Source organism: Neodiprion pinetum, chromosome 2 (genome assembly GCF_021155775.2).
Source record: "Neodiprion pinetum isolate iyNeoPine1 chromosome 2, iyNeoPine1.2, whole genome shotgun sequence".
In the NCBI taxonomy this organism is placed as follows: Eukaryota; Metazoa; Arthropoda; class Insecta; order Hymenoptera; family Diprionidae; genus Neodiprion; species Neodiprion pinetum.
The window spans coordinates 35,052,794-35,196,972 of record NC_060233.1 but is presented as its reverse complement, the minus strand read 5'-3'; the positions used below and the strand labels follow the sequence as shown (position 1 = coordinate 35,196,972).

The 144,179-nt window shown below is 46.7% G+C and overlaps 1 protein-coding gene and 1 long non-coding RNA gene across 3 annotated transcripts; one reads left to right on the top strand and one right to left on the bottom strand.

The window, feature by feature from the left end:
* Window positions 1-26,122: 26,122 nt before the first annotated feature.
* Window positions 26,123-141,123, bottom strand: LOC138190445 (uncharacterized). Of its 2 annotated transcripts, none has more exons than XR_011176413.1 (4): window positions 141,000-141,123; window positions 96,489-96,645; window positions 48,664-48,879; window positions 26,123-26,271 (listed from the first exon to the last, which is right to left on the bottom strand). It is a non-coding gene; the product is annotated as an uncharacterized lncRNA (long non-coding RNA). The 2 variants fall into 2 exon arrangements; XR_011176414.1 differs by having other exon boundaries at window positions 141,004-141,111.
* On the top strand, window positions 30,385-33,594 carry LOC124212119 (protein glass). Its single transcript, XM_046611887.2, has 2 exons — window positions 30,385-31,129; window positions 31,408-33,594. The coding sequence occupies exons 1-2, from the start codon at window positions 31,000-31,002 to the stop codon at window positions 32,910-32,912; spliced, it is 1,635 nt and encodes a 544-aa protein (XP_046467843.1). The 5' UTR covers window positions 30,385-30,999; the 3' UTR covers window positions 32,913-33,594.
* Window positions 141,124-144,179: the final 3,056 nt, after the last annotated feature.

Below are 144,179 nucleotides of genomic sequence, written 5' to 3'. Positions count from 1 at the left end.
AGCAGTTGGATCTTTTCTTAGACTTCATCTTCTTCTTCTTCTTCTTCTTCTTCTGCTTCGTCTGTCTTTTGGGACGAAGAAAATGAGAGGCCCTCGTTTCGCTCTCTCTTTTTCTCTTTTTCTCGGATAGAGGTAGGTGGGTAACCTGATCTGGGAGCTGCTGCACCGGCTGTTTCGTTTTAGCGGAACCAGTGCCTTATTAGCAAAGTACTTGAGTGGAGATTGGTTGGGGGCATGCGGCGTGCGGCGCACTTGACCACAGGAAGCGAGGATCTCGTATATATTTTACCTTCTTTCTTTTTTTTTTTTTTCCTTTTGCCTTTCCTTTTTTCTCTCCAACGCTGGACAAACAGGCCGTCTTATTAATAGCTCGCCCGCGACGCAGCGTGCTTTCGGCCAAAAAAGCTTTGTTTGAGTTGTCTCTATTTTTGAAACCTGACGTAGGTACACCGCAAACGTCGAACGATATTTCCGCGACATCTGGCTGAAATTAGCAGTGGATGAGTAATTGGCCGACCTTTTTTTTGAGGGGGAGGGGGGATTGTAGAAACGAAGATCGGGAGAATTGATCATTCGAGGCTTGACCAGCTGCACGCGGCGATACACAGAGAAATTAAAAATATCTGAAACACAATGTCCGAGCGATAATATTTTTCGAGCAAACAACCCTTTTTTAAAAGCGTCCGAGGTTACGCTGAAGCCCTTAAAAGTAAAACCTTCTACTGACCGGGCCCGGCCCTATGGCTATAGCAAACACATTTTACCTCCGGCACGCGACCCTGCAGTGCAAAATGCGATATATACCCACATTAGAAAATCCTGCACACGAGACTCGCCGAGTCCCGAGATATATCTGTACTTTTGTCTCAGCAACAGGCACTGTATGCCTCGTTTCTATACGTACGATCGTTCCAGTTCGTTGTCGGTTAACGGTTGCAGAGCTTTCATGGCGACGACGCGCACCGTCCCGTTTTTCGTTTTCACCCCCTCAGGAGCCCCTTTTGTCACGTCTCTTTCACCCCCGCGCAAATTATGTACGTTCTAGGATCAGAGTTCGTATATTCAAGTAAATAAGAAATTAGCATTATCGATCTTATGGATCAGGATAATTTTATTTGACTGGAGAATTAGAAAGGAAAAGAACCGAGTTATCGGTGCCTGCTTCTTGCATGATCCGCGATGCATATTTCGAGCCGTGTACCGTTCAAAACACAAAGCATAACGGAACCCGTAGTTATGAAAAATGATACCACGGGTCGCGTGTCTCTCGCAGTACGCGTATCGAGAAAACCACGACCTAGAATATATTCAAGAAAGTTATTTGGCAGAAGCCCACCGGGCAGGAAATGGGCGGAGTACACGAGGAAAGTACGTACCATAGGTGAAAAATACTTCAAGTCTGATAAAATCGGCGACGTATTGTTCCGTGCAAGACGCAAGCGAGTAACTTCTCAGCTTACTATCATCTGCCGCGTGCAGTCCCAGAGAAGGACACACGAGGTACACGAGGCGTGTTTTGGCACCTCCTCGATGTCACCGAAGACAAGCGGAAACTCTGCTCGCATTTGGCGATAGCTAACATAATTCCGCACATGTCACCCCGTGGCGTGCGGCGGCAGATGCCTCCGCATCCCCTGCATGCGGCCGAAGAGAGAAAGAGAGAAGGAGAGGAGAGAGCGGCTCCCCGGCACACCCTACAATGCCAATAATAACCGAGGCGGCCCCCCCGGGCCCCCGGTGCAGCACCGGCACCACTGTTGGCAGCACCCGGTTGACCCTCTGGCTGCAACGGCAACTGCATCATCCCTTGCGGATTCCGGCAGATGCCAAACTCCTAGCTGGTCCGGTTTTGTCTAGGAGGGTGCGCTGCTACACGAGGGCAGGTGTGGATCCACGGGGCCTTCTTTGGGCGGGCGCGTGCCCCACACGAGCGAAGGCGGGCTTCGCCGAACCTATCCCTATCCCTCTTACGAGCTCTCCCAGCATCTCTTCGGGCATTTATTTTTCGACCATCTAACGGCAGCGCGGTCTCTCTCCTATCCTCGCCCTCCCTGCCCCCATTCCCTGATCCAACCATTATGGTGTTCTCTCTTCGGCCGCGCACCTCCCCACGAACGGTCAGTGCTACTACCCCCTACAGATCGGGGTGGAAATGAACCACGCACGATAAGTACTCGGCATTCCGACACTCCGAGAGTTTTTGACTGATTTATCTGACGGGCCCGACGCAGTCAACCCCAGGCTCTTTTTTAAATATTTAACAGTATTGTAAATTCACTAGGTAATTATTCATTCTTGTCTATGAACGTTGTAGAATTTCCAAAAAATCTTCTCGATTCTTCATGGAATTCAACACGTCAAAGTTTCCCCCTGTAATTATTCGATTTTGAACAGCGCAACGCTTTGTGCGAAAAATCTTTCAACATCTCTATCTCGACGATACTTAAACTCTGAATCGAATCAAATATTTCGGATACAAAATTTCCTACTCACAGAATTTCATATTCACCAGGGCTACTGGTAAAATTGTATAATATATTTTCTATAGATTTACGGTGTCGGAAATTTGTTTTTTTCACCGTTTAGTCATCTCTCATTTATCGAGATAACTCTACTCTCAAAATTTCCCACCTCTGGTTTCCAATCGTAGTGTAAACAAAATTTCTAACAAGCATATTTACGGTTAGAACGTACGTCCAAGCATCCCGCATTGCATCATCGCGCATGTCAACGTACGTATATTAATCATGAGAAATAAAGTTTCCCAGCTTCCCATCGACGAAGCAGGTACGCATCGACAATAGGAATAATAACGATAACAATAAGTCCCCGAACAATATATCGATAAAGAATTGTAGCTGAAAGCTATTAGCGTAGAGCCGAGTGGTCCGGTAGCTCTCGGCTGTTTGCTCGAACATTAGCGTTTACAAGCTCGTTGTCGACGGACTTGAGCGGCTCTCGGCGAGAGGCGAACCAAGCCCGTATCGCCCGACACGCGAAGTATCAAGATTCGTAATATGCTTACATCGTTTGTGGTATAAGTATTTCGAGCGGCACCGCCACCTGGCACCACTCGACATCCAAGATTTGCAATTACCCCATACCTCGCATACCGCCCTGCCGCTGCACCGGCATACTAGGTACCCACTTTTGTCCAGAGTCGTACAATCGTCTCAACAGTCGGAGAAGGAAGTTGAAGATTTCCGTTGAGCTTTTTAGAAGCTCCGAGCGTATACGCGTACCGCGGACCCCACATTGTTGTAATCGCGTATTCAAGCCAAGCAGCCCCCTGCCGCTCTCAATATTTCGGACGCTGACGCTGATTGAACAGGTTACAAGTTGCGGATCGCACGTTACGCGTGGAAAAGAAAATGAACGGGAATCGATCCGCTCTCCGCGCCTGGGTCGAATTTGAAGCCCCCTTCGGGCTCTTCGGCGCTGTGGTGGGGCCGACACAGGCTCGTTTCTGGGTTAGACCGCTGCGAGCAGGTAATTAAAGCAAAGGATACCGTCCAATGAAGGTATCCGTACCCATAAGTCAAGGTGCTAAGTGGGCTTGTCTGGAAAAGATTTCTCTAAACACAGCCTTCCTGATTGATGCGTTCTTTTTCATCCCTTTTTCTCCTTCGTGTATTCTCAGAAGCACGACTAGGCACCCACCCGTACGGTGAATCGTATCGATTACTCGAAAACCGATATGTAAATATCTGCGCGTGGAACACAGCCAAGTATATTTAACGGTTTAAATGTGACAGAGCTCATTTTTCCAAAATAACGACTTCGACTTTGGTTTCGCTACATATTTTTTATTTTCCATCCATTTTGTTTGTTGATTCGTCAACGCCCCTCGTACTCGAATGCCCTTTTACCGAATTTTCCAACATCGCACACTCGAGGGTTTCACGAGTGAGAGAACACGGTAATTAAGATTTGAAATAAGTCATTAAAACTAGGAAAGCAGCGTTAAAAAGGTTGTCGCAGTCTCGCGTCCGCGCAGTCAAAGCCTGGGTTAATTTCATCCCTTAACGACTGCGAGTGGAGCGAGTCTGGCCCCTCGTCTTGTCTCCCCGGAAAAGTAGGAAGCGTCTTCAGGAATAAATTGTTCCCCTCGAAATCGTTCTATTTACGAACGGCGGGTACGTGCCGGGGTAAGAGTGTCGGCTTCTCAAAGAGGACGTGAAAGAAGAATACGCGGGGAAGCATTCTTCGCCGTTAGAACGATGCCAGGATAGGTGATGTCGGAAAAACAGGAGATTGTTGATGTTTTGCTCAAATTTTAGAGCGCCTCACCCTTGCTTTCTATCCCACGAATAACACCGAGAAACGTCAAGAATTCCTCCTTCTCGCCCTCGAGATAACATTTCCAAAAATATCGTGAAACAATAAATGGATTTTAAATACATACGCTAAAAAGAGAGTGGATCGTTTTATTCTTATTTTAATTTTTTTTTTTTTTTTGCTTCGAAGCAAGAAAGAGAATAATACGAAAGTCTTCCGATTTACGTCGAAGGAAATACATTGTAATTACGGTGTCAAATTCGAGTTCCTTTTAGTCAAATGTCGAGGAGACCCGATTCCGTGGCTGTGACCACACGCGTGCGTGTCCCGCATCATCTTGACGTTCAAGCACGAAACCACCTGCCGTCGCTGGTGTATCACGAATATCAAAAATAATCAAGGATGAGTCCATTGCTCGATTAGGCCGCATGATGCATCACATTATTAGCCTGCTGTACGCCGGTAAACACGATGCCATTAGCAGCATTGAATCGAACCGGAGGGTGGTTAAGAGATGGAATGAGAGAGGAATGAATATGTACGTACGAGTAGAAGAAGAAAAGTCTAACCGTGAACCACGTCCGTCGCGCTACGTATGTAAGTATGGGACGTGCGTGTGTGTGTGTGTTTGAGGATGCTTTAAGTTATCGCTGACTATGGGGCGACGCAGTGTATCCACCCAGCACGCATAATACACGGTGCGTCTAGTTCTCATATTCCAAACATCTGCTCGCGCGCAAACTAATCACTAAAATCAAAGGCGTGGCCAAAATCATTGAATTTCATCATCTGAACCACTTTAGTTCGCTTCCTGTATCCACGGATGTATGGCGTATTCTACTCGTTCGTAACGTAGAAATTTTTCACCAAGATTTTCATAATTGTAGATGTGAAATTAATCGTACAATCGTTTTACCAACGCAGCGTACAGGAGAAGAAACCGTTTCGTACCTACTTTGAGAGTTCGAAAATAATTGAAAGGATTCGAAGAACCGATTATTCAACGACGAGTAGAAAAGTGAAAGTGGGAAACCGTCTTCTTACTTTTCAGCCCTAATTTTGTTAAACGTGATTGAGATGAGAACACTTGAATTATCGAATAATTGTTATGAAAAATGATTCACGATTCGCTGGCAATTTGGTAATCGCCGCGTTCGAAAATAAATTTACATACCTCTAGGTGATATTATTACGATATACGAATACGATGTTGCACGCGTCGCCTTTTTACTAAACCAACTTTCTCGTACGTAAATACCTAGCAACGAATACGGTTCCTTGGGTGAGGCCTCTATATAATCTGTAAGCTTCCACACACCTACATATAAACCCATATTTCTACGTGGCCTTGTGCGGGTACGGAGTATAGTCCCTCAAAAAAATAGTAGGTATCGATAAATCAAGGCGTGACAGCTGTTTAGGAGGGCAGGTGATATGTGGAGGTAACACCACCCGCCACGAGACTTATCATAACTCGATTTCGACATGTGCGCAGGGCAAGACACTAGTCATGAACCTAAACGAATCGATCTATCTGTTGGACCTGGTACGCAGGTACGCCCGGATACTCGACTCGAGATTTCACGTCGCTGTCCCTCAAGAAATCGGAATGAATTTAAAAAGTCTCTATTTTTTTATCCGCATCATTCGGAGTCCACCGGGTGGGAAATTGAAATGAGCATCGACAAGAGTCTTACGTAGTAACTGGTAATTGTTACGAATGAATTGGAGGAAAAAATAAATTGACCTTACTTAGCAGGTTTCTTTTCCCTTTCTCAACCGGGCAATTAAAAGTTCGGTAGTTGTTCCGTATCGGAAAAAATCACCTCGAGCATTTAAGGAGAGGCGAACGCTTTCGTTGCAGGCTGCGGGTCTAATGATTACCTTCACTGGGGCACCGCAACCAACGCTTTAACAATCTTAAAGGGTTTCCCTAACCATCACTTGGCGAGCTGAGCTGCGTCTCAAAAGTTTTCACTACGTATACCGAGCGCACACATCGATCCTCGCCGTTTTATACAGACGCACCGGTTCAGCTGCTGTAATCATTTTAGGTAACCGATCGCACGTGCCTCGTTTATAACCCAACCTCCCGCTGTAAGGATAATATTATCTCAACCATTGTACGCGAGAAAAGTGTTTTTATTTTTATCCTTCATCTTCCCTAGGAACAGTGAAAAAATCTCGCTAATTGCGATCCGACATCGCTAAGCAATATGGCGGCATAGAGAGCGAACAGCTGATCGTTTGGCGCGAATTATACGAAGGTTAAGCTAGGGAAACTTTGGGGCTTTCTATTCTATCGCGGTAATTCGTCGTGAATCGAAAAGTTCCTCGACGATTGATTTCTACCACGATATTTTCTACCGCCGGATCGCGTCTCCCCGACGAGGTGCAGCTTGGCCGGTTATTTGACCAAGATTATCGCGCCGCGTGTATGTTGTAACGGCGCGGGTCGTCGGTCGCGGTATGGAAGGAAATTTACATCGACAATATCTCCCAGGGTGCGAGGAGAAAGGTCAAACCTGACCTGCAAATTCATAATATACGACGACCTCAATAGATTTCAGTGGGTCGTATCGTCTTCAAATATACATAATTCTTAGACACGACAACGCATGTGTACCCGAGCACGCACCGCTGTTAGGAGATAACTATCCTCAACGTTTCCAGGAACTAAGGCTGGGGAGAGCCGATCTTCAAGGGTGACGTGATAACGCGCGCGGCAATATGGAAGAGAAAACGTTACACGCAAGAAGAGCGACAAAATTTTCTGATAAAGTAGACCGCGCGACAGGTCGGTATGTTGGCATATCTATACTGTACATAATGGAAAAACCTTCGGCAAATAAACATTTACGCTTGCACCTCGACTAACCCGGCTTTACCTGTCTCAAAAAATAACCTCATCGTTCAGCCCGAGGATCTTGTACATATATGCCCAATGGCTTAGCGGGCGACAAGATTTTCAACAATCATTTCAAAAATTTCTTACTCTCTGATAATTTACGATTTCATTTTTCTGTAACTTGTTTGTAGACTCGCTTGAAAAATCTCGCGAATCAATTCTCAAGATTTATTGAAACTTTCGGTTACTCTTTGGTTTTCTTTTGGTTCCGGAACAGAAAAAAAAAAGAAAAAAACAAGAAATGATTTCTATCCCGGTGAGATTCGGATATTATATCATGTAGACGAGTGGAATTTTTTTCCATTCTTTTCGACACGTAGTTTAATAAACTGAAAAAAAAAGTTGTCGGTAAATTGGCAGGTGAGAAAGACGACACGGTTCTTCCGAAGTTATCAAGGTGACAGCGCACCTTGTGACGCATCGAGATAAGGGAACCTTGCTCGCCACGGGTTTTTCTCGGGGGGAGGAGGATAAATAGGTTCGCTTATAACGCATTCGATGCTTGCGGCTGGACGAGGCGAGTGTAGGAAACCATCGGCTTACCCATGTGCGAGGGACCAGCTATGACGACGAGATCGAGGCGACGAGCAAACTGCGGATCGACGAAGAAGACGGCCGCGAAGCGATCACTGTAAACCTGAGGTGTTTGTAATCTATGACAAACAGAAACACGTCCCACTCACTCACTCTCTCTCTCGCCCACTTTTTTTTTCTACTCAGGGTGCTATCTCGCCGGAGATAGTCGCTACAGGTATTTCCTATTTTACCTTGAGATTATAGGAGGAAGACAGCATGCACGGTCATTCGGGGCGCCTCCCTCGGGACTCCTCACCCAATCGATATCGACCCTGGTCCTCCACACTTTGCACTGTACACTAACTTTGAGAAATTGAGAAATTTCTCATTAACACCGACGACGTTTTAGACGCGGTAAAGTGTTCCATCATTCGTAGCTTAATTTTCATGTTCGGTAACAGTATTGGTATTCCGAGAAAGTTCGGAGAATCTTCAGATGCTTGTGAACCGTCTAGTGCGTCTAGACGACGACGATTCGTGTGATAGGTATTCACCAAAATACGGTATAAGAGCCCAATGAGGGATCACGTCGCGATTACCTGGACGGGTAATACGGTTACGTACAATATTTACCCGCAAACCATCAGGTAAATATTTGCCGTCCAATCGCTCATCCGCATCTCTCACGAGGCTCGAACAAGCCGCTAGGGACAAAGGAATTACTTTAATCGGCTTCCACCGGCCGATGGTTGACGCGTATTTGGCGCCTAAGTGAGATTACGAGCCTGGACGTCGAGGCAAGACGAGTAGGTACCTTAAATACACCACCAATCGGTGGATAATCGAGCGTTTGCCAACCGCGGACATCCCGACGTCTCACGGCTGTACAACGAACTGAGAAAAACCCGGAAATCCTGTTAACACCGGTCGTTCTCGGTTCACGCCGGAGGTAACAAGCCCGGCGTCTCTCAGGTACAAACGACACCCGCTGGTTTAACAGGTAGAATTTCGGAGAGCGGATATTGTACGTGCGAGCAATTCTGGAGTCCATTTTAAGACGATGTTGAATTCCGTCGCGATTAAGCTATGCTCGTGCACGGTCTTCAAGTATATTCAGCTTGAGTTTATTCTACGGCGTACAATCAACACTAATTCGTTGTTTACCCGATTTGACGAAGATATCCGAGCTACTCAAGGTCTGTTATCAAACTGCTGGGTATGGTCGTACCCAAGTTCACAACAGTCCCCCCCCCTATCGCTGTTCATCGAGCATTCATTCAATAATCTCGCGTTTGTCAACAGAACTTACGTGCCGCATCTCCCACGGCACAGATTTAACGTTTCGTGAGTTTTTAGGAAATCACGCTGTTTCAGCCAATGACGATATGTTTGTCGGAGCGACCGTGAATTAAATCTTTAAGCCTACTTGATAGTATGTAAACAAAGCGTTATTCGAATATCTCAATTCCTAATCAGTGAAAGACGGTAACGCATATTTTTCTAACTCTTATCGAAAGACGGCTTCTACTCGTTGTCAGTCCTCAAGGAATGAAATCGCGGATTACGAGGCCCGCGAGTTTGTAGGTGCGGAAATGAACCATCTGGCGATGTCATCTACCCCGATTGACACGTGTTGCGGCAAGAGTTTCTTGAACCTCCGCTACATTTGACGATGCAGATATAAATATTCGTATATAAAATTGTGTTCACACACGGAGATAAGTCGCTGTGTCAACTGCAGAATCGCTGTTGGAATTTGACCGGGAACCCGTGTGTCAATCTCTCCCTGCTCCCCGTCATCCCCGGGGATCGGAAATCGTATAATAGGACTTTTATGCTGGAAAGTAACGCGTGTACACGATAATAACAATAAACTCACGAACAGGACGTACACGCATTCCTCGGTACAAAAATACTACTGTTCCGAGGCGAGGATCAGCTCCGTCCTGCAATCGACGGATACCCACGCTCGCGTCAACGTGCACTCCTCTCATAAAGAGAGCCCTGTAACGATCGATTACGCACGTTTATCTGCATCCGTGGCCGTCCTTACGTCCACGTGTTTACACGAAACCGCGTCACGTGGAGAAAACCCCTTGTCGATTGTTCCGTCGAACAAACGTCGACAATTGGGTCATCGGAAAGGTATCGAGCAATATGGCGCAATCGCCAGGAAGACGCGAGCGTAAGCTCGTTGTCAGCGATCGGGATAATTATGACTCGTTGCTCGACATCTCCGCAGACAAAGATGATCCGTCCGATCGCTCTCTCTCTCTCTCTCTCTCTCGACGAAGACGCAAAGTGAGAAATCCGGGCTGCGGAGAGATGGCTCGAGGTCGGCGCAGAGACGCTGGTTCGTCAGAGGGAAAATGATGCATGGACGGTATTAGATTTGATTGTGAAGCTCTTCTTGCAAACACGAGGGTTGCCCAGGATTTACGAGCATTACAAGGCGAGAAGCAATTTGTAATCGGGAACACCTACCGATGCAAAACGGCATAATTATCTCGTCTCTCTCTCTCTCTCTCTCTCTCTCTCTCTCGGCCTATCCGCTCGTCGACAACAACCGCATGCACACGATCCTCACGACTCCATCGAGCACTGAACCCACCAGCGACTCCGTGAAAGCTCGGAGAATATTATTCAAAAGCACTTTATACGCGACTCGAGATTCAGCTGCTAAAAGGTTGACCGATGGACTCGCCGTTTCCTTAATTCATGCGTTCAACGGCCGGTCCGGCGGTGCTTCTCGAGGACCGGGCATGCAGGAACATTGATCAACCGAGTCGGCTTCGGGTTTGCCGTAGCTCCGGACAACCTGTTGGCGAACCAACGGTTGTTCCCACAGTCACCTGTGTCCCTGCGAAAAGTATTCGAGCCCATTGTAATGAGCCCTAATATCTTTAAAAATCAAGTTTCACCAGTTCGACCCTTTGCCCTCGCGACACCTTCCTTCCCTCCTTCCTTCTCATCGTGAGCAGCGTGTTTAAGTAGGCAGGTACGGGAATGGCGCAGGGTGGCTTCGCCCGTCTCCGTTCTCCCAACTTTCAACCCTCCAACGACAGATATCGTTCTTGCGGGGCACAAGAGGAGCTGCCCGGGTTTTCAAGTGAGAATGCCACCTCGCGCCACCGTCGAAATGCAAATATCCTGTTACATTTTTTTTTTTTAATTTTTTCCCTTTATTTTTCTTTTCGTTTCATAGCTGCACGCCTCGCTGATCTTAACTTTATTACCAACCTCCTGACTTTCGGTACCAAAGGATCAGGCTGACGCGCTCTGTGTCTTGAAATGTATGTACATACTCGAAGTAAGTAGTCAAAGTAGCCACAGTGACATCTGCCAGTCTCTTCAACCAGTTTTCTATATTCTTATTATACTCTCCACCCGGCGTCGCTCGACATCGGACAGGAATTAAGTTATTGGAATCGGCACACCGCGGGGTTGGTGTTGACGTGATAAAATGAAGAAGAAAAAAAAAGACCGTGAGAAAAAGATCCCCTTTCACGACTCTCGGAGGAATCAGGTCTCCGCTGCTTATGGTTCCGGATTCTAATTCACATTCGATACCAGATTGTCCAAGTGTCAGCCGAATTCTACGATCTTTCCACCATCCGCAAATCGACTCAAATTTTCTCAGCTCCGTATCTCCGATTACGTCTCGGTTCTACCCTGTAATCTTACCTTCAACGAGGCGCGCATAATCGCCGAAATCTTTGGTTCCTGCAAAGGGATCCACAACGCGATCGTAAAAGCGACTCACGCATCCGTTCCCGCGATTTCCGGAGCTCGTAGACCGGGCGCCATGCCACGTTTCCACTCTTTTTTATTCCGGTATTTTGATCTGGCGGCTGTTTATTTTTTTATTTTTAAAATTTTTTCGTTCTCTTTTTTGTTTCTTTCATATCCTTCTTTTTCTCCTCCTTCGCGGCGCGTCCGATCAATTAGTAAGCTATTGATCTTCGCCGGAGGGCGGAGGATGCCTGGGTGGCGGTAAGGGCAACTCTCCGGCACCTGGCCGACCCCCGCAGCAGGGCAGATGCGCCGTCGCCGACCAGTCATCACTCGCCGATGATACCTACCTGGTTAAGTTAATTTCACGACTGCCTTGGCGATGACGCGCGAGCTCCGCACCCTCCGCCCGCAACGGACCCATCCTGCCACCTATACGTGCACGAGCTTTTGATATTGTAATTATTATTATTAGGTGCACGTGGGGCCGCGTCTACGTAGCAACAACCATCCTCAAAATCCGAAAGGCTTCTATTTCGAATTACCGTCTGCCGCAGCATCGAGTTAATTAGAATTGTATAAACTTGATAAAACGTGCTAGAATTTTTTGTTTCTCACTATTTGTAACGAGTGTAATGAATTGTTGTATACGTGCTAAATAAATGAGATTGTACAGATCTGATGCAGAAACTTCTGATTCGTAAGAGTTGAATTTGCACGTTCAAACGTACGGCGAAAATGAAAAGAAGGAAAAAGATAGCGTCGGTCAAAGTATTCGCAAAATTCAATCTATCTGTGCTACTTTTTCCGTATCGCAATCACAGCTGTATAAAATGCGATAAGATTTTCGACGCTGTAAGTTTCGAAACGCAGAAGCTGGGAGACAGAGCTGAGACTGTTGAGAGTTGTACAGAAAGTAAAAGACACACCCACAGCGGAGTTATCAGGCGGTTCATTTGGTGTGACAACGATCTCTGATCGCGGATTCAGATGGTCGATCGGAGCTTTGGTCAGCCTCACAATCAGCCACGAAATGAAGCAGCTTTGGTGGGAGCTCGTGCGCCCATTGCACCCGTAATACCCAGGAGTTCGTATATTATTGTAATGTTTCAACGGAGTGGAAGAACCGGCGCGTTGATCGGCGGCGGTGACCCATTGTTGCCGATGAAATATTATAATATTTTATTGCAAAACACAACAGCTCTCCAGTCGGCTGACCGCCCGACTCGGCGCCACCGTTTTCAGGGCTGTATAAAATCCATCTAAAGCCCCGATATATTCTCGAGGCTAGAATATCCAGGGAGCGAGTGAGTCTCGGCTCGTTTGGACGGTGTGTAAAGACTCTACGTGTTGAAATATCGAACATACACATGTTATCGCGTGTTACCTACATGCCTCATATTTTACATGCCCACCGGTTTCTCTGCGCTCAGGGAACCCAGACATGCGGACGCTTTGGTCAGCCCTGTCCTAGACAATAGCGATAGCATAAATCTGGCTTTGCTCGCTAGTGAAAAAGACGCGTGATCCTTTATACGGGGTGTCCTGTCGTCGTCTTCCCGCAAGCTGGGGGTAATAAAACGTTCAAGATATATAGTCGCGAATATAGGAATATGATAGAAAAGATTTCGATCGTGTCGTGATCGAATTGATTTCCGACGGAATGTGCAAATTTTTTTTGGCCCGATAAACGTTCGTTCTCGCCAAAATCGTTTGCGTAATCTTTGTGTTACGGATCTGATAAAAATTATCAAGCACGAGGCTTAGAGAAGGGAATCAAAATCTGCGCGTACGTTTATCCTCCGTTATTTTGATTTTTTCATTCAACTTCCTTAGTCCATTTGGCATAAATACGGTCGTTTATGCACGTTTTGGATGATGGCCATGACTAAAGGTAAGTGCCACGAAGCGCGTATAATGCATATATATATGCTTATCACACAGTGTCGACCTACGCCTTAATGGTTAAGGTACGTCCAATACGGGCAAACTACTATAAAACTAAATGCGGTGTTAAAAGTACCGCTGACTCTGCAATAAATTGAAATTGTCAAGTTACGCACGATACGAATTTTCACATTTTCTTTCAGGTGGTACGGGCTATACCGAATAGAAATAGAAATATCAACTACACTAACAAACCATAATTTTCTCTTTTTTCATCTTACAATTTGATATAAATCATGTAAATCTTTTTTCAAGTAAGCTGTGTATGATGAATTCCGTAAACAAGTTTAATAGAAATTTAATAAATGAATATTTAAAATAAATTTTCACTACCCAATTGACCACATTAACGTTGAGTCGGTAACTCAAATTTGAGGAGCAGGGACAAGAGTATACACACGTATAAGGTGGCTTTGTATCTAGGCGAATGACAGACGAGGAACGAAGTCGTCTGGCCACCGATCAAAGATTTATAGCTTGGGTATTACGGATTAGCGGTTCGCGCGAGGCCAATTCGTCAGGGAGCTTACGATTAGGAGTAAAGATTGACTGATGCTTATTCTACAATCTGTATAATACATCTTCAGCGGTAGAAAATCGTTGCTTGATAATAATTATCGCGTGCGTTAAAACAAAGCGGGATGCTGGCTTTAGTCGGCAAGGTGAATAGTAAAACTAATACGCTTTTACGTGATTTCTAAACTAGAGTTAGAAGAAAAAAACGTTCTCCCGCCGTCAAACGCCGCCAAGGCAGACAATTAAAAGCATGCGAACTAATCACGAATCGCAGCCAATAAAAAGTTTTTGGCTTGACAAAAATTGAGATTTTCAAACCTTCTAAAATGAGTTGGAAATATTTTAACGCGTCGTACGTAGTATTACGCACGAAGAACGAAGTTCGACGAAGGAAAGAGAGGGTCCCAAACCTCTCTCCCCGAGGGTGATACTTTTCCAGGGGTTGATACGCCTGACGTTCTACCTACATCACCCACGCACGCAACATGGCCGCGTGATTAATATAATTCCCAAAGATTTATAGGTTAGTTACAAAGCCAGGGAAAGTCGTTGTTCGCGAATCAAGAAAGCGATCTGCAGTGACACAATCGCGCACCTACCTCGCCGCGGTATATGCAAAACGTACAAGATAGGAGCGTTATACGTACGTACATATATCGAGATCAGTGCCCTGGCGATTAGCCGCGATAATTATATACCAACAGCATTTGTAGCCATTCGATCTAGATTTCCATGGGATCAAACGCTAAACTATATCCGTATACAATATCTATCGGAGTAGGTGCTCCGATCGATTCACGGTTTATATGGAGCAGCAACCGCGACTCAAACGTGGTCCTTATTACACGTTGTATTGCGCCTGTGCTTGTATCACACCGTCCATAAGTCGATTACTCTCGCTAATTGCGAGATCGATCTGCGGGCGCGCCTGACTCAACTGGACCACGACGAGAATATTGCCGCGGATCGTGTTTTACCTGTATTATAATAATTTGATCGATACGACGCCGCGTCGATCCCGTAAACAACGGATATCGTGTAGGTTAACACGCATTGGCAGGTATGATATCAGGAAGTGCTCGACTTGGCTCAACAAACAACAACTTTTTCCCTATCGTTATTCATACGCTTGGCAATTCACACAGAAAACGACGGCGCTTCAATTTCATGTTTTATAACAATATATCGTTTACACAATAGAAGAGTAAAAAGTCTTTTCGAGACTCGTAGGCTAGGTAATTAGTATTAACAATTTAACAGTCATTGATTCTCGAGTCATCCCGTTTCGTTACGCGTGTATAATTCAGGCGAGTTGAGACTCGATAAAAACTAAAATAGGGCGAAATCAGAAAAAAAAGAAAAAAAAAAACTCGGCTCTCATCCAGAGGGACCGATCTCCGGTCGCTCGCTCGTCATTTCCGGTTTCGAAGACAACCGCGGCGTCAAGATACGATGCAGTTAGGACCGGTATGTAACGAGGAAGAGCAAGGCGGCCGAGAGGGGCAGAAAGAGAGGAGAAATCAGCTCGAGAGCAGCGGAGGGTGTTCCACGGCATCCGGCCAACCGGCCGCGGTCCGCTGCTGCGGGCAAACACTCGAAATAAATCATCGACGAACGAAAATGAAATTTGTTACGGGTGGTTCCTTAGCGCCCCGCTGATCGCCGCTGGTGGCCCGCTGCTCCTTGTATCTCGGGCTTTTCGCTTCGAGTACCGAGCGAAGAGCCACTTGTTGCACCGTATAAATAATTACGAACCTGTAAACGCAGCGGTGCAACGCACTCGGGAAACTTCGGACAGCTCGGAACGCTTGCCAAAATGCAACGCGGGCAAGTTGTGTTTTCAATTACGGAGAACACGTGTGTACATATTTTTTGATAATTTTTTTTTTTTTTATTCAAAAACGATCTGTATTTGGTCTGCTGAACAAGAGCGCGAAAATAATTCTTCATCAATTTTTTGGCAAAAAAATTATGTACCGATGTTTTTTTTTATTTTGAAACCCTGATAGCAGCAATTTTCTAAGTTGTAATAAATTCGTCAATATGTTGGGAGAAGCAATTTTGTCAGCCGCAGCAGATTACTGATATTTATTTTACCATCATGTGAAATGCCATCATTTTTTGCAGACGCAATTCGATTGCATTAAAATGAGATTTCAGTGATTAAATTTCAAACAGTTCCACGATTCGTTATGATTTACGTGCAATGTGACCAAACTTCTAGGTGGTTGTACGTACTGATTTGACTTATTTTTCCGTTACGTCAAATGATTTCCGTCAATTTTTCAAGCGTTATGAAAAATCCTTTCCACTCGTTCCAAGTAATTTCGAACGCCTACGAATCAATCAGAAGATTGAATATTCGTCGATCCGCGATTTTAAAAGTGAGAGTAACTCATTGCGACTGTTCAATGGGATTGAAAAATCTTTGATTAGCTTGAATCCTTAAAAAAAACCTCATTTATTAAATTCGTTAAACTTTTCAAAATGGCGAGAGAAATTTCGCGGGGCAATTAAAAGCGAGGAACCTGGAAGCTTTTGGGCTAAGCTCGGATGATTAATGTGCGATCTACCAGATCACCGAGCGAGTCTCGAGCTCGTGCTCGCGGAAGACAAAGCATGTTGCGCGGGTGCCGGGTTGCGAGGCAGGTTTTGATTGGTCGGCGATTCTCTAATCATTCCGTGCGGCTATTAGGGTCACTTTCTCCCAGGTGAGACAATAGCCCGTCATGCCGGCAGCCTGTAGGTTATAAAACGCGGCGGTGTAACGCGAGTGCGTGACGGTTCGCACATACACACGCCTGCACACGCCGCGGCGATCAAATTGTCTCGAAATTGCGAAAACTCGCGAGCGTTGTAAAACCAGGCAATAGACGCGTTAGACGACGTGTTCAACGCGCGTATGATATAAATTATGGCTCGGCATAGCTTTTGTTATTTTAATAATCCTTTAACACAGGGTCTTCTGTTGGAAATTTCTCACTAATGACCACGGAGAAAGTTACTCGGTAGACCAGATTTAATACGTCACGAAATTAAAAAATTGAAAAAGTCTGTTGATTCTTTAAACTTTCGCTTGCACGAGTCTGCGACCAAAAAACTGCACATGTTCTTTATACCGCTTCTTATAGATTTTCACTCTCTAAAAGCGGAAAAATATTCGAAAAATTCCATTACGCCAGGTTTTTTTCTCATACTCGAGTTTGTAGTTTCGTTTAGAGTGAAATTCCCGTTTACATCGAAATCCGGTATACTGTTCTTGATTCTGAAAATCCTATGCAAAAGTGATTCTAGATTTCAATACAAGAATATGAATTTATCTGATTGATACAATGTTGAAAAAAAAAAAAAAATGATCCAATTTAAAAAACAAAATTCCAACAATTAATAACTCATCCAATCCGCTGGTAATAAAAATTGTCGGAAACGGAGGTAGCCGCATCAGCATCGAGCCGGATGCTCGTGCACGTGGATGATCCCTCGCCCCCGAAAGCGTACGCAACAGTATAATCCATAATTCAGTGGGTCGTCCGCTACCTGTTGCTCCGGAGTGCGGTGATACCCGGATCAGGCGGCGTCGCCGTCGTATCCCGAGGGATGTCGAAGCAGGCGCAGAGCGCGTACCGCACACGGTCGTCGTGTATGACGGAGGAGGAGTAGGAGGAGGAGGAGGAGGAGGAGGAGCTGGTTGGCCGCGTAATACGATCTCCGTTTTAAGCGATGGTCTTGTCCAGGGTGGCCCGCAAGAGCCACGAGAGGTGGACGTAACGCGGAGACGCGGAGACGCGGAGCCACGGCAGTGCAGCGGTGCGTTGACGAGGGCATTTTTTAAGCCCGATGATATCGAATGCCGCCGCCTAAAGACTAATGTACGGAGATAGACGCAGTAAATCAGAAGGGAACGCCACGTCGCGGCTCCCGGCTCTCCCGGCCGCTTCCATATCTCTCGCTTATACCCGCTTCCTCGCCCACGGACTCACGATCGGTCAGAAAAGGTACCTGCGGGATGGCGCAGGGCATAATCGAGAATTCGGTAGCTCCTCGCGTCTCGTGCCCAAAGATCCGAGAGCTTGCGCGCAGCCGTGCCTGCGCCTGTTCCTTAACATTCTGACGGTGATTAAGGACAAATTACTCCGATCGTTCAGCCCGACTCGCACGCGCTTACCGCAGACGAGATTTTACGGTGATGATAATTGTCGTGAGGATAACCCTGATCGTGCAGGGTTCGTGGTCCGCTCACCTATGATTCGTGCGGAGTCTCGAGTCTCCATCTGCGCACCTTTGCCAACGGCTTCCTGATCGCGACGCCGATTGTGAGCTTGCCGAGACGAGTTTCTCCCAATCGACGCATTCGCACTTCTGAAACGTGAAAATTTTACGCGAATCGCAGAAAGAACAAAGCGTCATTTGCGCTTTCGGAATTTCGTGACAAAGGAAAACGCATTGCGAAGTTTGTTCGTAATTCGCACGTGCTAATAAAACACGAGTCAATTTCTCGGCTGCTCTTCATCTCGAATTGCTCTTTTTACCGAATGAATTTACTCTAACACGCATTAATCGTAATATGAATATGTTTCACGCATCTTCGTGTACCTGTATTAAAGCATTTTACAGGTATGCGATCGTGTTCTTAAGACGAATTTTCGCTCCCTTTTCAATTCTTTCTCTTTCTAAATTTCAAATCTTTTCCGCTCGGGGATCGCAACGGCACAACGCGGCGTATTAAAGGGAGAGCGACAGAGTTTCGGCTATTATTAATAAGAAGGAGATAGCAGGGGAGTCGAAGACCGGTTGACCACACGCACCCACGATGCCCGGAGGCGTATCAACATTGTTATCACGCGGCGCGACTCGACGCGTATCAGATTCAGATAGAGCTCGATCCGGAGAATGTCGCAACGGTGAAAGGTTCCCGGAGCAGTCCGGAGCCGTGGCCCCAGCCCAATTGAAATTAATTAAATTAGGCAAGCCTCCACGCACCGCTATCACGGCCCCTGATAAAGCCGCGTGATTTGTTACAATTTTCTATCTCTTTCTTCTTTACGTTTTTTTTTTATCTCTGTACCAAGTTTATTCATTCGTCCGTTTATTTATTTATTTATTCGTCACGCGCGTGCGAGCTGCAGGCGGCAGTCGTGATATTTGATACACAACGTCGATCACGCGTATACAAAGAAGCGAATAAATTCTACGCACGCGCGTTATGCAAATTGGAAAAACCTTCAAATCGACGGTGCAAGTATTTCGAAAATGAAACTCCGCGATTACGCGTTCAACCTGCGCAAATGAAACGGACGCGCGTATATTATTATACCTAGTTATATACATATAGATTGATCGATCGTTATAACTCTTGAAGCGACGAATGAGGCCTTCGAGGAAAGAATTGAATAATCGCACGGGTATACCGATGACAGAAATCGATTTCGCTTCAGGATGTTTATACAAAACTGGCTCAACGACGGCTCTACGCTGGCTTGTGATATATTATAAACTAGTCGGACTCGAGCCTTGGCACTACGAGTACTTACCGCCTCACTCGAGATGTGAGAAAAATGATCTAGATTAACGCACGCGTAACGTTACATACACGCATACACATATATATGTGTCGCTACCACGCGTTGGAATTCTTTCTCTCGTCAAGTAGGTGTCGTAAGGTCAAAAATGAATTCCGTCAGCTCCCAGGGGCGAAGAACAGTTATCGAATAAAAAATATGAATCTCTGAAAATCACGTTTGAAACGAAGCCTTGATTTTCCGAAGACACAAGGCTTGTAACAATTAGCCATCCCAAGGTTTCACGATCGTAATCTCGTCGAGTACTAATTCCCATTGAAAATCACCTGAAATTCGTCTTATAAAATTCCAGCATCTCTTTCATCATTTGTTCGAAAGCCTTCCATCGACGCTGCAGTCGTGTCGGCCTGCTAGGTCCTCGGATTTAGCCCGTTCACGATGAGTGATCCTATCGCGTCACCTCGAAGCTCAAAGTCTCTCACGCGCGTCTCTTAAGCGGTTCTCTTGAGCACCGGTGTACACAAAAATTCCTCGTAATGCAACCAACGCAACGTGTTTAAATGCAAGTGCATCCGCACGTCCGGCGCGGCTCGTTCCGCGAGAGCGTGGATCAATTGAAAGATGCTCGAGGAGGAGCTGCCGAAGGGTTCCGAAGTGTGATTAAAAGGATAATTCCTCCGGATAATGCCGCATCGGAGTAGACGCCGGTATTATTTTCCAGTCATTTCGTTTTTCTCACACATGTCCGTGCCCGAGTATAAGATCCGGCCGGCCATCGCCGTCACGTCCCAGACCGATTCAAAAACGTCGAGCCGCAGGAATACACTGTCCCCTTTTGGTGTATGCCAGGGTACAAAGGTCCTCGACTAATTCGTGGCTGCCCCGGACTACCGGTGCCTATCACAACATCGGCGCATGCGCAAGACGCGTATAAGAATTAGGGGCCGCGGGTGAAAAGAGCCGGAATCATCGCGGCGTAGCGGGGAAGCGGGCATTGTGATCCTTGTTTGTAGGGAAAACAGATCTTTGATGCTTTCTCCACGAATTGAAGCGGCGGCGGCGAAACAGCTATGCGCTCCTTTAAGAAAAAGCCTCGCGGCGTCCTTTGTCGGTATCGCCCGAGGATTTTTAAACGGCAACATCCGAGCCGCACGTCTCCGGCACGGCACCAAAATTCCTCGGGAAAATTAATTCGGACGAGATACGCAGAGGCTGCGGAGTATAAAACGCGGAATGCGGGGGATCGAGGGACGTCTTCATCGCAGCTTTCACTTTCTCGCGTATAATGACATCAGAGATTTTCGGGGTTGCCGATAGCATCGTGGACCACCGCACACGACGCCGGCTGGCCTTATCTGATCGCCCATTACAGGGAAACTCGGGCCCAGAGGTCGTGCTTCAATTTTTGACTTTTATTAGAAGAACCGAAGTTCATTTCCCTTTGTATTCGAAATTATTATCTGCTTCGCGTTTATTCTCAGTGAATAAACAGACGCGTGAACTATGACCGGCGACCCGGTTGTTTTGTCGGAAAATTTTATTACTCCGTTGCTATTCTTCTACCTTTTTTGTGCGAACTTTAGACCTCACGCATTTCGATGCAATCTTCTTACCGTGTAATTTGTGCAGGTTTACTTTGCACCGAATTCCACGCATCTGCGGAGGGTAGTAATATTATACAGTTTCTCACGAGGACAATTACTTTTCGCTTCACCGGAAAGGGCGATAATATAAAGAGAGCGAACGGTAAAGGAGCGAAAAAAAAAAATAGGAAAACCCCTGCTGGGGTGTTTAAATTTAAAAACTGCAAAACCACAGCGTCATTTGCGAAACAAACTTTTAACGAACGAGAGAACATTTGTTTTTTTCCATCTACTTCCACAAAGTTGACGTATGAGAAAACTCGTCGCAATTTCCACACGAAATCACGAGAATAACAGTATTAACAAATATTTCGCAGCATATATTTTCTCATACTTACCAAACTCACTGATTCGTTTTCTAAAATTATTCTTGCCGATTTGACTAGAATTTCGCGAGGGAAGTTTGTTAAACGGTGTGAAAAAAACAAAAAGTGAAAGAAACTTTGCAACAATGCAAGAAATACAAAAATATCTCTGATTTATACCTCAACCAAATGTCGTTAAAGTATAAAAGGTTCTAAAAAAGGGTTAACAAAAAACATTTCCATAACATTTCACCGACGAAGTAGCGACGCCGCGATCCTGACCGTTTGTACAATACAAAATTGTCTAATCCCCGGAGCGAAGGATTAACACTTTAAGAGGTATAAGAGTGACTCGGCATATTTGGCGGGTTATGCAAAATCATGGATGTCTCTATTATAACGCGCGGTGCACGCAGCACGCAGCTATACCCACATAGGTATAATATGCACTATCTCGCTGACAGTGGAATATCTTACTCTTCCGTGATTTATTGTCCTCAGCTATACATATAACAACAAGACACGCGCGCGCACGCACGCACGCGGCTAAAGCGCAGGAGACGTGGTCCGGAGAGAGGCGGGCTTCGAGGAGTTGCACCTTTCGGGGGTGAGGCCCGGGAAATGCGGAATAATGCGACACGCCGGCTCGGCGGCGGCACAAACACGCATAACGCGTCACCCTCGCGAAATCTCCCTCATCTGCGAGAGCTGCCGGGGACCGGAGGCTCACCTGCCGTCTCTGAGTTCTCGGACCCTGGCCGTGTCCAGCTGATCGACGGTCATCTCGCCTCGAGGAACCACGCAGGGCACGCGTCCCCGACTTCGCCGATCGCTCGACCGTAAAATGCCAACCTTTGCCGATTTACCTGCACGTGCCATTTCTCGGAAAACTCCGCTGCAGATCTAGGGATTTATCTCGTGCCGGAGGTAAGAGGATCCGGCGTTCAGATACAGAAAACCGATAGGGGCGGATGAAACAGTTGACGGATTCTAATTTTAACTACATTTTACACCGTGTGTGTAAATGGAAAATGGAACGAATTTCTATTGTTAAAAATCCAGCTTTGATTCCACTCGTTTAACAAGAGGCACCCTGTACGTGATCGGTTCGCCCGAATGGAGTCGCGCACGGAGAAACGAATCATCTCGCATCTAACGGATGATCGTGGCAAGTTGTTACCTGCACGATGCAGGTATACGTCCATCGAACACTCACCTGCTTGAAGGGGGGCCACACGTAGTGCGAGGTTGAAAAAAACCGTAAAACTCAATATAAAGGTGGGGCATGGAATTGGCAACGTACTTGGGTCCTATGATTGAGGAGAACATCTGCCTTCGATCACAAAAACAGCTGATTGGCGGCGTGTGGCATATTTCGTTTGCTGCGGAACAAGTCCTCTTTACTCCACTCAAAGGAAAACCCACTCACCCGCTAACCACGCTATTTTTTTTTTTTTGTTTTTATTTGATCGATTATACAGCGATTCGGAACTGCAAAAGAAATCTTTCCTAGTTACAGAAAGAATGCGATCCGGGCCGCGTTATCGTCGCAACGGCCGGGCGGCCGAGGGACGGAGACTTATCAAAATGCCGGCACTTTTAGGCCGCGGTGATAACAGAGCCGCGTCAAAGACAAAGATCGGCATTCGGTACAACCTAGCCTCTCTAACCACGATGCGGATAACCCGCGGGAGGCTGGTAATAATTCTTGGATTTTTTTTTCCGGGTACAAAGATGAAAAGACCTCTCAGGACGTGGAAGTCTACACCGGGTCTATTCACCGAAATCACTGCTGCAGTTCGCGCGCCGTTCATTCAAGTTACGTCGACAAAGTAGACGAATATCCCGACGCATTGTGACGGAGCTCCGCAGATCATCGGTGCTGATCGCTGACCTGCGTGGGCGATTTATCGGGGAATGAGAGCCCCTGGGTCCCGGTGTTTAAGGAATTAAATCTGTGGACCCAGTGGACCGCGCCGTAAGTGCATCTTGAGTTTTCACCGCGACTTGATACAAGAGAAATAAGAAGAAGAAGAAGAAGAAGAAGAAGAAGAAGAAGAATAAGAGGTAGGGGAAAAAGAAGAAGGGCTGAGTGAGTTAGGAGGATGCACACGCCTGCGGCTAACCACGATTCTCCGATCGTTCACGGGGCAGGCAAAGTGAATGATCGTTGCATGCGACGCATCGTTAATCGATTACGCTGAGGACGCGGGCGTATCGAGTCTAAAGTTGAATTCCTACCGATAGCTCGCACTACGATGTCCGATGTGTGCATAATCCGCGTACTGTCTCCGTAAGCCTTGCGATTTTTCAGGGACCACCTGCGGCTGCAGCACTCGATGCTGGTCGTCATCGTTTTATACCTGGTGAATATTTTCTTCTTCCTCCATTCGCTGAATGGAGTGTCGCTTTCAGGGTGAGACCTCCGACTCGGTTATGATTGTGTAAGTAAGTTTAAAGCAGGATTGAATTGCCTCGAGTGAAACGGGACAGCGCGGCCGTTCGGCTGTGACTCCAGAGGCCATTTGCCACGGACACTTGAGAGACACCTTCGGGATTTTTGGAAACCGCAATCACCTGCCGCACAATGAACGTCTCGGAGATGCGGAGTAACTATTCCGGCTTCGGTGAACGGTCCCCGAGTCTCAGGGCGGAAAAAACCCGCCCGTAACAACACTCGATATTGGGTATATGTATGCGGGACGACCGATATTTTACCAAACCGTTGACACACACGGTCAGAGCAATAACATCGTTGGTTACTCTTGACAATATTTCTTGTGTGCCGAAGTCTTTGGAACAAAAGAACGATGGACAGGCTCGTCGTGGATAAACGAACCTATTTCCTGCCACGGGTCTATATTATCTTGCTGCTGAAAAGTTGAAGAAAGAGTGTACGGAAAGAGAGCGCCGAAAGCAAATATTTACGAGCAGACCACTTACTGGGAATGGAAATTGATTACGCAGTGGCCCGGACAAACTAATTGGGTACATGTGTCATAGGAAACAACCTTATCTTTATTTATAATTCTCTGCATCGTAAACATAAACCGTTATTTTCGCGTCATCATTGGTAAAGAAACATTACGATAACGTCACAAGTGAATTGAAGATTTCTCCTGAATTATTCGATATGTAAGCATACAGTATCGGTCATCAGGTGTGACTTTGATGAATCGATGACTAGAATTTTGAATTTACAACCATTATCGTACACCCCGCAATCCTCGACGTGGAATCACGTTTGCTTCGATGACTCCGCCGGGGCAACATTCCAGCTAGCTGTTAGTTTGTACACCCATACGCGGATGACGCGGGAGAAATTAGCAAGTTATTACGACGGTTAACAATGAGATTGGATCCACCGCGTGGGCTTGATAAGCGTTTTGACTAATGATAATTAAAGTGAAGGAGGTGAAAAATTCAATTGTCCGTCAATGAGTCATGCCGGTGAACCGAGCTGCCACCTTTGGAAAATTGGCCGTAGCGAGCCAAGGGTCTTGTTTTAACTCCATTAAGCCTGAATACGAGCCGTTCGTTATACCCCGGATTGTTCCGTTATACGACGGGAATTCCTCATCCTTGACAAAGCGTTCTTATTAATCCTGTAAATTACCTCCGAACTCCACAGCATAACACTTTGGCTCAATATTTCTCGGTAAGAATCCAGAGCAACTTAGGGCGGACGTGTCGTATATCTTAATCCAAATTTCATTTCTAAATCAATTTTGCCATTCTTCGGAAAAATAGTACAGTTATATCGTAGAGTAATTATCGACCCGAAAAGTACACATTGCTTATCGTCAGTGTGCACAGCTGGTGTATTTGAGCTGGAAAACACGGCGAGGCAAAAACGAGGCGTGCAAATTTCTTATCGGGGATGACGCTTCCTGGCGAGTGGAAAAATTTCGGTGGGCGGTGAACGTTGTGGCCAACAAGGTCCTGCAACAATGGATGTGCAGCGTTGAGCTGAGCCGTTAAGCCGATCGGTATATCCTGAGTCACCAAGAGAGTGGCTGTCGTCAGGCATTTAAGTGCAGCGTTGACGAGCGTAAATATTGATAGGCGGTTGTAAAACTACCGATATAGTTAAGTTTAGATTAAGACAAAACGTCTTGATTCACGTCGATGTCGGGGAACTTTGCACGGCGAGCCTTTCACGTTTCCATAGATGGCACGCCTTCGCAAGACGGTTATGCATGCATCTGCGATTTCGTTTAACCGAACCATCGTTACAAATTTGCGGCAAAGGAAATTGCAGCAACGTCACGATTAACTCAGACGGATAATAATCAGGGATTTGATTTACATAGCGTGTGAAATTGTTTCCGCGATTTGAAACATGCTACAGCAGTAATCCAATTGTCTCTTTTAACCATTGCGCGAAGAAATTGATTAAAAAACTATAACGTTGATCAGGCAACACGATAAAGAGTGAAGAAATTAATCACGCAGGAATTTCGCCTTCCCGATTTTCTTGTATCTTTGATTTTTTCTCCATACCGTATTGTGCAAGTATTTTAAAAATTCCTCACGCCATGATTATCAAGGCCTCTTGCGGTACATTCAGAGTGTGAAATGTAGCGAATTCTCACACCATTGCCCCACCGCTCGTCCGCAGGTACAAAAATTTTATCCCCTGCACTTCATACGTAGAGTTATGTTCGAAACCTTGAGGTTGCGCACTCTGCAGGAGCAGGTTTCAGGTACAAAATTAAGCCTTTATCGATCCAAGGAGTCGGACTCACCTACCTACGATGCAAAGCATGGGTACGTGCGCCGAGATAGTCGTCGTATGCATCGCGACCCTCTATTAGACGCCTCTGGGGATCGCAAATGTCCTTTACCTGTCCCGATCATCCACACCATCCAGAGAACGAGTCTCTCTTCACGCTTGTTTGACACATCTGCAATGGAAGAAGAAAAATCATCATTGACGATTGATGTTTATTTCCTTCTTCTTGTTCTTGTAACACTGGCATACCTGGCTGGTCGATTTACCAAAATTCGTTCCGTAATTCTCGCCAAATTTTGGTCAATAAACGATAAGAGAAGAAAAAAAAAAAAAAAATCAAATCAAACAATCCGCGTGTAGGAATCATGTATGACCCGTGATCTTTACGGTGTTTGGTATCGCAGTTCACTGTTCGGGTATAATTTGTAGAAAAAAAATTTAAAAAAAGAGAGAAAAGCGTTAGTGAGAAAACGACCAAGAACAAGTAAGCGTGTATACACAGTTCCAGAGTATTAAAATAAATCTGCATGTAATTGTTCAACTCTACGGATCCTCACGGGTAGGTACGACGTATTATTTCCCCCTTCGGGAGGAAGCGTTTCTTTTTTCTTTATTTTACTTTCTTTTTTTTTTTATTATTCTCTCCTTTAATATTTCGACGAGGGGCCCATCTCGTCTCTCACCTTTGAAACACCTGGCGGCTACCGGCGTCCCGCTCGGCCCTGCTGCAGAGCACGGGTCTCGAGTCCAACCATATGCGGCGGGCCCCACCGAGACTAGTTCATGGCTAGGCCAATTTTCGGGAGTTATTGGACATGTGCGAGAGGACCCAAAGACCCTCCTGCGCACCGCCCTTTGCTTGTATTGTACCGCACACGTGCTCACATATGTGTCTTTTGCGACGGACCGATTGTGTGCAGAGCGCAACCTTCGATCCTCGTGCGGATCACGGACGAATTTGTGCGCGCCTGTGTGCCGGCATGCGTAAATACGTGTCCGTGTGTGTACGGAGCATGTGATATCTAACTGTGCGTACACGCTCGTTTAGTACTGCAGGCGGTCGGTTTGTCAACGGTTTAACAATGCACCGAAAAATACAATCAGCACTGTGCACTTTGGACAAGTAGCTATGGCAGATTCCTATAGGCATTGGGTATACCCGTTATTCATATGTAGTATTTATGCATGGGTCATTCCATGTTATTTCGATCAAGGTTCTAACGATAAGTCGACGTCTCGGATTAGCTTTATAATATTTTGTACGAAGGTACGTGAGGAAAAACGCGATTCCAACTTTTTTCAGTATTTTTCCGACTCGGCGTATCTCAATTATAATATAAAAACTTGAAACAGCAACCCCTAATTTATAAAATCTGAAGAACTTCGGAAAAATCTCATAAAATATAATCAAATTTTTGACACCTATTGAAATATGGAGATTTCATAACTTCAGTAACTTCAAATAAGAAAAATGAAAGAAACAAATATTTATTACTATTCGATTGCACTTTTTACTTATAAATATTATTTTTATGTCAAAAATGCATTCGGATAAGAATTTTTTAATTTTTTTTTGTTGCTATTTTAATTTTTTTGGTGCTTGCAATTGGAACAAATTTTTCTTACACTTGCGAAAGAAGTATAGTTTTCTTTTCATAATAGCATTAGAAACTAGAGCAATAAAATCTTTTGTTATTTCATGTAAAAATTCACTAATAGCATGTTTCATACTTGTGACAAATAAGAATTTACTTTCAGTAATAAAATTTTCACACCGGTGTAAAGTCTTTTCTTTTCTTTCAAGGTTGAAAGACGAAGAATTTTGTTTTCGTACCATGAACGTGTATATTCACTGAGTTTGAGTACCTAATCTGCAAATCCCGTTGACACATAAGCTGCAAAAATTATCAAAAATTTGCCTTGAGTCATGGCTTATTTCTATAGAAACGACACTTTGTTCCAAGTTCGCAAATGGCACGAACCTTGACCTTACAGTTACGGGGTATTCCTAGTTTCACCGAGAGATTCGGATACAGGCGTTAAACAGACCGTGCCAAAGACGGTGGAGAAAATTCTTGTACGTAAGGTTACGGGAATGTTGTTATTTCAATTTATCTCCAACTGTCCCAGCCCGTGTTCGTCATATTAGATATATCTTGACGGTATTTCGGCCCGTTTGATGGCTTCCAAAAACTAATTATTCCTTCGCTCTGATCCCCAGCTGTAGGAGCACCACACGTGACACTGCCAAACTGTGTTCATAGAGTATCGTACACGCATGCACAGTTTTTTACAACAGGTCGTCGTAAGTGCAGCTATGCGAAAATCTGTAGGTACATAGCTTCAGTGTCAGGCTGCAGGTACAACGCAAAGAAAACACGACGGTCCGAGCGTGATTGAATCTACTTTCTTTGCGCACGAATGTTGGTAGGTACGCTTTTTACTTGTTGCGGTTTTTGCTCCCCCTCACTCTCTCTCTCCCTCTCTTTCTCCTCGAACCAGACGAGGGGGGATTTTCCGGCACGGGTGCGAGGAACCTACCTACTCGAAACTTGCGATATTTGAAACCGGGTTAATTTATTCCGTGGCTAGTTTTAGTTTAGCATAATTCTCGGACCGCACGGTGCACGACGCGTATACGAGTATTAGACGTAGGTACGAGTCGAGCGTTTTACGCAGGGAATACCGCAGCCATAAAGGTGCAACGCGCCCAGCACTTACGGCATATGTTGGGGAATAAAACTGGTCACCTCGAGTATAATAGATCGTCAACAGGGAATAATGCGCATGTGTAATACGCGCGTATTATACGCGCAGCATTGTGCCGCCCGGTGCAGCCCCGAACTATACCGGAAAAACCGGAAACGGCTAGATTCGAGTCCGCGTCCCGTATTCCTGGGGCCGGTTCTCTCGCCGCTGCACCTCGCCTGCCCGTTTTTTACCGTAGCATGATATTCCAGCGTCGCTGGACTCGCGACGACACGCTGCGCTTTGTGTTGCTGTGTCGTGTGCGAAAACGCAGGTTGGAGAATCAAAATCTGCATACCTTACACGTGTGTAACGCGGAGTCGTCCAACGCTTTACAGGAATTTCGGTTTGTTATTTTCGTACGTATTTTTAGACATGGATTCATTTTTCGTCGGACGAACTCGACCTAAATGGAAAACTGGGACCGAAAGATAAACGGAGAATAAGACAATTGGTAGAAACCTTCTTGCGGGAATTTGAAAGGAAATTTCATATCTACACTGTAGAGAAAATTCGGTAAAATCGGCATGTATGTTAGATTACGAATGGTAAACAAGAATAATCGCACCCAAAGGTCGTAGAAAAGAAGTGAGCCTATCGAGTCCAGACGCGATTAAACGAACGGTATCACAGCGGCGCAGTGCTGATGGACTTACCCCCGAAGCATCAACAAGTTTAGTCCTTGGCGTAGTATGATCATCTCGCGGATGCACGCGGCTGAATAATCGGCAAGAAGTATCGGCAAAAAATGATGACGCAGCGGTTACGCGCGTGTGGTAAAACCACGGGATTGGGGGAGGTGGAAGAATCGAAGGATAGAGAGGAAAAGAGCGACGGCCGAGTCGGTGCGGGGTTGCAGGGGGTCGGGAGCGGGAGAGAGCGGGCCGGCGAGTTGGCGTGGGCCCGAAAGCTCGGATGACGCGTGGGCGCGGATGCTGCGGCACGCGACAAGACCGTTACGTTGAAAACTTGCGTCTCGTCCGAGGTCTCAGCGAGCGCGGGGGGTGGAACGCATATTCGGAGGGGGCAAGCCTGCGACGAAAATTCTGCGTCCCCCCTCGCTCCTTAAATAGCTGCACGCACGTACGGACGTCTCGTTCGTCTCTTAATGCGCGCGTGTGCGTAAACGCACGGTGCAGCGAGGCCCCGGCATCTGCCGGGGTAGGGGGAACGAGAGGGACGCGTCGCGACGCCTCGGCGTCGCTCGGTTTGCGAGGCGCGCGCTTCGCCGTGTGTAGCGCATGCTGTACCTTTGCGCAGGGACCGGCGTCCCCCCTCCCCCCGTCTTCGCTCTCGCCGTCTATCTCCTTCGCTCTTCGCCCCGGAACAGATGCGCCCTTTCCGATTGGCGAGCGGCCCGCGACCGGCCTTCCCTCATTGGCCGGCCGCGCGGGGCCCGATCGCCCGCATTGGTCGGGCAGCACGTGCGGGCCACCTGCACTCGGGTGGAGGGGGTCTCCGTTATATAAGCCCCGACTGCACCCCCTGCCACCAGAAACGGCCTGCAGCCGAATACGGTAAGTCGTCAGTTGAGTATTGCCGCTCCAGCTGCGATCCGGGCTTCGTTCCGTCTTCGGTAACAGTAACGTTAGCAACCCGCAACGAAAACTACGCGTGCGTGTGTGAATCATTTTTTTTTCTTGTATTATTGTTGATTTATCGAGTGAGAAGGAGACAATTGTCGATAATTCGAACATTCCGTGTTTTATGACATTTTATCGTGAATCGTTGTTTTCTTTTTTTTTTTATTTTGTTTGTCGTTCATCTCATCGGTTGTCTCGCCGAAAACGAACTTCTCGGTGAACTTTGATTACTTAAAATTGACGAGTTTGATAATACGGACCATCGATGCACGGATGTGCGGTGGTGTTATTCGTAATAAATAATAAATCAAGTGGTGATTGTGAGACGTCGAACACGTGCTGCGAACGCGGCATCCTTGCACCAATTTCTTCACCGATATTGTTGTTGCGACAAAAGGATACCGAGTTATCACCCAAGTGCCAAGTGTGAACCCACGACAACAATTGGATTACGCACCGTCGCATCGATCTACACCCACGTGTGATCAATGTTGTGCTAATTGTGATTAACTCTGTACACAACGACCTCTGAGCATCGTCAGAGACATAGAAATCGTGAATCTGTCTAAATGCTCGTCGACGCAATGCCTCGCAGTTTTGTCAAACGAAACAACAGCTACAGTCACTGTCCTCTGAAAAAACGGCCCGTCCACGTTATGCTGGCCGAAGATGCCTCCTTCTCTTCGGAATCCATCAAAGGTAAGAACGTTATTCGGTGCGTACAAAGTGGACAATTGTCCCGTCATCACCCCGCCCGATTCGATCGTACTTTTTTCAAACCCCGTCCCTTCGATATATGGGAATAGACTTTCTTATCTCTCGCGCCGCGCTGCCGGCTATCCGTGTGAATCGGAATAATCCAGATTCCCACAGTTTTATACACCCCGATAATAAATTCGATTCCGAAAAATGTCCCAACCAAAAAGTCCGACACCTGCCAGAAGTCTAACGAAATTCCAACAATCTTCTGATTGCAGAAGAGATCGTCGAGGAGGTGATAGTGGACGACATCCCGGAGCCAGAAAACCTCAGCACGAAACCGGAGGACTTGAGTAGAACGGCAGAGAAGCTAAACCAGATAAAAAACACCTCGAATTCCGTGAGTGCTTGGCATGAAACGGCGATCCCGAGATCCCCGGAAATCGCGAGCACGGCTTTATCCCGGCGCTCGGCGTCGCCGAAGCCGATAACGAGGTCGCCATCCCCCGCGGCGCAGCCCCCGACGCAGCCGGCCTCGATCCAGAGTCACCATCTCCACGAGCACCATCATAACGGTAACAACGCCAGCACCCACCACCACCACCACCAACACCATCATCATCATCATCAGCAACAGCAACAGCACCAGCACCAGCATCAACAACATCAACTGCAGCAGCAGGAGCAGCAGCAGCAGCAGCCGCAGCACATCTATCCGGTGAAGACGCTCACCCCGCCGGCCGGAATCGCGCCGCTCCATCCCGTGGCGAAAAAGGCGCGAGTCGAGGTGATACAGCACGATAATTCGCCCTCGGTGCCGACGTCCTCAGCCCCCGTCCACTTCATGGCGAGCGGCGTCGCGGCGCCCTTAGACCCCCTGAACCTCAACACCCCCGTCGAGCCGCTGGCGCGATACGCGGCGACGCCTGCTTGGGCGAGAGGGGCGCCTCTTTTCCCGCCTCACTACCTACCGTATCCGGCGTATCGTTACCCGGGCGCGGATCTCTACCCGGCGTATCCGGTGGCCGGTGGTTACTCTCACTCGTCGCCTGATCATCCCTCGGCGTCGCCGCCACCCCACACGGTTCTCACCTGCCCTACGATCCCGAGGCCGGTGGCGAGTCGAAGCTACGCACCCTGGGCGAGTCCCGACCACTGCGGCCTCTCGCCGACGAGCTCGCTGGGCTCCGGATCCCTCAGATCGCCGCCCCCCGTGACGCCGGAGGACCTCTCCTCACCCGGAAGCGACAGCGGACGATCGTCCGCCGGAAGTACGTCGGCGGGGCCGATCGGGGGCGGTCAGAAGCACGAGAAGGGACCGTCGAGCTCGCCTCGCCACAACTGCTTAAACTGCGGCAAGTCCTACTCGACGTATTCGGGACTGTCGAAGCACCAGCAGTTCCACTGCGCGGCGGCCGAGGGTCAGACCAAGAAGTCCTTCAACTGCAAGTTCTGCGAGAAGATCTACGTCAGCCTCGGCGCCCTCAAGATGCACATACGGACCCACACTCTGCCCTGCAAGTGTCATCTGTGCGGCAAGGCCTTCTCCAGGCCGTGGCTACTCCAGGGTCACATCAGGACTCACACGGGCGAGAAACCCTTCCGGTGCCAGCACTGCGGACGCGCTTTCGCCGACCGAAGCAACCTCAGGGCCCACCTGCAGACTCACAGCGACATCAAGAAGTACTCGTGCTCCTCCTGCGGCAGGACGTTCAGCAGGATGTCCCTCCTCACCAAGCATCAGGAGGGAGGATGCTCCGGCGTCACCGTGAACAGCGCCTAGGCCTGCCGACAACGACGTGATGCCGGGGCATCGTCGGGGAGAGAAGAGACGGCTGACGATCGGTATCGTTGACTGAGTATCGCGGTGTCCCGGTTCGGGGGATACGCAACAGTGCCTTAATTTTATAATAATCGCGGGGACCGATCGACGCAGGGAGATTTGAAAAACAAGGAAGAATACATATATATTAGGCTGAGAAAACAAACCTCGCACGGAAGACTGCAAGCTCTTGGAGTACAAACGAATATGAAAAGATGAAAAATTATTATATCGTATATACATATTGACGAGAAGGAGAAAAACGTATAAAGAAATATGAAAATTCAAAGGTTTATACCGAATACGTACATATATATATATAGATACACACACGTGTTTTCGGTTGTACTCCAAGAGCTTGCAGTCTTCCGTGCGAGGTTTGTTTTCTCAACCTAATATATTTATTCTTCTTCCTTGTTTTTTTCAATCATTTTCGATTCTCTTCAAATCTCCCTGCGTCGATCGATATATATGCGTATATATATATATACGTATATATACGTATTCGGTATAAACCTTTGAATTTCCATATTTCTTTATACATTCTTCTCCTTCTCGTCAATATGTATATACGATATAATAATTTTTTTTTCACATCATTTTACTTTAAATATCTCTATCCTAGCACCAAGACTTTCCCCGCACCCTTTTTCGATTCCTTTCCTTTCCTTTTTTTTTTTTTTTCTTGTTTACTATAAATCCGTTAGATATCGTTTTCGGTATATAGACTGTGATGAGAAAGAGAAAACGTTGTTGGTCTCCCCCACCCCACCATGTCCCCCCTTAAGAAAGAAAAGTAATGCACACACTAAAAGTCTACAAATATTTTACATACTTAATTCTATTAACATATATATATATATTTCTCATCACAGTCTATATACCGCAAACGATATCTAACGGATTTATAGTAAAGAAGAAAAAAAAAAAAAAAGGAAAGGAAAGGAAAGGAAACGAAAAAGGGTACGGGGAAAGTCTTGGTGCTAGGATACAGATATTTAAAGTAAAATGATGTGAAAAAAAAACGACGAAAGAAATAACTACAATACTATATACGTCATGTACAGCAGATCGCTTGAAGCGTTCGGTTTGTGTTCCGTGAAAACTTTGTGCCATTTTATACATTATTACTCTCTTTTATTTTTGATTGAGTTTTGACTACTTTCTTTTTAAACTTTTTGTGTGGTTTCTATTCTATTTTTGCGCAAAGCATGAAGTGTATAACGCATCGATTATAATATCACGACGCGTCGCATTTACGCTAACGGTTATTTATAATTTTCTTTCTTTCCGTCGATTTCTCGTATGCGCTTGTTTATTCATAGTTTTCTCCACTTGCTTTGGATTTTTTTATATACACTTTGTTATAAATTATTTTTAGTCGATATTTACGTATCAACGGATGATTCTCACTTCGCTGTGCTCGAGTGATGAACCCGCGCGTATAATCGGCACTGTGTATCATTTTTCAAGTCTTTGCAAATTTTACAAACGCCCTATTAACATCATTATCTTAATCATTATTATTATTTCATTATTATTATGCATTTTATACTGTCCTAATAATTTATGAATCACTGAAGTTCGGTGTTTAATTTTTAAGTTCCACAGGTACATTTTAATTGGTAGGACGCGTACAGCATATACGCACGAAAGGACGAGACTTTGGTCGTTGTGCAGTCACGTTCCACTGTAAATAGCCGTAATGGTATTCCAAGTTTGCATATACATATAGTATTATTAAGTTAACGATTCAAAAGCGTACGCTTTTTTTTTTCATCTCGTGGTTTTTACCATGTTTTCTTCTTCTCAACGATCATATCATACGTATAAATATTTTTCCATGTACAATTATTACGAATTAAGTTACTCGAAGAAACTAGTCATGAATTCATCATGTAGTCATCAATTAAAAAATGAATAAAAGAAAAGAAATAAACGAAAAGCAAGAAGAAAAAGGAAATACCGACTAACGATGCGCAATGATGACGAATGATAGAAAGTAAAAATGAATAATAGAAAAAGACCAGCTCGAAAAGCCCGCTAATATTATTATATAAAAAATATACGTATAATATATACATGTAGATTTGTATCCGTATATAAGATTGCCTTAAAAATGTATCTTTTTAAAGAAACACACATATATTTTATATATGTATATAATATATTGTGTATATTATCATTATTGTTCAGTGTTTGTTTAAAAAAATTTTTTTTTTTTGATTTTCTATATTCCAGGGTCGAGCGCGACAAAACACTACACGATTATAGATTTAAAGAATACTATTACAAAATATAGAAAATACATATTTCCCTATACATATATAGAAATATTTTATACGAAAAATAATTAACCAAATCAAATTTTAAATATACCTCTCGTCTTTTTACTCACCGAATTTCGTACCTTGCCACACATCCCGCAATCCTCCATTTCGTATTATAGCTATAACACCGAACGTCAATTACTCAAGAAAATTTACGTTTATTAATGCAGTTTCTTTTAAAAGAATGATAAAAATATTCTTGCACAAGAACTGTAGCTGTAAATTTACACCGCGGTAGTTTGATTAATCGACCGATCACCGAATCAATGTTAAGCTGACCAATTTTTACTCAGCAAATTAAGGCTTAAATATCCGTCAAGATGTTTAAAATCGTTAGTCGTAGACAGGGACAAGGTTGCCGGCAGGCATTTACCGCCTTACCCAGAGTTCGAGGAGGATATAAAGTCGGCGGTGCAGTCTGCGGAGGGAGTTTACCATATGGCGAGCAAATGCGTGTAGCGAACGTGTCAAATTGAACGTGCCTCGTGAACCGAAAATTCGGCAAGGGGAATAGAGGTTCTACGTGTATACCTGCGGATCTCCGAAGAGCGTCCCATCTTGAACACGTTGCGTGTAACAACTTTGGTCAATAGAGTCTTGGAATAATTTAACACCGTGTTTGGACCACGTGGTACGGCGGAGAAACCCACCTCACATGGACGCCGGTTTCGAAATTCTGCGGAGCCGACTTTCTGGGGTTCTTGCGATTAACGCCAACTTTGCATAATCGCCGAGGCGCCTCGAGTCCTTCTCGAGTCCGTTGGAAGGCCGCAGGTGTGATCCTCGACGCAGGGCTGGATCCGAATCGAGGGTCCCGAGGGAGCCTGCGGATTGACGGTTGGACCCGGCGATGCGAATGGAGGGCTGCCCCTGTTTGTGCGACTCCGTATGCTCGCGTGGTTCCTGCAGGTACGGGGGATAGACTCCCGTGATCGTCGAAAACGCTTTTAATATACCCGATATAGTCATTCGGGGTGGGATTCGACGTGTGGAAGGCTTGGAAAATATAAGGGTCTCGATGGAGAATTTTCAAAGATACGACGATCTCTTGAATAGAATCTGGAAGTCGATACGGAATTCCGGCAATTTTATATTTTGCTTTTCTATAACTTTACCTCTTGTACTCTGCACTCTGATTCTTCGGTATTTCTACTTCCTGTGTCTTGAAAATCTATAAAATAGGATTACCGCGTTTTTGATAAATCGATATTTTAACCTTTATATTTTCTCGTCTATCTACATTCTCACCCCTGCCCAATGTTCGAAAAATAATCGATCTTCACTCGTTGATGCGATTGAAAACTTGACAACTATTAATCAAAATTCATAATAAGCAAAATAAAAAATATCAGCAACACTTAGTGATTAAGGCTTGATCACTAATTTAGGCGTAAGCTGCATTCGTCTTAAGTTTTGTTTTTCATTCTTCATTTTTATTAAAAAACCCTTAATAATGCCGTATTACTTCAATATCTCATCACAATCGACATGGAATTCCGTTGTCATTTTCATCCGTTTCAACATTTTCTTAGTTATTAAAACCAATCAAATCCGAGGTGAAAAAATCGCAAGATTCGAAGGCGACGCTCTCTTCACGCCACGTTGTCGTTTTGTTCGTACAATGTTTGGAAGGAATTTTTTATTTCTCGCTGCAGGTATTTTTATTATTCGTAATGCAAGGATGCGGTTTTGCTCAGCGGCCGATGCCGCAGCATCGGCAACACTGTTGCGCGAATTTGAATATATTGAATGCAATTCGTTCTCTTAAAGATCAAAGGTTTTAAATCGCTTAACCGATCCTTTGAAGCCGACGGTCCTTAACGCTCAACGCATGCGATATTTTTTCACCGAGTTTTTGTTTTTTAACACTCCCACAATCAACTGCAAGAATACGCGCAACTAAATTGCTAAAAATATGTCACCTGTTGTTTCATCTTGTACGTTTACAAACAGCGAATAATCAATCCCCGAATAACGGCAATTAATTACAGCTGCCATGCAAACACGACATTCAATTATATCGTCAAGCTTCGAGTCCCAAAGCGATTTTATTTGTTCCCTCTTCATTCTTCTACCTTCACGTTCAGTCTTGTTTAGATTTTGCTAAGGATTCAAAAAGCAGGATCTGATAAATCAATCGCTGTCGCTTTTCCGCAATCTGAATCAACAGGTACGAGGACAAAAATAGACGAACAGACGAACCGATTCACGAGGGTGAATAATTTCAAATCTCGCTGTTCGAAACGGTAATTATTGCAATTTCTCGATAAAAATTGATCGTTTTCGCCGGCAGGACGTCGAGGCGATGGACAGGATAACCGTGGAAAGATTCGTAGGCCTAAAACTTTGTCGTTCGACCGATCGAGAGGCATGGCTTACAGAGTCGGGTAGAATGTTCGCGCCAGTCGCGAGGATAGGATAAAGAGGCGTTCTAGCGCGAGACTCGTGGATCTATGAAACTGCCTCGTCAATTCCCCATCCCGCCTCCCTCCTGCTTTGCGATCTATTCGCTATTCGTTCGCGTGTCTTCTCCATTGCAGTTATTTATTGTCGGTAATTCCCGATGCCGGGTTAAAAAATGACGGACAAATTCGTGATCACTTTGAATTCGACCCACGAATACTGCAAAAATTGTTCGATACTTTTGCGATTTAAAAAATCGAGAACAACGAAAATGTATGAACAAACCTGTTATAAATTCCGGGAAAATTTAAACAAGTTCATTCCTCGGTTAAATCGATCAAGGTAGAGGTCGTCCTTGTAAAAAATTTGCCGTGCAATAATTATACCGATTCGACAATATTTGGCGAAAGGCGCGACGCTGCGCGAGGCGAAAAGAGGCGACGGTATAAAATAACGGTGTAAATGTGCTTCGGATCGGACGGTAAGATTTGTACGCGGCAGAGAATAACGAAGGGACGTATTTGAGCGTGACTATCGTGGCTATCGCCTCGCCTATAGCAGCAGCAGCAGCTCGTCGGCTGCACGCATATATACATGATACATAACAAACAAATCCGCAGTAGATCCTCTCAACGGTATAATATGTTTAAAGTCTCTGACTTCACGCGCCGCCTTTCGAAAAGCAGAGTTTGTAGCTCCGACGCGGCGACGTTACGCAGATCTTTTCAGTTCGATCGTTGCAATTCAAATTCCACGATATAACTTATAGCGTTTCATTACGCAAACTCAACCATGTCTGTACAAAAAACAGTTAAATTACATAAAACAGACACGACGCCACGCATCCTGGCATCGATAAATTTTCGTTTGGCAATAATTCCGTCACGAAGATTTGTGAGGAATTTCGGTTTTTGCAAAAAAAAATGGTTGATTTTTTTCTTATTTTCCTGTTAATTTATAGCACGCATTATCGGCGCGTACGTACACGCCTGCGGACGCAAGATCGAGGATCCTCTAAACAGCGGGTGAGCGAGTATCGGAAACGGGGAATAAAGTGCAGAGTGAGCGATCTACTATGCGATGGAGAATTCCTGGAGCAGCAGCGGCACGGCAGAGCGGTAGAGTCGACGGTCCAGATCAGCTGTCCGCATCGCATTCGTTCTCGATCTGTTACCTCTCGATCACTGGCAAACAACGGGTCTATCAACTTCAGGTAGATGCGACGACGAGGACGACGGGGGCAGTGCTCTTTCGGACAATGAGACACGTAGTAACCGTCGCTATATGTTGTGTGAATGTGAGTCCGCATAGCGATACGGAACTCCCGAAGGATCGTCCTGATTTCGGGAAACCCACGGAATGACGAATTCGAAACTTCAAAATGATAAAATGATATTTTACCAAAGTATAATCGCCCGCTGGATAGTTCTTCGATAACATTCATTCTTTTGTGAATAAAATTTTTTTGCAGGTATATATGCGAAATGTGCCTTTATTTATATTTTTTTCTCTTTATCGTATAACAATTTTATTCGCAACATTCGCGTGTGTGTTATTTCGAATCATCGACGGTTAGGGGCGGAGAGAAACACACACACACACACTTGGTATTGTACTCTTTTTTTCGTCGAGATCGTCGTTAGGGAAATAAGGTCGGAGGGTAATTTGCCGGCGCGATAAACGAGCGGTTCTATTGCCATACTATACCAGCGGAGGCATTAAAGTTGCGATTCTTAAGAGCAGCGAAGCGTCTCCAGGATATAAGCGAGTCGAGAGAGAAGAGGAGAGGAGAGGAGAGGAGAGGAGAGGAGAGGAGAGACTGGCCGAGGACACACTCGAGCGAGTTAAAAGCCGAGAGCTGCGAAAGCCGCAAGAGTTAAGAGCCGAGAGCCGAGAGAGCTCATTAGCCGTTTCGAAGTGTTTAGACAAAACAATCTCAGGAAGATAAAGGAACAACCTGTTACCCGGATGCAGCGCGCGGCGCGTTAGCCTTCATCTCGAAGTGGCAAAGGTAGCACCCGAAGGTAGCTGCAACAGATGGTCCTCAGCGAGCCGAAACACCTGCTGGCCCCATCTTTCGCCAGGGGGATCGTTAGCCGTATTTATAACCACGGAAACGTAGATTTTCTCTCAAATTAGCCCAGATATCATTGACGCTCGCGCGTAAGCTTTCAAAGGGGGAGGTTTGAAGTGCGGCCGATAGTATCTTTCCAAGTCTCAAGATATTTATGGCGAAGAATTGTCGAGTGCTAATTATTGCAGTGGAAATTGATCACCGACAGGTTGAAACAAACTTCATTGATTTGAATAAAGATTCTTTTAACCATAGGGTGTATATCGAGCAATATACATATAACACGTATTCCTACAACTCTCCTCGATCGAGCGTGGAATAGATAATTTCGATTGAATCACGCCTTTCCGCACGCATGGTGGGTACGAGGTATTACATCAAATGAAAGATTCGCACGTGCTCGAACGAAAAGATCCAGGATCGTACGTGATTTAAGGAAGTCTTGAGCACGTCCTCGAGCACCGCGAGGCATTGTGCTCTTCGAGCAATACGAAACGGCTATTACTGTACTCGCTACATTGTCTCTGATTCCACGAATTAATTAAGCCGTATACCGTTGAGATGTAATAGAACTCGAAGGACGTGCATCCGCGCAGCTTAACGGTGATACAGTTTGTCGAAAAGTTGGAAAGAAGAAAAAAATACAACACGCACTAATTGTAAGTAGTTACGAACTTGTAGGACGAACTTTGAATCACTTGGTTGATTTTCCGGTTTCTTACACCGCGGGTACTCGGCCGCCTTTAGTACCATAAATGCAGGTATACCGAATTAATTGGTGCCATTAAATCGCGGCCAAAGTGTCTAATGATAATGTTTTGAATGAGAAATCGAGGGTTTGGATTGAGTCATTTGCGGGTGACCAAAACCAGTTATCCGCACGTCGCAGCTGATAACTATAATCAAATTCTCGAGCAGACAGAGGAGCTCCGAGGAGTCGAGACTCGAGAGCATGAAGGCACCGACTGGATCTGGCTGCCGAGCCACGCGTGCGCTTATATAAACGCTTGTTAATCCAACACACCGAAGCGCAGTCCGTGTAAAACCCGCGGGGGAAAATCGGTGCAGTTCGAATTAACACCGCATAAAGTTTACCTCGAAAATCCAGACGGAATCGATGCTAAATACACCCTGCAAGATCCAGCACACAATGCGTTTAAAAAAAATTCTTATACACGTGTATCTGTAGACCAAGTACGATCATTTGTCTCTCTGAAAGCTCGTGCCCACTGGGTATATAAGCTACTAATCTCTCCTGTATACCAAAACTTTTTCAACCGCAGACGAACTGTGGTTAATTAATTCTGACGCTGATTAATTCCTTCAAATTATATACCTCAGTCTCGCAAATGAATTAGTCTGAACCCCTTCCTCCCAGGGCTGAAAACTCTTCTTTACGGTCTCGTTTTTTATTTTCACACCGGTGGGATAGGCAAGCGCTAAATACACCGCAGGCTGTAAGTGTTCCTGTCTCTACAGGGTCGAGCAGCCGTCATTACCACCTGTAATAACTCCTCCGTCTGGTTTGTATTCCGAGCACATTTTCACACCGTGCAGATTCGATCGATTCAAGAGAGCAGAACGGCCGTCGAATATTTTTTCCACATTTTTCCACTCTCTGAAAACTGTTCTAATGCGGTTGGTAATTGAAATTTCATTCGAATTCAAGATTTCGTGACAATTTCTTATACGCACAGTTTGATTTCGCGTTTCGCATCAACTCTGGTTTGACAAAGATCTGGTGTGGTAAAAATTGGAGGATTTATTACCGATACACTGTTAGAAAAATTTAACTAAACATAATATCCCACCAGGTCCACTTTATATTTGTGTTATTTGTTACATTTCTGTTAGTGAATATGACAGACATACTTGTAATTTTAAGATTTAAATTGTCATATCAACATTTCGTTTGTAACTTTTACTCTTCTCTTCACTTAGTATTAAATTAAAAATGATTAAATGAAGCCAAAAATTCTAGTCAACCTGTTGGTAGCCCGAGTCGCCGAGACGTGAAAGTGGTATTATGCAATTACGTATGGCAATTACGAGGTATTACTTAGTATCTGTATTACGGAACGACAGATGGCCGAAAAGATAGCAAGCAGCAACCCTTGGCGCGAGAGTTTGGGATTCTCTTTCATCTGCAACATAATTCGGAAAGGTCTCGATCGTATAACCGTGATGCGGAAAGCAATTTCCTCGCAACTCTTTCACCGCTGAGTGTTTTTGGGGGAGTGTACGGGAAGGGCCATATGGCCGGGTAGCCGGTCTCAGCACGAGCCGACGGGTGCGTGCGGTTTTCTCGAAGGACCCGCGCCCACACCCTTGCCGTCCAAGAATTAGCCGCACGGCGTGGAATTTGAAATTTCTTCATTTTCCACGGCACACACGAGCCTGCACCGCCTATGCTGCGATCCCTCGACACCTTTATCACGTAATCACCGACATTAAAGCGCACCTTCAATCTTCACACGTGCGCACCGGTCCGTACCCTCCACTCCGCTCGCGGACCACCTACCAAGAGGTGGCTGGGTGGCTCGCTCCACTCCGCACCTTCGACACGTAGCGATCATCCCGGGTGCGAAATTGTCCACGACGAATCACGACCTTCGAGTCCCTGATGGCGAGAACTCGCGGTGAACGAAGGGTGATACGTTTAAACATTGAACGCACGTTTTCACGCAGGCGTTTGCCACTTTCGCAGCTCTGGATTACGGAGTTCTGCGAGCATGGACTTGACTTTGGAACGAGTGAATAATTTCCACGGAAATCTCATCCGCTCACGCGAAATAAGGTAAGTTTCTAAGTCCATCACCAGTAATTTGTTCTCTTCTTGCGAAATATAAAAAATATACCGTCACTCGTGGACGGTCCAATTGCAGAAAGTCTGAACCTACTTCATTCCGCACGTCGCTGATTTTGACAATTTGTTCCAAGAGATAACTTCCGGCACGCCCGAGTCTGTATTGGCCCAATTTGTCAAAGTCGAGATACGCCGGTTCCCATCAACGTTGTCTGGTGCGCCGCGTAATCAAGGGAGTAGACTGCGCTCCCCTTGAGATGACTGTACGTAAGAGGGAGTTTACCGCAAGCGAGACGGCAGCGTCTGCGTCAAGCGTGCGATAGGAGGAGGAAGAGGAAGAACTTTGTAAAAGGGTAAATGGCGGCCAGGGTGACCTGGACAGTGTCTTTCCATCCCTTCCGTCAGGGGACACGAGTCCTGCACGCGCCACATGGCCGACGGCACGCCGTGCCTTCGGTTTGTATATCATATTCACCCCGGGCCATTTCTTCGCCGTCATCCTACCGACCGTGACGATTCCGGCACCAGGGTGATCCTGTTAATTAGTTTTCATCCATGGTCTAGCCGAAATTGTAGAAAAAATTCGAAACGACAGATCGCTTTCGGTCAGAGAGGTAGAAAGGGGTCAATACTTCGTTACCGCTAACGGGCGATGGGGTTGGAAACAGAACTCATGCCGGTAGCTCGTACTTCGGTACTAGATGTATGGTGAAGTTCAACGTATATCATACAGTTTTGTACAAAATTTTCTGTAACGTTTAGTGACACTTTGCCAAAAGTACGACAAATCGTCTTTGAAGCAAATTTGTAAACCAAGCAGGCAGTGTTGGTGATAATTTCGTGAGCCTTTTTCTGCACTTGCTGATATTTTCGAATGGTTACTTCGCGATTTTTTTCATTAACAACTGGCCGTACGATTATCGTATTGGACCGCGTTACTTCTGCATTAATTTCGATGAAATGAATGCCGAATAACTGAGACGGTTCCAAGACCTTCGTAAACTCTTACAGAATCGTCAACGTTTCGTCAACGTGAAAAGTTTTTTTCTACGTACAATGTCACTTTCCAGTACTAGACTACGTGTCGGATCCGAAGCTATCAAGATGGTTGGAACTCTCGGAGTATTAGTCCGACTGAAATTGAGTGGCTATCTGATCAGGTCTGACGATTTCTTTCGAGCATCATTACAGGAATTAGAGTGAGAAGCCGAGCAGGAAAGATAATCACGGTATACCGTCTAGTTTCTCTCCCCGGGATAACAGATGGTACTCGGCGGTGACTAATTGGGATTTTTTAATTAGGAAAGCTCCGCATTCGGAGAAACTAGAAGAGTAACGAGAAAACAGAGAATCGTGTGTGTATACCTACGCAGAGCCGTGCGAGGCCGCGTCGGATCCCGAAGAATTGAAAAAATGTCACCACCGAGTTCCGAGGTGGGCTAATAAATTCCACCAGTTAAAACCGAACGGTTATCTGGTGCAGGCAAGAAGATTCAAACACAGGCTTGCGTTGTGCCTGCCGAATCGTACCTACCTGCATGACACGCGTGCATACCGAAAGCCGGGATTTTTACCTTATTTTTTATTTTTACTTTTATTCTTCAACGCCCGCACAGCCTCGTTACGTAAGAGGATTCCACCGGCGTTAAATCGTCTCCTCTAGCTTCGACAGGAGACAGATATCCACTGGCCTCTGTAAACCAACGCCTCGTTCGACGGCCGGGCCCCGCTTATCTGGCCCATCTTGTTACCCATTACCGAAGATTTTGTCCGGTAACGAGCCGGCATCAATATTGCACGGGTCCCGGAGGACCGGCCAGCGTTGCATTGCTGGAATATCCTTGCCTCGGTGGTCCCTCGGAAAATCCTCGTCGAAACGCTGTCTACGGAGGGCAGGATGGCCTGTAATTAAAGCCGATAGTCCTCGTCATTGTTTGGCTCAATCGCTAACGAATCGCTTCTCTCGACAGCGTTTAAGATAATGGCTCCGTAATCGGCACTCCCGATCTATTCGAACTACCGAAGCGATTTAGTACCGAGAATCGGGTATCAGGAAACCTCGCTTCGTACGTCTGCTGCGAAAAATACCTTCGAAAAGTTCAATCTTACGCCGTTTCAGGTATTTTTCAACCGTACGTTATATAGATTTGAACAGTCTTTACGTTTAACTTTCTTGCGTTCTTACTTCACGACTATTTCGCATCAGCTGTATCCTCGGTACTATTCTAAACGCGAAATATAAAGGGAATTTTTCCATCTCTCAACACTGTACGTTTCATTTATCGATAATTATTCAACGACGATTATGTAACGTGTATTTTTGATGGACGGAATTCAGTTGATTCAGTTTTCTGATTGAAACGAACCGACGCTCGATCGAGGAATACGTACAGTTCAATGTTTGTCAAAAAGGTAGGTACAAACATACTCTTCATGTTACGTCTAATTTTCTCAGTTCACGCTAAGCGCATTCTTTAAACACCGCGCGAGGCCTAAGCTGCAGTGGGTAGGTATATAAAGTAAAAGAAACGGAAAAAAGATAAGACCGAAAAAAACTGAATTTCCGGTAGGGAGAAATAGTAGCCTCTCCAAATATTGACGCACTTGAGAGGCCGCCAAGTTAAGTAGGCCTGCGCATCGCTCGCTCCCTCGTTTCGCTGTATGGTGCTTGCGTTACTCACGTCTGCGTATGGTATACGCTATACGGACGTTGACGGATATATCGTGCATTCACCCACACATGCCACTCTGTGGAACACCACGCAAAACCCGGCAGCGCCGCCGAAACACCTGTTCCTCGTCCCGGATCCGTTGTAAATAAATGAACCCAACAACAATACTCGTGAAAGGTTCACGCATACGCGGATACTCCGGACGGTATTCAAACTCCCAATTTACGGTCTGTGATTTTATTATCGAGGGCGGAATGAACGCGTGGCGATATGTCCTGATAAACGTGCGAACATGGTAAGTTGCGAGTAAGGATTGAAAAGCGATTAATTGCAGGACAAGAGCGAAAACGGATTACGAATCTGGCTCCGGTTTAAATTCTAGCCTAATCTATCCAGCGGGATAATTTCTCTTACGGAATGAATATCCGGTCCGAGTAAGAAGGTCGGAGGCGAAGGTGGCTCGGGCCGGAGCGACTCGAAGAGGTCTCGGATCGGACAGGTATAAAGTCACGATCAGATTCTCGCGAGGGGCCAGAGGTCACGAGAGTACAGGTTAACAAAGTGCGGCGTAGATTAGACCCCGTTCAGACACCTACGAGGAGGAGTTGCGCAAGCGGATCGCAACTGCTGCACGGTTAAGCCGAGATTGACCAAGATTAAACGTCAGAATTTGCAGGCGTCGCTTTGCGCCCGAAGACGTCTTCGGTAACCGTTCAATAACTCGCCTAGCCGTTTTCAACGTGTCTCGACAAAAACGTTGTATTGCCTACCACGTAGCCAGTTCCCAATATCCCGATCTCGGGTACTTCGGACGAGGACTACACGGCGCAGTGCGAAGGAGAACTCGGAGCAACACGATTTTGCGCCTAAACAGCGGGAGATGTAACCACCATCGCTCCCTGGTGTCTGACCTCCGGTGATTGGCCTTCTTCTTCTTCGTCGTGAGCGACCCGACTCCTCGGCGCCTGCGTTTGGTACGCAATGCCCGATGTACGCATGTGCGAGATACGCCCAACTACGCGGTTTTAACCGCGGGATAATTACGCGCGAGACTCCCGGCTGGCTCAACTCTATCGCCGTCTATTCATCGAGCTCGACGTCGAAAGAACCTGATGAGCTTCGGAAAGGCGGACGAGCCTGGTGAAAAATTGTTTATTTCCGACGACGGTGAGCCAGTATTTTTCCCAATTCGTCAGCAACCTGATCCTGGTCCCTTGACCAACGTCGTCTCGAGCTACGAAACGTGGTGAAGAAAATGAAAAATCTACACGAGTCGCGTCACGATGCTTTAACGACACGGTTCCGATTCATTCCTTTCGCTCTTTCGATGCGATCCTCTCTTTTTACAGGGTAAATAGATACGTCTCCGGCATTTAAACGAAGTCTTTCAGCGCGCCCCCGATCCCTGATCGTTCCCTCGACTCCACGGCGATCGAGAAACATTCTATTAAAGGACAAGCAGATCAAATCGGGGAAGAACGTCCAAATGAAGATAAGTAATGGTTCCAAGGATGATAATGTTCCCGGGTAGATTCTGGCAACTAAACTATCGCTCGGAACTTGAAGAAAAGACCTTTTACGGCATATCCGTGGTTCGGACACGCTGCCGAGACGTCGAGCCTCGACTCCGAGACCGGTCAGAGGTCGTCCGGCTCTCTCGATACTCTGGATTCCGATTTGTCACGGCCCCCCTTTCCGTCCGTATTCCTCCTCGTCAGACTCGCCATCCTCCTCCTCCGGCATCCTCGACCTCTCTCTCTCTCCACACGGAGATCTCGCCGCGGCGAAGACCTGCTGCTTCGAAATAATGCCGGTGCACGTATTCCTTTGATTGTGAGCCTGCACTGGTCAAAGACCTCGCCTTCTTCTGACTTTCCTTCCTTCGTTCCTTAGGCAAGCAGCCCTGCTGCTGAAGGAGCCTTACGCGCACGGTGGCAGCCGTACGTCGTCGTCTCGGTTCACGTGGTTCACGTCCACGCCGTATCGTAGGGCTTATCATATTATGCCTGCTGCGGCGACGAGTTATGCACCTGCGCAAACTCGGCCTGAACTCATCTTCGCAGTCTTTGATCGAACGACGACACACCGTTACAACAGCATGTATATCGTAGGGAAAAACTTAGTGGGTGGCTGATTCGAGATTGAAGCATGACGGTACGTTGCGAACTGATCGGTGAGAGAATAATTTGACAAATAGAAGCTGGAGTTGACTAGCGATTCGATTTTTCCCAGTTTTCTTTCTTAAAAAGCAAAGATTGCTCGAGCAGCTGCAGTGCCTGATAAAAATTTCTTCATCAGTGGAACCGTGGAAATCGATTCAAAGATTTTCATGACTATCATTAATCGTATCGATACCTTGTATCACGGATTCAACTATAAACTGCAGTAGAAATGAGAGAGTCGGAAAAATAACAGTTTGCCAAAGGCAGGGGAATACGAAAGTGCGCGATGAAAGTTGTACCGTAACAGCTAGAGTCATTGGCCGATCAAACACATATTTTTCCTGACCCCAACATTATTACACTGCACGTGTACATTAAACTGTCATATTCAATCGAGTACGGTGGAGATTTGGAACCGTCTTCATAGTCCGTCGCGTATAATTTCCGGGTTTGAGAGTCGAAGAAGGGTTCGAGATGAGCGCTGATTGTAGCCGAATGGCTGTAACGGTAAAGATGCAACAAACTGCGGACACCACGCCTGCGAGTTGAGGAACGTCCGCGTTCAGGGGCGGATATAGGTATACGTTTACACGCAGAGGTAGGCATGCCCACACCGTTTATTTCCCCAAATGAAATGTTCGCGGTTTCGCATGGTGCGGATACATGCGGGCCTCTTTCATTCCCTCCGCGTACCCTCACCCCCCACCCCCCTATGCTCTCCCCTTTCATTTCCCTCGTTATTTATCTCCCTCTACCTCTTTCTCGCCCCCCTCCTTACCTCGGGACGTCCCTCCCCTTCCTTCGCGAGCATTACAATTGCTAATTCCTCGTTGCGGTTGCTGGGCGCCGTAAAGTTTGGTCGTCGTAAAAGCGACGTCGGCTGTACGTAGTGGGTGGGGTGGATGGGGGGTGGGGGGCACGCGCGAGACGACGCGACGGGATTTAAACGCAGTTTACTTCCTGATGGGTACGCGATTCTGGGTCAAGTTAATATACCTCGTTGTACTTTTTGATATTCCGTTTGTCCCATTTTTTACGCGCAGCTCTTGTTCATGCGAACGTGGGTCTTGCCGTCTAGCTCTCGAGCTCGCGTTGTACCCGGATTTAACGATAATGTCACGTCGAGGGGTTGATGACCGGTACGTACAGTGTACTGCATATAATATCCTTTGATTTAAAACAGTGGGATATAAAATTTTATGTAGAATATAAAAGAAATTTCACGAAAATTGGATATAAGTACATATAATACCGTTAATTCTTACCTCGTTCAAGAGACCTCTTCGATCTTCGACCTTCGACGTTAGGACCCACCGTGAAGAGGAATAATAAAGTGTTTTACACTGTACCGCTTGTTCGGGCACGCAATCCGTGAGCAAAGCCGAGGTTGAACACATTTTTTATTCGGCAGTAAGTCAGCGACGAGAATTGTAGTAGTTGTCAATTATTTCAAACACTGGAGAGAGTGGAAATTTTCAAATCTGAAACATAAAACAAGTTTTACCAGTTAATTCTACAGTTTTTATGGATAGTTTCAATATTCTGAACCTCGACGTTGTAAAGTTTTGGAAAAATTAGAGTTGACATCAATTGATGGGAATCGGTCATGTGTTAAATTTTGTAAAGATCATCGGCTGAAAACCCTCAAAAGTATCCATAAATTGGATGGAAACGAAGTGCCGTGTGTTAAAAAAATACCAATGAGTTGCGAACAAGTTTCACACGTTGCAGGATACATGGCGGTTGAGCTCTTTAACCGGCAAACCAATTTTTGACGGAAAATAATTTTGCCGTAACAGAGCTCAACGTGCCGTGCGTGCGATGCAGAAATATATACACACGTACGTAGTGTGTGCGTACGTCTGTGTGTATCGTATGGGGTAAATAATTATCGGAACAGTATCTTGGTCGTCGGTCATATATCATCGACATCTCCTTGCCGCAGTCTACAAGATCTTTCACACGAACTGGCCGTGGCGCACCACCGCATACGTACGGAATCCTACCACCAATAAAACATCCTCAGCACCGTGTTACAACCGCTCACGTTCAACACCTCAGCGCCGCATAGCTCACATCCTATACCTATAGCCATACTTGAATTATTATTCTGAGATTTTATTGCCGGAAAATAGTCGGGTGAAAATTAATGATTTAACCAATATATCCAACCGGCTTCCTAACACTAAATCCGAAACCGATCACAGGCTATTTATTTGTTAGGTTTTTAGAGACCTCCTCCACCCACGCGCTCTCCTCTTCTCTCCTCTCCTCCCTCACCGTCGAATATCTATAAATCAGTTGAAAATTGTGGAAACTAATTAAGAGCTCTTATCTCTACGCTATGAAATGTCTTTTATTTTCCTTCGCTCGCGTGATTTATAGAAGAGTTGGAATACCTTCCGAGTATTTTGATCGTCTCGAAAATCGCAGTAAAAGTCAGCACCCTGCACGTATCGTATCCTAGATTTTACCCTGCGATACAAAATTTTGTCTGCAGCAGGACATTTTCGGATCGTGTGGACAAACTCGATCGGAGGAAAAAATACAGAGTCCGGAGAGGCGACGCAACGAAGATATTTTCTGAAAGTTGCAAGTTCCCTTAAATTATCTTATATCGCTCGATTGGATCCCTTTTCCGTTCTATCGACACAAACGATCCGGCAGGCTGCACTGCCGAGAAGATCGCCAATCTGAGATCAAGACTCAGCCGATCCTGGGGCACGAATGATATACATTGGTAGCGATCATCCGATCACATCTAGCATTATAGGTACTAGTATGGGATGAGTACTAGCTTATGGTGCTTGCACGACCCTCGGTGTAGAGAAATGTAGCAAGCACGGCTAATCCTTACGCGAGTAACAATCCGTCACTCGAAGGATTCCATCTCGATCGCATTCCGTCGAAAATAAAATGGAGGAATAGTTTACCGATATCGTGTAGCAAAAATTTGAACTACCATTACAGTCGACGAAGTTATAGCCATCGATTAGTACCTTATTAATTCAGGCGTGAAATTCAGTTGGCAAACGTCAAATCGTTCCATGTTTTCACCGCTATATCGCTGCGCAGGTATATGCGAAATATGTTTGAAAGTAAAGATTTCTCTCGTTTCTCTCTTTTCTCCATTTCCCTCTTCTTCTCTCCTCCCCCGGAGCAGCAATTATCTTCGTACGGTAACTGATTTTTTTCTACTCTCTCTCTCTCTCTCTCTCTCTCTCTCTTTCTCTTTCCGCGTCGACAGTAGGCACATAAGGTAGGCGGGTAGGTAGTTGCGAAAAAACGAACGAATGACTGAACGGTCGATGTTAACGAATGACACTCATCAATAAGGAATTAGCATTCGAACACGAAGGGGAATGGGTCGAGGTGTAGGTTGCAGCGCTCCGACTGGGACCTTTTAACGAGCCTGAGATGTAGAATGCGGACTAGCGAAATCAACGCCTCAAACATCGGACGGGTTTCTTGCGTGATCGTATTTATTTCATTTTTTCTCTCCTTACCTTCTCTCAATCAGGTACAGCTATGATTGCCGAACTTGGTGTTTCGGTGGAACGAAATTACTTACGTAGTGAATAACGTCTAGGACAGAAATTCGTGGTGAAATATTAAGGTAAAGTGTCAAATGGGACAAATACGAAAAAGGGATGACGAGGGAAAGTAAATATAGTAAAATCGGAATGCTGCAGTGCCTCGGGTAAAAATGAGGTATGAATAATTTTAGGATAGTCAGCGTATGTAATACGTGAAAAATGTATGTCTACTTGTACGTATATAATATACGTATAAAAGGTATACGGCGGGTGGCGTTAATTAGCTTTGATCTCGGCGATTATCTCGTACTCGGATATAGTAGACGAGGCTCTTGTAAATTCAACGTTATTGCAGGGGTCTATTAGTTTATACTCGAGGCTCGTAAGTCGTTGCGGTCTTACATGCCTACCTACCGACCCGAGCCGCGGCTGGCTTCTGGCGGATATCCGTGCCGCGGTTCAGACCTTTATTAAAAGTATTAATTTCACAGTTTTACGATAAACCATACGGATAGAATCTGCTGCGCAAGGAAGTCGGCTCAGAACTTTCATCCGAGTATACAAATCAACGATAAATAGTATTCCGACGGGGTGATGAAAAGTCAAAACGGTCACCGTTGGCTCGCTTGTAATTTAATTTCAGCTGTAGGATAATGACCAGTAACGATGAATTATCGGGCGCTACTTTGAGGAGGAGAAAACGATGGCAAGAATAGTTGGGGCGTAATCTCTCATCGTCGTCGAAAGCCCGTAAGATCCGGAGTTTAGCCCGACATTCGATTCGATTCGTTAATCTGAATCGTCACTCGACTGTACAAGCCGACTCGAGGTACACGAAGAGAGAAACCTCCGTACCCGCGCACTTATTTATATCAGAAAGTCACGGGGAGGACTGTTTTGACTTTTGAAGTATATAACGGCACCTCGTAAGGAGATAATGGGGGCCCATACGGCTGCGGCGGGACCCCCGCACAACGACAAATTTTCTAGCAACATTTAAATATCTCCGAAGCATTGTCGGGGTCCACGGGATGTCCGACAGCCTCGTTCGAAATATCCGGTAAATATATCGTTATTTTATTCAGTAGCCCCACGCACGCGTATACGTACGTACACGTGCTTTATGTTCGCCATTGTGTTGCTAGATTCATGTGACTGTGTCTTACATGCTTCCGTTGTGTTCTTTATCATGCGTGCGTGCCTGTGTGCGATGCACTGATACACCGGCGGGTAAATTATTCCACTTAAACGACCCCCGCCATCCAGTTGTATCTTACGATAAGTGCCTCTCAGCTAGGCTAGGCGGTATATGGCATACGCTGCGGCATCGGGAGACGAATTGGCCTCGGCCTCGGAGTCTTGTAAACAAGAAGAATAAGGCGACCGAGATAAAAGAACCCCGGGGAAACATAGGGCAAAAAATACGTCGCCAAACTGGAGGAAATCAACCGGAGGATTACAACCCCTTACACCTCCTTTTCTTCGTTTACCCTGGCGTCCGGTATTCCAGGGATTAGGATATTCGCCGGAGACCCCATTGAGGGAAGATATCGCAGACAAAATAAGTCTAGACAACGCGACCGGAGCTTTCTTGCGACGAGATTCGAGATTTCCTCCGGCGACAATCGAGCATCCTGTTACTCTCGTTCCAAATTTTACCACGTGTGCTGTGCAAGAAATTAAAAACTGTGAGACCAAGTAACAACATCGTTTCCTCTCAACTTGATCCATTGAAGAGAAAATCTCGCAAACGAGCGGAAATTACACGAAGGAAACCAAATTTCTTGTCTTCGATGCGGACGGGAAAGTCAAGGTGAAAAAAATATGAAGTCTGACACGTTGCTCGTGGGGGAAGAGCCGCGGTGGGCATCTGAATGCCCAGAGTTTTTGATTGATCAGCGGACTGTCTGAATGCAATTAACAATTCAGGCATGCGGTTGACGTTGCCGGAGGGTGAGAGGCTGCGCGTGCTAGATTTATTATATCATTATCGTAGTGCTGGTCGGTATACCTGCTTAAAGTATCCTTGGATATCTTCCCGGAGTCGTGAGGCCGGATAAGTTGGTAATATCTTGCCGACGATGATGCTGCTGCTGCTGCTGCTGCTGCTGCTGCTGCTGCTGTTGCTGCTGTTGCTGCCGCTGCTGGCACAAGCTGTGTATGTGTTCCTCCTGCCTACTTGTTTCTATTTTAGTCCTGCCACAGGCGGTCATCCCCCGTTACAACCTATCATATAGGTACGCACATGTCCTGTACGTACTGCAATTTACGTTTTACGTACAAGAACGATATCCCAGGTCGATACCTCCGATTCTTATTTAGTTCGTATATGATGTAGTGCATTTATTTTTATCGGACGTAAAACACTTTAAGGAAGTTGAAACGATCCCCAAAAAATGGCACCCAAATGTTTCTACCGACGAATGAAACGTTTCAGCGTTGGTTTCATTCAAATACAGTAGTACTTGTACACGATTGTTAAACTTAGAATAAAAATTCTTTCCCTAAAACGAATGATCCTTAAATTGATTTTGAAAAATGATTCGAGTAAAAAGATGTTATTTCTCACCGCGAGTCGATGGTTTAGCCCTCAATATCGTTGAAGGATATAATTAGGAGTCTATAGAGGGTAACGAGGGCTTCACTTCGGCCGTTAATGTAAAACACTTGGCAAAAATGTCTGCTTCAATTGTCTTGGTGAGAGGGATGGCTATACGGTGTTAGGGTTGGTTTTATTGAAATATAAAAATTATCGGACATAAAAAAGATCATAAATCATTGAGTTAAGCGGAGAGGCGTGTATACTGCAGAAACGTTCAATGGCTAATGGAGTCTGGCAATGATGACGGAGGTGTTTTTTTATTCACGTCATTTTATTTAGCTCCATTTTATTGTATCTTAACGCTTTTAGCCGAGCGTTAGCGGTCGCAAAATCTCAGACATAAATATCCACGAAGAAGGAGCTCGCGTCGAGTAGTTACAGCACCCACAACGAGAAAAATCGCCCGTAACCACGGTGCCAAATTACAGTCTCCGCAGCCACCCATATAAACGCAGTTATTATGACGTTGGTATTAACCCCGCTGCTTTACGAAGCGAACGAGCCAGCGAGCGACCAGCCGATCGTCGCTTTTGCTAAATTATAGCTGTTTCAAGTCCTCTTAATTTTTACATTTATTGATTTTCACATTTTACCACCTTCGAGTCTTTTACTACCGACAGCTATTCGGACCTCCCAGCTACCATCGACATTTTAAACTGATTCTCGCCCGGATTCCAAGACTAGCTCCCCCTTTTTCCCCGATCTCAATAGTATTTCTTCGATATTACAAAATTTCGAGTTCGTGGCGAATGAGGGAATATTCGAAACAGCCTAATTACGGTAATGCAAAAATACGGCCACTTTCCAGCGCCATATAAATCAACAAGTGCTCGTCGTATTATTCCAATTTCTTTGATCCTTCGTTATTCGTACTCCAATGTATGTCTAGCATTTCAGATCGATTGATTGGCTGAAGAATGCTGAAATCGACAGAATTTTTATTTTTGCAATACCCTCGTCGAACAAAATCGTACGTTAACGAACCACGCGACAGCAGAAACGGTGTTTCGCAACCCAATGGAACGATTACCCCTCATCGTCCTCTGGAACGCATTTGTCGTCGGTTCCTGGAACGAGAGCTAGGAATACGGCATTCGGTGGACGGCCGAAGTCACCAGGTCGGGTCCGAAAAGCTCGGAGAACGAAGTCCTGCGCGCACTCTTCTCTTCGCTGGAAGGAGTAACCGGCCATTCGCGTCGCCGTCAAATATTTTGGCAAATTTATGCCCAATAAGAATTAAGCAGGAGACCGCGCCGGTGGTTCGCGACGTTTAACGACACAACGCGTGGCCTTCGAAAGGCGTATAGGTAGGCCCCTGGCCCGATGTCCCACTATCGTCCGGCGCGTTATTCCGACCGTAACGCAGACTGCGGCCTGCACCACTCGCGCGTCTTCCTCCTCTGCAGGACCACGAGGAGACGGGCAAAGCTCCGGTGATTTACCGACCATCCTCGCCCTCCCCCTCTTCCTCATTTTTATCCTCCTTTTATTTTATTTTTCCTTTCTTCAACCATCAGAACTTTTTCGCCATCTCAGCCGCATCCTCCTCCTCCTTCTCCTTCTTATTTCGACGGGCTCAACCGGGTTGCCGCAACGGCCGAGTGTCACCGTTATAAATCAGTCAACGTCACTCGAGATTAGCGTTTCTACGGCGCATCAGTTGCTGCCCTTCGCCTCAAGTGAGCGTACCATCGATACGCGGGAATTCTTGGTGGCTTTGGTGGCAAGGCGTTACACAGGCCGAGAATAGGTGACCACTGCCTGCCTGTGTGCAGGTACGCGCCTAATTTACGCGGGCCAGTTAGACCCGAGGACTTTGGCGTCGGACGGCCAGGCTCCGTTTGTGGGTGAGAGATGCTTGTAAATAGCGGGGAAGAACCGTGTGTGTCCTACATCTACATACCGACGTCGTGATTTCACGCCGACTAATTAGTTCACGAAGTCGGTCTGGATCCAATCGACAATTTACTGACTAGTATCGCCCGGCATCTACGACGTGGTACATCTACGAACCAGTGGAACGTACGAGGGGCATCGGGAGGACGAGAGAAACGTAAACGTCCTTTGGTACTGGCGTATTCCTCTATCCTACTGTCGCTGTATTTATTCCCAGTTTTATTTTCAGCCGAACACGGAATTCGAAGAAATTGAAAAAGAAGTTGTTCGTATAGTTTCGTTATAGTTTTTCGCGGTGTAAATCGATGCAGCGCGCTCTAAAATTTTTCATTCAAAATATTTCAAGTTTACATCTGTTATATAAAAATATATTCGTCGAGGTGTTTTGAAATAAAACAAAGTTCGAATTTCCAACGGGCCACAACTGAAATAGCTAGTATAAGTAGAAAAAAAAGTTGTTCTTCAATGAAAAAATCAAAATTTTGAATTTATGACGAAACAAGTTGTAGCAGTTCGATTATTATTTCTTTTTTGAAATTTCTATTCAAGCCAAAGTTTACGATCCTTAAGCCAACGATGCAACGAATGGAAATCTTATGTTCTTAAATTACAAGTTCATATTACCTTGCGACTATTTTATATGTTTGAATTGATGATAAAAAAAAAAAGATCGTAAGATACACTTCTTAAACATCAACTGAAAACTTAATATCACAAGTGTGGGTCTTTACGACGTGAATTAATATTTTTTACAAATTTTTTTTCGTTCACCATTTTTAATAAATTCAAAATATTGTAAAAAAGAAATACGAAAAATCAAACGAGCCCACTCTACCACTCTGCCTAAAGTGTTCATCTTTTTACCGAATTGTTTATCCAACTAAACTAACCATTTCCGATGTGTCCCATTGCAAAATTGATTTGCTTTTCTACCCTCAAACACCCTAACATCATGTATAAAAACAATTTAGGCATAAAAGTGCTATAGTTCTGAAAGGAAAGTTTCTCTTATGTTTTAGCACTTAGGTAGTAAAGCTGCAGACCGGAAGCAACTAATGTTACGAAATGAGCGACGGAACGAAGATAGCGATACATACACGACGACAGGTAGAATCTTCACGAGTCGCGGTACCGTCCAAATAGATAGGAGCACCGCCACTTACAACGAGCACACGGTTCAGGACGTACACCTATCTGCCTTCCAGGCACGAGACGGAGAGCCGAAAGCCGAAAACCGAAAGTAGCTAAACGGATCGACAACTTCCTGTCCTGTTCCGAGCACGAATCCGTATCGGAGAAGTGCCGCGGCGCGGCGGCGCTTCGGGATCCAGAGAAGAAAGACGAGGCCTCTGGGCGACGGAGCCGCGGAGACCAGACCGCTATAAAGTCTCGTGTTATTTACTATGTTAATTACCGCCCACGTCAAACACAAATTTATGCTAAAAGCCGAGATCCTATCGATGCTGAGCACCGCTGACAGGTTCAGCCAACCTCCTCCTCTCGGTTTCTCATCTTCCTTCATCTCCGCCGTTGGGTTCCATCCTCGTCAGCCGCGCGTACGAATCGATAGGTCAAAACCGTTGAGCGCGCGGCGTGAATTCCAAGAGGTGGAATTCGATTTCTACAAAAAAATTTCTCGCCAAATAAAAATCATCTTAGGCAGGTATATGAATCGTTCACATACACGTCTGCGCGCCTCTCGACTTTCCAAGCTCATCGTCGCCAGGATCATCGGTATTGCGGATAGCGTTGCGCAGCGAGTTTCCTTTCATCTAATATATACGCCGATCGAGACACCTATTACTCATATTTCCCGCAGTCACCTAGTCGGTGGGACTCGAACAACGCCCGCGGCTCCGGGCGCGTCAAACATTCATCGGCACCTGCTGCGGAACATACCGACGCGTTGTCACCCGGCGATGCTTCCGAATGTGGGTACCCGAGCGGAATGATAATAGTAAAAAAGGAAGAGACACGCGGAGCTTTCCCTCGCGTAAACATCGAAAAATCGATTCACGTCACCTGCGAGGTCCGCGCCGTAAAACCAACGGCGTTTCCCACACACTCACCTCGGACGTCCACCTATTACCTGCCAGGTTCGCACCTAGACACCGTACAATGCCCGACGCACTTACGCCCTGCGTGCGAGGAACTCGAGTGGCATACATACAACGGGGAACAGTTCCATTCGAACCTCGAATTGCATTCTACGCATGGATCGTACACGCGCCCTGTCCCTCGCCTGTAAAACCAACTTCGAGTTAATAACACATATTTGGCATGCGCCACCTGTTTCCTACTTCCTAAGTCCTGCGGTTTGCTTTACTCACGCAGGGGGGAATTGCTGGCGGTTGTTACAAGCCGATCGGTTTGTTTGTTGAAAAATCGATGCGGATTCAAGTTTTGACGGACGCGGAGTGCAGCGGTGCACGTATGCTGCTGCAAAACTCGAAAGTACAGCTGCTTGAAAGACGTTGGAACGGTCGAACGACTGACTCTAGGTTCTGGGAATCAATCACTCGGAGAAAAGTCACCTGTGAGGGACTCGGCACCGAAGGATGTGAAATCCCGATGTCGAACCGTAATATTCCGCCCTCGACTCTCGGGCCTCCCGCGGTTCTCACGTTTAAGACCTACCTCACGTGGGCAAACAGATATACGTGTACTTGTACGTATTACGTACACATAAACTGCAGTAGGTAAAATGACGAGATTTACAAGGCCTTCCGTGGCGCAAGGATCCTCGTCACGTGAAAATACCCTGTCAAAAACACGTGTCGCACGTGGTGTTTATGGTCGGATAATCCACAACCGGATGTAAGGACACCGAGAGGAAGAAGAAGGTTGAAGGAGGAACCGAGGTCGGGCGCAATTGTGAAAAATGAAAATGACCATTCCCCGCGTGCATCCCATGTGGCAACCTGCCTCTGCGGACCCTGCGGAGAACTAGGCGTTCCTGGACAAGAAGGACCCTGCTGGATGGTCCCGGGTGTTGCAGCGCGTGGGTGTTAACGTTGCAGCCGAGTTTACGACCCCGACAGGACGCTGCGGTGCGCTCCGATCGAGCCGGTCGTGTTGGAACCAGAACCATTTGATTTTACGGCCGAATTTCAATCCCCGCTAAATTCCGGAATGAAGCCATCGTGAGGCGCGGGAGGCGCGAACTCCTTCTCCCGGCGTTCGACACAAGCGTGCACACCTACGTGGAGGAAGACTGCCTCGAGATGCTTGGCACTTTTGGACGACGACGTCCGCAGGCATGTACGAAAGGTCGCCAAACAGCATCGCGTCACTGGGGAGAAGGCGACCTCCTCCACGCACTCGGACTCGAAGTAGTCCATCGGAATTATTATGCGAGAGTTTAAAGTGTCCCGGTACAACGCACCGCCCAATGCCCTGCAGCCGGACTCCACGGTGCGGTACCGGCGTTAAAAATAAACGGCCACCCGCACAGAGGTCGGGCATTTGTCGTATACCTTGGTATCGAGGTTTACCGGATGCCTCCGACGTTCGTGTTTCACTCCTGCGGCGGTATTCCTAGCTGCGGTGGCTCTCTCTCGCCCCACGACCGATGCGGACGACTCGTTCTTGCCGTAGAAATTAACAAATTTCCTCAATATGCGTCGTCACTCCATTGATCGAAGAAACGCGGAGTCTTAGCGGGGGTAGAAATTGGAAAGAGCACCGGCGTTCCTGAGCGCAGGCAGAGCCTTGATAATCGAGGAAGTTGGACGCGTCGAGGTTGACGATAACTTCCTACGGGGTGTGTGTCCGAGTCTCTAGACAATGTCGACATTAAGGTTAGTTAGTAAAGAACGAAGCGGTACACGATAGCTGGGCCGGTCGAAAAGGGGTCCGGCGTGTTTCTCGTGTCGTTAGAGTTAATGCTATGCGCATCGAAACATATCCCGCAACGTTCCGAGTATAAAGATGTACTGGCGTGTACAATGAGCATATGTATGGTGAACCCGACGAGGACCCCGAGGCTGGGGGTCCGGGGAGATGGAGGCGAAGGTGAACCGATACGGTCCCGGTCTTGGGGGCCTATTAAGATATTTGAATAATATTAAACGGGCGCTCATGAGCGTGCCTCGGAATCGTGTCGATAAGCGAACAACGACGATGCTTAAATACGGGAATTTCACTCTTTATGAGAAAGATAAAAAGTTTTAAACACCGCCGGACCCCTGTTCACCACCGGCGAGAGAGAGAGAGCGAGAGAGAGAGAGAGAGAGAGAGAGAGAGAAGGAGATCTTCCTTTTACAACGATTCCCGCGGCTCGTTGGCCGGGACCAGCAAACTCGCCGGGTTCCTTTGGCCCCGGAAATATCTACGCGGTATAATCCTCGCCGATGGTTTTGTACTTTTGTGGGTGAAAGATTTAGAGGCAAGGGCCCCGGGGCCCTTAGGCGATCACCTGTAGAGCATACATCCTACCTATATGCTCGATGTTAACACAAGATTAGAAATTCTAGAGCAGTCATTGCTGCATTTATTTTTTTCCTCTTTTCACACTTTGTTCGAATCTATAGTCTATATCTCGGCTCGATAGTCGGGATGTAAGAATAGTTGAGTGCCAGAGAAAAGGAAGGGCGTTTTTTGTGTTAAAAGTAATCCTCCGATCGATAATTACACACCGCCTCGGATGTGTGAATTATTACATGCAATATGATACAGTGGAATAATATGATAATTATCGTATCATGAAACGTAGATTGGATGGTTATGACTCGCACCTTAGGATTCTTCCACCCACGTCAGCTCTTTAATTTCTTCCCAAGAAATTCATTTATCCCTCAATGTATTTCATGAATTTCATGCAGATATTTCTTCGAATCTGGAAATGCTTCGGTTTCGTTAATACGGAAGAGCTATATATTTGGGTGCAGATATTTTCAGTTTCAGATTGCAGTGGAATTCTACCGTCAAGCCTCCGTACGTGCAAAAAGTGCCTGCGTCAGGTTTTCCGCCTCTCGGTGATCCATCCACCCGTCTGTTATGATCGCGTTTTAACTAGAAACGAACGATGATCTCACCGGCGTGGTCTGACTCAATTTCATATCAATATCACTCTGCCCCTGCGGCTCTTCCGCGAAAGGCTCGAGTGGGCATAACATAATATTTATTCAATAATACGTGCTCTTTTTGCAAACTTTGGTTAACATGAATCTTCGCTCCCCTTTCGTTCCCCTGTTCCTTCTGGAACGGCTTAAGGCCCAGATGAGCCTCGCGGGCCAGCTCATTAATGCAGGTGCAGGTCTCGCGGCGCGCGTTGTGTAAATTTTTCAAGAGACGTTGTCACGTGTACGCCAGGTTCGAAACAGGTAAGCCTCCGCGCCACATGACGGCCAGATTTCCGCCTGTTTATGTCCGCACAATGCGTCGAGCGGCACGTTATTAGCCCTGCGATAAACCGGAGGGTCGTGACGCGTTCCACATGGCGAGAATACCCTAGAGATAGTAAAATGTCGCCTCGACAATTACCCGCTCTATGGGCGTCCGGCACGAAAAATTCTCAAAACTGTACTTGCCGTTCGTGTGGGTGTCTACATTTTCTTCTCGAATCGAATGCTTTCTCTCCCTCTCCTTCTCACTTACTCAGGTTTCCGTCGACGCGGAAAGCGCGAAAGGAAATCTAAACATTTCTGTATATAAGAAATTTTAGTCCTCTACACATCCAAGAAAAAAGGATCATCGCTGGAGAAAATGAAACCGAAGAAACTTTGGATTTAAAAAAAAATCGGTCCAAAAAGCATTGAAGCAAGAAGTTGACCGATGAATGATAAAAGTCGCGGGTAATTCGTCTTCGTCTCGCACCGCCTCGATCATCAATTTATGCAGAACAATCGAACAACGCCGAGGCAACCAGGTTCAAAGACCCGCGCCGCTCGGTCTCGTACATTATACAAGGAGCACATACGTATGTATGCAACGAACTTACCGCCCCATTCCTCGTTTTTATATTTATTTTTCTCGCCTTGCATTTTTCGTTTCACATTTTTTTCTCTTTTTCGTACGGTTTTTTTTTCTTTTCCTTTTTCCGTTATCTTTCTCTTTCTCTTTCTCTTTCTCTCTCTCTCGCTCTCTCTCTCTCTCTTGTTGCCTCGCTTTTTTCACTCCGTCAGCAATTAGCATACGATTGACCCCTCGAGTACGAAACGCGCACGACGCGACGAGACGCGTACGTTCCGCTCTCGCGAACCTTAGCGCGCGGTTCCAATTAAATTAATATGTCCCTCTGGTTTTTACGCCCTGACCGTGCCCGACCAAAGATATAGACACTTACATGCGGTTGCCCGTCCGTCTGAATGTATAAGTGGATATTCACACAGTGCAGCATGAATATCAGTACTTGTAATTAAATCGAATCAAGTAACGCGTGATACGGGTGTTGCATGGGTAATGTTTGGACCTGTTGTGGATTGACTCGGGAAAATTTTTTACTTTGACAACCGTTAATGTGTTACCATGATAAATATCTGAGGTTAATACACAGCGCAGCAGACATCGTGTCGACGTAACCGAATAAGTGACTCGAATTAGTCCGATTTTAGTCACTTACTGCAAAAGAGTCTGAAACCACAGTGCAAAAAATTATCTTGCGATTGCGAAATAAAATTCATTCAGTAAAATCATTTGCAATGAATATTCCCAAAACTACAGCCGTAAATCGAAGAAATCTTACAATCGCATTACTTCAAGGCCTGATTAGAACGACCGAACCAACGTCGATATTTGGTATGCATAGAGACATTACATTCAATTGAATGTTTTCGTAATTGCAAGGAAATTATACAATCGATTTTGATATACTTGCAACGAAACGTTTTGTCCTCTTAATTTTTTTTTTTCACGATAAGTGAAAATCAATTTGGTTGGAAAAACAAAAAGTTTCAAACTTTCACTACCACATATGTGGCCTTGGGCATCGGAGCGACGATGTCAGAGTCGGAGAGCTGTGAGTGAGGGAACGAGAAAAGCAAATCCGAAAAGAAAATAGTACAGAGAAGGCTGTTATCGTATTACCCTGTATAACGGGTAAGCTGGCCTTCCCTTTTCTTTCCCTCTCTTTCGTCCCTTTTCGTCTTTCACAACTTTTTCCTAGAGGCAATCAAAGTTGCGAAACTCGGGGGTGAAGATCCCCCTCGCTGTGACACTTGCGCAGACCATTGAAACCTCCGACAAAGTGACCACCAGCAATATGCCGGTCCGAGAAACAATGCGCCATCAGTTAGGACCGGCGAACACGTGTCGCACCGTTCAAGGGTTCGGGCTTAAGACTACGGGAGCATACTATTGACGCTCTGCGACGAGTACGTGACGGCGAAACGAAATTCGTACCTACGGTGTTACAACAATACCGCGTTTCCCAGGACTTTTACCTCATTGTCTTTGACATCCTGCGAACAGCTGGGGCTGCTGGTGGCTGCGTCCTGCAGGTACTATAGATTTACGACGCTGCCACTCCAGGCTCGTCTCGGGGTTCGGGGAGAGGTCAGGAGATTCCGGGGCAGGTCAGTCCCCCGAACATGCCGGAAACACCGATTGTACAACAAGTGCGCGTAGCGGGGCGGACCCTTCTACCCCCCAAACCAACCCAACACAGCCCCTCGAAAAATTCTGCAGCCACGGCTGTGGCCTGCGTCGGCTCGACCGCATTACCGGGTATCGTGGTAGCACTGTCGGTTTACGAGCTGGTAGAGAATTCCCGGTGTTCGTGGTATGACCTGAGGGAAGGGGAGCGGATATCTCTCACTTCCCTCACCGGCTTATCATTCAGATTGCACATGGAACGAAGCGAATGACAGTTGAGAATTAATCGTCCACTTTTCAGGGTATTGGAGACACGAGAATCGGTAAACGAGAGACGAGGGGACGTAAAAGTAGAGAATTTTTAAATTTAACGGATGGTGGCAGAAGTCCGACACCGTAATTCGCGTTTACGTTGGTTATCAAAATTTTTGTCCTTTTTCCCAACGACCGATACTAGTCGAGATATAATAAGAATAATAACTTCGTGTCGACGAAATTTTAAATCAGCCTGTGGTTACAGTGCTTTTGACAAGTAGAAATCTTGCAAAGCATTTAAATGATCCGCGGCAAAATCGGCAGGTCCAAATAAACAACCTCTAGAAACTAGAGAATTTAAATATTCTGACGATACCGAACTTTGTTTCGAATTTCCACATAATTCAGTATTTAAATATCATGCTGAAAAGCTCTTGGAATGTTATACTCTACCATTTTTGCCCATGCCAAGTGACTTATTCTCCGGATGTATCCCATTCGCATTTTTCTACGCTATAGTGCAAAATCATGATTATTTTTTTTTACGATTTTCTCGAGATCTACTGCATATTAAATAATTGTCAAGTGTATGAAACAGGGGTAAAATTTTCTGATCAACCGATTGCCGATATTCATTTTGTATAATTATTCTCACATTGCGAGGAATACGCTAATTTTGAAAAAAAAAATATAATCAATTTCTGAAACATGTCCAAAACATCTCAAAATCGTCCAAAAAGTGTTTCTTTATTCAAACAAAGGCATTTTCAGTTAATGTTTTAATTTTATAGTGAACGGGTTGAAATAAATGAAAGCAATCGAATTTTCAGATAGAATTTGGGCTCTGTATCACCGCGACGCGCTCTTCACATATTGTACCAGAGTTGTGTCCTACGAAGAGGAACTTCGGCATTAGTCTCGAAGTTGAACAATACTTAAAGACGTCCACTGAACGGTTCTCCAGTCGATGGGAAAGAGTCGGCGTAACAAGTGCTGTTTGGCAGCCTGCTGTGATCGTGCTTTCTCGAATGGCTGGTGTATTTAACGAGGTTCAATTCCGATCCCTGCAGATTCAACTAAATAAACTGTAAGGTGTGGAACGGTAATTCGTTCCATAAGGCAGAAATGTACGGGGTATAAATACCTGCTGGGGTTGCCGAGACTGGCTTAGCTCGAAATTAAGAAACTCCTAATCTAGCCTGCTTCACTCAGGGCTTTCTTTTGGCGATTCATGACAGACTCCGAATGTCATAAAATGAAAACTCGACTGTGAGTAGTTAAGCTGTGCAGTCACTGCAGATGATTATGCTTTGACTACAAAGCAGAAAAAGTTACCCATGCAGTCATTCCGATCATAGTATGTATAATGTATGTATATTAGGGTGGTTCAGAAAAGGGCCTTTTTTAGATTTCCGTCTTCTCCGAGATTCTTATATTCTTTCACTAAAACATAGCTCACGGGAAAAGGTTGGGCCGAAAAAGTTTTCTTAGTATTGCCTCAACGACGTTGAAATTTCGAAAAAAGGCTATTTTTCACAGAATGGACCATGCACAAAAGTTACGGAAAGGGTGAAGAATAGTATAGGACTGCAGTACCTAACAAGCGGTACGCGAACATCGTTCAACTAAGCTGGGAATTCTGAAATATGACAGCATATGGTGACAGCCTGAGTTGACCGGTAGCGGGCAGGTGATCCGATTATGGGTCGCTGGGAACTTTTCGCTTACCTGTCGGCAGTCGGCAATCAGACCTCCACCAGGAGCACCCCTCGGCGTTGGCTAAGCTTCGATGGCCCATTGTTTTCATATTCCACCGTATACCCTGGCTCTCAATGGGCCTGTGCACGAAAAGGAAGTATGCAGGTTTATGGGCCTTCTACGTTCACGGAGATAAGAAATGCCGCCTGAACTCTCTAGACCTGTACACGGCACGTTAGTGCGGAACAGTGACTTCCGGAACACTGATGCAGTGCTGAATTTCGAAGCAATCTTTTTTACAAGGGAGTCCGATTTCCTGTCCCTACACGTTTCCATTTCGACGTATCAAGTTCCGGATCCATTTTGTAACAATCGATTAATTTCCATTAACAGAATTATCTTTTTTTCATTCTAAGTGTTACTAATTGCTTGCCTATCAGTATAGTGTTACTATCAGCGGCGGGTCAGGAAATCGAAAGAATTTTTGTTTCAAGGCTTGTGGTTCTTGGCGTATCAGTTTGACATGGAATTTCAATTTTTCAAATCTGGATTGTTGGGGCTAGTTCGGTGGAAAAAATGTGCTGATTGATTAAGAATAACGGCAAGTTGACACGTTTTAAGTTAGGGAACTTAACAATTTGGATAAGCATACAGTGTTACAATATAAAATTGTTAGACCAACGGAGAAAGTGTCTGATCGAGATATTTCAAATCTGAATCACGTATAATGGTCCGTAACCGTTAAAATTGACAAAACGGAAGAAAGAAAAAGACATCGGAACGATAAGAAAGTTCTTGGTTATATTTACATTGCTCAGGTTGAAATAAGGCATACGGTAAAAATCGCGAAGCATTAAGAAGCAAAGTGGAAACCCCTGTTGACATGGAAATCTGGATGTTTGCACACACCGAGGTATATAATGCGTATAGTAACGGAGTTTAAATTCCGTGAAATGGCTGATTGAGAAGTCTGGAAGAGAATTAAGCGCTACATCGAAAGACGGGAATAAGACTCGAGTTTCAGGAAAGTGGCGCGGCGGGCGAGGAGGTCGCCTGCAGGCCCGTCGTCGTCCTCCATAAATCTGCGCTCCAGGTTGGCGCCAGGACATCGGACGACGGGGGAAAAGGGGGCGGAATATCCGAGGGGGAATTCCGCGAGACGAGCGCGAAGCGAGGTGCGAATCCCACGCTACGCCGAATCGTAGCCTCGCATCCCCGGTCCCGGCGAAGTTGATCATTCGTTTCAACGTCAGAGAGCCGTAAAGAATCGGGCAAGATACGCGACGTACGGCGGCGGCAGGTGACCCCTTGACCTTCCCGCGAGGGAGGTCGCCCCGCGTGCATATACATTGAACCGAACTCCATCGCGGCCGACTTCTCCTTCCTGCCTGCCGATATCAATCGGCGTGGAACTGCGCTATATATTACATTAATATATTGCGTTATTATTCCGGTCGCGAACCGAGATCCTACCGATTGCCGATCAGAGCTAAAAGCGCCCCTCTTCCTTGGTTTCCCCGATACGGAATCCCCCGTGAGACGGTACTGATCTCCTCTGGCGATTGAATTTCGTACCAGAAATCCGGTTTCCGATATGAGGCTTACTAAATCTTCACCGATTCTTCATCGCACCTGTGTAGGTATACTGGAACTAGGTGCTTTGCTGTATATTTCAATTCAAAAGTGTGGATTAAATTTTAGCAACGGATTTTCTCGGTACCTACGAAATTGAAAAAAAAAACTAAAAACAGTGTCACTTGAACGTGACGGAGAAGCAGATTTTCGAAAATCTGATCCTCAACGAGGATAGCAATTGCGTCGGTTACGGAAACGTTTCAGCCGTAATCCCCTGGGTTCTTTAATGACGTCGAATGCCAGTGGGATGAGGAAAGTGATGATACCGGTGCGTCGGAGAGGAGGGAGTCTATTTGGAGATTTGACTTCCGACCTCGCGTCGGTACCAACTTTCTTTCCGTAGTGGCGCCAGGCGCCGTTGGCGTGGGCGATGTTTGTATGTTTAACGATTTTTGGGAGAGAGAGCCCCGAGATCTGGGGCGTCGCGACGCGACGTCATCCGTTCGCCGTTGCGTAAGTAGCACTACCGTAGACGACACGGTAAGAGCACATACGTACGGCAGCTGGAAGACCTCCACCTCCACCTCCACCTCAACCTCAACCTCAACCTCAACCAACTGCAACTGCACCTCTCTTCCTCTCTCCGAATATTCACAAACGAGTTAGGTAACTCGTGAACACGGTAAATCAGACTTCGTCGCCTGAACTTTCACTAGAAAAAAGATACCGTCATTCTGCACGTAACTCGATTCGCCACTATTATAGTCGTCGAGTATATTACAAGGCGCGCGACGCCCCGGCTCACGAAAGTACGAGTCCACCTGCTCGTTTCAGGGTGGTGACTCGGCTGGGGGTGCGAGTCGCGGTGTTCGCCGAGCCCCGGTGGGTCGAGGAAGTCGCTGCGATTATGGGGCTCACAGGTGACGCGAAGGTCGGAAAGGTGGTTCTTAGGGTCACGCACGCGGTGTGGACCCGGAAGGGCCTACGAAGCAGAGGAAGTCGGGGCACCGGACCTTGGCGACTCCGGCGCACCTGTCGGACTCGGGGTTATCGATACGGTTAATGTTTCCCGTACGCGATGAAGGTGACGGGGTGCACCGACATCCGGGGACTTATTTCGAAACGTCGGGCTTCTTTAACAAAAGTGGCGTGAATTGAGGAACGAAAATCAGCGGCTGGTGGTTCGCTTCGATTGAGTCATAATTGAAAACATGGTCTTGCAGATGACCTGAACAGTCGGATTTCAATTTGACACAGAAACGGTGAAATTCAAAACGGCGGAGACAACGTATATCTGCTTGGAAAGAAATTTCTTCTACTTTACATGCTAATTTATTTGGTAGATGGCTTAGAACTACCGATTCCGAATTCACCCACACAAATAGCTTGAATCTTGCGAAGTCAACGTCGTCTAACTAACGTTACGTGCAAATTTCCGACAGTTGTCTCCGGCACTGGGTCTAAAAATCGTCGACATTCAACTATCCATTCTCAAAACTTGACGAGTACCAAACAACATTCAACTGTTTCGGGGCTTGACCCAGAGGGCGGTCGATTTGTTCCAGAGCTTTGCGAGACCTCGGAAATCCTGGGCCATATATCACGTCATTAGCCTCTTAAGGAGTATTTGGGATCAACTTAGAAGTTTCTCCGTAGCGTTAGGGTGAGCAAGCGAGATACGAGCCGTAGGATAGCTGCAATTATTTCGTTATTCAAAGTCTTAGCGGCGGATATTTATGGGCCTCTCGGTGAAGGTTCTGGGCGCAGCATCACCTACCGGATTGCTGGGGTTCATAATTTGTCGCTAGGCGGATCAGCGGTGCCCGCGCGATTCCTGTAACCGCTTATTTACATTGTCTCGCATTTAATTACGATAAATTTAACCTGGGGGCACGATCATCGAGCGGGCCCTGTTCCGCCCCAGACTCCGGCATGTGGCCGTTTCCTGGGCAAGAATATAAGTGTCTTCGATATATTCTGACACAGCGTTTTAAAAAATAAAAACATATATACCATTTGAATCTCGGTTTGAGCGCGTACTGTGATGCATTTCTCAATATCAGCACAATTCAGGCGACGGCTACTTTTTTGCAGACTGAATAATGTCAGCATCCACTCAATGTCGGTTTACGCTGGCACAATATGTGGCCAATAGATGTCATCTAAATACAAAAAAATCGAGTCGGTAGCTTTATTATTCCCAAGGACACTCGGGTTTACTGGTTTACTCGAAACTGAATCTTCGGTACTAAATCAGCATGAAACGAATTTTGCTGATCACGCCGAAATTGTGTTTGTGGACACGAGTTGGAATTACGTTTCGAACGATGTAGAAATTAACCTTACGATGTTGTTGGATCTCAGACGCGTTACTCCAGAGAATCCAAGCATCACTTTATCGTATTTAGTAAAAAACCGAAGTTTCAAAAGGTGCCACAATTACAAAAGCAAGACTAAAAAGTTCAAGATACATATCTTTTCAAGTCTTTCAACAGCGATTAACGAGTGGTGCAATTTTCCAGGATCACAGATTCTCAGGAAAGAAATTCCGAGGAAATAAGTGTAAAAACACATTCTCCCGCGTCTGAATCCGAGGTTGTACTAAACCTACAGGACGCAGTGCAGATGTGGGGTACCCTGTGTACGGGTATACACAAGCCTATACCGCACCCGGGCAATCGACCACGCCCTACCACTTTGCCAGCTACCTTACGACTACGATACGAGCGCGGATAAAGTGAGACGCTTTATCCTCCTACGAGAGAAAGGTCACTCAAGGTCATCGAAATGACCGCCCAGTCCAGAAGCTTGTGTGGGTGTATATATACATGAAGATACGCGTGCACCATGTTCATGGTTTCGCCCGTGTATGCGATATCCGTGTCCAAGGAGAAGAGCTGGTCGCGAGTCACGATTCCCGGGTGCCATATGGCCGAAATGCTGACGGAGTGGTTCTCGCTGGAGCGAAGGCAATTGAAGGATATCGTCGAGTCCGCAGGACGGCGACACGCGATGAGGCGAACAAGATTAAACATTTTCTCATTCAAAGTTGAGAATCACCATCGAGCCACCCACTTCGTTCGGGATACGCATAGAATCCTCATTCACGCAAATGACAGACGTAGAAACGCTGACTAGCGATGGTAGCTGTACCGGAAAGAAGGAAAGAAAGAAAGGAAGAAACGCCAGCAAAACTAATTTCCGGATAATAAAGTGGCTCGATTCCACACCCCGCGTGTTCCTGTTCGTTGATGTCGATTAAGACGGGATCTCCTCTCCCGCACTCTTCTCCTGGCTGAGTCACCCCAGACAGAGAGAAAGCGAGGGAGACGGAGAGACATAAAGGGACTGAGGGCCCGTCGCACAATAAGCACGCGCACCCATGCTCTTCAACTGCAGCTTCTATCAAAGTTATTTAATTACTACCTGTTAAGACTACCTCTTAGGTCGGGGCGGAACGATCCGGTGGCAGCCGTGCGCGTTCCCCGCCTTATCTGTCAACCGGGTATAAGTATGTATAGGCACCGGGATTCGCCCGATTTGTTTTTCTTGCACGTCGACTGCACCGTTCGCCCAAAGTTAACGCCGCGGGAGCACGGACCTCGGAAAAATACAGATTCTGCAATCAAAGCGAAGAGACGAAGGTCCCAGCGATTGAAATTAGACAAGTATAAATTAATTCGAAACCTGACTACAACCGATTCGTGCCGCTGAAGAATTTCAATTTGTCGATTTGATTGTATCTAACGAGTGCAAACTGAAAATGCGAACCTTTATCAATGTCAGCGAATTCGTTTCTTGTGCTTCGTAACAATAACTTTTACTGCACAAAAATCTTGACAATCAAGATACCCGCGAGTATCGAACCATCCCTGGACTTGCGAGACGTGGATCGTAAACCATAATTACGGAGAATAAAGCCATGAAGTTGAACCGCAAAAGGATATCTGTATTAAGAAAATTAGACCAGTGTATTCAAGCTGACTTGTGTGGGTTGGTGCAGGGATCAGGACACGACTGTAGCGTGAATCCCCAGTTTTCCTGTTTCATAAAAGCGACGATGATCACAAGCGCGGTGCGATTCCATGATTCATTATTAGCCCATTATGTCTTGCATAACAGGAAGAGTAAGAGCTCCGGCTAAGGAAGGAGCCCGCCGCATCGCGGTGGCGTGTTACCACCGAAGGTGTAAGTGCTAGCGGGAGGGATCGAGGCCGAAGATAGAGCGTCGCGAAGCTGCAGGAGTCGTCCTGGGTCATTGCGCCGCTGGAGAGCATCGTCGTAGGAAAGTGCGGATAAAACTTTGCCCGCAATTTGTAGTCGCACGTTCACCTCTCTGGGGTAATTGGCTTGAACTTGGAACTCAAGCCCACGATGCGGCATGATTCAGCGCGCTCTCCCCCTTCTTGGCTCCCCCGCATCCTGCGATCTCTCCGCGGTTTAGTTTCGTTTAGGTTTATAGTCGCGTCGCCTCCACGGGTTCAGAGTTAAGAGCGAGGATCGAGGATCGAGGATCGAGGAACGAAGAGCGTATACCGTTCCGGGGCCGCGACGTGGAAACCGGTCGACGATCGAAGACACGTTCCTCCCACCTGACACAAACCCCGGGACTTCTCCTCGTCACGATATATCAAGGGAACGCACAGATAATCGATTTATATCGATTCTTCCGAGAATATCGGCTCTTGCCCGCGGGCTCGGATTCACGCCTTGGAATACCTACTCGCTGCTATTACTTTGTCACGGGTCGGTGTTTGGTGATCGTTTTTTACTCACCTTGGGGGCCGATGATGCCGGTCCGCGGAGGGGATCGAGAGAGGAAGATAGAGTAGGAGAGAGAGAGTGAGAGAGAGAGAGAGAGAGAGAGAGAGAGAGAGAGAGAGAGAGAGAGAGTAACGTGGACGGGGGCGACGGAAGAGAGCGAGGGAGAGCGTAAGGCCGACAAAAATTCTCACGTAAAGCACCACCGGCTCTAACAATAGGACCTGTCATCGGATTTGGAACGCCTGTTGAATTCTCTTTCAGAATAGTTTGAGGCCATTATTTTCCGGTGAACGATTTCGGTGCCTACGCGAAGTGCTGCGGGATGAAGAAAGACGGAGATCGAGCTAGACGGAGAGGAGAGGGTCGAGGACCGAGCTGCTACTGTGCCTCCGGAATGTCGAACGGAATTCCCGAAGAAGCCGCTGACCCGCCGCGGTACACATACTCGAGTAGGTACCTACTTTATTTCACTACATTTTTTACTTTCTTTTCCCTTTCCTCCGCGTTCCTCCTTGTCTTTCGCTCCTCCCTCGCGCTTTTTGCCTCGCTCCCCGACCTCTGCTCGAGGATCACGAGGAGGAAGGCATCCCTTCGGGACGTTGTCACCTGACCCGGCCGCCGCACCTACGTATCTTCGATGGTCGAACCGCGTCTCTGTCGAGGAGACCGGAAGAGGAAGCTGTCCGGGTCGGGGCGGAGCGGCGGGATGCACCCGAAGGATTTCTCCTCCTCCTCTCTCTTCCGCAGTCCTTCTGCATCGAGACGAGTTCACCCCGGGGAATAAACACGTGTCCTATACGGTATTCCTCCGTGCACTGACAAGTCTGGAGGCTACCGCGCTACCGCAGCGGGTTGCACGTGCGGGCAATGTGAATGGGGGGAAACGGTTCGCAGAGCCACCTCTTGTCCGGCAAGAGCGAATGGGAGTATCCTACCATCTTCTCCCACAACGGCGAAAGCTGTTGACTGAAATTTGACGCGTTTACAGGGAACGAGGAGGACCGCCAAGAGGGACTCGATGGTGTCTTCCAGGTTTGAAGAGACCGTTTCATCCGGCACCTTGCATCCAACGCTGAACGCAGGCATCGTTCTTCTCCCACTCGGTCGAAGTGCCCGCGGGCGTTGTGAAATCTCACTATGACTAAGACTAATAGCAACGAGAATACTATCCGCAACGAGATGCAAGGCGAGACGGCGAGACGGCGGATGGACGGACAGGGAGGGGAACTTCCACTCGGAGGAAACCCACTCGTCTCCCTTGACAACGTCCTCCCACTCTGGCCACATTCCCCATCGCCCTCCCCGTGCTCAACAGGTGGTGTGTACTCCTCGGCTCGATGCTAGTGTGTCACGGATGTACGTGTAATACACCGAAGTACGGGCCGTTCCAAACTGTAGCCTCGTGAATAATCACGCTGACGATTTTTATTGCCTGCGAAGGTCGCACGGTCGTCGTGACGAATGATCCGGCGATGCCTTGAAATTTATGAAAAGTCTCGATAGATAGGACGGTAATATTAGTAACCTTCGATAGGAATCGTTGCTTCGGAAAACAGCTCGGTATATTAGTCAGGCATTGAAAAGGAACTGCGACGAACGAAGATCGGGTTAACATGTCGCCAGCAAAGACGAATAACTTTTTGCACTTCGCTCTCAGTAATTAATTCTTTTTGATTTTGAATCCCACAGGCACAGGTTATACGTACGCGGTGTATCCACGTCTGGCTGGCGTGTGTGAGTCGTTACACCGCGCAGAGGAACATTGACGTAGAGGTAGGGAGACGGAGAGACGGAGAGAGAGTACACTGAGGGAAAGAAGAAAACGTTGTGGGAAGGGGAGACTTTATCGTAGGAAGTTATTGTGACCCCTCATCCGCTCCTCGGTCCACCACGTGTGTCCGTACGTGATCTCGGAGCTCGGCAAAGTTCCTCTGGAGTTTTTGTTTTCATCGTGCAGCTCGGGGCAGCCGCTCGGCTCTTCTCATATGCACGTTCCTACATCAGACGACACGGACATCCGTCCACGGTAGGATTTCGACTCAGGCTTCACCGGTCTTGACGGCAAGGTGTTCTGTTTAAGCCGTTGCAAATTATTAGTCCTAGGAAGTGGTTCTGCACTGTCTGCCGCATTTCCACGTCTTCTACTATTTCCCGACATGCCAAAGACTCGTTATCAGCTGATTCTGAATGTTACGATCCAAATCCACCCTAACCGTACTTCACAGTGAAAGCCCAAACTGCGATACGGAGCGAAGCGAAAGAATTGAACATTTCGAAAGTCGAACACGAGCCGACTGATACGCTCTTCACCGATTCGTCGAGTTTGACTCACGCTTGTCCCCTTGACTAGATCGGCTTGTACATAAGCGCGCAAGTTGAGTCTGGATAGTGAGAAGACACCCACACCGCGGCACCTGCCAGGAGCCACCGTCATTGCCTAACATCCGTTGGAAGTTGAAAAGCTGTGCGCACGTTGACGTAAAGGTATAAGTCTATAAATATGCAGGTAACGAGTGAAAGAACCCGCGAGCGAGGCGGATTCTCATCGAATTTAGATGTTTTGCATGCGTGGACGAAGAAGGAAGGGCAGAGGAGCGATCGCGGCATGCTGCGGCGCGGGCAGTCGGAAAAGAGGAGGACCTCGGTTTTACTTTTATTTTCGTTGATTCTTAGCCCCGGGTTCGAGGCGTCGGTCGCGAGGCGCGGCGTGGGCGCTGGAAGAGGCGCTGTGTCAATATTATAAATTTCTCACTCCTCGCTCTGGACTCTGGACTCCGCATATACATGTTATACCCGGTGCAGTTGATTCGCGCCAGGTTATTACGTGAAATGGGTTATTAAAATGTATACTAAATTTATTATAATTGGACCGAATTGGCCGCGTGCAAGTTCCTCGTTAAATTTGATCATCGTGAGTTACAGAGTCTCTTCAAAAGCCCCCTCGATACGATTTTCACGTACTGGGGAACGGGCGCGCGCTTGTGTTATACCCTGCTCCGTGCCCACAAAAGTTTCGATGGTGATAATACCGACGTAAATCATCTCCCTGGCTAAAACTTATCCGGGCCAGAGACAGGTCGCGGTATATGCCGCCTGCCGCGTAGTGTGAACCATTCGCTCGAGGCTGATTGCGAGCATAGTAACACGTGAAGAGATATTCTTACTTCAGTGTCATTAAAATTGTTACCTTCGATCCGTCGCCCCAGCTATTATACCCACAAGGTCTCTAGTCGGCGCCAACCGATACACAGCGACCGAGGAAGAGGAGGGAAGAGAGGAGCTGGGCCTCATCTCGAAAGATTCTCATCAAAATCCACTGCCGCCGCAGCGTCGTTGGTTTCGGTATCTCTTTGATTCCGCAACGGCCCGGTATCCGCAGCCAGGCGACCATCTCGTTCTCCGACTTCTTGGCACTGACGTTTAAAATTCAACGATCGGTGCACCAGCGTAGGCGGTAAAAGTTACCTACCCGATTTAATACCCGATAGAGTCATTCGCTTCGTTTATAATCCCTCATTCCATCGGTTCAACTTCGGCTACTGGTTCCGATTGATCCCAGACCAAGAATCTATGACTCGGAAACGCAAGAACCGGAGGTGTTCCTAGTCGGTAATTGACTTTGTACAGGAATCCCAACCGATCGAAGAATCCTTCGATTTTACGTCCCTAGACGTAATTTTGCGAGGCGGCAAATACGGTACGTAAGGTGTTTTTCTTGAACTACGGACCGACCTTTCGAGCTCGGGATTAACCTGTCAAAGAAGGGAGATATATTTTTGAAATTAAAACCGTAGAACCGTGGGTCAGGAATAATACGGAGCCAAGAGTCATCCGTCTTGTTAGGATAGATATATTAATGTCAAAACAGATTAGGAATGACGTCTGTATATCGAGGCATGCGTCGGTCGGTCGTTCGTTCGCGTTGTTTCGGCGTTGAGGCATTGTCGAGGTGCGGACGTGGCGGGTGAATGCGCGGGCGTCGGGTCGCGTCACGTCGCGTCGTCTTGCGTTACGTCGCGCCGCGGCGGCCTGCGATTCGTTGTGTTGCGTCGGTTTGCCCGGTGTCTTCCTAACAAGCGTTTTCAATAATATTCAAATTTAATGGCTCGCTCGTAAACAACATTAATGAACTGTGAATCGAGAGGGGCCTGACCGGCTAATTAAAATATAATGAGACGAGTAATTATTGGGTACCGTAAAGCATCTTCGATGACGCTCGGAAGGTGAACGACGCTCGATGTACCGAGTGCTAAGCGAGGAAAGATTAATGGGGAGCATTTATCAGCGGGCGATGCGAAATTAAGAAACTGGTTAGGAAATCGATACCGCGCGCAACGAGGAGAACCTTGGGTAATCGGAAAACCAGTCGAGAGAAGGAGAGGGAGAGAGGGAGAGAGGGAGCGACAGGGATTGAGAGAAGATTTGGTCCGCGTCTCGAGGAATCGCGCGGGGTGCAGGAGAGGGCGAGTCAATCTGTCAAGCCTTTCGCGTGGCAAATGACAAGACGTGGCGTTGAAACAATGGAGTGGAACGGGGTGGGCCTCTCGACAAGGTTCATCTGATGGTTGAAAGAGGCTTGAAAGAGGGGCCGAGGGGCGAGGGGCGAGCAACGGAAGAGGGAGACCTTCGGTATAACCTGCACAGCACAATACGGCGTGGGCGCACTGCATGAATCTCCGGCTAGTCGCTCCAACCTGTTGAATCTCTCTCCTCCTCCTCCTCCTCCTCCTCCTCCTCCTCCTCCTCCTCCGCCTCCGCCTCGTCCGAGAGGCGAACCGGCGGCGCTGGCGAGTTATGGAATCGTGACTAGTGGCTCTTTGATTTTAAGCTGACGGGACGACGCGCTTGCATACTTTTCACGCTGAAACTGCTCGCCTGCGCAGCGCCGCGAGGAAGGTGCAGCGCGCGTCGCGAGGCCGACCCGTCTTTTCGACGGCCCTGATGCGCCTCGTCGAGGTCCAGGGACCGCTTCGGACTCGGCGGAGAGACCAGTGGCGCATAAACCAGGATTACGCGGACGCCCTCGCGGTACTGTAACTCAGGCCAACGTCAAGCGAAGAAGCCGGTCCGCATCCACCACCACCACCAACACCAACGCTTCGACGAAGAGTTCCCCGCGTTCTGTCTTCGCCGCGAAGATAAACCGAATTCGTAAGAGCGCTGGTAACTCGGACTTTCTAAAATTATTTCAACGGTCGCCACTTTGCTTCTGTTTAACAATCGGAGAAAAAATATCGAGGGACTAATCGCGTCGCGATGGCAATTGTAAGGACTCTCACTTTTATTACGCAATTAATGAAACGGATGAGCAGACTTTCGGCGATTTCACTGTCCTTTACCTTTCCGCTGTTTCCGACTATCCGTAAGAGAATCATTGCAGTCGAAGCAAAGCTTCTGCGAACGGTGACAGTTTCTTCCATTGCTTCGCCTTTCCTTCTTCGAGGGGAGATAAGCGAGGAGTGGATTTTTGGCCGGGCGTTGATCAAGCATCCGAGGCCCACGGACCGAGGTTCGAGGTTTGAGGGACGTGGTTCAGGATGAGGTCAGCGGGTCTCGCTTTCTCGTATCTCCTCGCCGGGGTCCCGATGGGCCGCGTTTCTTCGAGCCATAATGACCCATCTCGGACAAATTACCACTCCAATGGCATTGTGCGTTGCCACGGGTACGAGGGACCTGCTCGTCTCCGTTCCACCTCCGCGTCTCTCCGTAGTCGGTGCAGCGATACTCGAGAGCCATAGTTGTAGGCGTCGAGGATGAGCCGCGACGTAGTAATCTCAACCCCCGAACAAACTCCCTCCGTGCGGAGCGAGTGGCCGCGGTATAGTCCACGCCGGGAACTTGATGTTTCGGGTCGTAAGATACAGGCGTGAATGGGAGGGAGGAGTAAAGGAAGGAAGAAAGGAAGGAAGGAAGGAGCAAGAATGAATGAAGCCGAGTTCAGAGTGCGAGAGGTGGGGGGAATTAATTATACGAATTTTGTACTTGTAAGAAGTGCCGCGGCGCGTAGGAGTAATTCACGCCAAAGTCTGGCCTATTGTGTCGCGTACCAGCCGGACTTAACACGGCTGCGAACAGGGGCCGACGCGTCATACGTGCCGCGCCGTTAACAGAAACTGACTACATTGTCTCCCACGTCCACGTGGGCTATCACCCTGCTTTACCTCGAATATGGTGAAATTGTTTGTAGGCTGGTTACCGGGTGTACAGAGGGACGGACGCCGCGTGTTGGCGGTGTAACCGTTACTAACTTAACTAAGGAGCAACCACTAACCGGTAAAGATCATCGACGCGGTGCCTGTGAGCCCGAGTCCTGAGGTGCGGAGAAGAGCCGCCGGTAAACAAAAGGCCGACTACTTCCGGTACCGCGCGCAGCTTCCGTTTAACAAACTCGAGAATCAAGTCTCATACGAGTATGACTGCCGGTGCGGAGAGTAATTTCCCTATTTTACACCAGGCTGTAGGGGCGTTTAACGAGAGGATCATAAACAGGACGATGGAGATAAGGAACCCGATGTTTTCTAAAATCGGTCCGAGGCGAAGGCTTGCTATAAAAAGACGAATCAATCTCGAGCACGAGTGTATTGTACATGCCTCAGCTACGTTCGCGCTGAGGGTCGTTCGACGTTCCCGAGCCGCTAATTGCGGGGACAAACGTGGAACGTGGATGGAGCGAGGTAACGAAGACTTTAACCGGGTAAATACTTGGAGTAAAAAGAAGAAAAGAGGAGAAAAAGATGGAAAAAAGAAAGCAAAACAGAGAGAGAAAAATCGAAGCCGGAGTTGTCCATAAATAAGAGGCAATAATGACGTTAGCCTGGTAATGAGCATAAAGTATTCTCCCCCGTCCGAGTGTAGATAAAGGTTGGTACACTCACCTACGCCCATAAGTCCGATCAGAGAGTTGAAAATTACCTTTTTTATTTGTAATCCCGTAAAAATTGCGTCCAGTCATCAAACGACCGCGTGCCCGGCGTCGAGGACGGCAAATCAATTGTCCGGTGTTACGCCAGCCAGCAACCAGCTTGGCGGACAACGCGTTTGCCACCGAGATTCATCCAGGTGTTAAAATCTTGTCCAGCCACGCGAGCCCGAGTACCCCGTCCCCGTCAACCAGTACTTTTCAGGTATACGTACGCCGTGCAAGTATACGATATGACCGCGCGCGCGCTTGTGTGCGTGCACAGGTATGTGTGGTGGGTGGGATAATGGTTGGCATAAATTAAAAGTTCGGAGATACGTAAGGAAACAGGTGAGTTACGACTAGAATTACGTAACTCAGAGAAGTAGGTATTTAACTACTTTGTTCTCGCATGGTACACGTGATTGTATAACAACGGTAATTGACGGATAAAGAGTACCTACTCCCGTTCGATGGTCTAACGATCCGCGGTGAATCTGTGCCAAGTAATAGGTACCTTAACCACCGACTATCCCGAGGTGATGCAAGAGCTTGCAAATTTTCGCGGTCCGCAACGATGAAATTTACCGGACTCGTCGGATACGACCGTGATACGAGTCCTGGATAAAAAATTATCAGTCCCCACATCTGTTCGCTTCAAGTTCGTTTACATTCTTCATCTCTGTTATTTATTCATTTTTTTCGAATTCTGGTCGTCCGAGTGCCGGTGAAACATCGCGGCAGGAAATGATCTTCTATCTGCCCACTCCTCGTGACGTATAAATTCCAACGAGATTCTGGAATCTCTCTAATTGTGGGAGGGATCAGTTTGAGGAGTTTAGATTCCTCGGAGTTTGGACTACGACGCGACGACGTCGGCAACGGGTTAGCCTGCATCCGGTGGCGGCGAGGCGGGTCGGGGAGGGAGAAGAAGGCCTGCGCCCACCTGCACCACCCGCGACAAACCACGGTAAATTGCTGTTAATTTCACCGCGAAGCGCATATATTACCATATATTTCGGTATAAGTGACCGCTCATTAGATATGCTAAGCAGCACTATCCCTCGTCCGACCCGCACGATCTCGCTCCGTGTCAACAGGTTCTTATTACGAAAGCTGCATCAACCTCGCGGAATTAAGCTCAACCTCACCCTTCGAGTACCTCTTTAGATAAAGCTCCGAGACAACACCTACGCCGTTAAACAAATGCGCTGTGTTCGAATCAACGTCGTTATAATTCCAAAAGTGGTTCGTATCAGGCACATTCAAGGTGCCAATGGACAATATATTTCAGTTGATTCCGTCCCGAGTCCGAATTTACCGATTGAAAACCCTGAACAACACCGAGCCACACCGCGCCGATCAATGTTACTCTTTGCTTTTAATCATGTAAAACGGACGTAATCGACACTTCAGGGACCTTCGAACCATGTCCACTGAATACGATTTGTGAAACGCTAAGCCGTTGCAGGTGAGTATATCATCGTTTTTCTGAAAGTGCTATCGGTCACTATTGAGCATCGCTGAAAGCTCATGAAATTACTTTTGATTAGAGTGGAAAATGCATTTGAAATCGAAAAACTAGGCGGACCCGAGCAGTTGGAACGATTATTGCCCGACTCCGAAAGCGGAACACGGTGTAGTCAACGTGAGGTGATATGAGCGCAGAATTGGTAAAAAAAACCAACAAAAAAGCAACAGTCATTCGTAAATCAATTCGCTGATGACAAAAAATGAGAATGAAAGTCGACGTTGTGTCAACTGTGTATTTACGAATGTCCTCAAATGTCAATACGAATGGTATGAAAGTGACAGGTGTGTAGTTAGCAAAACGCGGCACGAATCCTTGCAAAACGTAAATCTTGGTTAACGCACATAAGCGACTCGCAGCTGTGACACAAATCTTACTATCCTCGATGACAATTCGTATCGAATTTGATCACTGTACTACGCAGTCAACCGACTGCGTGGACCTGAAAAGTGATTTTTCAACCAATTTCATACGATTATTTACTAGCGTTTCACTATCTGAGTAACTTTTAGAAAAATTGTAGTCTTCCTCGCGTCGAGGGCGCATTAATTGCAGAGGGTATTCCGCACAGGCCGCATCTTTTCGAAGGATCGGAGCGAGTCGAAGACGTAGGAATTCTTGGATTAGACAAGCGAGCGTACCTCGAGCCGTCCGTCTGGTCCGCGGACGCCAATCTTTTGGCCCGCGACGCAACGCCCACGATCAGGAACGCAGGTGTGGCAACGCGTATCTCCCGAGTGCCGTAGACGCAGGTAGAGACGGGCATATATGCGTCTACTTTCCTCCATACGAACGGAGCATCTCTCCCCCTCTCGACACCGACGATCTTAACCGTAGAGTCCGAAGCTCGGTTACACACTGACCATCATTGAGGAACACCGAGTGTGCGAGAGACAGAAATAACTACCGGCGCGGAATAGTTCGTTTACATTAATCGCTGGCGCCAGAAGGCAGTTGGTCAACGTTTCAGCTTAGCGGAGGAAGCCGCTCGAAATATTTGACCTCTGACCTTATCCGCTAACTTAATACGGATTAATATCGAGTGTGAAAAATTTGCGGACGCGTATCAAACGGATTACGTGACTGTGTAACAGCCGAGTGCTCGTGAAATACGAAGCCTCGTCTCAGTTTAGCTCCCTCGTTCAGCGCGCGTCACGATCAAAGACGCAAAATAATTGAACTCGGGAATTGGGAAGATCCAAGGATCCAAGGATGAGGCCGGCAACTGTGCCGCGGAGCAGCAAGCGTCATCGGCAACGCCTAGGTGGCCGAGGTGTTACTTATGCTCTTCCATCACCGAAAACCATACGAATAAAGAGGGTATAGGAGGCCGCTATCTTAAATAACCAGCAATTTATGCGTTTACATGGATAATCCTGCCGACCACAAGTTTACGACTATAGTTACTTAATCACGTTAGTCGGTATGGAACCCTGCCCGGCCCAAAAGGGTCTTTACATTTCGACTTGAGGCTCGTAAACAGTTTTAACTGCTGTCCATGAACGGAATAGGAATATCACCGACATTATAATACGCGGACTGCATATGCGCAGGAATTGATACAAATAATTCGAACGTGTGGATCCCGAGGGATCAAGAGTCCAGAAATATCAATGTGCGTTGTGTTCACTGACGAGGTGCACAATCTCGAACGTTTTTTTTTTTCCAACGTTTCTGACATTGTCTGTGTGTTCACAATGAGATCTGAACCAAATTCAATCGAGTTTGAATGAGACACCGTGTGAAGATGAAAAACTTGATGATCCTTGGAGTTTTTATTATTATTATTATTATTTTTTTTTCAGGAATATAGAAAGCAATAATGTGCCTCGGAAGATGTTTCATCCTAATCGCAAGGATCTCTCGTGCACGGATATGAGCTCTCTGCGACAGGTAGCATTGTGCCTTGTAAATATGAAACATACCCTATATATAGTATTCTGGTGGTCTTCTACATTGTTATTTTCGTCTGTGACGAGGGCACAATGGTGTCATTATGCGAGCCAGAGAAGCAGAGGACCCGACGGACCGACCTCGATGTATATTTCGTTAGTAAACGACCATCTTATTTATGCACGTACGTATTTATCATGCGCACGCACAGGGTGTACAATTTTATTTCTTTGATTCTTGTCGTTCACACTGAGAAGGAAAATAACAGCGGACTCCTCGTTAGTTTCGCAATTTAACGTCCTTTGTAAATGTACGGCGGACAAGTCGTGAAAATTTTGACAGTCCACAAGTTAGTTTCATATTCATCAGTCAAGAGTATCATTTTACGAACGTCATTGAAAACTCTTTTAATTCGAGACAATCAGTCAATTCCGACACCTTAGGTGTAACGAAGCACGCTGAGACGGCATCGGTGGAATTATCGAATCGTATATTCCCGCCAAGCGGAGTTCGAGAGCTGAGAAAGAGTCTACCGAGAGCGATTTCCATGACAACAAAATCTCCCGAGGCTAACCACGGTCCTGACCTCTTATCGAGATCTTCCAATTCTTCCATATTCCATAAAAGATTCCCCCGGTCAGCGACCCCGAATATCCGAGCAGCCAGCCAGAGCGGGCGAGCGAAGCCACGTTACGGCGCGAAGACCTAGGGCACAGGTGCCTAGGTGATGGTATCGCGACCACCGATCATTGTATCGGATGTCACCGAACCGAATTTCCATACACGGGCACCACGATCGGAGATATACTGTTCCACGATATACTTCGATCAAGATGGTGCCAAGAAACCGAAGTCGCCGAGCTGCCGGCTCTCCGCTTTTCTAAATTATGGATCGAGATTAAACCTCTGTTAAGATAGACTCCGCTCGAGGGTTGCCGTACGTGTAACCGCGCTTGAATATTTTTTATCCTCGTTCCCTTAATTCTCAACATCTGAGTCGTGATTTTCTCTCTTATTTCCTTCTTTCAACTGCAATGTGCACTCATATTTTCCCCGTCGGACCTATCGTGATTTAGCTACGGTTTGAGAAGAGAGCACAACCCAAGGCTATCCGGACTCACCGAAGCTCTTTAGAAGCTGCTCGGGTCGTACAGCTCTGCCCAACCCTGGCTAAACTAACCTAACCCTAACCCTAACCTGTCCCATGCATCTTGCGAGCGGAGAGACCGAGAGGCGCTTCCGACAGCATCTACGGATTCATTAGAGAACAATGAGCTGATGACTAGGGACTCCAAGAAACAAGGAACGGACCCGTACGACGAGCAAGACCGAGTTCGCTCAGCTCGGATCCCGCAGCAGAAACAACGCGAACAGGTTAGTCAATTAATCAGGTGTATCACAATGGGTTACTCCGTCTCTCCTCGAGGCCAGCAAATACAGATTCTATCTTTTTTAATTAAGGAGCAGATTAACAGGTTCAGCGTCCACCTATCAGCGAATCCGGACAATACTCCGGTCTTCCTTCAATGGATACTCCACTCGAATTAGGGGAGATCTCTCGTACGGAAGAGGATAAGCGTGCAGCGGCGGCTAGTAGATCGTTGCTCACCGTACGCACCGAGGCAGCGGTTCGCCTTGCTCAACGAAGTAGAAGTATTCGCGAATAGCAGGGAACCACACGGTCGTACGAAGACAATGCGGTCCTATTAACGAGATCAAACGATACAAGGAAGACAACCGCCGAGACTCGCTTGGTACCGCACTGCCTCCGTCCTGCCAGGGATGCAGGCAGTCGTTCAGCCCCCGTGTCGGCCTCCACCGGCCTCCACCTTGTTTTCGCGAGAAGCTCCGCGTGAGCTTCTCAGCAAATGTCAAGAGGACCGAGGCCGTCAGTTTTTCTTTGTCGAGTCGCAGCTCGTCGTGAGAGTTTATCCGAACACAGGTCACTTGTACGAAGGTCCGAAGAAGGGCGATATTGGTCGTTAACACTTGTTGCCGTTTGTGACGGAAGTACGTTTTTTCTTCTCGGGGCAAATCAACGGTTTGGTTCGCGCGGTTGCGCCGGTTCGTGAAATCCGAGACCCGTTGCGGCCCTGGGGATGATAAGACTATGGGTCGCGCAGTGGCGCTGGTCTGCTCGTTGGGATTTACAGAGGCGACAATCCGATACCGCAGCCTCTTTCTCGACTCGGTATTTCCATACCTCGTTTACACTCGGTGCTTCTCTGCCCCCGGGCAGCTACATCCTCGATCATTACACCTTGCTCTATATATTTAACTTCGGTGCTCGTTCGAGTAGCTGGATCTAGCAACAGGCATGGACAATTGTGGATACTAATTGCAACCTGTCGCGGTGACGCGGTGCCTACCGTTAGCGTCAAGTAGCACCTCGAGTTGGCCAAGGTTGCCGAATGTTTTTTCTCAACGTCGGTACAGAATGGATAATAAACAGAGAAATTAGCGGGACATTGCGACACAGCCCTCGGCCCGGAGCGCGCGTTAAAACTGAACTCGTATTGTGCGAAAGAGGAGGTAGTACTGGTAGTGCAGCAGCTGAGGACGAACCAGATTGCTTTAATTTGTTACGCCGGTAGTAAAAATTTTAATGCCCCTTGGACGATCGTAACTCAAGGCTTCTCGCTGACCAAGAAGGTCCTCCGGTTCAGCCGGTGGCTCTTATCTCGAGTTTTATGTTCAGCTTTGCGCTCTCGCCAGGCTGATGTGTTCTCCACAACTCTCGGCTCCGCCGCCGTGACAGTTTTATTCAAGCAGAATCACCCGGCCGTTGGGTAATTACCGAATTGTAAAATGCGCAGGTATAATATGTGGACTCGCGAGATAATTCGATCCGAGTGAAAAGTGGCACTCTCACTCAAACGAGTTCGATTCACGCATCCGTATGAAATCCTCCCGCAAGGAAAGAGAGGGAGTCGCGGTGTTTGTGGAAAGGGTCGTTTTTTGTCGGTCGCGTCTGGAGCTTTGACGGTGCAGTGAGACCAGGCCCACTCGAACCTGATTAGTTCCCACAGTTCGTGTGAAATCTTCATGGTTTACGAATGTCACGGAGTGTGGAGGGCCGCGACAAGTGTATGTAAACATCGTGGAGAATCTCTCTCTCTCTCTCTCTCTCTCTCCACCTCACTCGGCTTCCCGCTACATCTTATACCTTTCGGTGTACGTGTATTCCGAGATAAGCCGCCGATGCTGGATGCCATCGGGGTGATCGAGCGCGGGTTCAGTGCCGCATTTTCAGACCGCGCCTCCATCCCCTTCGCCGCATTATAATATCGCTGCAGCAATGACCTCGGAGTGTATTAACCTCGAACCGGGGTAACCCGAGACGGTAAAGCGGAAGTCGCGACGCAGCCGTTTCCGCAGTGACAGATGTAATCTTACTTGCTCGCTCGAGGACCGAACGCGCATTATATATAGTATGCACCTATACCCGCCGCGCCCCCCAAACATCAGACGCACGGCACTAAAAGGGTCCCCCTCTGCACTGTCAACAGCGTAAAACTACTGTGTTGGCCAAATATACAGAATTGAAAGAATAGGTTATACAACTATACAGGGCGGGAGAGAAATAGAGAGTGAGAGTGAGCGAGGGAGAGCGAGGGAGAGAGAGAAATAAAGGGCCGAGGGACGGGGGTGTAGAGGCGTAGTAAATGGCGGCTGTAAACCGATTGTCTTGAGACAATATTTAGAGGCTGGCTGACTTTATGAATGGGATAGGTCGAGATAGGTCCCCTGCTAGAATAATATTTAACGCAAACACTAGGAGACGTCGAGAGAAATCAAGTGTCTTTTTGCTTTCTTCACTGGCATCCTTACATCCAGGCAGGGAGTTGGGTGCGAGACTGGGGTCAATTGTAACACTTTTACATTTACGGCAGAAGAATTCTTACTTCTTACCGGGAATCGGAGATTCATTTTTTACTGTTGAATGACGCGATGCTCTTTCACGGACAATGCCAGCGGGCTACCTCAATTCGTACGTAAAACTGCTAGTGAGTTGTAGGTCAGTGTTAGAAAAAGCGTCCGGAGCAGAAACGAAATCTTACGACTGTCAAAAACGAATTACAACATACAACGTGTCGAACGCGACCAAAACGTTCACCGCCGTTAGTTTTAATATTCGTAATGCCCCGCCAGTGACGATAGAGTTTCATGTCTGTTAGCTACACCCGCTCTTATCGAAAGTTCTTTAATCGTAACGGAGATCTTAGTTAGTTGTTGGCCGAGATGAGGAATGAATCGTTTAATTCGTAGATAGCTAAAAGTCGGAATTAATTAGGCTCGAATCACCCAAGACTCGATAATAAAAACTGAATAAACGAGCCGAAAAAGAAGAAGCTCACGGCAGGTTCCGGCGGTTCCGAATGCTGTTGGATTTTGTGAACGAGGCGATGCGTCGCCCGAGCAGCGCCGGCGTTCGAATGAGCGACGTGTCTAAAGTAAATAAACATATGCAAAACTACCGAGAGAAATATATGTACGGTAAGCAGCGCATGAATAAACGCCCGGAGGAGGTACGGGCCAAAATTGAAATTGGAATTGTAATTGAAAGGCTAAACTATGCATGTATGCCAAGAGACACTCGGATCACGATAAACGTTAGATAGCCTGGAACACAAAACCCTTATTTCCTTCATCGCGTCTTCCAATCTGATGGGATGAATTTTCATCTCCACGGCGCGAAGAACGGACCACGGCGCCCGGCTGAATCCCGAGGAATTCTTTCGCCGCCTTTCAAACTACGCCTGGCATAGCTTTAAGATGGAAATTTGGATTTCTGTAGTCGTTGATCGCCGCCAGCCGTCGCTAGCACGATTAGAAAGTGACGGAACCTGAACTCTGGACTGGCGGTAACAGAAATCATCGGTTGAAGACCACCAACGGTGCGCGGGGAGCCCGAGTTTTACCAAGACTCGACCCTAATGACCTCTTCGACTTGACGCGGACCGTTCAACGTTCCATTGTGTTACACACTGCTGTTGTCGCTCCACGACGCGCCCTCGCTCGGCCGGACTCCCTGACGCGATTCCATTGTGCAACAACGCCTGTCAATAACGCTGCACGTTGCATTTAATACATCGGGATAAATCCGCATCCTGGGCGCCTCCCTTTCCGAACTGAGCCAAGTACCTTCACCGACGCGACGGAAAGAAACCGAGAGATCGTATCCGGGCTGAGAAATGCGGAGCATGCGTTTGTACGAACATCTTGTATTTTAATTAAACACGCTTCGATGGAAACCCGGCACTAATTGGAGTTCAACCAGCACTATTCGGTGGTGATCCAACAATATTTACGTGGTGCTACCTAAAACGCTTCACAATCTCGCATAAATTCGATGCATTCCGATACTTATCAACGACTATTTAACGACAATTCGGTATCGAGTTTCAACTTAATACTACTTTGTGTCATTTCAGCGCTGTACTTAATCTCACGTTATTCGGTAGCAATTCAATGTTTGATGCAAATTAAATAGCGCTCAATTTCAAGGCGGTCCAAAAAGTTCAAAACTTGGTGGAAAAACGTCAATACCGAATAGGAGTGTCGATTCGGTAGTAAACGGGTACTTTCTGTTCACTGGCGAATTCACTTAGGTAATCGGTGAACGTGGTTACATGTGTTTTTTAGATCCAGGACTTTTTTTCTACAGAGTGCCAGCGGGAAGGGGGAATGAGAGAGGATAAAATAACCAGACGGTGGTTATCTTGCGAGGGGGGCAGAGGGGGGGGGGGGGGGGGGGGGGAGGGGGCGGGGAGATAATGGAGGTACGTTTAATTTTTGATCGATCGAGATCTGCATCGATGCATTATTGGTCGGACCGGCAATAAGTTACGAATGACATATCTCTGCGGAGCGCGCGACTCGAGGCAAGATCTACACGCTCTAGACAGTGCGGTACTCACGAGCAGGTTGACCGACATTCTGGTACGCGGACAACGGGAATTCAGAGAACGCGCCGGGCACACAGTGGGCCATTGTTATCAAAGAACTATATTCTACAACGTGTATGAACAGCATCGCCGACGACGATGACGATATCCTCGGGAGATGGTCACCCTGGGCGATCCTTGGTACCTCGTACTCTGGTCAAGGTCACAGAGTGTCGTAACCACCGACAGGTAAGACATTGCGTGAAACTCGTCGAAGGCTCTTCGTTGTTCCGCAGAGCTGCGTTTTGATCGCTGATGAAAAGCACCGTTTCATAGGTTAAGATTTCGCACCTAAACAGCAACGCTGTATGGAGAATAAATTTTTACGAATCAAATAGTCAGATGTCAACACGCTCCGGGGTAGAGCGAAAAAGAGTTGCAGGTACCTGTCAGCAGCCAAGGCTGCTTCGATCAATGCCGATTTGTTTCTTGCTCGAATCGTACTCCCGCGATCTAGGCCTCGCTACATTTTTTGGTTACGTAAGCTTCTGGAGACTATTGTTGTCTGAATATCCACAGTTGATATGTTGTCGGTTGTGCCAAGTTGGACTCGCCGCAATTTTTCATTAAAACAAACGTGGATACGGTAAAAAAATGAGCCACCGCCACCCAGGTGTTTGCACAACCAAGTACACGGTACGGTTCTGGACAAAAAAGAGGGGCACGAAAAGTCAGACGTCAACTTGGCAAGAATGACGTCTTCACCGGGAGACGAATTCGCTATTCCCGAAGAAGAAGGAGACCTCGCTCTCCGGTGGTTTTTCGATCACGTTTATACCGTTTGAGAATAGCGAGTGCTTGAAGGATGTCGTCGATTACATCAAGTTCGATCGACTCGACCGTATCTCGGCGTTGCGACACCGGTTTGGCTCACGCATAATTGATGCGCCAGGTGTGCGTCGGAGCGTGAGTGCATCATCGGCTGGTATACGACGGCCGTCCAGGTATAGCGGTACCTTTCTAAATCATGCAAAGCGAAACTGTCGCATTCTTGCAAAATAATCCGCAGCCTTGCGGCCGACGCAGGAACATCCTGGTGATCGCCGTCGTTGCGGTGCTACGGCCCCTGGTCGTCGCGTTCTCTCGGAACCTGGGAAATGCAACCATATTCGATGCAAATGAGACACCGGTTACGTCAGCCGATTGGGTGCGAGACCCTCTCTCCTGTATCTCCTCATCGTTATGCAGCTTCTGCAGTTATACGGGGAGCCCAGAATTCCATTTATACGCTTAATACGCTCGTGTCGTTTCGAGTAAGTCCGCAACTAAATCGGATACTCGAGGGTGCAAACGGAACTGACATTATTATCACTCTTATTCCGACCTTTCGCAAGGTAACAGAAGACTTGAAACCTACCTTCGTACTATACAATCGTTAGGTACATGGTCTAATTGATCTCCGTAACACTATGTTACGTTATTTATTATATGTTTCATTTATCTTCCATAAGTTTCTCTAAGGGAACTGCGGGTTAAACTTCCTTACACTCTACCAACGAAAACTGATAGGAAGGTACTACACGCTTAGCATCCACGATTTTTTTTCTGAATTCCCGCAGTTAAAACAGTTATGCCAACGACTGACCGCCGCGGTTGTTTAACGTTTCCTTTTTCCATAATTTGAGCTGATTTCTCGAGACATCAAGGATAAGATTCCCTCTCCACGATGGAACGGCACGCCGGTGTAAGGAGCGTTAAGGAAGGAGTATCGGCAGAAAACTTGCAGTGGAAAATTGACACCGACCACCAGCGTTATCGAGACTCAGTGCTACGGACACAAACGCGTTACGACGGACGACCTCCTCTCATCGATCGACGATTTTTCATATTCCTGGCTCTCTTGTGTCCGGCAGCGCGACGCGACGCAGAGCCGACCGCTAGACCGGTAAACACACGTGTGCGCGGATCTCTAGGCATCTGTTGGAGATCGGCTTTAGTCTCCTTGTCAGCACGACTCTGTGTCGCCCTCTTGGTTAACGCGAACCAACGTCTTCTGCACACGTGAGTGCGGCCCATCCCATATACGCCATGGTCTTACCTTACCTTTCTGGTGGATATAGAACACCGGAGCAGATGAATGATTGCGTGCAAATCGGCCAGCGAACTCTTCCCCGGATTCACCCTGCCGTTGATGTTGCTGCTGCTGCTGCTGCTGCTGCTGCTGCGCCTAGTCTTGTTCCCGCTTCATGCATCGAGCCGCTATGCATCGTCCAACAACCGCAGCGCTAATTACCTCGCGATACCAATGTGGGATGGAGTCCGAGTCGAGTCGAGTAGAGTCTTGAAAAATACTTTGATTTATCACCCTTTTCAACCGTCGCTTCTTTCATTTTCTCGAAGTTTTCCGCCGGTACTTTCGGTTGACATCGGGTGTGTATTCACGTTGAACGATTGCAGCTAAGTCTCCGATGGTCTGTATTAAAATTTGATGGAAGACAATCGTCGAAATCGAGACGAGGAAAAGGGTGGGTGGGGATTGAGGATACGGAGGAACGGCGCCAACCTAAAAGCCCTGCCATCATAAATATCGTACCTCGACTGAGACTTGTCCGAGGGCAAGGGAGTAGGCAGGTAATCCTCCCCGTCCGTCTCTCCTTCTCTCCACCCCGGTTTCCTCGTTTCACCGTCTCTCTTTCTCTCCGAAACTTTTTATCTCCCCTGCGAGAGTATATCTCCTCGCCTGCGCCTCCCCATCCGCCCATTCGCTCCATGAATCACGCCCACGCGACGCGCGCCTTCGATAATTAATGCTCGTTTAATTCGGCGTTCATCATTCCCTTGGAAATATTTAGAAAAGCCCGGACAACGGGCACAACGTCTTTTCTCGTTGGGCATAGTCCTAATATTGAGCACAGACCCGTTCCCCGGTTATCCGCGTCTCCAGCCTCGTAAAGAATATCTCCTTAAATAACCATTAATTCTTATCTTTGTCACCGTACCTAGAATCCCTGGAATTCTCCGAACTCGCTCTTCATTCTTCCCCATATTCCGCACCACCGCACGCTGTAGTTTGGTCAGAAAGCAGAGTTCGACTATAACGCGACTGTATACGGGACAATTTAAAAAGTTCTCGATACAGTGCCAACATGCCTAAAACGGCAGAAACCATTTTTGGCTCGTCGGTAAGGTGGTTTGAAGAACAGAATTTTTACCTACTGATTAATCACATGGATTGAAATTATTTCCGTGTTATATGAAACGTCGAAGCCTACTCCGCACGAGAATTTAAAGTTGCGGATGGCGGTGCGCGGTTGAACACTGATCAGTACCTTTAACACGGCGTAATTTACATTTTTGATTGAGGATCGAAGAAGGCAAGAGGTCTGAGCATTGGTCTCACTTTATCATAGGAATACAGCCGGGGAATTTCTCCGCCGTGTAGAATTCATATTTCAACGTATCGATTATCGGACGCGCATATGCTTCCAAAGCATATATGCATATTATGTCCCTAACTATCTACCAGATCCGTCTACTGCCCGCCGCTATACTCAAGCGAACTACCTCTACAGGCGTACTGGAACTACCTCTGCGTTCTCCACCTCCTCGTTCACCGCCAAAGCGTTTCCTCGTTCTACACCACGGAGCTGCTGCCGTTTGATGTATATCCGAAATTCGTTACCCGTTAGTAAACGATTGGCGCCATCATTTGTCGCAATCACGGTGCACGGCCGATCGAACAACCTGATCCCCCGCTGATTGATATCCTCTTCGTAATTAATCCGATAAAAGGGCGTTTCTGAGGTCAATCCTAGATTATCCGTGTCGATACTTTAACCCCGGATAGTGGATAGTCGTAAACTTAAAATCAATTCCATCTTGTTTCGAAATATTAAAAAATACCCAAGGCTGCGGATGGAAAGGAGGAGGAAAGTATATAAAAATCGAAGGTGGGAAGATCAACACCTGCCACATCGTACAAAATCATGCGTCTATACATGATGAGGTCAACCTCCTCGAGGTCGGTAAAATCCTGACAGCGTGTATGAAATTCATTTGACAATCCAGAGAGGCACCGTCCAGGTGATGGCACAGGTGTCCCAAGGAGAGAAAAAGCGAGAGGGAGGCCATTGCGGGAGAAACTTTGAACTTCGGTCACGTTTCCGACACATCAACAACACTCGACAACGAAGTCACCTCCTACACGTGTGATGTGTGTACATCGGATCGAATACTCGACCAAGGCAGCGGCCGCAGCAGCGACCGTGCACTACGACGGAGAGAAGCGCGGACTGATTATATTAATTTTCTTTTGTTCTTCAACAAAAGGTTGAAAAGGTAAAGAAGAAAAACGAAAATGACCGGAAATAAAAGCGCGGTCTGGGGTCTTCGATCGACCCTGAGGGATAGTCCGTGCATACGTGAAACGCGGAGCGAGGTTAACTCCAACTGCTGTACGTATGTAAGCCGCGTGGTTGCGTGTCTCGTGTCGTACGAGAACGTCGCCCGGGTGATTTACTAGGTTTTGATTAGATTCATTAGAGGTGTATTTTACCCGGTTGTTACCGACTCGGGGAACCCGCGGGTGGAGAATTAATCAAGGAAAAAATGCCCCCCGGGACGTAGCCACGTCTAATGAATCGCGAGGCTTATCGTGTACCTCCATCTGTACTACTCAGTCACCGGGATTTCACTCCGTAGTTAGAAGTAAAAATCATCAGTCCGGAGGCGTGTGCCGAATCGGTGATTAAAAATTCTTTCAAAATACGAAATGAAACACAAATTAAAGAGTGAAGTAAAAAAAAAAACAAAAAAATAAAATAAATAAATGAAAAATAACAAAGTACGAAGGAAAAAAAAGAAACGGGCATAACACGTGAAACATTAAGGCAGAGGTCGTCGGGTTTAATGAGTGTTAATAATGTTTGGGGAGAAAAGTGATTGCTAATTATCTATCCGGCCCTCTCCAGCTCTGAAATAATTAGGTATTTGTTTAACGGAGAGTAATAAACGCGATAAAACGATTCGGTAATAACACCTAGAAGCACTTTGCATGATAAAAGCAGTTGCCTGGCAGTTGATTAAGTCACGTCCGAAACTAGTGCCTGATTGGAATGTTAATCCTTGCTCTTAGAGCCGAGGTATATAATAAACTATCCATCCAGAAGAGATGAGGGGCCAGGAGAGGAGGCGGTTATTATCACGGGTCTGGCTCGTGACAATGTGCCGGACTGGGTCGCTTACACGACTAGACAGCCAAGGGGCACCTACTCTCCGGAACCGAGTGTACGTTATACGCACGCAGACGGACGCACGCGCGCGACCGAAAATGTGATTCCACGCGATAGAAGGATAATGCATGCAAAGCTTGGGTCAATGGAATTACCACGATGATAACAGAGGCCTCCGTCCATCCTACGCGCAAGAAAGAGCTGGATAAGAAAGAAGACGGAAAGCTCCGCTGCCGTGCCCGGCCCATAAGCCTGCGGACTATCTTCAAATCGTCGCCCATTGTTGCCCGCCATCCGAGTTTCTCGTTCTTGTCGTCGCGAAATTGACCAATCAATGCGAGCGCGGTCGAGACTCCGATGACTCTACTCACACATCAATCTTGCGCGTTCGGAGCTCTGGTTTCTGAACTGCAGTAATATACCTACATAGGTATACACCTATATCGGATGGCAGATGAAAGATAGAGCGAACTACGAGCGCTGGTGAAATTCTCTCACGGATTTCCCCCCTCGCGCATGGAATAAAATTTAATAGATGAAATTTTTAGTTGTAGGTATTATGTACATATTCGTACGGCGGTGAGCGGTTCACGATGCAGAGCTTCTTCCTTCGGCGCACCCCGCTGGGAGCGATCCCTTGTAATATCGTTGGAAGATCGTAACCGAACTGAGGAATTTAGGGTTTAAGAGGTGAACGACCATCAAATGGGAACGGAACATATTTCAATCCATTTGGTACGTCACTTCGATAAACGACACGCATCACTCAGTACGATCGCGAGGCGTTCGTTCAAATGGTCCCTAACCGACTGCCAGGGCCAGACCTCGACGACCGATGATGTTACAGGTGATTCTAACCAAATGATCTGTAATGATCCCGACTGCACTCGGATTACTCCTACGCTACCTTTCTCCGGATCCCAACGAATTCCTCCCCCCCACCAAGGCCCTCGCGGAAATATTCTCGAGTGAGTTTTAGTTCCTTGCAATATTCCCTGCATCGTCACTTTGAAGTGAATATTATTCGGCAGATTCGTTTCGTTTCCGCAGGTCGTGAATATCACGGGAATATCTAGTTTAATCCTTGAGCCACGGCTGGGCCGTCGACCGGCGAATGCACGGGGTCAATATGATCGTACACATGTAATGTGAGGAGAAAATTTCTTCGGTCAAGCAAGCAGACGCACAGGTTGACTCAATCAGCCTTCGGAGTCAAACGAGCGACATCTATCACACGGCAATGAATTGTAATGGGACGAGCGACGGCAGGAGGCCTTACAGAGGAGGCCGGGTAAGCGACAGCCATCCTTCATCGTACCACTTTTGGTCCGATCTCAATTTTGAGGAGTCCGAGACGGTGGAGAATCAAGGGATGAAGAAGATTGGAGGAATCACGGCTCATCCTCCGACACGTGTATTAAATAACTAATTCGAAATTGTAAAAGCGCCTTGGTGTCGGCATGTGGGCCGAATAAAAAACACCAGGCACTCACACGAATGAAAGTGAACAATCACCCCGCATGCATAATCGCATGTAATGGGTATGCCGACGTTGCTTTCTCTGTATAACCGGCCGGTCTTCTCCCTGCAGACCTGTTTCGTTAGAAAATCGAGTACCGATTATTAGCGGTAATGGCGAAGATATTGCGATGGTCAATTTAATTCCAGCTAGCTATAATCGTGAGTTCGATGTATCTACAAACACGAATTGCCGATACTTTGTCAGGTTAGTCACGCGCTGGTTGTAGTACAGTTTTGCTATTATCGTATCGCTCATCGCGGATGCAAAATAATCGTTATATAGAACAGAGAGATCCGTTCGATTTCAACTGTAATTATCGAAAAGACAAGCTGATGCGGTGTGCCTATTTGGACGAGAAGATACGGCGGGGTTGTAAACGGCGTTAAAACTGTCGATTGCGGTGCGGAGCGGGGTGTTATCTTTTAAAATATTACAGCTGTATAATCTGAGAGATGAGCGTAGTTTCGCATCGAGAAAATGACCCTTATCGAAGCCCCGTGCGTAACCTTTACCCGGAGTATAATAAACACTGTAGATAGCCAGTTAAAGAAAAAAAAAAATAGCCGATACAAGCGACGTCTCGGGCTTAATAAATAAGACTTCAATGGCGCGGGCAGCCAACACGGGACATCCTGAGTGGTAATAGGCTAATGCGATGTGGGTGCTTGTAGCGATGCCTCGCCGTGAGCGTTCTATCGACAAGAAATCTCGCGTCACATTCCGTCCGCGTTGCCGTGCCGTTAAATAACCTTCGGGAGGAAACTAAGGCGCGAGAAAAAGCCGTGGATGAAAAATTGCGCTTATCAAGCGTGGAAACGATCCACACCGTGGAAACGTGTCAAAGTTGACGTGATTTCACGGGACGCACGGAGAACTGGGAAGAGAAGAAGACGGTCCTCGGTGGGCCGGTGCGGCAGCGTGATGCGGCAAATGAAAGCCTCGGATAAGATCAGCTCATTATGCTGCATAAATACGGAGCCTGCTCGGGAGATGCGTCGGTCAGTGGTGCGTGCGCTGCATCCCGATCCCGCTAATAGTCGCCCGTGTGCTCTTGTAGGCGAGCTTCACGAGTAGCGGGCACAATATTGCTCGGAAACTCGACCACTGGAAGAAACGTGGTTACTTCACGGTGGAAAGTATCGCCGACAATCAGAAGGCAGGCAGGAACATTGAATGTTGAGCATCGGCAAGGAGGTTTCTCTCTCTCTCTCTCTCTCTCACACACACATCGAGCCGCACCTGACAAAACCTGGTTTTCGCCAGGTTCTGTTCTCTCGCATGTTACATTGAGACGTGGTCTTCGGAACGGACAGTCGAGCGGCCCGAGGTAATTGTTGGACACACAGATCGTGTCTACAGATTGTCTTTGAGGAGCGAGAAGGTGGCAATGGGAGTGAAGCCGAGCCTCGAGCTGCTCCGCAGCTCTACCCTGACACCTTTCCGATTGCGCAACTCCGTTAGGCAGGAGCCTATCCCGCTCGCCGACGATGGGACGATGGGACGATCTGAATTGTTTAGGACCGGCGGACGACAGCCGCAGATGGACAGACCGATAGGGTTGCGCAATTCCCGAGGAGACAATGCCCCCCTGATGCCGTTAACGAAAACGAACGACACTCGCGGTGTCTTTTTAATTGCAGCTCCCGCAGCCCCGAGGCCTCCGGTTCCAGGGTGTCGAGGTCGGCGCACACGCGGGATGCGCAGCGCAATATGCGCCCGAGTTCCGCAACTCTTGCCGACTCTCCCTACATAGGAGGATGGTGGCTCGCGGGAACCGCGATACGGTCTCGCGTTTTCTCGGAGGATAAATTTCTAAGTGAGCGGTGCGCCGCATCACCATATAGGAGCATAATGTGACATTTTTTCAACTGCCGCATCCTACCAGCTACCGCGCCGCGCAAACATTACAGGGAACTATCTGCTCTCCATACAGATATTCCTAACATGGGACCCTCGAGTGGACCGCTAAGACCGTAACTTATCTGGGGTAAACTGTACGAGCACCGGCACCGCTGCTCGCGGCTTCCTCATCTTATACCGACGAATTGTATTTATTTATCAAGGTGCGATCGTCCGCTCATTGTCTTTGCTCCAACTTATCCACTCCCACCTGCCACCTCTTCGCGAATCGTTGAATCATAACCTCGTTTCCCAATGGCGGCAGGTTTTCACCGTTTCACATCCGTACTCTCGTTTTGTTTTGACATCGTCGAGATATTCTTACTCTCAAATATATTGTACGGGTATTATATTCCAAAACTCACTTACCTATCTGTGCGATGACACTGTGCGTCCACCGCAGTCAAATCTACAAGCCGAGTGTTTTCAGTTCCTCCGATGTGATGTCACGATCGGAGATCATTCTAAAAATACTCCTGCTCAAACGAGTCCGTGCTGTTGCCACACTTACAGAAACAGGTGTAACCTGCAACAGAAAAAAAAGTAAACAAGGATAAGACGTTCGTAAGTCCGTACCTACATACAGGCATTCCGATGAATGGATTTCGATTAAGAACGTCTATTCGGTCGACTATTCGTGTCGTTCTTGTTCTCTCTACATCCCTGGGATCTCTCTCTCTCTCTCTCCCTTTCTCAATTTCATTTAATTTCATCTAGGAGAAGCGAACGATCTTTAATTTTGTGGGCGGTCGTTCGCGTAGGCATTCTGTCGCGCCTAACAAGCGTGATTATACAACATGTGGGCCCCGTTGGATACACAGAGAATGAGCTGACAGAGCGGCTCGTGCAGCGGTAGATGAAGAAGTTGATCGTCGGTCGACCAAGTGTCGCGCGTCTCCGAGGCTAAAAACTTTGAGTGGGCGAGAACGAGAGATCGGCGCAAAACCATTTCGCGCAATTTCGCGCGTATTATTCGGATCATTAGCCGAGCGTTTTCCCTGAGTTGTGTAAACGGCGATGGGTGGACAGACACGGGTGCCGTCGGGGATCCGGAATCATAAGATCAGAGGTGAAATGCACTGAAATACAACGTCGTGCAGCGCTCTCATCTTACCTACCTCTCTTTCCCTTTCCATCATCTCGCTCGCTCTCGAACAATTCTCCACTTGTCTCTTATTTCTCGTTTCACCGCATCTCGCGTTGACCAGTTCCTCGGAACGACCAGACTGCTTCGACAAAATCTTTTTTACGAAATCCCCGGCATACCTAATATCCTAATTTTCGTATAATAAACATCCACGGAGATGTACCGGCATAATGATACTTTATTTTCAGCCCTCTTCGAGTAACATGATCCGACTTCATCTCCTACATCGTGGCTACCGACACTGGAAGTGTCAATTGGAAATTAAGAAAGTGAATTTTTGACTGGTCACAAATTTGTTATTTTTATTTTTTTTTCTTATTCTTTTTAAGCTTATTTTCACCGTTTCGGGGAGCGAAAGAGTTTCTCTTCTAAGTTGAGAAGCCGACAGGTTGACTTAGGTGTCATATTTTATTTATTTTTTATCTTTTGCTTTCATACTCGTGAAAGTTGTCTTATTTCAATTAATCAAACGTTGCAAACGCGTAGAATTTTACACGGACACGACGAGAGCGAATAAAATACGTACTTTCGTCGCCTCTTACTATTATCCGTTGAACGATGAGTTTAGTGAAATTGCTAATTCTGCCCACATCACGTTTCACACTAGATTCACGGTTGCGAATTCTGACAGTTTATACTAATTCCGTAAAAGTCAACGCAGCTTTCAAAGCTGCGAATAGTAAAAATTGCGTGACTAATTCAATAAATAATTACGATTTTCAGACATTGACCACTCTGTAACCGGAAGTGACAGGATTTTCAAAGATATTTTCTTAATTTTAAAATACCCAAGGTACTATTGCAAGTTCAATCCACTCTCAAAGAAAAACCTCCTTAACAATGGTATCCGGTAGAAAAGTAAAAATCGCAAGACAATTATTAAATAAAAAAAAAAAAAAAACATGGGATAGCAAGATTTGACGAACCGAGCTTCTTAAATTTCTAAAACCCTTGCTTCCCAGGAAAGTGTCGAGCTCAGGCACTAGCGGAAGGCGGGTACGAGGGTCGGAGGGTAAAGCCGGCGGACTCAGCGCACCTGTGCGCATCGCAAACGCGGTTCGACGACAATACCTAACAAGAGTCCTGTGAATCGGGGACTCCGGACCCCGTTGGGGACGGGTATGCGCTCGAAGCGGAGCGTTTGCTCGATTTGCTCTTGTTAAAGCAGCATGGCGAGCGGAGCCGCGGAGCGTCCTGTAGAATCCTGGAGGATCCTGCAGGTACCTGCAGCCGCGACGCGACTCCCCCGCAGCCTCCCACCCGGCGTACCCGCATCTCTTTCCCGTACAGTAACCGCGACGTCGAGACGCGTCTGCATCTACAGGCGGTTCTCGCCGGGCCCGTCGGCCGCTTACGTCCCTGGAGCCCGGGCCCCGTCTCCCAGGGTGGAGGGGCCCGGTTCTTCCCACCCCACTCTGACAGGTACTACCTGCGCGTCGTGGAGGCACTGATCGGCGCGATATCATCGTAATTTAAAATCACCCGCGCACGAGACAAAAACAGGCAGCCTCGAAAGCAAGTGTGCGCATCGCTCTTACACCGTACGCCGGATCTTGATCACGGCATTCCGGAGGATGACGGCTCGCGTTCCCCCGACGCGTACCAAGCTCTGATAGTAATTGATAGCCGACCACTATACGCCAACTACCAATCAGGCGATACGGTATGCAGGTGTTGCTACGGATGCCAAACTGGCACCTCTGCCTCCTCGCTCTTCGTCCTGCCGGGATTCGTCGAGATTGTGGCAAACATGGTAGCCGATGACAAGACGGTCACCTGCACTTGTCGTCGAGTAGCTTTCTTCGTCGGTTACAAGTTACAGTTTTCTTCCTCGGTGTGCCTACCAGCGGCAGCTCTCGAAAAAAGAATAATTCATTTCCCCGAGTTATAAAATCTTCCTGAATTTCTGATCCCTTGAACGACTTGAAACCTCGGCGTGTGTCTCATCCCGAAGCAACTCGGTTCGCCAATAATTTCTCAATATTAAACCTATTATTTATGCTCGTAATCAAAATAACGAATGACCGATGAATAATTTTTCGTCCTCCGGCAGTTTACTGCGAAGTGAATGATATTTCTCGCAGGACTTAAGCCGCGGATGCCTCCAACGATCGAAAAGAGCTCGCGAACGGCCTTGAGGGAGTTGGTGACTGCGGCTGCTCTCCAGGGACGAGGTGATAAACTGGCCATTACCGTATCGCGAACGCGACTTGCAACGAAACGAGTAAAAAAATCCACGCTTCATACCGTCCCATCACCATGTACCGATATGAGGAGCCGCTTGAGCTGTACCTTGAATCGCGCAGGGTTCATGATCATTCCATTTTACACGTCCGTTGCATCAAATGTTAACGACAAGCTTCACTGGCGACAATATAAAGTGAAAATGAGAACACTAAAAGCCCACGCTATGCAAAATTGACGACGTTATTAACTCCGCGGACTCAGCGTCGGTCGATATAGATACTTTTCAAATTACACTAGCCTAATGCTGATGAACGCCGTTTCATCGATCCAAAGTCTTTCCTCCTTTCTTTGCAATAGACGTCTTCAGATGTAGTGGAATATACAAAATCCAAAACGCTTGACCGCAACTTTTTACTACAAACATTTTTTTTATTCGATTTCGTCCAAAGTATCCGAAGGGAATGAATTTATCAGACAAGAGTTTCATCTCAGCGTAGCATGCATGACTGGGTGTATATAGGTATAGTTCAATGCTACATTGAGGGCGGTTCAAACGAGGTGAGAAAAATAAAATGAAAAGGTACATGTAGCATTCAGTGAAATCGTGACCAAAGCTATACGTATATATTCGGTGATAAAGTATTTGAAGCAGTGAAATAAAATCAATTAAAATCGAGAAGAAAGCGCATTAAAATAGAACCAAAATACTGAAAATGATCAGACAAAGGGGTAGGGGGGGGAATATAAGAGACAGGCGAGTAATTTGTGTTTAGGTAATTATGGGGGGGTAGTTAGCGTGCCGGGGACCGTTCGGAGAATTCTTGACCTCCGCCTTCAGCGCGGAGACGCGGCTTTGTACTGGGATTCGGTTGTAGTACGCCTTCCCAAACCCTACGATGTATAATTAACGGCCCACCCAGATTTCCCGGGTCCCTGCGACGTCCGAGAATTATATAGGAGCATAAGGATACGGACGTCCCTATCTTAGCCGGTCATCGCCGACTCGTGAGTGCGCTTTGCAGCATCGCGTGTTCAAATTTTGCGAACAAGCGAAACGCAAAAATTCCGTATTCCACTTGTAGTCTCACACTTTGTTCAAAGCCACGCGCCGATTTTGTCCGCGGTATTAAAAATACGTAGCCGGAATTCATTGAGTCGTAACGAAAAAGAACTAGTGTGAAATATAAAAAGCAAAAAACCTTGCATATGCGAATAAATTTAAACAAGGATGTATTCGGTACATGAAGAATAAAAATTCCACCTCGCGCCAGCACCAGACGTGGCAGAAACGTATGAACTGCAGTTAGATTCTTCGATAGGCTCGGAAACAGGTTTTTATTCGATCGTCAGGAATTTCGCCGAGTGGGTGATAGTGACAAAACAAAGTATTGCCATCCATAAAACATTAACACTTTCATTGCCGGACCGAACGATCGGATCCCCTTTTTCGGATTTGGGCTGGTTCAGCATGAAAGTTTCCCGCGCCAATACACCAAGATAAGGTTGCCGTCACGCACCTTAGCGAGTTTGCGCGTGCGTATAATTCGCAGGCATTTGGCGAGATATCCGCAGGTGTCGGTGGCCGCGCCGGTTGTTCCGCAGCCTGCTGCAGTAGGTCTGTATTTTTCTCGGCACTTAGTTGTCGCATGCCGGTAGACCGTAGTCGTGATTTGTTCGGAACAGATAGAGGCTGGCACTTATAATCCGAGATTAATCGTGAGCGTGCAGCGGTGCGGTAAAACCGTGCAGGTTGTGCTCGGCGTGTGGCGTCGAAACGTTTTCTCCGGTATCTAAACGGGGTGACTACATCCTCGCGTATAAGCTAATCGGCATTACATTTTTTCGGTGGTTATTGATCATTGGGCAATGCGCCGCGTCGGACGCCTCGGTGAATCCAAGATGGTGATTTATTGGCCGCCGTCCGCCACGGCCGAAACCGACTCGGTGTAATTACGGGAGATTAGCGATTGGTTAACGCGTGCGGCTCGGTCCGACGGAGGGCCGTTCGATAATGAAAGAAAACCTTTATTGCCGGGGATCGGATGTATAAATAAACGTCGGACGATTTCGCCATACCGTAAAAATCAGCGTGATATTGTTTACGAATGTACCCACCCTGCTCCCCCACTCCGGACATTTCGAAGCTCCTTTTCGCAGACGATGTTCGAAACCCTCTCGATACTCTATCGATCCTTTCGTCGGCAAGATTTATGAATTCGGGCCCACTGGTCCATCGCTTATGGCCTCAGGCTGCCCACTCTTGACCCGATCTAACAACATAAGTGTATGATACTCTACGGAGACGTCGGAACTCGTTTAACAATGAGCCGATTTGTAGATGTGGAACGTTGGGGATGGTTTTCAGTGTCGAATGACCCGGATTAAACGGTTCAACACCCTTCCGATAATACTACCAAACAATTCGTGCGGTACAAAGTGTTCGATAATTCCAAGTGACAGTTTTGGGTTGAAAATTTAGCACCGATTAATACTGCAAGTGTTGTTAATACTATCCTGTGAAGGATTACCAGGATTAGGATCACCAGGGTACGTATAGAAACATGCTTTGTACTCTTGCCAGTGAGATGATTAGGGATATTTGTCCGAAACCTCAGACCAGGTTATTAATGTATTCCAGAGGAGGTTTTCGAGCGAAGCGAGTGCAGGGTTCGATTTTCATACATATGTTTCTATCAAGGACCTTACTGTAGGACCCTTCGAATTGACGCGCATGCAGCGCTAGAGCAATGAAGAGAGAGAGAGAGAGAGGGACAGAAACGCACGCTAGGAAATTAATCCCGAAGAGTCGGAGTTTGTTGCAGCGGGTCGAGCTGATATTCGTCGGTTAGCCGGTGTGATCGTCGGCTTATTCGAGTAGGACTTGAAACACGTTATGCAGAATGCGACCGGGCAAAGTGCAAAGGCAATCTTGGCCCCGAGCGAAGTCAACCAGTCAGGCAGTCAGGCAACCAGTCAGGCTGCAGTCAGGCAGGCAGGCAGGCGGGAAGGCACAGGGTTCATTCATAAGGCGTGCCAACCTGCCAAATATTATGCTAAAATATTCCATACGCCTCGGCTAATGGATTCGCTGGTGACTTTCTCTCTCTCTCTCTCTCTCTCTCTCTCTCTCTCTCTCTCTCTCTCTCTCTCTCCCTCTCTCTCTTTCTGTTTCTCTCTGTTTCGCTCGCTGCTTTTTTACCCGCTCGGCGCGTTATCGACACGGATTTTCAATTTCGAAACACAGAGAGAAGATCAATTCACGGATGCGTAAATATCTCGCGCAAACGATTCGCCACGTCGCGTCGATCGCTTGTCGATCGTCAAATCAATTAATCCTTCATTGCCGAAGACCGATCCATCCCGCAACTACCTATGACTAACGTCTCTTCTCCGCTCAGCTGCTGTCGCTGTCAGCACGGAAGTGACAAAAACTCTCCAATAAACTACGTTCTACCGAATTAGCCGTGACGGATGGACAATAAATCAGCTGGTCAAGCATAACTCGGGAAAAGAAATAAAGAATTGAAAATGTAGAAAAAGAGAAGGAAGAAGAATATTCGTGATGACGCGTAATGGCACGTGACGTTGGGAAGAATCGTAACTTTTCCATCGAAAATTACAAGTCAAAATTCGTCCCATTCTTCCGTGTCGATATTGCGAACTACGTACATCAACACCGTACAAATCAGATTATAATCAATCGAAAACTGTGATTGACTGCAGGCTGATAAAGCTATGATGGCTAAGTTAAAAGTCTAGGAACGGGACGAACCTGCCCGAAGGTAAGGAGAAGCAATTAAAAAAGCCGGGGAAGATAAATGAGAGAAAGAGGAGAAAAGGAATTATACAAATAGGTGGAGAAAATGTAGAAAATAGAGAAAAAACTAATGACAAACACGTGGCAAGGTAATCGAGTATAGCTAAATACAACAAGGCGCGCATCGCAGTCTCGCTCGCGTCGAGGGCAGAGGATTAATTCGACGGATATTTTATAATTATTTTAATTTCTTTTCATCTCTTTTTTCCATGTCAGCGCCGCTTCAGGGAGCATATCCCCCGTCTTCCTGGGCGACGGGTGTGCAGTCGGTCGTTTCCGTGTCACGTCGCCCGGAGCATACGTGTTTACGGACCCGTATTCAGAATCAGCTGAAGTAAAGGATAAGGAAGTGACGGAGGAAGGGGCGCGTCAGATGTGCGCTAAGTGGTTGTCTCCCTAATAATACATACAAAAACGCGTACGGAGACCTTCGAGGAAGCACGAAGCGTGTGCTGAAATTTCGCTGCGGGGACCGGTTGAAACTTTTTGCAGAATTTTTCACACCTTGGTTAAAATATTAAAGAATCACCGCCCGATTCACTTTTGCGTATAAGAGTCACGTGCTGTTTATTTCTTGTTGTTAGTATGGTGCGCCATAAAGTACCTTTTTTTATGCACAATTTCACATCATATTCTTGATGCATTAATAAGCATACGTTCATATTTCGTTTGTCTTATACAATAACCGATGATTACGGACTATCCGCAGCGTACAATAAGACTCGAATCAAATCGGGATTTGCAGATATTGTTTCGCACCCTTGGGCGATACGGCAATGAGAAAGTAATGTAAATTTATTTCGCAGGAATACTATCTACAGTAAAAGGTCAAGGCAATGAGATTCTTAGTACGTTGAAATTTATACAAAGGCACAATATGTTACTTGACGCAAGCGATACGCGGACAAAAAGATAAAAGCTTAATCGAAAATTGAAAATCAATCATCGGTAAGTCTCAAGTGTCCAAACCGTCTCAAACCACAACTTAAACGACTTTAATATACCCCCGGCAAACAACCCATACGTGGATCTTTATCCCGTTAGCTCTTGATGTCCGAAGTGAGGAGTTCCGGCTACGAAAATATGGTCAGGCTTAATTTCACGTCAGACGGTTCTTTCATTTGTTAAGAATTTCAAAAATTATTAACGATTTTTTCTTCGCGGTCCAACTCAAACTCCATTTATTAAGAAACTTTGCTAATTTTCAAAGCTGACGATGAATTGAAAAAAGAAACATGGAGTCTTGTCCACTTAAGGACGCGTTCTACAACTATTTTTTCTTTCTCCGTCAACGTAAAGAATTCTGAAAACTTGATCATTTTTTCAGACTACCCAGAGAAAAACACGAGACTCCCACAGACAAGTTTTGTGTAATTTTGTAGCGCGCGGCCATGTTTCGCCTGGTTCTCACAATTAGACTGGTCCCTTGACCCCGATGGCCGCCCGGGGCGCGCAGAGTCCGCATCCTTTTATCTCGCTCCGTTGGGTGTTTTATTTGCAGCATGGGTATTTTTAATTCCTGAATTTTTACCGCTCCGCAGACGTCCGAGGCACAGGTGTTCCACCGCGTCTGTGTCAGGTAGATAGGGGGATAGTCGTAGGTGAGGGAAAAAGAACACAAAAAAAAAAAAAAAAATCAAATGGGAAAGAATACCAATCTCGGCGTTCACAAAGGCCCAAATATAATAATGAATCACAGCGAGCGGCGCCGACTTTCATATGCAAAGCATCGCGCCGCGTTTCTCGAACTACGCGAACATCGCAGAATAATTTTGAAAACATCGGGTTATAAAATCGGGATAAAAGATTAAAAAAATGGTAAAAATCGGTAAAGTTCAAGCGACCGTTGAATGGATCATAAAGCAGCCGGTATAACGCGAGTGTAATGTTCGCTCTATAATTAATAATATATGCTTGTTATTTGTTGTGGCAGGTATTACGGCGCGTGGAATCGAGGATCATTAGCGATTTGCTCCGCGCGTCAATCAGTTTTGCAATTCGATAATACGCCAATCGAAATATTGAAAATTTAGCGAAGGGTTGCACGGGGTCACGACGTATCCTAGCTGAAAGGTCAACGAGCAATTTAGTCCAGACGCCGCATAAAGTTATTCGCAATATCCGTTCCGAAACTGAACTCAGACACAACTTTCCTCCTCACTCTGTTATACGTATACATCCTGACCTATATAAGCTTGAATTTCAGCGTCACGCGGGTAGGCTTTCGAAAACGAATCGGCAGCACCGCCGTTTGTCAAGAAGAATTTTACGAATCATCGTCAAGAGTCATGTCACCCAGGTATTTGAAAAAAGACGAACTATTCTCCTCGTCGGCTTACGACTGTGATGCGCATCAGCGAATAGACAAAAGGGAGTCTAACTCGACCGGGTTCGATAATCGGATGTTTTCTAATCGAAACAGCGATACCTGTCGCCGCTACCTACGAGATCTATGCGTGGTGTAGGAGAAGATTGGGAGGGAGAGAGACGAGGAGAGGGGGGGCCCCCTTGGTCAGCGGCGTGAGATGCCAAGATAAAGGTAATTAGATTAGACAGAGAGTTACATGGCGTGAAGAGATCCTAGGAATGTCAGAGGCCCCTTTCGAGGGACTTTCAGGGTTCTCAAAGGCAAGATGCTCCATGTGGCATGTGCCCAAAGTGATTAGACAGAGACTAAATGCGACCGACCGGTCGACTCAGCCCGGCCGACGAGGCTCTTCTTTCTCTAAATTTTTATTTCACCTTTATTTCCTTTTGCTTTTCACAATATTTCTCCTTGTTTTTTTGTCACTCTTCTCTCTTCATCCCATCGTTGTGTTTTGGCTTCCGAAGTGGCCGTTATGCTGCAGCCACCCGGACGTTATATCGTCCCATGCTCGTAAAATTCCGATTTATTGGCACATATTTTATGTTTGTATACAGAAAAATTGCAGACTCGACACGTCGTCGAGGTATTCGAAGCCTAATCTACTCGTCGAATCTACTTGAAATACGAAATTGTGAAACGTAAATTTCAATCAAATTTAAAAACACATATCATAAAAGACATTTCTTGTATCTTATAACTGCACGAATAGCAACGTTTATTATCGCCAAATATTTTTTTCATCAGCGAACAGTTGCCTAGCTTCAATCTTTTTATTCACTCCCTCGATTATTCACAATTTATTCGTCACCATTTTCTCTCGTTTGCCGATTTTTATAGTCATCCTCAGCTCGTCGACGGAGGTGGCGAGGCGTCCGAAAAGCAGGTGACCGTAAGTCTTGGAGGACATTGCCGATCAGGCAACCAAGTCGACTCCGAAACAGGTGTGGCACCTGTCGCGTATTGCGAACGCGATACGCGAATCCGCGACGAAGCCAGGCCGTCAGTCAGTCAGTCGGCAGCAGGTGTATTCCGCAACGAAGCGGCTCAGATCGCCGGATGCTAATTGGCCGGAGGCTGCGTCTGCGACGATCCCAGACTGAGTCTGGGACCGATTTAACGATCCGGAAGATCCGCTCTTGCAATCAAACGCGGACCGGATAAGAAAGACCGTGAAAACCGGGTATTTCAAGCTGGCGAGTCTTGGCAGTCAGCCCAAGTTGGCTGAAATTATGCTCATATGATCATATGTGAGGCGGAGTGAACAGGAATGGAAATATTCTTGACACAGAGACCATCGGAGTCGTCATTTTTCATTTGGTTCCAAGAGCTGCGGTCCTTCTGCGATCCGGCATGCACTTGACTTCAAGTGAATTCGAAAGATTTCTCACCGAGCGAGTACCTTCTTTCAATTTACTTTTCTCAATAGAAATCGGTGATTGTGACGGTGGTGGTGAGAACGGAAACGAATGAAGTACGAGGTATGACGAATGTAAATTTAAGAATCAGCGCAGGAAAGGGGGTGGGGGGGGGGGGGAGGGAGGAGAGGAAGAAGCGCGTTACGTATTCAAGTGAGGTAGTCGAGACTTTGCCGCGGAACGCGCGTCTCCTTTGATCAGGATTTTTTGGTGAGAGTTTGGATTTTTGATGAAGCAGCGGAGAGAGTTTATGGAGTCTTCTTATCGGCGCGGTAACAGCCTCTTTAACAACTCCCGCCGACACTAAGACGGGCGTTAGCTTACCCCGGCTATTAATTAGAGGATATTTATAGTGCCAAGTGGCGACGTGGCATCGAGGCGCTACCTTTGAATGTGATATCTTCACAGAGCGCGAGGCGTTTCCTTTCGACAATCACGGGGCGTTTATTGCTCTTGTTATGGTTAACGAAAGAGCCGTTCGTGTCAGCTCGTTTCTCTATCGCGCGTCTCACCTTATTAAACATCTAAGCGATACAATTTTTACGGTAAAACTTAGCGACGAAACCTAAACGTGTAAAATGTCCGACTAAATACGCGCGGCGAAGGTCCGTTAAACATCCAGTCAACTCCTTATCAAATCTTCAAGGTAATTTCTATTCCTCGGAGTCACTCGGTTATTCATTCGCTCGGCTGGGATCAGTCTGTAAACTCGTCGCAGGCTGGGCGAGTATGTAAAACATTGTTGAAACGTGCCCCGCGATCGAGAGGCCCCAAGAAGGAGAAGATCCGTTGCGTGTCTCGGTTTGAACTCCGCTTAAAGGTGTTCCGCTGCCAGTGGTCCCGCGTCCGGAGGAGGGTGTTTAACGTTCGTTCGAGATATCGCAAAATGTATCACGTGCTACCAGCTGATTTTGTCGCCGAGCGCGTTGCGAACCGCAGCTTAAATAAAAATAAGCCTACAAAATAAGACCGACTGCTATTAATTGCGACCCGTTTATCGCAAGCTTGTTGCCACGTATACGAGCTTAATTGGACTCCATACAACTGAAAGCTAAATATTCAGAGGATTCGTGTCGACGATTTGTCCAACCGGAACTGCCACTCTTTTAGCCAAAGAGAGAAACGAGAAGACGGGGATATTCTGTTCGAAACAAATCGCAAGGCACAATTAGAGTTACAGGTCGGCAATCGGCTTGATCGCAGAAAAGGTTCCGCACAACGATTTGAAAACTGTTAAATATTTCTCAATCTTAATCTATTACTTGCATGAGCAAAAAATGCTGGAATTGTTTTCGCTTCTTTTCACCCTTATTGAATCGTGATGGAATTTTACCGAGTACTGCCGAAGCAAGAATATGAAAAGAGTTTTGATGATCTTCGGAGTGTTTAAGAATCTTGAATTAAGATGGCGACCACGAGGAGAGTAGATAGACGCCTTACGGACGCCGAGAGCTCTAAGGCCGAGGGGATTCTCTCATTCGTGGAGCGTGTACTTTGGGCTCTTTAAGATTCGGGCTATCTCGAGGGCCGTTGGTTTGTCGGTAATAAATATCCGTTTGAAATAACGCGCGTATAACGCGAACGGCCGCAAGATTGGTGCTTATAAGAGCGCGGTGCGAGCCGGCGATATATTTGCCAAGTCGTGGTAAGAGGCAGTTTCCCTATCTTCTGGTGCTCGGCGCGCTGCAGTCCTTGGCGAAAAATTCGTACCCCGAGAACGAATGTTCGTGATAACGGACACGTACGACTCACTCGGCGAAGCTGCAGAGCCAGTGATAAAAACAGCTGAGTTAATCCTGGAATACGGTGCGCGGCTGTGTGCGTGCCCTGCGGGCAAACCCGTGGCCTAGGCACATCCACGAGAGTATCCGAGTATCCCGCAGCCGCACACTCGCCTTCGCCGTTCCCTACCTACCGTGTCGCAGCTCGGCTATCCCAACTCCTCCGCGACTACAGGTGGTTCGCGTTTCTCGGTTGTGTTCCCTCTTCGCCACAGCTAACGCCAACGAGATTATAACATACCCACACCGGACACCTAGCCGGTGTCTCCGGGAGCAGAGCAGGCAATTGGTAACCCAGGTACACGGCCCCGCTTCCCGTCGGAGGGATTTCTACGCGGAATGAAAGCCTCCTACTTTGATAAGGACGTCGTTCTCTGTCCTGGCGAAAATTCCCTTACGCCTCACCTACTTCCTGTATCGAGCTTCGATCGATCGGTAGAATCGTTTTGTCTCTTCTACAGTTGGTGTTCGACCTCGTTACGTCGCCTGTCCAGTGACTCGCTGTGATAAGACGATAGAATATATATTTTACTTTCTTATTCGTACGAGCATATTCGTGACAGTTCTAATATTTTGTAGCTACAATTCGATTGGTCGAGACAGAGCGTTTTGTTTTTGTTTCACGCAACGGACATTGGACGATCAACGTCATAGAGATTTTTAAAAGCTTCGATTCTAAAGTTTGGCAATCAATTTGTCATAAATCTTTAAGCGCTGATACCGGATAAACTGAAATTGTTTTTGATCGGTGTGAGAAAACAACTTTGCTAATGCGATAATTCCAGTGGGGCTGAGAATCAACATTTTGACAAGTAGTAAGAGATTATTTTTGGTACGTTTGTACAAAATCCATCCGCGTACGACTCGCCGTAAATTATGTTTAAAATTTTTGTATAAATTTGAAAGGGGTTAGGTTATTTCCGTAGTGATTTATACTCGACGCCCGGAGGAAGCGGCCAACCTTTTTAGCGCCCTCTTCAATTTGAGACAAGGAGAAAGAGCGGTTCTAGAACCGAGGTAAGTATGGATAGAATAAATCTGATGACGCAACGACGAGAGAGAATTGCGGTAGGCAGTTTGTTTCAATCAAGAACCACAAATCTTTGGTGTAGGTACCCTGCGCCGCTGCCGCGTGTTGCGGGATTGTAGATGATGGCGTCGCGCTCCGCGTCCCGGGACAACAAACTTATGGGCTTCCATGGAATAACCGGGGAACGCCTACGCCAAAGGCGAGCCGAGCGGCGTGCTACGGGCCGGGCTTGATACTAGAGCTACAATTATACCGATTTGAAATTGTTCCACGGGTTAATACAACGTAACTCCGCGTCGCCTTTGGGCCCAAGTAATCAAAGTCTCTCAGCGTGGATTTCAGTCCAGTCTAACAAATCAATACCGAAATTATTATCCGCTCTTTGGCAGTCAAGGTAGTTTGCCGACCGGGAATCAAAAGATATTACATACCCGTCGACGTATTCGACGTCTCGCATCGTATCCTGCACAAGGCCTGCGAATCTTTTCACTTCCATCGCTATACCGTTCGGCGGATTTAGCTTTTTATCGTCCCGTTTTTCGGACATGATATTAAGAGGTATCGAATCTTTAACAGCGAAAAAGAATTCGGATAATCGAGAGAAGAGGGCGGATCAGTTGACACGGGCTGCAGCCGCATACCGATTTTCAGAGATACGATACTCGCGCTCGCAACCTGTAACCCTTGGGAAGAGATTCATCCGCTCGTTTGCCCGAGGTAGTGTGGAATTGTAGATCGTAAGAGATCACGACGGGCATAACCGATCAATCGATCCCGCCGCTCGATTACTCCGAAGGCGTCGAACCTTTTTCTCCTTTTTCTTGCATCCTCCTTGTTTTATTCTTGTTTTAAAATCGATTTTCCACTTCACTCTTTTACTTCTCTTTCTCGTAATTCGTTCCTTTTTTTAACCCCCCGCCTCCCGTTTTCGAAGATCATGGTAAAAGACTATTGTTTCAGGACCCGGCTCAGGCTGCATTTCACGTACTAGAAAAAGCGGATTTATCTAATTCAGTTACAACGGCGGCTTCCTCAGATCTATCGAGTCGATTCGTGACTTCAGCTTCCAGACGCCCCTGGAACCACATCCTTGCGGAGTACGCGTCTCTGAGGCGTCGAACAAAAACGGGAACAAAATTGAGCAGCCCTCCGTGGAATAACTTACGGCATTACAGTATGACACGCAGAATGTAGTCGGCAACACTGAGCAGAGATCGGCCTCAACAGGTTTCCTACCGCATCTGTTCGAATTACAAGAATTTTTCTATTTTCATTTGAAAACTTTTAAACATTAGTTATCGTTAGAGTAAATACCGTCTCGTTAGCTGTTTTGTAATTTTGCCAAATGTTTTCACAAAAGTTGAACGTCTATGGAACTTGCATATCTTGCAGGTAGGTTAATGTATGTCAGCGCAGCGGACGGTGGTTGAAAAAAAATATTATCGAGATAATAGAGGAGGGTCAGCGGATCACCGAGGCGTCATAAAGCGATCTGCCTGAAAGATGAGAAACCGGATGAGACCGACACCGCACGAACCAGGTCGCTGATCAGTCCTGGGACCGTTAATTATTCCAGCCAAGAGCGGATCACAATGCGGGAGACGATTTAAGAAGCAGGGAAGGAAGGAAAATCGAGTAAACGTAGAACAGATTCACACGTCCGAACTCCGTTTCTTTTTCTCGAGTGTTTTCTCGAAAAAACGACTTTTATAGATGGTCAAGGATCATCGAGAAGTGACTCGGAATTATCGCATCACTTTGCCAGCTACCAGCTTGCCCCACCTTACCCTCGAGTATTTTTTTCATGGGTAGCCTCCTCGCTCTGCATTGATAATAATGACTTGTTTCTGGGATCCACGTCATATCTTTCCAGACAATCGCATGATTGTTAACCGCCATGGCGTGCGGCGAATGATGTACGAAGCGTCGAGTCCATATATATGCTAACAATAAGACGCAAATGTGCCATGGTCTCGCTTATGCTATTCTATCGGTACAAGATGTCCTGGCTATAAAGTAAAATTGTCGTCGTAAGAAATTATCCTGCGAACATTAGAGTTCTACAGTTATTTTTTAGCAAAAGCACACTCAAATCACATTTTTGGTATCGACGAAGTCAATGATATACAAAGTTACGACAGCTCAACCGGATCAACTTTTATTAAAATTGAGGGTGACGTAACCATTCTCTTTTATCGTTAAAATAATCAAAATAAAATAAGTTGATATCTTTCGCGAATCATCCACTACCTGTTATAAAAAATAAATAACCGTTTGAAGTTTGATAAGTGAGCATACTTAGTATGTGCAATTGCCTGCAGATAGTAGAAACGAATCGGAATGCCTTGTTCCTTCACTCTTTGTAATACTTATACCTGTACACAGTATGAGCTTCTATAACAATCCAGCAACAGCAGCAGCAGCAGCAGCAGCAGCATCGAGTCCCCGATTGCTGCACGGTGCTTTCTGATGTGCAGACGATACGGCAACCACCTCTAATGGATCTCCGCGTGTATAGAGACGCATAGACGAATGGCTTCGTTGCCCATTATCGTTAAACCATAGTTAAGCGAGGCAAGCCCTGCAACGTGATGAGCCGCGAACTTCTTGCTGCATTCGCTCTACTTTTTCGCGCTGATTGCGGATGAATGCTGTGAAAAAGGGAGAGGATAAAGGAAGACGTCGGGAGTATGAGAAGAGGCAGAACGAAGAACCGAGTGACGCGACTCGGAATGGATAAATATCGGAAGTAGACGCAGGGTTGACAGGAAGGTCAGGTAAGGGCATGGGAACTAGGAATTGCCTGCCAGTAGAAAGTGCAAATAGTCATGTGCTTGCGGCTAACTATTTACGTCGATCCTTAAGCTGCAATAGGATATGCAGCAATGGAAATGAGCAAGTTGGATGTTGAGTGAATTACAAAACGAAAGAGTATTCGCTCTATATACTCGACGAATTGAAACTCCGAAGGATTTCGAAGTCTCACTGTCGAATGACAGCATCAGCAAAGCACAACGGTACATGAGATTATCGAAGCGTGTTGAATCAACGTTGATAAGATTCAACATTTCCGATTCTTCGACAAAAGTTCCATTGACAATGTCGTGGTCAGTTAGCGTCAACGCTTGCGTACAGTTTCTGGTTTTCGAAAGTTGGCTTGGAAGCAACATGTTTCGCAGCGTCCGCCATACTCCGCTCAAATGACAGCTATGCCGATTTCTCTACGATATCAGAGAGCGCAGGTGCCACGGGGAAGTAAATGAACGCGCTTCACGTTGCACTTGAAACTGCTAACACGATAAATACGCAGATGCAGATAGACACACCTGCATGCGGAAGATCGTAGAGTTTGGCGAGTCGTGTGCCCCGCGAGCATCACGATGCTGCATCACCGTGCTGCAGGTATAGTATTGGAAAAACGGGCTATTTACTAGAGCGGAAAGATCAGGATATCAAGGTTAGAGGACTGGAAATGTTTAGACTGTGCATTAAGGGGAGCGATATCGATGGAAAGCGGAGAATCCACCCCTGGCCGGAGGCTTTTCTACCTTTATTCAATTTGCGACAGCGAGGAAAAATATTTATGAAAGTGACACGGTCTTTGGAATTGTGCCTGAGTCGTTTCAAATTGCTTCTGCCCCCGCTCAGCCGATTTCCACGACGTCAATAGGAGATCTTCCGAAACAAGGATACGCCGTTGGCCTTAAGCCTAGGCAGTTAAAAAATTGAACCGCTTCTACGAGCAAAACGTGATAATTACACGTATACTAACACCTGCTGAAGCCAATCTCTACTGGTCCACCGCCAGCATCATCACGCGTCATCCGCCAAGCATCCGTCACCGTTACTCACCGCTTGGGATTACACGTAGTCAAGGAATAGCTCGGCCATAAAAAACCTCAGCGTTCAGTAAATCGATGGGAAAAATTATAAGGATATTCCTCTTTTGGAAAAAAACAGTTGACGCCAGAATCATCCGAATTTGAAAAAAAATAATGAAAGAGACCGACGAGTTTTTTCTAATCCTTGACGGGCGCGTTTGTACTGACAAATCTTGGAGGATGAAGGACAAAGATTGTGGCTGGACCAATTAAAGGCACTCAGAGGTGGCAGGCCACGACACGATTGCGGTTTACCGGTCTTCTACCAAAAATGGTTAAATTGACCAGGATCACGTTTTGCGCGAAGGAGTGCGTGTCCCGGTCTCTGTTCTGTGCTTGGGGCGAGGGATCCCATGGTTTATTTTATGGTTTTTCCGTACAATGTTACGCTGCCATTTTTTCTCCATAAAATTCTCCATATGGGCCGTGGGGTATTGTCTTGGAGTACTCGCACGCTCGACCCTATCGACCCCACACCTACTTTATCCCCGCGCTCAATTCAAAGCGCAGAAATTTTGTCGCTAAATTCATTATGTAGCTACATGGTTCGCTTTAGCCTCGAAGATGTCAACTCGAACAAACAATACTCGCATTTGGTTTCACGTTGTTCATCGTTTCTTTTCAATTCTTCAAAGACAATCAAAACGAAAGGTTATAAACACAGCGTGTGGGAAAGATAAGCTTGCAGGTGCTCACTCGAACCACTGTCGTCACGGTGAGCTGTTAGTTCTCAATGTTACTATGACACAATGAACTTTTGATAAGCGCGTGTCGGAAGTATCTAGCGTAAAATGTCATTGTCGGATCAAGTAGTTTAATGGCGCATTAAATCGTTCGGGAATCAGCAAGTAGGTGGCAGGATAGAAAAGGAAGAAGAGGCAGGTAGAGATATCCGGCAAAGTGACACCGTCGTGGGTTAGAGAAGAGGCGCAAGGAAGAAGCGCAGGTAAGGATCCCACCGGTTAGTCAATGGATCGCCTCGATCTTTGATCCTCGAATGCCGCCCACGAAAGGATCGTCTTGGAAATAAATATGTATAACAGTGTATGCAAAAATTTCAGTGACAAAGTTTTCCCACCGGAACAAGTGAGCGCGGACCCTTTCACGTCCTGTGCCCCGAGGGTTTCGTATTTCACCTGTTCTCCACGCTGTATCCTTCCCATTCAATATCCTTCGCCCAGCCACTAGTCGAGGCACAATACCGGTAGCCTGAGATACTACTTGGATACAGGCTCTCTGCCAGGATGAAACCTTTTTCCCAGGACGAGCTCTCGCCCATGGTGCAGTGGGAATCTCCGTAAGAGTTTCTCAAAATTCGTCTCATCGTTAGCGAATTTTCAAAAGCTTTAAGATAATCTTGGAATATTATTTTCCCGATTCAAAACTTTTGTCAATCTCCGATGATATTTCAGCTTCACTTTCAATCATACCTTCAATGTTATTTGTTACTGATTGACCTTTCGAAAATTCATTTACACCGGTAAACCTGCAGTAGGTATATATTAAGGATTTGTTGCACCGAGCCATAATCAGAGACCTCTTGACGCAGCAAGGAAACTAATACAGCACTCGTGCCCTAATAGTGTTGAACAAAGTTTACGGACGCGTTACGTGCATGGAAGATCAAGAGGAGTGTGGTGCTCTGCTCGATGCATAGGTGATGTACTTTCCTGGTGGACGAGAGGCTCTCCACACTGTCAAAGGAAGCTGCGGCGGCAGGCAGCGGTGTGCGAGGTAACAAACACTGAACTGATTGTGAGTCTGCGACGTAGGCAGCTTTCTCGCCGTCTCGTGAGAACCAAAACACACTCTACCTAGTCTAGCGCAGGCTCTATCCCGCTAAAGTTGGGCCCCATTATCCCGGCCGAGAGAGTCACACACCTGTACGTGTGTATGCGATATACATATACGTATAGACTTCGATGTGACAAAGCCCTCAAAGGGATTTGCATCTCGAGGCTGACCTCACGTTCGTTCTTATTTTCAAATCCACGTCCAGCAGGCCGGGTTGTTCCTGCGGATGAATTTCTTGCCTTCGTTGCCGGCTGGTCGAGGAGCGACTATAGGTATAAGTGCGGCTTTTAATTATCATTCAATTAACTACACCGAACAAGTCTTATCGGTGATCAGGGATTCTCTCCTCTCGGTTATTTTTTTACAATACTATTTTTCCTTCCCTCCATAGTCCTTTTTTTCTTATAACCCACCAGCCGAAGGATCCATCCGGCAAACTTCCCATGCCCCGAGCAGGTGCCGATCAAGGAGGACGGACCTTTTCCGTCTTTGGGACCCCATGGGAGCCGGGGATTTACCAGGGTGAGAATTTGACGTAGATGCAAGCCGGTGTACTGCTCCACTGCCACTGCCGCTACTGCCGCTGCACTTGGACGCACCACCTTGCGGTCACTCCCTGGGAAATTCAACCCGGCAGGTCGCAGGGGCCTACAGGAGAGCAGAGAGAACGGGGGACTTCTCACGGGCTGTACCTAGTCCGCCGCGTCTCCTTAAGATGTGTGAGAGACCACGGGGAAATATCCCCGTAGCCGGCCGGATAGACATGCACTATATACCACATTGCACACGTACCTCGATGGAATATGGAATATGGAATACGGAATATGGCGTATTAACGAGAGCTTGTGTACGCTTTGAAATATCGCACTGGCACAGGAGTGTAGAGGTTTGAGGAGGCCACAGGCGATTATCTACGTGGCAGGTAGTAAGTTGGTGAAGATTTCCGAGGTGGGTAGATAACTGGATAGCTGACTGGCTAGGCAGGCAGGCAAGCAGGCACCTACCTACCCACTCGGATTCAGCATTAGAAAAAGTCTGTGAATACATATATAGCATATTGCGTAAGAGAGTTTAATGACTAGGATAATCAGTCCGCTAAAGAGGGCATTACGTTAGAGAGATGGCGCTTGGTCTGATGTTACCTCAGACGGTAGGTCGGTATCTCGATATAATAACAACACACGTCCCCGGCCCCCGGCCCCTGCACGTATTACGACAAGACGTGATTATACGTTCGCAAAAACGTAACAAGGTAATATGCTCTCAGGCACCAGAACACTCCTCCGCGCAATGGTGAGATTGCGGATTCCTTTCCGCCAACTTTCCAATTTTTCTATTCGCCGTTCGATCCCATTTTCCCCCTTTCATCGAGATTAAGACATCCGCTGGTCAGTACGGAAATTTCAATCTACCGATACAAATAATCTTCGAACCTCACGAGATGCTGGAAAATACCGATCGTAAAACATCCTCTCGTAACTCGCCACTTCTGAAATCTTTCTACTCTACTTTGTTGCTATCTGTCTTCTATTACTAAAAACAAAACGAAAAAACGTAAAATAATTTCACGCTCCGATGTAACAGTCGTCGTAAAAGCCCCTCGCCCGAGAAACGAGAACTCGTTAGGGCCCGAGACCTCGTCTAGACCCTGCTGAGCCAAAGCGAGGACTAGATCGAGCATAATATCTTGCAATGGACTTCCCACGGAAGCGGAAATCTGGTCAGACCTCTCTGATTGTCAATAGAAGTGAAAAATAAAGAAGGAAAGAAGAGAAATCGGACCGCAGGGAATGCAGCGAGATGAATTTAATCGTCGAAAGTATTTCTACGGGATTTTCAGCTAATATCCAAAGGCACAATATATCGATCCCTCTTCAAGGTCTACCCCTGGGTGTCTCCTGCTCGTAAACTGGTCCTGGGAACTCCGGGGTTGACCTCGTAACGCGTCAAGGCGCAATTTAAAAAGTACCTTAGGCGTGGTTGCCTCTCGGAGTTTGAAGCCATGGGGGAAGGAACGAGCGAGTCTGGCTGGGTGGTTCACTGCTAGAGATGTGGATTCGGGCGCGGACGTAATGCTCTTGCTAAACAGTTTTTATCCAGCTTCCGGCTTGATGCTTTAGGCCGGAAACGTTTAGGCTTCTTCACGCTTGTTCTTTTAATTACGATATCCACACGTGCGTCAGGGAGCACGGAAGAACCCTTCCGCACAGCACCTGGCATACCAGAAGGGAATTAATTTTTCGGATTATACTATCGCTGACCTGCCGGTCAGGATCGAGGCTAAGCCGGCCCGAAGTGCTTTCCGTTAACGAGGACTACGACGACGTCCTCGTGCTGCCGTAAGCACAAGACACTCACTCGCAAAAACGTGTGACTAAATGTTTCGTCTCCCGGACCAGAATTTCGTGCAGGAACTTTGGTTTGAAATTGATTTGTAATTCGTTCGTTATGCAAGTGCCGGATCGTTGTTGAAAATGGGATCGGACGGATACTATCGATTGAGGAAGCCAAGCCTCATTGGCACGAGTGTTGGTACAGAGCGAGTGACACGATTCGTGTTCCGCGTTAATTACTTATCCGGAGAAGATCGCGGGAAAGTACTTTTTCCCGATGCCTATTGCCGCTTCTGTGCCATTATACGCGGGTGATTTTAGTTCTCATCTTAAACGCCCGCGGGCGCAAACCGCGAAGTTAATTAATTAACTAATTTATTCTCGCGCTGCGGAACGGAGCGGACTTAACGTGAAGGGATCAGAAAAGCTGAATACGTAGGTACGTACATACCTATATCGAACATATGCAATGGTATCTAATTGTGTGAAATCGAAGGCCTCGGCGCCGCGTCTCTCTTTCTCTCGCGATTTCGCAGCCGTTAAATCAACCGCGCCAAACTCCCGGCGACGAGATTCAAGCAAATCAAATCTTGACCCCAGGCGATGACCTTTTGATGCACAATCGAAGCGCTGAATCGAGCTGTCCTTCAACCACCGCACAGGTACTCGGAGGGGGGCATTCTAGTTCAGCTCAATCAACCTACGATGCCTGACCTCTATCATTTTTACTCAGAGTATCTCCACGTAAGGTATCATGCTGCGTAACGGATCACAGGTTGTTTCCGTAAATCGCTGCGATCCGTGTCTGAAAGTTTCTGTATTTTTATTCCTCGATGTTTGAAAATGCCTTGATGAATTGATCCGCTTCTCATGTCGCGAGTGAACTAAATCGACGAGTATCTGCAGAGCATTTGCGAACACTCGAATGTTCGGAAAGAATATTTGCACAAATTTTGAAGCGACTGGTTCAAATTCACCAAAACACACGTGGTCAACGACTGAACAGACTTTCGTACAGAGTTTGATAATTGCATATTTCAGAGACCATCGCGAAGTGAAATCTGTTCACTTACAAGAGCCACGTGATTGCAAAATTAAAAACCTCCGTGATATACGCGTGACATGATAATGGAAGAGCCTGTACCTCGAAGATATTTACGGATCGTATGGATATCGATTAATTAGAATGGAATCGAACGGTCATCACCGCATTATGTCTGTTACGGGGGGCAAAGGCTTTCCTCCTCGAGGAGCTCCGCTGCTCACGGTAATCACGCTCAATTGTCTTCGTGTCAATCCACCTTCCTTCTTCCACCGCGAATGAACGAACGAACGAACGGCGAACTCGCATAGATATAATTCTCCCGTGTACATGCATATACACTTGTCTCTGCTGCCTGCTAACAATAAGAAACGAGAAACAAGATGAAGAAGCCCGCTTTTCGCACCGCTCATCTCTTTGGCGTTTCGTCTCTGTTCCTCGCTATATTCTTCTTTCTCTCTCTCTCTCTCTCTCTCTCTCTCTCTCTCTCTCTCTCTCTCTCTCTCTCTCTCTCTCTCTCTTTCTCTTTCGCCTCGCACAATGCCCGATTAACCGCCAGTTCTATTGCGATATCACCGCGTAAAAAGGCCAGCAACATTCAACAGCTGTGTTACAGGAATTAAAGTCATTTCGTTGTAATTGTCATTAGCATTGTAGGAGAAATTGATATTTCGTCAGTCTAGATTCTTTCGTCCGAAGTAAATAGTTATAAGCACCCATAGAAACATATCGTGAATCATGTCTGGTATAATTGACAAACATATGCTTTCAAGCGTGCAATGCTAAATCCAACATTCACGGTGAATCAAATTTATTTCAGAAAGTGGTGTTACTTTAACGGTCGGTTGTAACATGCGTCGCGGTTCTTGGCTCAGTACCTCAAATTGTTTATCGAGGAAATAAACCTTGAATAATATTATGTTTACAATTTTTAATTACACCATCTTCAGGTAAATGCGTACAACAAATAGTGGCGAGACAGAGCGAGACGAAGCAGCGCGGCGGGAGAATCCAACAATTCATTGCTCCGCAGGAGGATCCGGCCGCAGTACAAGAAGTACGTACATTAGATAGCCTGTACCTAGGCAGAAGAAGAAGAAGAAGAGACACAGCGTCGTGCGCCGCGCGCCAAGTAAAGACTCGCGAGAACGGAGAGATACTATTTCTAGATTATCCAACGTTTATGTACTCCGGAGTTGGTACTTATGACGCTCGTTACCAGTAAATCTGTACCCTCCACCTTGTGCCAGCATCCAACTGCAACCCTTCGTTTCCCCGGCCAAGTATCCAGGCTCGGCGCGCTATTTGATTACCAGATATTCAAGACTCGGAATTAACCCGTTTCACTGCATTACGATTCTCACTTCGACCGGCGCACGGAATAGAGACAATCCCCGAGAAAACAGGTTCAGTTTCGTCGCCAAAGTGAACCATGCACGCACGCCGCGCTCGTGGCTGTCAATAACGTTGTTCGTATATCTCACCGTTCCGATCTCGCACTGTTAACGGATGCAATTAACGAAGCGGAATGACAATATTATATAGGCTGATTCCGAAACACCTCTAAACATCTCAGGATATTTAGTCGCGATCGCTTTCACGGGCTCGTTCAACTGCCGAACAAATGGAAATTCTCCTCTCACTCTCCTCTTATACATGCAGTAAGGTGAAGTAAATCAAATTCCTTTGGAAGAATGGAGGAGCTATGATCCATCGTCCTAGAAGTTGGCGAACCGCAAGAAATTCAGTCAGCGTTAGACTCTTCTTGGTCTTTTTCCTGTGTTCTCTTCTTCTCGTACGTTTTTTTCCTCGGGGTAAGCGAGTCGGTTTACCTCAAAGTTCGATGAAAAGTACGAGGAGAATAAAAAAAGATCGAGTGAATGAGAAGATAGAAAAATGTAAGGAAATAACTGCGTGTAGAAGAATAAGAATGAGAAGAAGAAGACGAAAAGGAGAAAAAAAAGTAAACAGTTATAGACGGCACAAGAATTACCAAGGAAAAGATGGATAAACAATGGGGAAGACAGTGAAGCGCGATCGAGGATCACCACCACCTGGACCGCAAAGGTACATACCTACTTATCAATATCTTTTCTGGTAGCCCTGGGCACCAGTTCTTATGGCCTGCATAACGCGACTACCGAGATCCTTCCGATTCTCATATACGTACCCAGTTTTCGGACGGCGCGGGCGGCTATCGGTTTCAAGAGCTATTGTCTACCTGCTACAGCTCGTCCCGAGGAAAGCCTTTGATGTGGGGCCGCTGGATTTACGGTAGCCGGTGATCTACCACGGTGTTAAATTAACCGAGAAACTCCTTACCGCATCGAGGTTAAGAAGACCGCCGCACTCCACTCGGGTGCACAACGCGCGCGAGTCGCTCGTCCGGGTCAGAGAATCTAGCCAGAGGTATTCTAAGGATCTACCTGTACCAATGGTGGGTTAAGTTACTCGACAGGATGATTTTTTTCGTTTTTTTTTTTTCTCCTCTACGTTCGGTTCTCATCTTCTTTTTGTGTTTAACCTGCAAAGCCAAGCTTGCCCGATCTTCGCATTGTGCTTCGGAATAACGCGGCCATGCAGCTTTTTATTATTCCTAAAAAGAGAGCGGGACGGCGGTGAGACGAACAAACGTTCGAAAGAAAGTCGGTGACGCCGCTCTACATCTTCCTCAAAGATTGGCGCATACATTTTCCCATTGCAGTCTAGGTATAATGCATCGAACAATCCAGCTCGCGACTCGACCTTTGTTTTCTCAACCAAATTACCATGTCTGCGGTTATTTTACAAAATGGGATTAAGCAAGAGTTGAGAAGAAACGGAATTCCAGATTGATGGAACCAACGAGAGTTCAAGGGCTAGAACTTTCACCAGTTCCGGGAGAATGCCGCTTTGAAAAGAATGCGTATTGAACAGCATGTTCGTGATTGCTAAGATCCGTGCCGCATTCAATTTTTATCGGTAAGTCACACTACCCGCTTAACCACAATCGCTTCTGGCGCAAGGTTGAAATGCATCGTTTTTGTTTATTTGGACCAAAATATAATTGTAGATAATTTTGAAGACATCATACCATAAGTTCGTCAAGGATTTAAATGAGAAAAACCTAACTGCACAAAAGCGTAACAACTTTTTGGAATAAAATAAATAAACAATAAAGATGATCTTTTCAGGCAGCGCAAGAGTGACGAAAAGTGCCGGTAAGTACAGGATTGCGGCTGGTCATTCCGAAGGATTACTTCTTCGACCAAAACAGCGAGAGTCCGTATCCATGGACAGAGGTCAGTGAGTATAATATTCACAAGCCGGGAGACGAATAAGGATATTTTTCGTTGAATGAAGAATAGTTTTGGGCGTGAAGAAAAGTTGATTGGTGTTCGAATAGGCTTTCAAGAGGTGCCTAATTCCGAAGCGTCTTGAGTTTATTTTGAAAGAGGCTAAGGCATAGCGATACCACACCGCATTGACGGAGAGCCTATAGTGAAAGGGTGAATTATCAATGAAACTTGACCTTTGGTAGAAGCGTCGCGCCGCGTCGCGTCGGTGGCTAATCTCGTCCTCGGTAATCAAAGTTCCGTGTCAACGCTGTGACGACACGAGATATTTCCAGCACGGTTACATACCTAAGAATCTATTTAATATCCCGAGTGATGTGCGGTGGGATTTTTTCGAGTTGCGAGCAGCGACAAAGGCCGGTAGAAAAATGATCCCACGGTTCTTTTTGAGATACCTAGAAGCCTCCGCGGCGGGGGCAGCAGCATCCTTTATTAAGAGACGTTTGATTCAGTATCACGCCTCTGTCACAGTGTCTCGCCCCTTCGCAGGACTCGTGTTTAACATATCAAAACTACCTCGTGAATGGAAGCGCAATCTTTTGTCAGCTCTGTGTACATACGCACACTCGCACCGCACGACTCGTGACAGGTTGACGATATCACGTGCGGGTAGTGCGGGTCACTCTTCGTCTCGATGCCTTCACGGACATCTAAATGCATAAACACATTTCTATTAGGACGAGGCTCCTCCGCTATCTGGGCTCGAATCTCGCAACAGAATAAACATAAGCGCAGAAGGATACTTTGTTCGATTCCACGATACCGGGTCTGATGCGCAGACCCACAACAACGCCAAAGAAACGATTCATGGCGATGGATACGTGTCGAAACGGAAAGTCATTTTCAAGAATATTCCAAAATTTTCCAAAAACCAGGGAGTGTATAACGTACTTGTAGATGTTTCCATGAAGCTGCACGATTTTTGGACAAAATGTGTGAAAAAAATATTGAACGCCAAGTCTGCAGACTCGATCTCTGTGGAATATTATTCTTTATCCGAGACAAAGACAGGTGAAGGATTTTCGTGTTCACATCTAATATAGCAGGGAGTTTTTTCAATGGTGAGTACGTCTACATCGCCGTGCTACCTTGCTCTAATTCACGGGGCTTTTGATACGCAAATCGGCAAGCTGACCTTGCGACGACGTGCAAGCCGTCATCATTAGGACGCCTAGCGATCCACTTGCCTTTTGACTCTGTCGAGGCTTCCCTTCCCCCCCCCCCCCCCCCCCCGCCCCTGGGCTCTTGGCCTCTTTTCATTTCCTGTACATTCACCCCTTTGTGACCTGCGCAGTTTTCTCTCCTCTCTCTCTCTCTCTCTCCTTCTCTCTTCCTTTTTTTCTCCGAGGGCCCCACTGCCCGTCGACCCTAATGCGGGTTCATTATATTTCGTTCGACGTGAGGAGAGGAGAGATCGCGCGATTTCCGAGGCACCGCACGCGGTGCACCGGATCAAACGAACAAATGAAACTAAAAGAAACGGACCCGTTCGTTCGTTCGTTGGAGGCATGATTCAGAAACGAACCACCGAGACCGGAGTGCGCGCGGGCTCCCCAGCGAGTTAGGGGCAGAGAAAAGCGTCAACTGCCATCTAATTGGCACTAGAAAACGCATCTTGATTCGCGGATCCAGAAGCCACCTGGTCCGGAGCCTCGAGTGCGCAGCGCTGCACCGCGGCTCCGACTCGAGATCAAACGAGATATGATATCGCACTCCATGCTCCGCGTACCCAGAGACCAAAACGAGATGAACCAAACCCTGTACTGCGGAACTGAGCACAATGTTCGCAGTCAAGTGCGGAATGGATTATATACGGGTCTTGCGGGGGGGCGCGGTTCCCTCCGACGGTAATTGGTCCAACGTTCGAACGTCGAAAGGTTCGAATCCGAGCTCGCACACGAGTACGACGCACTCCGTGCAACGGAAGCTGGAAGGAGGAAGTGTCGGCCAGGTGCCGCGACGCCGAGATTTCGAGAAGCACCTGGACAGCATCCCCTCGTGTATCGCAGCAGCGTCGGTAACTATCGTTTCGACGATGACGGTGGCGAAATTCGAGCAAGAAAAGGGGGCAAGGAAGCGAGGTTCGCGAGGAGCGCGTAACTTTATAGATACAGTAGTACCCGCGGAAGGAGATTTGTTTCCGGGCAGGTAGACGACCCCTGACCCGGAGCAGATGAGGTGCTGCCCGGCCTGTAATCTCGGCTAACAGGGGCCACCGCGTGTCGCCGGTAATCTCGACTAAAACTCGAAGGCTGCGGCAGGTTCCCTCAGCCGATGCCCTCGGCGACCCGTCCGAGGAAGAAGAACGGGTCGAACTAGGTACGCGGTGGCGACGCAAAATGGACAGAGCGTAATTGGATTGGTTGTAATTCCGAACGGCGACGAGACTTCCACCGTCAATTAACTTTTCACCGTGGTGCTCCTCGTCGTACAGCACGGTATAGTATGTAATACGATGAGCGAAAATACTGACAATCAGTATAAACTAGGAAGAAAATGTCGCTGATTGCGGAACGCGATCGGCAAGCGTTTCACCGAAGTTCGTGGCGGTAAGTAGCTGTAATTTATCCAAGGTAGGTAAACAATTTAGTTTAAAGTTCAAATCTCGCGCAATGATGAATTAATCAAACACCGAGCTCGGGCTGCTGCGCGAACCGAACGGAGGCCCGGCAGTCCAGACGTCGGCTGCATCGACGGCGGAACAGTGGAAACAATTGCAATGGGAGCAAATAGTCGTTACCCTCTTGCCCCCTGGCAAACATTTACATATATATTGTGTATCGGTATGTGCAAATACCCGCAGTCCCGGAGTGCCGTGTACGTACACGGAGTGCACGCGGATGAAGTTTTACCGCTGTTCGTGTCGGTGGAAATCCACGTACGTGTGACCACGAGTATAACCCGGTGGGTGCCTATCTATGCGCGCACTTCGTCACACCCGGTTGAGCACGGTCTGGTAACTTGGTATAACAGAGAATGCCGCGCGGACAAAATATCCTCGCTTCACGATAATCGCTCCTTTCTTAAGAAATCGGCTCGCTAATAAGACAGACGGCAATTGATTCGTGCCTAGCTCCGCGCCTCAGCTTTAACGATCATCCAGTTTCGAGGACAGGTTATACCCGTCACGAACACCGCAGCCAGTCACTCCACGTGCAAATGTTGCAATTCAAAAGTACACAGAAGTAACGTAACGTGAACGGAACGATTAGATTCCAACGACACGTTTTGCCGATGATCAGGCAGTCGGGTGAAAACGTCCAAGTTCTAAGAAAATTTGCATTGTGAAGTTCAGGCCAAAAACGAGTATAATGGTAAAATCTCGACACGTGCCAAATCGTCGTTTGAAAATGTTTAAGCGTTGACTCTAGGGATTGGCAATGACCGAATTCAAAACCATTCCAGTTGGCAAATCCACGAAGCAAGTACAGGTACCCTGCACGTTTGCGATCCTACTCCATATTGAATCCTATGCCCACGTACGAAATGGCGACGAGTTATCTCCGGGCACGTTGCGCCGGGGGCCTTTCATCATATATACGAACGGTAAGCCGGTATGCATTTGTTTGCCCAAGAAACGTATATAAGGAGGAATACGCGATGCGGAAGAAGGGAAGGTAGGAAGGTAGGAAGGTATATCTGGGCAAGCCACAACAGCCCAGAGAGCCAATATGACGGGCGTGTCTGCGATGATTGAACGAGCACCAGCCCGACTCGCTCACCTCGTATTTCGTATTCATAGAATTGCATGGGAACCGACACGGCGCGGGCGAGCCGTATCGCTAAACCAACTCGAAGACCCTCCGGCCGGTTAGCAACGCGGTGCCGCGGTCACTTCCGCGAGTGTCACTCCGCTTCCTCCTCCTCGGTAAGAAGAAGTTTACGGGAAGAGGTCGGTATCCCTTCACTGTTTTTCAATTTTCAATACTCTTTTAACTGTACTTCGAATCATTCTTCTACAGGGTTTCCACAAATGAAGAACGAGAAGACATGCCAGTTACCAGAATCAGTTATTAAGGTATCGACAGGTTCATGCTACCAGTTACCGGATTCGTCTACATATAGTATACGAAATTTCTCACCTGAAGTTCATAATAATTTTACAATTGGTTTCCTGATAGTAAGAGGTGGGTGGTTTATTTACATAGGATCAAATCTGAGATTCAGTTAAGATGGACTTCAAAACTCCAACAAACTATCAAATTTTGAAATGTTTATCTTCTACGTATAGTCTCGTAAGATAAATTTACGATAATTTGCAAGGCTTGTTTTCATCGAATACGCGACTCCATCCACACTCTCATACACCCCAAAAAAAAAAAAAAAAAAAAAAAATCCTATAAATCGAACGTCCGAATCTATGAAAATTGTCCCTAGGTTGAAGATAGCAATTTTTCTTATACCCACGAGTCTTTGGCAGTGAGAAATCCGTATCGAGGCAATCTCCTCGACTCCTCCGCGAAAACGAAGACCAATTTTGAAAATTGAATGTCACGAGGCAATATGACTCCGGCAAAATGACGTTGCATATCACTGCACCGTAAAGTCACGAGCGCCGTGTGGCCGTCGCGGCGGTCCGGCTGACCATCAGTCATCGCGACGGTTGCCGAGGAGGAGGCAGAGAGTGCACCGGACTCTATGGTCACCGGCTGGTGGTGGCGCGATGCCGTTGCTAACAATCGTTAAATAGAAGTCTCCGGAGCACCCCGGGGCTACAGCTTGTTACCTGTTAACGACTCTCAACAGTACCGGGTTGAGAAAATTTTGTCCCATCTCTCTCCGAGCTTCTTGCGGTCTCCGTACCTCGTTCCTCGAGTTCGGTGTTCCGAGCACCGTTGCGGTATAAAATTCTCCTATGGTACGTTACAACTGTTATTAGAATGGTTGAGGATCATCAAGACACTTCGTACTGATGGATGGAAATAAGCAGTTTGATTTAGATTGTATTGGAATTACGGAGAGAGCTGCAGGGGATAGTTTACAGACAATATATATTCGCTGACTGGAAATTTAATATCTGCGTGTTAGGGATAAAGTGAAAATGAGCCGATCGGGGTAGAAGTATTCTTTACATTAACATTAAACATAATAATGCTGTTCCTTGGATAACATTCGAAAAATGTCGGAACTTCAAGATTATTATAAAATACTTCTCGACATACTTTCAAAGGTTTTTGACACTCGCAAAAATTTTCTTTAAAAACAATTCAGTGTCACGGTTAAATGCGAAACGATTCGGCAGTTAAGGGCAATAAAAGGTAAAACCACACCGTTTTAGCACATCCAGGCAACTCAATCACATCGTCGGTAGTTTTCGTGGAATAATTTTCCGCTCGTTACGGTTGAAAAGTATCGTAGTAAGGCCGTCAGTCAATTCAGTGTTGAAATTTCTGGAGACAGTTTATCCCCGGAATAGTGCAGAGCCGATAAATTGAGCCCCGGGAGCTGACTACCGCCGATTACGCGGAGCGACAACGGAAGCTGCCGCTGGTCCGGACGAAGGAATGCGTGTAAGGTAGTTTCGGGGAGCGAGTATAATTTCTAGGGGTACGCGTATGGGTATAGCCGGCTGCTGCAACGGGTTTCTGTTCCCTGAAAATTGAATAAAATATCACGAAGGCGACTGACTTTTATTGGCCCTCTCGCGCCCGGTGCAGCCCGGCTGCAAAGACACATTTTATCTCGTGGCTACGTCATATTTCAGTCTCGCGTCCATAACTTTCGTCCCGAAGATACAAGCAGACAACGCGTTTGCAGCCAGGCCGATGGAGTTGCTCGGCCCGCGCGCGCCGAGCGATAGGTTTAGGTTACCTACCTCCGATTTGTATGAAATTCGATATACGCCAACGCGATACACATTGGTATAGTTGTACAGGAACGGCATCGCACCCTCGACGCCGATCCCGACATAAACGTGGTATACCCACACGGCCCGCTTCGACAGCTCCATTTATTTCTGTAATTTGCCTTATTTATTTTTCACGCTTTGATGCCGATTCACCGACACACCGCTTCAACGTCCCTACCGATCCTCCGTACTCGAATCGAACCGGAGTACAGTTTTTTTTTTTAACGTTCTTGCAAATTTCTATTGTCGAATAAAATTGTATTCATTTTCAGGGTAAAAGTTACTATCTTCGTACCGATTTGACGATCAATGCGATTATATTCCACCAAGTGCAATTGCGAGTTCAGGATGAAAACGTGACGAGAAATCACAGTAAAAAGTAGCACTTTTAATTTGAACGACACGCAATTCCGAAAGTAAAAGCACATAGAGAGTTTAAGACACTTATTTTATCACACTCTTATATTATATAATGGAAATCAAGATTGATAGAAAGTTCTACATCTATTTTTTCTAATTCTAATAATCATTTTAAAATGCTATCGTAATCAGCAACTTTCATTTCGGAATACGCAATTAGTTTGGTACCCGAATTGCGTAACAAAGTACGGCTGTACAACTGTATTGTATAAAGTGCATTGACGTTACAATTTATTTCACACGGTTATCACGACTAATAAAATTACAAAAGCAAAACTAGTTTTTTTTGTGTTCTTGACTGTAGAACCTGATCGATGAAGGACAAAAAAGAAAGATTTGTAAAAGGCGTTGAACGGATAGAGACTTCAAACTTTGACACGCCGTTGTTAAAAAATTTATCTGCGATCATTTCTCTCCGCTCAATCTTCGCAAAGTTACGTACTTACAGTGCCTCGAATGGAAGGGTGTTCCTTAACGACCATCCATATGTACCCGTACACGATCAGCCGTACCGTCCAATCCTTTCGCCAATTGTGAGGGTGAATGCACACAACAAATGCAATGGTTTAATATAGTTAGTTACGTTGAGTCGGCGCGTAGATTCATAAATCAGCTTGATAGTAGAAAGTTCTTCCATTATATCAGCCCCCCCCCTAGAAACGTTATACGTTCCGTGACAAGCGAACAATAAGACGACGGTCAGACTCGAAATCGTTGACGTCACGTTCATTGTCCATTGCACGTATTATATACCTATCCACACAGTGTGTAGGTACCCACAACAAGTGCACACCAAATGCAAGGAGTAAATCGTAAGGAAGATACTCCGCGGTGCTGCGGGCAAGATCCTTAAAATATCCTTATAAACTACACCGCGTGACAACCGGTCGTCCTGCCGCGGCTGCAAGACGAGCCAAACTCCCTCGTCGCGTGGAACGAATAAACCCCTGATTTAATTGTTGACCATAAAAAAAACGGCTATTCGCAACATTGTCCTCGCATATCGGGTGAATAAATTATTCGCCTCCTCAAGATTCCGGAGAGAAATACTCGTAACTGGAAAAAGTGAAACGTTTTCGTCGTGTACAATAGAAGAAGCGTTCGTAGCCTCGTCGCGAGGCGTCGCGAGGCGTCGAATGTTTGTCCTGTATATTTCCAACTGTTTATTTTCAAATTAACCCCAAGTCCCCAACGAACTCTTGGCGCGTGTGGGACGCGTGTCACCTGTCTGTCACGGGGCCTGACCGCGCCGTCCGCCGCTCGTGGTGAAAACGGAACCGGGGCCTACCCTCCACGGAGACACGCCCGGGTGGGCCCAAGACCTGCTGCCGGACTCCCTGGAGCACCGTGTAACCCCCTTCGCGAACCACGAACCTCTCATAGAGACTCCTGCGGCAGTGGCCTGGAACTCGCCCCAAAGGCGCGGATGCATTACGGCTCACCCGCAAGGGTTCACCCGAATCGCGTCATATGTTTCCTATACACCAAGGAATCACGGACCGTTGGTCAGCCCGTTGTGTACGTATAATAAGAGGCCCCCGGTTTAATTCCTCGGCGAAGCCCGGTGCAGGTGCGATCGCTATACTTAGTAGTCGTAAAAATTCTTACTGTCTTTTATGAATTACAAGTTATCGTCATTTTCGCTACTCACGATACGGCTATATTTTTAATTTTTTTTTCAAAAACGTACGTTCTTTCCTTTCCATAAAAAGATAAAAGATATTCGAATCTAACACGTTCGGTGGTTCGAAATATTTCGTCAAATCGCAGTTAATCGATTGGTAAAGGAAGATTTGATTACAGGATGCTATTACAATTTCTTGAGAATACATCCGTGAAATATTTTAGAAACATTCTGAAACTAAAACCTTCCATAACACAAAATTTTATAAATCCTCCCTGCAAATATCGCCTCGACATGTGTGGTATTACACTTTACTTAAAATTATCTTTCGATTGCAAGCAAACTATTCACGACAAATCGCACCTTATCTTACCAAATCTTTGGACAAAATAACAACTCTTAGATACTTCCATCCTACCTTAAATTCTCTGAAATCGAAAACCAACGAATCGATCAACTAAACTAACAAATCAAACGGAATCAGCACCGACCCCTTTGCGCTGTCTCGCCGCAAAGCATCGATATCGCGAACGCATCTTGAGACACGTTACACCAACAGGTGCAACATTTTTCGGCACCAGCCAGCTAAGCTAGCTCACCTTGCACAGCGTCGTCTACTTGAACGGTAGGGGGTTAAGGAAGAACGACCGTGGAGGTACAGTAAAAGGGGGAAAACGGGCCGTCATATGTTGAGGAAGTATGGTTTGGTGCTCGCCCCGTCTTGGGGGTAGCAGGTGTTGGCTGCAGGCGGGCGGATTCACGCCCTGGTGGCCGAAGACGCACGCACCGACAGGTCCTGGTGGGGTGCGCAATGTCCTCGATAAAAATGCACCCCAAGCTCCGCTTCTACAGGGATGCGCAGCTATTTGGTCGGTAACGAGCCTACGAGGCCTGCATGCTTGCAATACTCTTTATCACTGCGATAATTGGTTCGCGATAATAAGCCAGGCGATATACAAGAATTCCTCTTCATTGATAACGACTCGTAGTCACTTTTGAACACCGTACCGTCTGTGATAAGGAAAATAAAACAAGAATGATATCTTAGGCTTCAATAATGAGGTTAAACAGAAGTAGGTACTGGTCACTAGTGCCACATCGATTTATGCGTTTCTAGTTCGTTCTTTCTGAATATGTATGCAACAGTCTGGTAACGTGTTGAAATAAATAGGCGTCGAAAGTCGAGCACCTTGCATTCTCCATAGCAACGTATTCTTGAAAAACAGCAACAATAACAAGAGAGACACCGACACACATGAAACGAAGAGACTACTTATAGACACTCAGAGGGTGCCTTACACTTACAACGAAAGTCGCGATACAGGTGGTACACACATACGTCACGTATGTCATGCCGACACGGTGCAGGATATGAGGAACTAGGAAGGGGTTGTCACGGCCAGTGCCTCGGGGCTGTGTTGGCACGCGCATTCATCTGGGGCAGGTGTTTATACGGACATACTTGGCGCTACACGCGCTGCTGGTACAGCGGCGACAAACCTATGCGATGCTATGCGATGTGATGCAACGTTCTCCGGTACCCGCACGATTTCAACCGATAACCGGTGACGTTTGTAATTATTACGGAACAGGGTTTGTGCCTGTATATAGGAGTATACCTACACACGCGATACACTCAGCGTCCTTATTTCCTGCTCGCAAGCTGCATCGATATGCGCCGAGACGAGGAATTCATTTTTTTTTATTTTCAGCCCTTCGTTCATAGGGTATGTCTGATTTCCTCGGTTCGCAGTAGGAGTACAGTAAGGTGGTTATTGGTACAACGTGACAAGTTCCCACACGAAGAACAAAACAAAGAAGACAAAGTGACGTGAAATTGGTAACAAAGCACGCAAAGCCTCGGTCGAATCGATATCGTGACGAAGCGGAGTGGCGTTGGTGTGCGCGTTGTTTAATTTGCGGGGCGAGGCTGAGGTTGTAATTTGACAGTAGTAGCTGGGTTTCGGGTGAGGATCTATTAGTCAGCGAAGACGAAAGGCGTAGGTGTTGCTGACGCTCGTTATCCCCGCGCAATTATTTCATCGACGTGAACAATTTGACGATCACCATCATCATCCCCGGGGTGAAATTGGTAACGGTGCAATTATTTCATTACCGTCAATTGCCTTCGTCGACGCGAGACGACGTCCCGATAGAAATAGTAGGTTACAGCCTATAGACACACCACTGGAACAAGCCGAGCCGTGCCTCGCGAGGCGCGTGTCCGGCACGCGTCCGAGCTACGACTTCCGGCTAACAGACCGGAAACTACATTCCACGGGTGCGCCGCGCTGCGGCGGCGAACGCCCGTCTACTTCTACCCGCACCCGCCTCCATCCTCGAGCCGCACTCCTGATGCCCATTATCTCCACAACGAGGGACGGCCCGCCGCAGTCTTCCTATTGTTAGCAGGCTCCTCGATCTTGTCATTTGAAAAAGGTACCTAACGAGGAGCGTTTCGCCACTTTCAGGTTCATTCCGCCGATTGAAATGAATTTCGAGTCACTCGATGTGGTGAAAAACCAGAGGCTGAAAATACCGAGGGATCTCGGCCTCGTCGAATGTTGGGGACTGATCAAGCCCGTCGTCGCGAGTGAAATTGGCGACGGCGGTTACACCCCGATCCCTTATCTCACCGAGACGTCCTTGTATAAGATCGGCTACATCTTCGTCAGGGTCAGGAACGCGGTAATTACGCAGGCTTTTCACCCATTCCGCTAAACTCCGTGAAATTGTGTAATTAACTATGTGTATAGCACCGTTCTTCGGCTGACATTCCTATCATTTACTTATAAATTTACACCAGACAGGCTGCTGCGGGGCGATGCAAAAGTCGTACAAGATCCTCGGACCCCTCAGCAAGTACATTCACAAGTCGTATTCAGCCGCTGATTGGTGCGTGCCGCAGCTGCCGACGATCAAGACCACTGCCGATTTCTTAGACTTCAAGGTACCGATATTCCTCGATGGTGAATCCGAGTAATCGCTTGTTAATTGTTCGATTCGACGCTAAATCGCAGGTACGAATAGGAAGCAGAGGGAACGACATAGCTTTTTGCGGATACGACTATCACCAGCTTCGACTGTCGGAATTGATGCGACCGATTGAGAACCTGCAATTGAATCGGAACTCGCACGAAGGTGAGAAGGGGATGCACGGCGATGAGACACTGCCGGATTCAGATTCCTGCAGATGTGCCAGAGTTTATCTGATCGAGTAGATCCGTTACAAACGATTTTTGCAAACAGTGTTTCTTATTTTTCTTCCACACTTTCTCCCGAACGTACATGACAATTTCACTCACTCACTGCCTCTCTCTCTCTCTCTCTCTCTCTCTCTCTCTCTCTCTCTCTCTCTTTCACTGGGTTTATCGCAGATCTCGACAGCGCCGATCGCTTCGGACTCATAAACTGCGTCGCAGCTACCAAGAGCTTCGAGATTCGAGTCAGTACAAAAAAGTCAGCCAGAATATTCTTCGTCGGTGACGGCAGCCACACCATACTCTTCGGTTATCAAATTTGCCACATAGATCAAAACGGCGTCGTTGTTTCGGTGGTTGGTATTATTTCGTCATCAAATCTGGATACCGTAACTTCGACACGTATCGTTCATGCTTGGAAACTATTTCCAAGTTCAAAGTTTTCTGACCAAATAAAAAAACAATCCACGTAAAAAAGAAATACGAAGCAATAACTATGTTTTCTTCAGTCGAACGCCAGACCGTCTAAAATCCCTTGGCTCTCCCTAAGACCGAACACGGAAGACGATCTGCCGCTGTGGGATCCCGGAAAGTGAGAAAAATCGTCCGGTATGTATTATCGTAATTTCGTTGGATTTTCAGATACGGAAAGTCGAAGAATGAATGGGAATTGCCGGGAGAGTAGAAAACATTTCAAATTTTCCCGTTTTTATTACAGTAAAGAACATTCTGGGACAGGGAAAATTTTGATAAAGGTGAAGAAGGGAAAAGAGACTTTACCAAGTAGTAATTTGGATAAGATAGAAAGAGTAAAAAGAAAAAAGAAAAAAAAAAGAAATGGAAAGAAAAACATCGCGGATCGTCGTCTGATGAGCGGATCGTAAAAAGTAAGGTCTGCAAGAGACGACAGAAAGGTGGACCCCGTGTGATTAATTATGAGATATATTTCGGGCACGACTGCAACAGGGGGAGGGCGAAAGGAGGAAGAAGACTCGCGCGTCTGCCGTCCACCATTTGTAATCATTAGGGTAACGCCATTGTTGGGAACACCGACTCATTGCCTCATTCACGGGTGTTTCGCGAGCCGGTAATTCCTTGTACATACATAATATCTTTTATACTTATTCTCATTCTGAACGTGGTTACAACGATTGCTGTTATTATTATCACCACCAAGAAGGCGCACCATCGGCGGCCTGCACTGTGGCGAATTCCGAGTTGACAGGTATTAACGGTTTCGCTTCGCTTGTATAATTTAGCCAAGAGTTGCGTTAACGCGCGCGTATGGCTCGCATATGCGCGTATTCGGCTATACGGCGTATCTACCGATGATGATTTTCGTTGAAAAGCAAATCTACACGGACCTCTTAAAGCCTCTTAATATCCCTCGATTAATCACCATCACGCATAATACTCACCGGCGCGTTATCCGTCATTTGTACTGATAACGCGCCTCGCAATAATATACGTCGTACACAATCTGCCGTGATTCACAATAACGCGTATAGAAGGAACGAAAGATCGGTCGGAAACTTTTCCCTCGTCGTTGTCTCGATTTCACTCCCCCCCCCCCCCCCTCCCCCCCCTTCTCGCAAATCATTTCATCCTCCGTTTACGTATAAATACCGTCTTAACAAGGAAGCGCGCGGATGAAATACAGAGTGGATAATTCTGCCACGCTCGAAAAACCGAGCTGCGCCTCGCGACCACGCTGTACGGTGGTACAAATTTAATCAGGTACACCCGCTGCGCTCGGGCTTAACATGCTAATGCTATAACGCCCCCTCACCTGACTCAGGTGAGTAGGTATTACTGCCGGCAACGAGACTGGCAAGAAGACCCCTGCAGCACGGTCTCTGCCTCCGCCTTCCGGCGGGTTGTTTGGGTCGTTGCCCGTCGTCCGCAGAACGACTATGGGACTCTTTAGTGCCAAATTTGTTACGCGAGTGGTTTTACGACTCGGCATCCAAGTTTAATATTAGCCAAATTAATTGCATTCGTTATTTTTCAACAACGCGGCCGCGCGCGTCTATTGTAACCTTAAAGGAAAAATTCGATAAATGAAAAAAAAAGGATCGAGTCAACCCTCTATTTTCCCCCCGCGTGAGAATCAATCGAATCGTTACCGTCGTTGAAAATCGCGATTCTTAGATCGCGACAAGAACCGATACAAGGCGCCAGTCTTCGACTTTCTCGTGTGAGTTAGATACTTTGGCGACAAGTTTCGAGGAGCGTGTTTCGAGCCAGTACCCCCATATAATTTGATAAATTACAAAGGCGCTCGGCTAGTTCGCTCAATCGAGCGTTGCCTGGCCGTTTGCAGGTTGCCGCGCACCTTACGTTACGTTTGTATAAATTCGTATACGCGCGTAAATCCAGAGATAAGAGTGCACACATCGACACAATGTAGGTATTACGGGCATATAGGCTATTTATGTATGTACGTAAGTATTCTACGAAGAAGCCTGATAAAATAACTTTAAAACTTTTTGGTGGGCCCAATTTACGGCTGTATATATCGTTAATGCGCGTGTCAAGCAGGTACAAACTCCCCGCTGGGTGTAGTTAAAGAGAAGGTAGGTAGGTAGGTAGGTAGGTAGGTACTGAAAATATAAGCCGCGATTGAAATTTTTTTCATACGCCCGATCTCCCCTGCGAGCCCGGGCCATATTTCGCCTCGCAAAATAAACAATGTCGTAAGTAATTGCGACCGTTGACGTATAGTTGTATACATCGAATAATGTAATGAATTATTCATAATATAAACGTGAGGAAAAAATCTTTATCCTTTTTACAAAATCACTGATATATAAAATCGCTCGGCACGTTTATCGGCGTTAAATATTGTTATACTCGTCATTTATTTATTCCATCCGCGATAAACCACGCAATGCTTCCCGTTGAACGTTAACGTAAACTTTCAAGATAAATTCCCGAATGTATGCGAACGCACAAATAAAGATGCAGAACTCGATCCTAGCACACGAGAGAGTTCGAAACGATGTCTCAATCGCTCGTGAAAACGGATACCTGCACAAAGTCTGCAGCCCGACGATCTCTGCGTTCCGCGTTTCGGATCGGTTTATGTTCCCAGACGTTCGAGACGAGGAGGCGACTCTACCTCCTTTCTCCAGTGTCGACATGCAAAGAAGAGGACGACTTCCCTCGGACGAAGGTAACTGCGATCTCAAAATTGGGTTTAAAAGCTAACCTTGTTCTGAGCAATTTCCAATAATTCGTTCGTGTAATCTCGGCTTTCCGGATTCTGCGGACTTCGGAGTGACGTATACATTTGAGTATGTAAATCTGGAAAGGATGAAAGATTGCCTGATCTTCGCACTCTCGAAGAGTCCACGTTTCGCTCTGATTTTTTTTTCAACTAGGTTTTTTCAACTGAGATTTACCGAACGACTCTTCCATCCGCAGTCGTCTAACGATCCGCGCCCCGGAGAAGGCGGGTGATCAACGAAACGCCGGTAGCCAAGTAGCATCAGGAACAAGCTCAAAACTAATTATTATACCCGGGTTGCGTGCGGCCGCGAAGTGTTTCGCCGTTCGACCGCTAAGATACGATTTCCTCGGCGAAGCGGTTCACGGTGGAGATTTCAGTGGGTGTCGAGGGAGTGCCTGCGAGGACTGAGGAGCTACTGACCGAGTTACGTTATGGCGGTCCAATTACTTACTTCATCAGATCGTTACGGCCGAGTTTATACGTATAATTGGATGATGCGGTTCGGAATTCGCTGGACTCGGGCTATCGAGAGATGAAGAAGAACAAGGCGAAGAAGAAATAAAAAAACATGGAAGACGGAGGAGAAAAGGCTCGAGGTTTTTTAAGGCCGCCGTATATTTTCGCGCGAGTAAAATACGACGTTCCCCGTCCAACGCACCGCAACTCGAACCACGCGTTTCAGGATTCCTCCGTTTTTTCCGTTAGACAGCTGCAGACTTATCGATATTGGCGATGTACGAAGTCCGCGTTCATCTTTGCAGTATACTAGATACGGTAACTCGATTCGAGCTGAATTATTGCTAAGTGAGACTAGAACTTTGACCGGTGCAGACGCACATTCGCATTTACCTGCACCATGTGCACCATGGCGGTCGAAAAACCGCGCCTCGCACCGTCGTAACACACTCGTCTTCGTCCCCGAATTAGTTAGGAGAATCTCTTAACTCGACCAGACAGCATCGCTCCAAGTGGAATCAGGCTCAAGAAAACCGCAATGAAAACCACCTTGAAATTTTTTGTATCCAAAAACTAAATCGAACAAAACCAACTCTGACATGCTTCAACGGCTTCCTGATCTTCGAGGATGGAAACGAAAGCTCGCCATTGCGGTCCTCCGGAACTCGGGGATCGGAACGTCCTCGCGGGTGTAAAGATGGGTATGGAAAGCTTCGCCGAGAGAGACGAGCGAGGCTTCGTGGCACCGAAGACTGCGGAGGCCGGTGAGCTACTTCGGAAGGCCCCATGCGGTCAGGGTGTGTTGGGTGCTATCAAGTCTATATTACCATGCATTGACTGATGGTACGGAGGTCCGACACCGGCCAGGGCACCGCGGGTTCCAATCGGCGCTCGCTCGCCTTCGGCCATTGTTATTTTATTCACACCTAGAGAATCAATCACTCGAATTTTTCAGGACATTATATCAAGCCAGCGAGGCGCAGCGAACGGATGTAGGCGATGCGATGGCTAAACGAGGACGAGAGTTATCCTCGTTCACCGATACAAAGGTACAACCTGTTTGTACCTGCGTCCTCGGATGCATACATGAACGAATTCATGCACACGTATCATGCCTCACGAGGTAACGAAAATTAAGGTAAACTATAACACGACTTGCCGTGAAAGTAACATGTGGATGTTCTTCCGGGTTAAAAACAGTCGCGCGACTCGACCGGTTGACTGCGCGGTGATGAATTTAGAAGAAGAAGAATGAAGTAAGGAGCGAGATGAAGATAAGAAAGGGAGACAAGGGTAACTAACTAACTGACTGAGATCAAATAATTAACCAATTAAGCAATCAGTTACTCTTTCTTAACCGAGCAAATACGATCCCTGCGTACGTACGTTCACGATTCGATTGAAGTGATCTTTTTATACTCTCGACGATTCACCTATGACTCGATTCCGTCTGTATGCGTGTCGCGCGGGCGCGTGTGCGGCTGCTTGGGAGTGTATACTGTACATAAAATAACGATGCGCCAGGGTAAGAGTGGGAGGGAATGTCAGAGTATGAGGTAGAGGAAGAGAGAAGGAGCGAGATCGAGGGAGAGTAGAGAGATTGCATCAGACATCGTCCGCACGCGAGGAAACTTCGAATCGTAAAGAACTCCGGCGAGAAGAATTAGGGACGAAGATCTAGCACTCGGCGAAAGAATTCTACGCGATTAGTGACACATATACAGAAGGTTTTGACCAAAGGTTACGTATCTATGAGTCAGGTCGTATGCATAGTGAATTCGAAACCTCTCGATTTATCAAACTCCACGCATACGGCCGATGTCCGATCAACAATAAGCCCAAAGATGGAGGAGAGAGGAATCAACGCCAATGAGCACCCAACTCGTAAACCATAAGATTGAAAATACAGGAAATAATCGTACCAAAAAATCAAATCCTGAAGAAACGTGAAACTAAAACTACAAGTAGGTAAGATGGAATATTCCTGAAAATTTTGTCACGAATCTGTGACACCTAATCTTGATCTGAGAACTCTAAAATTTCGTGAAGACTCCATCACCCGATGCTGCAACGTAATGTGAACGGTATATTTTCGAATAACTGAGATGTCTCGACGGAATTTTCTAATGCATCACTCTTATCACGCCAGTAGATCAGTTCATTTGGAAAATAAACCTCTCGTAATCAGGTAAACTTGCATTAAGAAAAACTTCAAGATACCAGATCAACCCTTCCTGTAGTAACATACTTCGTAAGTGTTTCGTCCGTGTTGAGGTATCGAGAGTACTCTGAAAAAGACTTACAATTTTCAAACTCGTTGCCATTCAATGGGTATTCACAGATTGCACAGAAAAATCGCTGTAAGCCAATTATCTTCGTGGCGTCAAAAGATTTCATTTTTTCTTGCAAGCTTTGACGATGGGTTAGTTGAAATACGATCATAAGACCGCGTCGTGAATATATCTGAATGTCATTTAATTGTAAATTAACTCTCCAAGTGATACGTAGATGAAATTGTTAATAAGACTTTCTCGCTCTATAGCATTATTCTCATCCAAACAGCCAAACGTCGTCGGCTTCGTATAAGATCCGCAGAAGCACAACTTGTAGGAGCGGCCCGATTCGGGATAGCTATTAATGCAGGATAGTGAGGGAAACGACGGAAAGCGGAGTCGACGTTACGATTCGGGCCGACGGCGTGAACCGAGTCGAGACAGCGCGTGCACCAGGACGCGTCTAACTGTCAAAGCGGTTCCCCGGCGCCAGGGAATAAGGCGGTGGAGCTGGCAGTGACGGCCAAGGTGTCCGTATAGGCGGCTGCCGCGGTTGCGAGCCATGGCACTCCGGAATACGACGTCTATCTTCCATGCACGCATACGAATTCGAGGAGGAGAACGAGGCTGGCTCCGGCGGGTACGAGCGCGCGTGCTACGGGTTACCCGGAGCGGAGAGAAGGAGAGAAAGAGGAAAAGAGGAAAAGAGGGAAAGAGAGAAAGAGGGACTCTCCAGCTCTGATGGGATTATAAATAATGCTTCACGCAGCACGTGGCCTCCGTGGGTCCACCCAGGTTGTCAAACCTGTTTTTAAGGTCTTTGATTTTTCTCGACTATAAGGCGCGGGTGCCCTGCGCGGGGTGACCCTTTCCCCCCTCGACGCCGCGTCTGGGGGGCGATGGCACATAGTAGCCACCACGTACCGACACACAGCGAGGAGGCCTCTTCTACGAATTTTAATATTCCCTCTTAATAGGATCAGAAGTAGGAACTACTCGCATTGGTCGCGTTCTGCCGAAAGGAATCCAGTCCACGATAAGATACACCAGCTTCTCTGTCACTTGTCCAGGTGCCGCGGAGCGTACAACATCCACACTTACGCGTTCACACAACCGTCGTTGAATCTACTCGGTCCGTAGCACCAAAGACAGCCGTCACCTCATCCCCGGCTCTGAAGACCCACCCGGAGAGGAGGAGAAAAGAGAGAAGCGGACCTCTGTAACGCCATTAGGCAACCGTAAACTCTCATTCCCTAATGGAAAAATTGATGATAACCGCAGAACTTGCCAACCACTCAGGCACGATCATTTGGTAAACCGATGAACCGGACTGCATCTTGCGCCACCGAGTCTCTGTTCGTCTTGCTATGTATATTTCCCCTTCGATGACCGTGTCAACAACGGACCAATTTGAGAGTACTAGTTATGAGTTTACCTTCTCGAATTGGGGAAAATCAGACAACCGTGTCATTTTACTGTTTGGTCGACATTTTTTCGTCTCTGTGTAACCATGGCCAACAAGCCGGAATCAACTTCGGAAGGTCTGAACTCTAGTTCTGGTTATAAACTTTCATTTCTTTCTAATTCGACCTCTTCAATTGTATTTAAAGTTTTCTCGACGACTTACGTAATATAATAGCGACGGAGGAGACGAGAAGGCCAAACGTGAATCGATTCATTTCGCAACGTTTACTTACCCACCTGTGAATTGTGATCTTTGGTGGTGATGACCCATGACCCTGGTATCGAGATGATAGCATCGGGCGGCGTTATGACGTAATAACGATCACTCATTGTTTCGGGGCGCAGGTTCACCTGCAACAAAGGAAAATAATTAATAGACTCGTTCGAGCTATGAGAAAGTTCCCATAATAATCAGGTATTAATAAGGAGATGCCTTTTTCTGATCTTCCTCGAAAAAAAAAAAAAAAAAATATCGTTGCGTAAAAGGCTCGAATTATTTCGACCACCAACGAACCGAGCGAAACGGCCAGCAAGGATCGCGCAATATCCAGACGCCCCAAACGATCCTCGGGCGGCAATCGATCGAACCAACGACAATAAAAAAAAAAAAAAGAAATAAATAACAAATTTATTACAAAATAAATCTTCCCCGTTTGCAAGCGACCCTGCCTAAGCAGGCCATCAAGCGCGCGTGCCCAAATTCATTTCCATACGTCATATTCAACTGTCTAAGCTGCGAGACAGGCATCGAATTCCGGGAAAGGTTCCTCCATCGTGTTCCACGAAGACTACGTCTGGTTGTTTGCACCACTGCTTTGAAAAAATTAATAAATCAAACGAATACAGAATGAGGTTGATCTTGCTTGGTTGTCGTACTTTTTTGATGTAGCAGTAAAATGCTTGTGCGTGCCGAAAGATGAGATATGGAGAAGGCTAGGAGCAGAAAAATACGGTGAAATTTTTTTGCACGCACAATACGATCCGACGTGAATCTATAGATCACTGAGGCAACGTGGTTCGAAGCAGACATTTATTGCCCCGGTCCGCATTTCGATCGATACACATATTTAACCTTAATAAATAATAACCATTAAACCGTTCTCGATCAATCGGCTATCTCGGTATATCTTGGGTCTTAATTATCAGGAATTGACGCGGGTCGTTGGACCGCAAGTCCTGAGTTGAATAGCACAGAATACAGGGATAACGGTCAGCGTGCGCCAGGTCAGGATACTCTGCACTGTGGAAGAATTGGTAATTTTTGTATTTTTTTTATCACCAACTATCAAAAGACAAGGAGAGAAGAAAAAAAAAGATCGACACTCCGATCCTTCCTACGCTGAACGTACGTACGTTATACACGCATCGATTCTGTAAGGTTTGAGACGCCAGAAGAGCGCCAAAAATAGACGAAAGATACTTTATCCACCCGAAAAGATCTTCGAGTCTGTGCGATGCTTTCAGATTTACATCTCCTCACGACTTGCTGAAGACTATTTATTCGTGTAAGCAGGTAGACATGCAGTGTTATACTTGAAATGCAGAATTGGTAAAAAGATTTTTGATAACAATTGACAAAAAGGAACAGAAAATTTTGAAATCTCGGAAACACAGGATTTTTAAATATGGAAAATCAAAAATTCAACAATTCCGCTTTAGGGCAAATTTTTATTTCTCATACTCGTAGAGAAGAAACAAGATAGAATTTTATTAAATGGCATAAAAATTGAAAGATAAGTAAACGAGTGAATGAGTAATTGCAGCGCTAGTACGATACACGTGTATGGAATAATAACACGTTGGATAAGTTAATCGTGGTCTCAAACCGACGTTTCGAGGGTGTACGGAGTGAGGTACAAGTTATCGTGTCTACGAATCGGTGATCTTATTCTGATCGAAGTGAAGATTTTTTTCTTAATTAACATGTTCCCACATGTAGCGAAGTAAATATCTTGTTCTCTCACGGAACCTGCACGCCGTCTCACTGGAGCGCCGACGGTAATCAATACGATTTAATTTAGAGCTTGCCCAAGTTTAAATTGCTTCTTGAGACATTCTAATTGCGCTCTCGCTCTTGTAAATTAAGATTCAATAAAAAATAATTCACCGGTAGGTAAGTAGATCGTATAATACACTTATGTATGCCGTCTGTATAATGTCTGTATGTATGTATAATTGTATACAGGCGAGGTAGACAAATGCGATCGAAATACGAGAACGAAATACGTGCCATGTGAGTTTTATCTACCTCTTTAATCGCCACCTCTCTGCACCATCCACGATTGATCCATTTTCATTCTATCCTTTCATTCCTCTACTCCAATTACATCGTCAACCCGAGCTACGAGAAATTTGACAAAGAACTTGCTGCTCGGATATCATTGGCAACCATCGATACTATCCTTGTTATTATAATACCATCAACTCGTCAACGCGGTTGTAAGAATTTCAAGAAAACAAATCGACAATTTTCTCAATCAGAAATAAATTTATCGATCGGTGAGAAAATCTTTTATACCGTGAAATTTTATTCATGCACACAACGAATTTATTCGTCAACTCTAAGAGCTCAGCTCAGTCGGTTTTGTTCTGATAAATTAGGCCCAAGAAGCCCTTGAAACCTTGAAATTGTTCGAGTGGCCGGGGTGAAAGACTTCAAAAAATATTTCACCCGATACGTAGATCGCCTAGCGACTCCGTGGGAATTAGATTTTCAAATTTCCCCGACCCCTAGTCAAATGTCGCTACGCGGATATCGGGGGAATGTTTTGATTGAACGGCGATGCAAGCGATGGGATCGTTGTCGAATTCGTGACTGTGACTGAAGACATTTCACTAGCTGTCTGTGAAATGGCGGTAAAAGATTTGTCCAATTTGCGAAGCGGCAGACCGTCCGCAGTCGGGGACAGGAGTTTTGAGGCGAGGTATACAAGCGTATCCTTTCACATGTGAAATGAGTTGCTCTAGATTCAGAAAGATCAACTCGACGGGTGGGGTCACCAATAATAACACACCTATGTGCCCTCCTGCTGAACTGCCCGCCTATCTTTTATGGTTATAGATGCTTGTTCGGCACAGCCTCGATTTTAAACGTATAGGTAGGTATATCATGCACCACCATTCCGTTCCATGCGTCTGCCTGCAGTACATTTACCGATCTACTCGCCTCTCCGACTATCTACTGCCTCCTACTTGTGACGTTGTTATGCACATCAGGTAACTTGCCAATTTTCGTACTAAGTATTATCCTTGTTAATGTCGGTGTTCCGACCCGTTTACCCCGTAAGATATAACCTACGTCGATTACCCGCATCGGGCATTCCAGTGATAGTGACATTAGCGAAATCACATGCCTCGATATATTCACGAGAATTTCGAGACTTTGAAAGAAAAGCCTAAGAGTGCAAGATGTA

What these genes read in the sequence shown, in the direction of transcription:
- LOC124212119 (XM_046611887.2), top strand. Translation starts at nt 31,000, where the DNA reads ATGCTCGTCGACGCAATGCCTCGCAGTTTTGTCAAACGAAACAACAGC. An exon ending in CTCTTCGGAATCCATCAAAG is followed by an intron (nt 31,130 to 31,407) that starts GTAAGAACGTTA and finishes TTCTGATTGCAG; the next exon opens with AAGAGATCGTCGAGGAGGTG.